Below are 120,727 nucleotides of genomic sequence, written 5' to 3' on the forward strand. Positions count from 1 at the left end.
TCTTTAGATCATTAATCTCAGCCACTGTTATTCCCTTATTTTGAAAAGAGACATATTTTGCCAATAGACTCTTTCTTGGTGTCACTCATCCTGACTTTTTCCATAGGCTTTGTGCAATAGTCACCGAAAACAACTTTAATGCTACGGTTATTTTAATTGCCACTCAGTGACAACTCAGTGACACTTCCTCTGACTGTAATGGGATTTAAGGAGCATTTAATGTTCTCTGCCATGTAAGGGCCAGTTGCTTAGCCAATAGAACGATAAGCATCTTAGACTTACTATAGATAGAGACGTAAGGCTGATGGGAAGGATTAAAACATGTACATGTTTTGTATTTGAGACAGCAAATAATAAATACTGCCTCTTCAAGAACAGAAGTCCTATGCAGGGAAGATCAGGCCACAGTGTTTCTTCATGTGACAAAAATATCAGAGGAGATGGAAGAAATTGGTGAAGCTTTGTTTGTAAAGTACGCATCGGTTAAATTGCTTCCCCTTGCTGATCAGTCTAATCCTTTTAATGAGGCTAGGTAAGCAAAAAGCAGGCAGTAATGATGCTGATGACTCAGAGTTTTCTTTCTGTGAAAGAAAACAAGCAGAAGATGGTTGTCTAAACAGTACAGTACAGTGACTCTCCAGGTGTCCTTTTCACCTGTAAAATGGTTGCTGGATAGTAAGCTAACTAAACTCAGAGTCTCCCAGTGTCCCTGGGTACAAGTGCTAGAGTACAAATCAGTATATCGTAAGAGTGTGAGATTTATTATGTTTCAGCCACCCTTCAGCTTGCAGTATGCATTTTTCTTAAGCCTGGATCTGTGTTGGTCCTTTTTGTTTAAAGAATAATGCAGAAGCACAACAGCTCAGAGGCTAGGACCAGCACACAGAGACACTGGGGCACTTTGTTCTGCTCTGACGGATGGGATTTAACCCATCTTTCTTGAGGAAACTGCCCTCATCTGAGGATAAGGGACAGTATTTCTTTTTCACCCCTTCATTCTGGTTTTTGTAAAATAATTAAAGATTTGTGGAGTATGCTTTGTATTCAGTGTTTCCCCCATGGAAAGTCCTGGGATATGATCCCTTTACCAATGTTGATTTCAGTGTTTATTGTAACATTTCATTGCAAAATTTGTAGTCACTTCCATTGACTTGGGACTGCAAACTCCCTGGAGAGAATCCTGACCACTAGGTGACAGAGTCAGGTTACTTTCCTTCACCCATTGAGCTTTCAATTTTTTATGCAAAGTGAAGCAGACTCAGCCAGAGAGACGGTAAGGACTCCTGCCCCATAAAATAGCCAGACGCTTGTGGCAAGAGCAGTTTTTTGGAGAGGCCAGTTGAATCCCATCAGGCAGAAGATAGCTTTGAGTGTGTGTTGTCTGCCGTTTCATTTGCTGAATTTACAACTAGATTGTGGTACAAACGGGGAAGCAGTAGTTCATCTGTTAGCTGTGCTTCAAAAGGCAGGAGTAATACTCTTCCTTTAGACATGCTGACAGACCACCACCTGGATCACCCGCCAACTGGGACACCAACTGGTGGGACACAGCAGGGCTTGGCACTCGAATGCCAAGTGATGTTAAGTATCTGTGTGCATGGCCAGAAGTACTCTAGATACTTGGGGAACACTTACATTTACACTTGAGTCCCTTGAGGGACTTGAGGATTTACATGCCAACTGGGGAAGGAGGCTGCCAGCAGTTTTATGTATCTTAGCTTCAGGGTTGGTTGGTAAATACCGAGACAAGTGAAATGTAGATGCCCTAGCCTTTTTGTGCATCTGGTACTTAGTAGCTTTATCACTTGAACAACGTGGCCTTCTGCCACTGCAACCTCATGCCAAGAAAACCACAGTAATGTGTTTTTGGTGCCAGTTGTACAAGTTACACAAAGAAAACTAGTCAAAAGAAAGTTTAGAAAATCTGGATGTTTTCTGCAGGGGATTTTTTTTTTTTCCACCTGCAAGGCTTAGTTAGTAGGACTCCAGATTGTAACAGTGCAGTGCTTGAAAACATCTTGGATTGCATTGAAACATGTGCTTTTTATGGGATGCTTTCATATGCAAGTTTTGATGATATAGTGAAGTTGTTGGAAAATCCAGCAGCACTTCCTCTGACAGCTCCAGCTCATGCACACTGCTTTGGATATCAGAACCCACACTGTTGCGGGCTAGAAAGTTTCACATTTGACCTCTTTTTCTTCATACAGTTCTTACAACAGTTTTATTTTTTGATTTGGCACTGTAGAAATCTACATGACCTTTACTATAAGCTTGGATAGTTGTAGCAGGCTCAGTATAATGTATGTTCAAATGTACAAGGTAGGTGAGAATGTCATATGCAGTATAGCACATCCCTGTGCTTTGCCTGGGGAGCTGTTAGCCTACTATGCACAAGAAAGCAGAACAGAGCACAGTGCATAAGCCTAGTTGAGCACTTGGTAATGTTTTTCACTTTCTGTCAATACGCTATAAAGCAAAAACGTTAGTATACATATTTCTAGGCAACAGTGCATTTTTGCACATTGGTAAATACCATAATTCTCTTCTGCTTGTCAAGACGTGCTACCTGTGAGCATGGGCCTTCAAAGGAGGCCATTTTAAAACATCATTTTCCCATCTGGATTGGCACTTACATGCCCCCCTAAAAGCGAGTCATTGAGACTGTGATTTTGAAATCCTGCTAAAAAAGGCAGTATCTTTCTCCTGATGTGTCTGTGCGCTTACTGCTGGAGTCCAGTTAAACCAAGGGAATATTTATAGCACCAGTGAGAGAATAAAGTTGGTCCCTTAACTGTGACAGAGCCCATTTCAGTCCTGCCAGCTGTCTCCTTTCTTAGTTGAACATCAGAAAGCAAGTTGCATTCAATGGTGGCTTCATGCTGCTCCCTGCTGCTAGCTGAAGCTTCAGTCAATGTCAGTGTGAGTCGGTTATTAGACCCTTCTGTCTGTACTGGCTGCAGCTCTGCTCTTGATCCCTGATCTCTTGCATCTAACATCCACTTGCTCTCTTGATTGTGTAATGCTTCATGGAAGTTTTCTCGTCCACCTGTGTGTAGGAGATTTTAAGTATATGTAAATTATTGAGAAGATGAATACGGAAAGATCTGTTTGTATAATGCTTTTGATACTGGGGAAATCTGATCAGACGTTTTCCATCAAGGAAGCCTCTTGCCCTGTTTTTCCCTCTTAGTATGCTTCATTGTGAATGTCTCCTGCTTGACAAGTGGTTTGAGAAACTGAGAACTAGCCCCCACAGTGTTCATAGCTGCAAAGACATGAGGGGTATAATCAAGTTTAGGCAGCTCAGGCTGACTCATTATGTTGCTGTCTGCGTGTTTGGTGCTATGGTGACTATCACCAGTTCCTTCCCTGCAGGTTAGGGTGGGGAGGCCCAGTGAACGCCTTCTGACACATGCTCAAGAAAGCCAAAGTGTTTAAGGCGGTTGGATATCATTAAATAAAAGTGTAAGTGATTTTCTCTAGCTAAACCTAGTAGCAATCCTTTGACCTTCAGTTATTGTGGGTTGTTATTAGGATTATTTTTAGGATGTTATTAGGATGATTGTCATTAGGATTAAGGGCTCCAAGCTCTTTTCCTCCTAAAAGGATAACGTGTTCTTTTTATTTTAGATTAAGGAAATCACAGACCTGTCAAATCTCATGATTGCTCAAAGGCTACTGCCATTGTGTCATGTCTCATTTTCCTCACCTGCCTGTCCTTTGTCTTAGCCACCCACTAGATAACACACTGCCCTTTCTCCTGCTTTGTGGAACCTGATGATGGAGGGTGTGCCTGACCAATGTGATCTGTAATTTGCCCGTAGCAGCACCTGGTGCATTGGCTGGTGGAGGGGCAAGGCCACGGTGCTACCGTGAACCACCAATATGCCCTCTCATGAGATCCAGTATTCGAAAGAATCTTTCAGAACTTCTTCAGCGGGAGCCTTTTTCCTGATCCCTCCCTGTCACAGGCTTACCAGATCCACTCCTCTGTCACACAATGAAGGCGCCGGGACTTGAATATTGGGAAAGAAGCAGCTTGCAAAGACTACAAAAAACCTAAACCAAAAGAAACCAACCTCCTTCAGTGAAGGCTATGTGAATACCTTCCTTAATAGCCGGAAGTGACTCTGATATAAAATGTTTGCTATGCTAGGAGTCTGAAGGCACAATGCACAGAAAACACGTACTTTGGCTGCATAAATCACAGAATTTGAGAATATTACCAGTGTTCCCTGTGCAAGTCCTTGTTGATTATCTGTGTTGTAGACGATACAGTTTTTATTTCCCTCCTGCAAATTGATCTTGTACATACTTGTCTGACATACGAACTTCCAAAAAAAATGTGATTTATTTTTTTCAGGTCCAGAGGCTGTAGCACCAAGACCCTGAGTTCCTCCAGTCAGCTGCCAGAAATTAAATCCAGGCTCTTTGATTCATGACCATGTCTCTTTCCCATTATGCCTGAGCACTGATACCCTAAACACTGAATTCTGGGAATTTGATTCTGAACTTCACAGTCTTGGCCTCTCCGTCTGTGTGCACATACCCAATGGATACTATGTCCTTATATGCTCTGAACTGGTATCTCTGTTTAGGGATTCCTGTTTGATATTTCTGGGACTTGGAATTTGCTCTTTTGGATTCTCTTGGCAGAGAGACCTGAAATTGGCACTCTGCCTGCTTCCTTTGGCCTTTAGCTTCTGCAGTGGTATGGTCTTCTTTCCTGAGACCTGTCTTCATCTCAGCTGTCTGGGAGAACTCTGTGACTTTTCCCATCCTTTGCCCTCTGGTTTTGCAGAGACTGACCTGATTGTGATCTGCACAGGTCACTGATATTGCAGGGAATGGGATTTCTGAGAAATCTTGCTCCTGATGTTCTTTTTTTTTCCATTTCCTTTCCCAAGTACCCATCTTAGCACTTGCGCTTTTTACTTGGCCTCAATTTAATATCTCATGCAGCTACACACTTTGCCCACTTCACAGCATTTCATCTACATGATGATGTTAAACCAATTCAAAGGGTCTTGCAGATCCTTGATTCAGTTGTAACATTATGAAAATATCAAGATGGAGAACATTTCCTGAAAAGGAATAAAAACAAAAGAGTTAGGTACTGTCTTATTATTGTTTTAAAAACCACTAAATATTCACATCCTTTGCACTTGGGCATAGATTGCTGGAGCTGAAAATGTTCTTGTTACATTAAACGTTGTGGAAAAAGTTCACATGAGATCATTAATGACTCCAAAATACAATAGTTAATTTTCATTTCCCTTCCTCCTGAAAAAAAAGTAATTTGGTGATCTAAACTGTGATGATCTGAACTCTTTCAGTAAAAGTTTTATAGATTTCCTGAGCAGTGTCAAATGACTTTCATTGTTGGAAAATATTCTAGCTTTATCACACCTTTCAGAGGTGTTCTGTTTCAGAGAATTTTTTTCAAAGTAACTCCTCTTGACCACATGTCAATTATTAAAATTGCTTCAGTCTCAGTGAGGAGACTCATGGAGCTCAGAGTGAGATCAGAGCCCTTCATCTGGTAGATAAGTATGCCTGCAAGTGTACTGTGAAGCCTAAGATGCATCCAAGGTCACCTTCCCTCTCTAACTACCAATGGATTCGACACAAAGCCATCTAGAGGACTTTCTAGGTGGCAATTAGTGTGGCAATTTGGCCTTAAGATGGGCCTATGCTGCACAGGACTGTAAAGATTGTAGGGGCAGTGTGTCTAATGCTAGATAAAATGGGCCAGGGAGCATTCTCTGCCGTTAGGCCAGGTAGTGTAGCCTAGCTCACGTCCATGTGGCTGAATTCTCTTTCCCTCTTCAAACATGATGACTGAGCCCAAATGGCTTAATAAGGACATGCCAATACTGTTCCACCCCAAAACTGAGCCCAGGTAGGATGTGGGAGAGTGGGAGTTAGCATGGATGAGAACTGAGCTGGGAACATGCTAACACCTAAATGGCATCGATGATCACGGTCCAGAACTCAGGTCAGTACCCAGCCCTGCTTAGTTTACAGTATATAGTTATTAAGATTGAACTTCTTGAGTATTTTAAGTTCCATCGTAACACATTGTAATGATGATCACTGTGGTGGCAGGGTCATAATGATGACAATCAGCAACAAGGCTGACCAGCAAGGAAAAGAACCTGTGCTATTAAAGGCTAACGATTTCCAGCAATAGTAAAGAAACTTCGTGAAGAAAAGATGTGAACGCTTACTCCACTTATACCATTGGCTTTCAATTGGTTTCATATTCTGTGACTATGAATGTGTAAGGGGGGTAAGATTGGAAAACCTTTGCTTCCTCAAGAGAAAAAAAAATGATGACCACATGGTGCCTTTGCCTTAGAAGTGTTGTCCCAGTTTGAATCCCAAGTAGCTTCTTTTTAGACCAAAATAGTTTATCCCACAGAAACTCTGCATTTGCATGTTGCTGCTCCGAGCCAAGTCCTTTCAGGCTTTTGGTACTCTGACCTGTACAGTTCTGATCATGTAGCCATAATCCTGTGCTTCGGTACGAGCCTTCCTTTTCATTCCTAAAAATGCATTTTTTACAGCTCAGTTATGAGATGACCTAACAAATATATCACTTGTAACCTCATCTATTTGTTTAATGGTCAGTGCAGCCCAGCAACGAATGTCAGAAATTTCACTCTCTCACTTTCACTTGCAGAGGAAAGAAGCAGAAGTTCAACACATGGCATGACAGGGATGGACAAAGAAACATAGGCCTAATTAGTATTCTCTAGGTGATTTTCATCCAGTTCATTGTTTTATGTCTTGACAGGACAGTACTGTTTTCACAGGTCTCTGATCTGAAAGTCATAAGTGTCAAAATGGATCAGTGTTCTCTTCCTCTGTGTCGTGACTGTTATCTTAATTTATTTTTCTGCTTTTAGAAGAATAATGATCATCCACTCACTTGGGTTAAAATATAAAGGCATCTGGGAATTCCAGGTCATATTTTTTGCTGGAAAATTCCAGTTAAAATATTTTCTGATAAATAATGAAGTTGATAATATTTTTGAAATATGTGGGGGTTTTTTAGTAATATTTCATCATTGGGAGGTACGTTTTATTTACCCAGGAAGAGGACTGAGGAAAGAGCTTATTATGGTACAGCTTTGCGTGTGATTGTCTTTGGCCCCAATCCTGTGACTTGATCTTCGCAGAAGGACTTCTCTGAATGCTGTATAGAGGCAACTTGAGGATGTCTCTGTATCATGTAATGAAACTCAACACATAGACCTTTGGGGTACTGCTGGCCTGCACTCACACATGCAGATGGTGCAGAGATGCTAGCCTCGATCAAGCGATACTGCCGAAGAGCCACTGGTTCTCATCATCAACCTGCTGCAAAAGGGTTCACTGAAGTGAGGCCTAGACTAAAAAGCTTGGAAGTCAGTGGTCTGCAATGTGCCATATTGAAGACTTTTGTAACACTTGCGATTCCCAGCTGAGTTGTTCACAGGAATGGCCAAAGCGTTGTCAAATGCACGGGAAGAGTCTTGCAAAGGGGTTTGGCTTGGATATGGACCTCCTCAGCCAGAAGACAAAGGTCCCTCGCCCAGTCTCCATCCATACACAGAGCCTGTACAGTTTAGTAATAGGTAATAAATAGTAATAAGTAGTAAGTAGCAAGTGTTAAGTAATAATTCCTTCTAACAAGGGGGAGGCTTCTGACAGGCTTGTTCAGAGACTGAAGAATTGGTCTATTCAGCCTGCCCCTGAAGACAGAAGAGGACGGGAGGGTGCCCCACTGGGAAGCTGCAGAGCATAGTCCTGGTGGTGAACCTGAGCTGGATGCAGTGAGCAGTATAGCTGAAGGAGTAGAGAGAGGCAACCTTGCCCACAAGCCTTCTTCATCTGGAGCTAGACTGCTAATTTCCCTTCGTCACAGGCAGCTCTACTCAGTCTATGGCCAAGCAAGGGAATGTGACAAGTGCTAACTTATCACCCATTTGGTGAAGCTGCTAGAACTGTGTGTTTGCAGTTAAGGCTAAGTCAGATGCTAAGAAAACAGCTGCACTGGTTTACGCTTTTATAGTCTCTTTGTTGTTTGCTACCCTTCTCTGCCAGCAGTTACTATTCCTGTAGGAGACCTGGCAGAAAGAAATGCGTACCCATGCCTCCACCATTCCCATCTACAGTCTGTCACCTTAGTGGAAATCCACATTCTTTGGTATTGCAAGCTATCAGGTGCATTGGGAGATAACATGATTTTGTTTTAAACTTGGTAAAGAGGGTTTAAACTAACACATTTAAATTTTAAATGACTTGAAATTAATTGAAAATCATGCTTTTGGTTAAACTAATGTTACTTCATTGTGAAGTTAAATCCTCAGATTCATATCTGAATACTCAGAAATGTAAGCTGTTGTGGAGGTTTTTTTTCTTTATTGTCGAATTAAGAATTTGTTGCAGACAGAAGTAACAGGTTTTGGTACTGCGCCATCATAAATGTGTGTTACTTGAATCTTTATTGCACCAGATCAAATGCTTCTATGCAAACTGCGAAAATGAAATCCAAGAAAATTGCCTTCATTAAGGTATAAATGAAACCATTTGCTGTACTTACAAAGACATTCCCAACCTGCTTTTGGCATAAAATGTGTCTTTTACAGCCTATCTTGGCAAACACATCTCCTGCCTCCCAATTATGAATGCCTTGGGGTGACCAAGTAAGCAATAATTCCAGCTGCCCCTGACAGAAGAAGACACTGCTGCACTGCATTATTTTTCTGATGAATGTATCTTCCCAATGAGCTGAAACAGGCTTTGCATCAGCAACATCTGCAACAACAGGGATTTAGAAAGTGGGTCAGGTATATTGATGGATTGGAGAAGGAGGATGGATGAAGGAGAGTGTGTGTGAGCACATGTATAAATGTGGATCTACTTTTGTCTTCATATTTTCCTCCATATACCTAGTTAATTGATTCAGGTCCTCTGGTGGTAGTCACAGAGGGAGCTTTCAGTATAAAGTGCTTTACTCGGAGCTTTAGTCACCATGGCTGAAAAAACTGACTCTGTTACAGTTAATAGTAATTCATTTTCTTGACTTGTATGGGGACAGCATTTCTCCTTGTAATTCCTAACCTAGTTCAGGGCAGGATCTAGGTAACACATTGATTATGCTATTTGTCCTCAGCACTGCTCTTTACTATTGGCTCTGGAATTGTGTATGTGGCAATGACAGTAGGTTGCTTGAGGTTAAAAAATGTCTAAAATAAGATGACAAATTTCAGGAGGGAAAGGACTAAAATCTACAGACCAAGGATTACAATCAGCTAGAGAAAGAGGTAGATGGAAAATCTGTGTTGTTTTGAGTCTGGTGTTAATATATCAGGCAGCTGGGTGGGAGGACGTATTGTGAAAACATCTGCAGTGCGAAGTTTGATTCCCTGGGGTGAGAAAGGAGATGGTGGAAGCAGCAGCAGCTGCAGTCAGGCTGAGAAATCTCTGCTTTTGTTGTTTATTTTAACGGCAATACTGAGCTTGTGTTGTGTCGATGGCTCTGGAGACTGTCTAGTTTTCTTCTTGCTGGCAGGGCAGATTTGGAGCACGCTTCCTGGGAGCTGCCCATTAAGTTGGCTAATGCATAAACTGGAAGGGCCACCTAGAGGGAGCAAGGATCTTGAAGAAAACACCTCAGCGATCAAATTTAGTCCTTTGCAGTAGCAGGTAGCCCTGTGATAAATGTTTAGTACAGATAAGTTAACAGAAATGCTACTCTGTGTGTATCCCAGGAGCCACAGAACACTTCCTTCAAACTTATAATAACATAAAAGTCCATAATACAAAAGGCAGAACTGCAAAAGCACACTGCACCACAGGAGAAGACAAGAAGAGATTGGGGCATTACCAGTGTGTTCAGACTCTAAAGTATCAGGAGAATTTGTCCCCTAAAGAAGCCTAGAAGATCCTACAAAGTAAACAATCCCTCATGCTATTGATAGAGATCAAACCTTCCAAGCCTTCCCTGCCAATCTGCTCTGAAAGAATTTTTTGGCCCCAAACCAGCTTAACCCTCAATGCCTGAGCAAGATGCATCATGATTTGGACAGGTGTTTATCCTCCATGTCCATTCAGTTTTCTCACTGGCCCATCTTCTGAGACAGCTAACGAGGTTCTCTGTTAGTATCAATTACGGACATGGTGATAGTGAGACACACTGGAAACCGACTGGACACAGACTTTCAGACCCATCTTATGTTGACCATTAACCCACCATTACAGAGATCGTGTCAAATCTTGTAAAAAAATATTCTGAAAATAAGCTAACTTTCTTTTTATGTTTGTTTTCCTCTTGGACCTTGCTGCAGGGTGAAGGAGAAGGGGCTCATTGGAGACTAGCACAGGAGTCTTGCCGGTTTGCTTTCCTATGTTGCCACCATATGTGTCTATCTTCTTTTTCACTGTTGTCTATAGTAGCAAGGATCAGATAGAAAATCTGGCCTTTCCTATGCATTTTTACAAATTAAACCCCTCCAGGTAGGACTGCTGTCGAACTAGGTTAACTTTTAGACTCTTTACCATAGACAATGTCTCTTAAAATTACCCTATGGAGTTTCAAGGCCACTAAGGGCCATATGCTTCTAGCCTTCAAACAAAACAGAAAAAAGCAGATGTGTAGACATTGTAAATGAGAAATCAAGTGAAAGCTTCAGCCCATTCTTTATGCTGAGAGGTTGTACATAACATTCTGGAGCAGGGTACAGCAAAGAAGGGGCTGTGAAAGAGTCCATTAGTATTTATGTTGTCCTGGGGCAGAAACTGGCATTTCAGCACACAAATCACCAGGTGCTTTCTAAACAGACGAGCTGAACTCTGACTTGCAAACCTTTGAAAATCTTATCCATAGTTCCCAATAGGTGGGAAAGATTGGGTTTATAATGCCTTAATATACCAAAAGTTCCATATTCTTTTTAGTGCTGAGTACATTCTGGAAAACCCCTGAATGCAGTCCTGTTATTTACCATTTTGCTGTAACCTTTTTATTGAATTGATTTTTTTGGACTGGTAAGGGAGAACTACTAATTAGCTCTCTCCATTTTTGATAGCTTGCCTTATTATAAAACTAATTAGGGTCTGACTTTTATTGTTGTGAGAATTAAAATACTGAAAAAAGCCTCAGAGTAACAAAATTAAAAATATGAGATTTTTGTAATGATTCTGTGCTGGGTCAGACACTTAGGTATTTCTTCCAACAAACTTTCATTTTCTTTGGAAAGGAAAAAGAAAAGAGAGTACTCTTTGGGGTACTTGAAGTTCTGTTACTGCACCAGTTCTTAAAACTAGCCTCTGAGAAAATGGGAGCAGTAAAGTGTAAAAGAGACTCAGGGCTAGAATTGTTAAGCAAAAAATCCCATTTGCTATCAACAGAGGTTTCTGCCAGAAAACTAATGGCACAATTATTACCTTCATTCTCGTACTGAGAATACTCATGAATTTGTTTGACATCTGAAAAGAAACCAAAGTATCCAGAATGGAACAAAACCCCTTATTGCCACTCTGCCACTGCAAATAAACCGAGTAAGAAGGGACTAGGATTAAAGAATGTATTAATGGATTTACAGAGGAGGGTCAAAAATTGTAGCAGTGTTGTCTTTTGGTGGCCAAATGCTGTAATAAAAAGCAAGGTGGCCTTAAAGAGTCATCTTGAAAAACTGGAAGTAATCTGAGATACCTAATTTTGTTACAGCCGGTCAATTTATGTCAGGGGACTATATTATTGAAATTCTATTGAAAAGTTCTAAACTATAGGGATTGACCTTTGAAGAGGAATCAAATAGCTACACGATTAAGAAGAATTATCTATATCAATATAAGTAGCCCTATTTTAAATGGCAATATGCTGATCTGAGCTACTGATTTAGCACTTCTAAATACCAGAGGTAAGAGAATCTGTTTCAGTGATTGTGTTAGTTTTTCTATGTCTGAACTGACACACTGACACTAAAACTGTGTCTAGACATACCTTTAGAAATGGGTTGCTTATGTGCAGGATGCAACACAGATGATGTAAAATTACATATTTTGGTTTTATGTTGCTGTTGACATTAAATGTTTGAAGACCATTATGATTCAGGAGGGAATGTAACTGATTTTAATGGACCACTGTTGGTTGTGAAGTATATAATTTAATGGCATCTTTATCCCTAAATGTGTTATATGACACTCTGTATTGCTTTACATAAGTAGGCACTAAAAGAATATGTTAAAATGATGCATTTTCTCTTTGTTTAACTTTTAACAGTATGTATATTTATACATTTTAGGTTCATATACTTGTCAGATACTCCCTATAGTTCAGTTTATTTGTAAAACGGCACTGGCATCTTTTCTAAGACAAGGTGGAAGTTAATTTTGATTTCTTTCCATTGCACTGCTGGCTGGCCTTGTATTTGGTGACTCATTTGGCTCCATTTTTTCTGATATGCCTGTAGAGTAAGTCTTCGTACCTGTATTCTTCTGTACAGAAGTACAGAAGACTATGCAGTCTTGTCATCTCTACTATTTTGAATACAACTGGTTGAGTGAGCAATCACAGTCTGTGTTTCTTTACCTGTTAAATCCAAAGAGACCCCAAAAGAAAAGATGTCTTGGCAAAGAATGCTTCACAAGTTTGAATGGAGGGTGTCTCAGGAGAAAATCAGTTCTGAATGATTAAATTAAAAAATATTCTTGGAAATAATGAATCCTTCTTCCTACCTTGGCAGCCCCATACCAGCACAACTTGTGAAAGAGTCTACATAACGGAAAGATCCAGGACTTTGAACCATTTCCCTCAAGTTGCAACTTTTGGTTTGCAGCTGACTAAGTTTTTCTCTAATTTTCTTCCTAAAAAAATTCTCAAAAATACTGTGTGAATTGCTGTTTTCAAGAGACCACTTCACATAATCTTAATAGCTAATAGTGCTCCCAAAGTGTTTGATGGCGAAAGAAATAGCAGCGCACAGGCTCCAGTTCAGCTATTCAGTTGTGAATGTCTTTGCCAAAGTGAAAATGTGGCTGAAAATGGTCAAAAGGCCCTCTTGTTCGAAGTTCTCCTATTCTGTCATTTGTTTACACACTGCCATTTCTACACTGGAAACTCTAGTTTCTTTTTTTATTAATATACTGATCATATTGCAAAAGGTCTGTAGGTATCCACGTCAAAACTCTACTCCAGAACAAAGGTTGTGCTCTACTCGTTAAGAACCACATCTTATGTTACCAGTGCCTTCCTCAGGTAGACCTGTCCTAGCTTTGCCTCAGCTCTATCAGCAGAAACAGACGGTGCTTTTCATGGGTGCCTTCTTTGGAGGAAGAGGTCTTTCTAGTCCTTAAGAAGTAGAAACAGGGGTTACAGTGTTTCACCAACACGGATAGGCTTTTCTCCTAGTTACGGGCTAGGAGACTTCCATTTCTTTTTGCTGTGTAACAATTTAAAACCACCGGCTCATTCTCAGTCTCAAGATGTGAAATGTACTCCATGTGCAGGGCACTGCACTGGATGCAGGAGACGGGAGTTCAGATCCTCACTCTCTCAGAAGTGTCGTAGATAACTTTCAGCAAGACATTGGCATTGACTTGACCTTTCTGTACACTATATTGTCTCTATGCAAGCTGTTTTCTTTAATCTAACAATAGGGACTTTTGAAAAGTTACGTAAGAGCTGAAGATGCTAAGAGGAGTGAGCTGCTTAGCATAATTCTTGTCCTGGGAGGTGCTTACATTTCTTGTTTATCTCCTCTGATCTCAGAAAAGATGCTTTGTCACAAACTAACCTTTTTCCTCACTAGAAAATTGTTAATGGAGTAATAACTGGAAAGAAAAAAAAGTTGCAGACGTTACTGATATGTGCTGTCCTGTGCCCAGCTCCCAATCATCATCTCCGCTTCTTGGTCTCAAGTTAGAATTTGCAAGGCCAGCTTGTTGCATACGTTGCCTATTTGTAGCAGATGATATAGTTCAGTGTTTGGAAAGCTGCATGAAAACCAGGTGAATCAGGACAGCCTTGAATTGTAATTGAATGTGTGTCCATTGGAAGTAACTGGTCACTTTACTTTCTACAGGGGGCCTAAATATTAAAACCACGTCCAGTTATCAAAATAACAAGGTTTGGTATAGCTGTGCTTTTTAACATTGTACAGACAGACAAGAGGGCCATTGAACTACTTAATTTCTGCCTCTGCTATCATGACAGAAGTGATATAGGCCAGAAGTGCCTTCTGGTTTCGTATAGCTAATACTGTCCTGAAGAAGTTAGTCCTCTCCCTATTGCTCCTTCATTTCTCCTGAAAGACAGCGGAGCAGTAAGCCACCTAACTGAAACTGGTTCTTTAATCTACATGCAGTTTACATTATTTAAAATATGTTACCATTAAAAAAATACTTTGTTCTGGGTGTGGGCTGGTGACATCTGTTTGCTTCTTGCCTGTGCCTAGTCTCTGTATCGCGGCCATGACATCAACTATTACAGTCCCTGCTTACAGCAATTTCATTTTATCTCAGATTTCTTTAGCCATAACAGGTCTTCGCACAAATACATGAAATAGTGCTTGTTGCAGTGAAATCGTACAAGGTCACATCAAATACGAAGATGGCTCAAAGAAGCTTTTTTTCTCCCTGAATGCAGTTTCATGACTCTTGGTGTACACTGTACACAGAGTTCTACATTTGCCATGCAAGTGAGTGTTGGAATAATTTCATTTGCAGAACCCACAAGCTCCTTTTTTGCTAAATAACATTGCTCAGTATGGTTCAGAAATTGCGTGCTGCTTTGCATCCTTCTGAATGTTATGTGGTCCATGCCTCTTGTTTTGCAACAGGAAAAAATTAACATAAAATCTGTCTTGAATTGATATAAACTTCATTCTTCTCCTGAAGTTTACAGAGACAGGAAGCTCATGCATTAGCCCTCCTTACTTAATATGGTTACATGCTCTGGAAGACAATGTAGATGTTTTCCACTTATAGTCTGCAGTATCCGTATCTGCCTCCAAACAGTACCACACAATGCCCTGCATTGGATGGAGTGTTAGACCTGTTCAAGTGCATTTCTTGGGCTCACGTTACCTTCTGGTGGCTGCAAGTTCCAAAGAACAAAAATCCTGATTCTAGAAACAATATTGATGCCTTTTATTTTATGGTTTGCTAATGTGATAATTACAGCTTTTGCCACAAAGGTATTTCAGGATGGCATATACTTAGCCTGCTCAAAATTTCCTGGTTTTTATTCTTTTGGAAAATCACAAGAGATTTTTTTTTTTTATATGGGGAACAAACATGCAAGCTGCTTTATGTGGAAAACCAGATATATAGGGTTTTCTTAAGATTGTATATTCTTCATACGAAACATGAAAGTGGAGAGTTTACCCCTTCTCCGCTTCGTCACCTCTACTGTTGTGCTCTTAGAGTTTATTTTCTCAAGAAAACCTAGTGAAGCTTGATTCTATAGTATCTATAAAAGAAAAAAGCCATTGTGGGAAAGTCTAATTGATGCAGCTGACTGATGAGTGAAACCCTGTCGTTTTACTAATTGCATCTTCGACTTTTGTAATCTTCATACATGGATTTTATCTCCTAACTTCCAAGATAAACCAAGGACTGATCTTTGATCTGTTCTGCCAGCACATATGATCATCTGTTACAGCCCTGTGCATGGTAGCACTCTGGCTGCAGCAGTGTGTAGCTCCCTGTGGGCCACATGCCAAATACCCAGACTTGAGGAAGAGTCTGCAGCTTGCCTTGAGCGTTATGTTACTTTTGGTACTTCTTTAGCAATATCCAAGCTTGCTAGTTTAAAGATAGCTCATACATGCCCACACTAGCTGCAGTGACCGCAGCAGAGCAGTATCTGGTGTTTTTCTAATTTTTCCCTATCCCTCCTCTGTGATCCCCTTTCTCTTTCTATACTTAAAATAGAATTTTAAGATTCTTGCATTTAAAAAAAAAAAAGAAAAAAAGAGCTATGTGCACTTCTAGTGTCTTTTTATTTATTAAAAAACATCAAGTACAGATACATAATAAGGATGAAAACACCTTGCTTTTATTAGCCATTTTTCCCTAGGTTTCTCTGTCTAGAACACAATGAAACAGGCAAATGTGAATTATATGGCTATCGAAAGATTTTGGTAATGTTATAAACCATAAGAAGGAAGCTTGTATAGTCTTTTTTTTTTAATCAATGAGATCTTGAGATAAAATTAGAGTCTGGGATTCGAAATATCCTCATTTGTTACAATTTTTGAACATGATTTCCTTATTGCTTCTGCTCCCTCTTTTGTCTGCCTGATTCAAATAGCAAACAGAAGCCCTGCTCTAATCAGTTGGTCGTCCTATTTTTAATTTGCAGGAGTGATTTAATCCCTCTGAATTGCAGAAGGGGCAAGTGACTTCATAAACCTGAGTAATGAGATTTGTTAAGCATTATTTTATCATGAGGATCTTTCCTAGAGCACATATCTACCCCAGGAAAATATTTGACTAAAACATAATGGCTGAAACAGTATGCTGATTCCCAAATCCTGCAAAGTTCCTCCTCCTATGAGGTTTTAAATTCTTTTGCCTCCCACCAAAACCAGCATTAGAGAAGGGATATGACATGACCTCGTCTGCCAACATTGATTAAAGGAGAATATACAAGATATATCAGTTATTCAAAAATAGTATTACAATTTTGAGATCAGGCACCTCAGGTAGTCTACCCTTTAATAATGTGTGTGGCAAGGCTTCTTTTATTAAACATCGGAATAATAACAGTCAGATCTGTAAGTATCATTATTGACTTGAATCAACAAAGTCAGTCTTGAAAAGTTGCATGTTCAAGGGCTAAAAATAGCCCTATTTGGATTCCCCTACATTTTTTTTTTTAAAATATAAATGTGATTTAATAGATTTAAATACACAACATGGGTATCTAAGCTGGGTCCATGAAACCACGGAAGACTTGCCAGCAATTTGAGTGAGCTTCTGTTTGAGCAGCCAGTGGGATAAAACTAGCAACATGAGGTTGCTACAGGCCTGAGCAGGATGTCCAGCCCAGGCCTGCAGTGGAGTGGTGGGATGTCTTTTCAGTGCCTCTGACTCTTTTAGGCTACTGTTGTTGTCTCCTGCTCATCCTGCCCCTGGCACCACCAGCAGGGACAGCAGTGGGTTCTGGTATTTCACAGCTCCTTGCCCTGCCTCCTAAGGATGCTGCTTGCGAACTGCTCCCCATGCTTTCCTCCACCTAGACTCTTCATAGCATGTGTGACATTTGGACATCTGAATATGCGATGTCCAAAAGAAGATATGGCCTATGCGTGTCTCAAGGGAATGACATTTGACCACCTCTGATATGCAGAATATAATCTCTGGAAATATTTTGCTGCTTAAAATCAGTATTCTTCTGCTGGCTTTGTTGTTTTTGCTGATGCCTTTAGGGTCTAAGCCTCACCTACTGATGTTTTGTTGTTTTGAGCCTTGACGTTCTGAACAATGTGTTTTGCCAGCCAGCTAATGTGATATTGTTCCTTTGAAGGCATCAGATGCTGCAACTTGAGAGCCTAACTACTTCTTCACTTTACTCTATAGAATGATCAGACTTCACCTTTGGTTGGCCTCCAGTAGCACAGCAACGTTATTCCTCTAGGCATCAAAAAGGTAATGAATGTCCTTCAACCTCTTACTGCTTTTTCTTCCCTGTCTCAGTTACCTGCACCAGACTACTAATGTTTGAGTTCCATAGGTGGTGTTGATACCAATAGAGGTAACCATGACACTTCAATTATTAATCCCCCAGGATCTGATTTTCACAAGCACAGGGATCCTGCAGCTTTTGTTTACTCCATTTGGAGTTGGAAATTCTTTGTAATTCTAAAAATGGACCCCAGAGCTTTTCCTGGGGAAAAGACAGAGAAAGAGCTAAGACCTTACTTTCTGCACCTTCCAGGTTAGATTTGCAGAAGTATCTGGTAATTCTGAAAGCTCCCATCTTTAAGACCATCTAAATAATTTCTAGAAGTCAGAACCATTCACAGGGTGTTAATGTTTGCATACCAAAATCAGGCAGTTCAAAATCTTTGAGTCTCTTTTGGATAAAATTGTTTTCTTGTTTGGAAAGCACCCTTGTTTTGAATTTTGGTGTACCATAACTGGAAAAAAGTTTACATGCTAACTCCAAAATGAACTCTCCCTCTCCCTCCTTATTCTTTCTTCCTTCAGTTAAGGAATGTATTATTATTCCACTGTTCTGTTTTAAGTATTTGTTTATGGCCATTGGTTTTCTGCATAGTTTAGAGGAGGTTCCTTACTTGATGAAAAGGTTGTGTCTTCATACAAGAAACTTCAGGGAGGGGGACAGGTGATGAGAACAGAAAGGGCACTGAGGTGAACATTGCCATATCAACTTTGTGAGCAGAAGAGAGAAGATGCAGGTTCGCATCCTGGCAAATACAACAATTTAAGAAGAATGTTAGTTCATTAATGTTTAAATGTAGTTCTCAATAGTTTATGTGCAACACAATTCAGTTGTGTCATCCTGGCTGCTTTCAGAGAGGTAGGTATTACTTGTCAGTGTCAAATCTTTTAGTCTTCATTGCATACCACAGCTCATTATGAGGGATCATAGCTTCAGGTGAGGTAACTTGATTCATTTATACACAAGCTGGGCAAGAAATCCATAAATATTTAAAACTGATGTATATTTACTAGTGTAATATTGCATATAGAATTAGTTGTCTGGTTTGTCTGCCAGCATTTCAAAGCTTGCAGTTTAATTATCATGTTACCTAAGTCTGATGGCCAGTGTTTTTAATGGGTTCATGCTTCTGCCATTTCCTTCAGCTTCTCCTTAAGCTCTTCTGAGCTCCTTTGTGACCCAGATGAATTGAAATCTTGTCAGTTTAGTGCACTGACAAATGAAAACAGGTGACTTATGTTGATTGTCCTTTGATATTTCATACTCTGCTTGCCGAGAAGGCCTCGTGTATTGTGATCATTTAAAATCCTACACACTCAGGATAGTCATGTTTTTCATAGAGACTGATTGCAGTCAGTTGACAAAGAATATCATCTTGAGCAGATGCTCACCTGTAGCCACCCCTTCTTCTATTTACTTAGTACAATAAGAAATAATGAAGTAAGACTACAAAGGACCATTTAGTCATATGACCTGATCTCCTCTGTATCCTATGTCGTTAAATTTCGTGCATGTACAAGCACTGAGGGCAGTAACCTGCATTTGGCTAAAACCTGTCTTCCAGAAAGACATCCTGTCCTGGTTGGGGGACATAAAACCATTAAGAATTTCTTGGTGCCCTTGTTAGCTTGTTCCAGTGAGGTACTGTCACCTTAAGAAGAAAAATTGTGTGCTTCATTTGAATTTGTCTGACTTCAGTTTCTACCACATCATCTTGTTATGCCATTCTCCGCTAGGTTAAAGAGCCCTTCAGAATTCAGTATTTTTTTCTCCATAGAGGTACTTATATGCTGTAATCAAGTCAATCTTTTTTATATGATAAACAGATTGAGCTCTTTAAGTCTCACTTAGCAGCATTTTTCTTCAATGCTCAAATCATATTTTCAGCTCTAAATCTGCCCCCTCTCCAATTTTTCAACATTTTTTTCAAAACATGGGCAGGAAGACAGTATCCAAGATTGGTTTGATCCGTGATATATCCAGAGATAAAACTATCTCCCCTACTTCCTACTCCCCTGATGCAGATTAATCCTCCCTGTTACCAGCGTCAGAGCAAGTGTTTATGATGAGTTGGTGACTACAACCCCTAAGTCTTTTTCAACAAGTGCCATCTCCCTCTCAGTACACAGTACCTACAATCCTTCATGCTTGTTACAGGGATTTAGTTACAGTAAATGTATTTTGTTTGACAAGGCCCAGTGTGCCACTCAATTCAGATTACTTCACGTGGTTCCTTGGTCCTTATTACCTTTACTATTTCTCTCCTCTTTGTGTCATTTTCAAATGTGACCCTCTTTTCACAGAAACCCACTCAATGAAAGCTCCTTACTGTCAGCTACTTTTTGTCATCAGTCATTCAGGCAAGTCTTAGTCAATTTAGCATGTGCTTCAATGATATCATGGGGTACGACATTTTCTTTCAGACTGTCTTAAAGGTCTAAATCAACAATATGCACTTAACCAAACAAGTAATCTCACCAAAGAATGAATTTAGAGAAGTTGGATTAGACCTGGACTTCATGAAAAAGACCGGAATTATTTCTATTCCTTTCTTTGAAATCTTTTTAAATTAAATCTGTTATTCCCATTGTTATTTCGGGTTCTGATGTTGGCCGGTATTTTTCCTGTCATTGCAATTGCCCTTTTTTGACTACTGGTATAACATTAGCACCCCTTTGGAATTTCACAAGTATTCCAAAGTTTACTGAAACAGGTGAAACAGCCCAAGTATCTATTCTGGAACTGGGAGTAAAAGTTATCTAAGTTTCCTTATAGGAGAATGGTCATGATTCTTATCTTTCTTAATTACTAGCAGGCTGGAGCAGTTCTTCATGGTCCCCTTGAGATCCATCTACTTGTTTCTTTTGTAGCACAGAAGTACTTATTGAACATATTTACATTTTCCACATCAGCACAAACCCACTTATGAACTACATTTACTGATGGGCCAGAACCACCACTGGGTTTTCCTTTATTCCTAACACACTTAAAATGTCTCATTTGTCTAGTTTTTACAACCACAGTTTTTCTCCTGCCTATTAACTTATCAACTTTTGATATTGTAACTTGTAGTTTATATCAACTGTAGTTTATATAATTTCTCTTTGTCTTCCAATTTTATTTCTAACTGCCACCTTTGAGCTTTTATGGGAAAGTTACTGCCTTCTGTGACTGCAAAATCATAGTGGTTTGACCATTTAATAGAGTCTTTAAGACAGCCCTCTTTTTCGGTGTTCTCACCTTTTTGCCTTGTCAGTTCCCCTTACTGTTTTTCTTAGTTTGTGGAAATTAGCTCCTTTGAAGCAGCAGAAATGCACAGTTTTGGTTGGGGCTGTCCTTTATTTACCTATGATGAATGTAATCAGGCCATGATCGCTTGTTCCCAGGCACCTATGAACTTTTAATTTAGTAATATCTACCATTTTTATCTATCGCAAGGAGGTTCAAATACTTATCTCTTGCAGTGTAGGATATCTATTGGGCTACAAAATTACCTTCTGCAAGTTGTAGAAGTTATTAATGACTTAGTAGAGGCTGCAGTTGAAGCCAGAAAAGGGCTACATTTGTTTCCTCAAAAACAAGGAAAATTAGGATACTACACCTGAATGAATGTTTGATTCACGCCTGAATCTTTCACCAGCTTCCAAAAATCTTTGCCAAACTTTAATCAGGCCTGAATTTTAATGGAAGACATGTGCTTTTGGGGGTTTTGGTAGTTAGTTTTTGGATACTTTCAGACCTTCCTGTGACAACAGTACTAACGCCTTTTGTCAAAAAGAAAGCTTATTTTCATTTTTTTTTTTTAAGGAATTACAAGGAAATAAGGGGATGAGAATTAAGAAGGCCTGTTGAATGGGGCTGGTGTCCTGGAATAAAGTGGAACAAGGAGGTCAGCCACAACTTGCTCAGAGGCCTTAAAATAGCCCTTAACGGCAGGCGGTGCCAGGCCGGGCTTTGATGAGCGGCAGCGCGCAGGCAGGGTCTGGCAGCCCGCTAGTTGCCTGCAAGGGCGGCCTGCCTGCGCCCGCTGCCGCCGCTCACCCCCCGGGAAGGGTTTTAAGGCACCGGGTCAGGCTTTTGAAGCACAAACCCTGCCACAAGCAGGGACAGCAACGAACCCTCCGACTTCGGGAATAAGGGCAGCTCCCGGGCATTAAAAACTCCCTCCTTATTTACCGCAGCCTCCCCGCCGCCGGTCCCCGCACCCGGGGTGCAGCCGGGCCAGGAAACCCTGCGGGCGGCTCCCCCCTCCGGTGCGCCCGGCCGTGCCCCGTCACCCCCACCCTGCCGGAGGAGGCGGCTGGCAGCGGGCCAGCGGCGCCGAGGGTATTAATAGGCAGCCCGGAGGCAGCTGCCGGGCGGCTGCGGATGTGCGGGGTGAAAGCTGCGGGCTCGGCTCGGCCCGGCCCCGGCGCGGCACAGGACGGCTCGGCGCGGCAGCGGCCAGGGCCACGCCGGGGAGGTGCCTCTCCTCCGCTCCGCAACCGGCTCCCACCGCGAAGGCGAGATGGAGGGTAAACGCTGCCGGGGCTAGAGCCTCCTTCTCCCTCCTCTCTCCCCGCTTCAGCGGGGCTGCGGCCCCCGACCGCCGCGCCTCAGGCTGCGGCCGCCGGGGCGGCGCGGTCTGGGCCGGGCGGAGGGGCTCGCGCTCGGGAGAGGCAGGCAGGAGGGAAGCGCCTCGCTCTCTGCCCCGCTCGGGGCTTTTAACCCCTTCCCCTGCCGGCCGCCCGCTTGGCTACCGCTCGCCATGGCTACCACCGGGCCCGAGGAGGAGAGGGACCTCGGGGCTGAGAAGGGAGGCAGGGTCGGCTCGCAGCCGAGGTGCGGGAGGGGTAGGGCTGCCTTCGCGGAGGGCTCCCGCGGTTCAGAAACTTCCCCAGTAAGGTGTGGAGATGAGCAGAAAGGCTGTCTGTTGAATGTCTATCTATAACCTCCTTTTGTTAAAGTGCAGCGGTAATGTAGCCAGAATGGTTTAATAAGGTATAGAGTTTGCAACAATTATTATAAAAGCATTGCAGCACAGTATTTTTGTTGAGATAAATGATCTTTAAAGAGTGGTGCCTTTTTATTTTTTTTTTTTTCAGGCACCAGAATGAAATAGGCATGGCAATACGGTCATTTGCTTTGGAGCAAAAGATCTCAGAAAGGGAGAAGTTAATCCTGTTTTATAAATGTATTATCAAGTTAACTTGTTTACCTGCATTAACAGGAAGGCCTTGCATCATTAGGTAATGAAAAATAAAAGTTGACCATATGTTTATGAAAGTTGGGAACATGGAAGACCTATGACTAATACAATAATGAGACTTCTGTAAAAGCTTGGAAAATGAGAAGACTAAATTCTGGTACGCTTAGGCTTTAGGTATGCCATTATTTGCAAGGTTAAGAAATGAGGAATTCCTTGATCTTCTGAGTAGAAACTGGTTGCTAAGGCAGAAAATAGCAAAAGTGTTTGCAGATGGCAGCCTCCCCTCCGACAAGATCAATATTCTTGGTAAGAGTTTCTCCACTTATCCCAAATTGGGAGTCTCTTACAAAAACAGTCAAAACAGCTTGGGATCTGGTAGGTTTCTTTTAGTTTTACTGTAAGCATGGACCCTGTCCCCTCTTCTTCCCTTTACCTTTGGTGATTTGCTGTGTTTTCCATCTGGTGAATGAACTTCACATCAGTGACGTGGTGAAGAAAGTTGGGCTGCACTGTAGCCTTTGTTGGGGCTGTTGATTGTAGCCTGATTATTTGTGGATTTAAGTGATTTAGGATGTGGGGAAAGATTTTGCTTGTTATTCAGAGCCATTGGAGAAATAAGGCTTAGGTTCTTGAGGTGGTAAGGTAAGGTCTTTGCTGCCTCCTGAAAGCTTTTTTCTAGCAAGTGTGCATCCACACTTAAAACGAGATCTTTCTGGGCTGGTATGTGCAGTCTTTCTCCTTTCAGTACTGATTTTATGTGCTCTTAGCTGGGTAGTGTTAAGGTTGTATGGGAAAACATTTGGGAGAAAAAGACTGAAGGGCACTTGCCTCTTGTAGCGTTGTGTTTGCTTTGCACAACTGGAGCAGCTGGCAAAGTGGACACAGTTGCAGTGGAGACTTGGATGTGTTTCCTAGTGCATGGAGTTACCCTTGCAGCGGCTGCTGTGGCTGAACGCAGTGGGAGTACTCTTGGGCAGTGACACTGATTTTTACCACCCTTAATGTATCTGAAAGTGAGTGCTTGTGAGGTTCATCTTGCTTGTTAATTGAGCCTAATATCTCTCAGACATTATCACCACTGTCCACAAGGATGGCCTTATCGACTGTGCGGGGATGGGTAAGAAGATTCTTTAGGCTATGCCTCCACTAACACAAAAGACAGCAAAATCCCATGTGTGAGTGGGGACCAAGTTGTAGATTCCTATTCCTAGCTGCAGAAACGGGTCTTGACTGCATATATCCTTCAGTCATTTGGCATTAGGGTAGCTTTCCAAGGTTGTTTTGGCAGGGAGAGAGCCTGGAGAATTCTGTATTTGGAGAAAAAAACAGGTGAGATGTTCCCTTGTGGGGCATAAAGGCTGAGTGTATTAAGCAGAGTCTCAAGCAAGTTGTTACTAGCTCATCAAGTACAACAAATAGAGCCAGAGCTGGAAACCACAAGAGAAAGGGAGCAGCCAGCATTTATGCAATATGCTGCTTTTTAACTTCTGAATTGCTGGCTGCTCAGTGTGTATATGTTAAGTTTGGGGCATTATGTGGTTTGCATCTGCCAGTAGATGTGGTTTGCATCTGCCATCTACATTATTTCATGTAAGATGTTGCTGTGTTGCCATCTCAAACAGGTGTAATGTGAAGCATGTTAAAACATACTGGAAGGTTGGGTGACTTTAAGGCTCCGGTAATGTGACGCTTGAGTTAATATTTTGGTCAGAGCAGAGGGGTAGGATGTCTCCTGTGTCCTAAAATCTAATCTGATAAAAAAGATACTAGGATCTTTGCTAACATCACTTCATCAAAGGAAGGGAAACATAGGTTTGCGAGAAATGAAGTTCGCATCAAATAAAGCCATTCTGTGTGAGTGCATTCATGGTGCTTCAAAATTAATAAGAATTTTCTTGGCAGTTAATGAACGTTTAGTGAAGAAGCTTAATTTGACATTTGAGAAGTTCAATAAATAATTTTTCTTTCTTGATTAAGGCATCTTTTAAGCTGTCACTTATACAACCAAGAATTGTCACTTTTTAATGCATTGGAAGATCTTGTTGCATACTGATTCAGCTATTACTGCCTATTAAACAGTTTAGATTTCATGTGCCTTGATTTCCTTGTCCTTGATTATTTTAGGCAGCCTGCTTCTATAAAGACCATTTGTATTTCCATAAGCATTTATGACATATTCAAGACACAAAAAATGGACACATTGAAATACATGTCTTTGTATTTCTCTGACTTCCCCACACACCAGGGTCAGATTTGGGATAGTCAGTCCTAATGCTCATCCCAAATGTTTACAGAAACTACCTCTTCAGGCTTTGCAAAAATCAAAAGTTAAATTTCTTATGGCCTTTTTTGCTTTGTCTCGTGTCACAAACTGTAGAGGTTGTTGGAGGTAGTTGTTCATAAAGCATTGATAACTCAAGAATGCTTAGCAGGACATGGCTAAATTGGGGCCATTTCCCCCCTTTTTTTATTCTCCCATCTGTGCACACTATTTATCTTATTTTAACATTAATGGGATTTATACATGTGCAATGGGGGAATAATAAATTTAAAAGGCAAATGGTTGTTGTTTTGTGGCATGTCAGTGAAGGTTGTTTCTTTTGATGATTATCGTCAGGGCTAGTCTAAGGGTAACAAAAGGTGATTTTGACCTGGTTCAAATGTATGTATTACTCTTTCTTGAGTATATGTGATCTTGGTTTTTTTTTTTTTTTTTATGAAAAACATGTCAAGTGTCAGCAAATAGAGGCATCTTTAAAGAAAAAGTCACTGGATCTGAGGTTTGTCAGTGCCATAAATATGATCAGGAAAGTGGTTCGTAGTGACCAAGGCCTTTAGTCAGCAAAGTAGCAATAACTCTACAAAGTAGCTGGTTAAATCTAGATAATTTGGAAGAGCTTTTGGCTCTAAAGCTTGGATATCCCTGCCCTTTGTCACGTCTCACCTTATGTAAACTGAAAAGTTTCATAAATGTGATCTTATCCATTGGCAAATGTCAGGGTTTCAACAAGGAAGGTTGTCTCATGAGCAGCTTGGTGTCCCTCCACTAGTTACACTGCAATCAGCTTGTATCTCATTGAGCTTTTTGAACTAATTTTTCTCAAGCAGACCTACTCAATTGTTCAGGGATTATTGAACCCCCTTTGGGGCCAATATATCATGTTAAAAAGCTGTAACACCTGCCTGAAGGGGAAAGAGCAAGCAACAAATGCTGTATTTGGTTGCAGTGCTGATGCTGATCTCAAATGACTGATTCAAGTTTTGGCATGGTCAAAAAAAAAACCCGACCAAAATAAGTTATCCATCTTCTGCCTTCCTTAGAGGAAAAATGGAAGACTGGGATCACGGGTGAAGTCAGACTGGAGGTGTTGGCGGACTCTGCTTGGGCCTCTTTCAGCCGCCTTGCTGGGGCAGGGATCACACGGTCTCATTGGTGAGCCCTAGCATGCGTAGCATGGTCAGATCTGTGCTTGTACCAGGCATCATGCAGGCTGTTACCCTCGAAAAGGACTGCCAGTGTCTTCTGCTGGTACTTGCCATGGTGTATTGTCACCCAGCAGCTTGGCCTCTTGCAGCTCAGGAGTGGTTTCCCAAAACCACATAGGAAAATCAAGGCAGGCATGATCTGAAGTGATGGGTCCAGAGCACTGCCGAGTCCCTCATCTGTGTGACTGGTCTCTGCTTATCTGACCAGCAATGTTATAATAGGCTGTGCAAGGCAGCTTGCTCCATTTTGAAAGTGGTTTGAACTACTTTGCTCTACATAATATGCTAATAAATTATGAATGTCTGCATAGGAACCAGTTCAGAGGAACCTAGTGGGCTGGAAAGTTACATCCCGATTTACTGTGCAGTAGCTTTCCCATGTTAGTAACTAAGGGCATATCTTAGAGCAATGTTGTAGACGTGAATTAGTGAGCAGTAATTGGAAATCCTTTGTAGGAAACAGAAAATATGGAAGTGTTTATGATGTTAAGAAAAATTGAGAGGAAAAAAGTTGTTTTGATTGTAACTTGAACGTAGAGGTAAAACTTCCTAAAATGAAATTTAGGCTTTTCACCTATTTTTACATTTTAACTTGCATTGAATCCCAGAAAAATCAGTTTTAGTAAATTGCTGCTTTCTTAGTTGATTTTTGAAAGACTGGAGTTAAAAATTGTTTTTATGTTATAACTAAAAGTATATAGTTCTTGCACGAAATTACAGGCTGTCGTGGACTCTCTTTAAATCAAGTTGCAGGACTTCCATTTGGAAAAAAGCCCCAATTGTATTTTCATTTCAATTTTTCCCAGTGGGAAGCAGTGAAATCTCAGGGATTCTTTGTATTCTATATGGGTCACACATATATTCGTCACTTCTGTCTGAACTCAACCTCCTGAAGTTGTTAACTTTGCTATCCCATGCACAGTGCCTGTGATTGACTTGGATGCTGCAAATATATTCACTTTCCCCCAGAAAAAGGAACGTTCATTAAATGTTCATTATCAATGTGCAACTTCTAATCAAAATAAAAGCCATTTTGTTTCTCAGATGCTCCCTACCCTGTTGGCAAATGTTAAAAACCAGAACATGTGAACTGAGAGAATCTCATTGGGGTCAGGGAGTTGGGATTTCCATTTCATAGTTGGCATCTGCCGTTTCTCAGTTTCTCATCAAGGTGAATTTCAATTCTCCACAGCCTTTCTTCCTAATTGGAAATGTTACAGCATGAATCATTCCTGCAGTTACTTGGTTAGGGCATGGAGAAGTCATTATTAAATATTAACATCAATTCCTGAGGTTTGGCTTGCATAAGAATTCCCGATTCTTGTTTCTTAACTTTTATCTGCTGCTTTTAATTTATTTTTTTTTTTAGCATATCCTGCCTAGTACTGTTGTGTATAGCAAGCGTTTGCGCACAGTGAACAGGCACAACGTGTCATGAGCATTTGACTAATAAGGGTGCCCTCTTGGGACTCTGAAAACATCTCTGAAAGCAGAACCTCTCTACTAGTGCAGACCTTGCATTCCCTGTCAGATATTCATCACTGGGGCTCCTCTCCAGGTTTCTCTGTCTCCTCCCAACCTTTCCTTTCAGAATGGGAAATTCAGGTATGGGGTGGAGAATAGGACCTGTTTGTTGTGGTGTTGCTGTTCAGTGCTAGCAGTGTGCTCAAAGAGTCTATTGAGGGGCCTTTGAGCCTGGAGACACAAGCACTTTTGTTTTCCTCGGGTCCTGCTCTATAAAGGTCACGTTTGCATTTTCACAGTCAGAGGATTCCTGTGCAGGGGGGGCTGTTGCAGACCTTCTGAAGGGAAGCACCCAACTTGTTCCCTGTCCACAGGCCTGGTCCATGAACCTGCAAAACAGGAACACGTAGTATGGGGGCAATTGCATGAGCCCTACCGTACCTGTGCCTACTTTTTTTTCATATGGATGGCTTTACCAAGACACCAAGTCAACTTATATACTGGATTCTAAGAAACCTGCGTCTCCTTTACTTGGCAAGAGGCCTGGGAAATCAGTTTGCTAAGAAACAATGTATTTTGCCTTAAAACTGGCTTTACTTCAGCCATAGACATACGGAAAGCGGTGATTAAAGAAAAGGTGTCTTTAAAGATCATGTATGCCAAGGGACTCAAATAGCTGCATAGTATGGGACAGGTTTGTGTTTTAATACTTTGATACACGATATGGCACCACAGTAATCCATTAAACATGGTGGTGTGGCGTCTTGACACTGAAGTTCACTTGTTTTCTTTTGCTGGACACACTGAAAAAAAATACTGAGGTCTTCTGAAAGAAGAACCGTGACTAGATCATACAGAATGAGAAATTTAAAATTTGTTTCTAATTAATGCTGGCAATTATTGCATTTATTGCAAAGCAGAAATCAACCTTTGGTCAAAGCCAGCCTTTTGCATTTACTTGAATAGTCAGTGGTGCTAGTACAGTGTGAACTGAACAGGATTTGGCTCTGGCATTAAAGCACAAGCTACTCGTTCACAACCACCCCCTTCTGTTTCTGCCTTTTCCTTGTGAGCAGTAAATCTTTCTGGGCATTTTATTCTACTCTCTGAAACGTTGTCAGAACGTGCCAAGTAAAAAGCTCCAGTTTCTTTCTGTAGTGCAAGAATTCAGCAGTGAAAGTTTCTATATGTTTATAGAAACACAGATGCAGCTCTTAAAATACTTGGTAGTGCTTACATAAAGATATAGAAACATCTGAAAAAATGTTTAATTTTTTGTACATTATTTCAGCTCCAATTAATTTATCTTTTCTGCTGGGAAAATAATATTGATCATAAAAATGAAATGCTGGTTGGAAATCCTTAGGCTTCTGTAATAGAACATTTCATTCAGGATGAAATGTGAGAATTACGGGCTTGATTCTGCTGCTGCTGAAGCCAGTGGCTAAATGCCCAATTGCCTTCAATTGGAGCAGGATCGAGTCTTCCCTTTTGCAGAAGCTTATCCTGAACAATCCATAATCCTTAATCTCTGATTTAAAGCACTTCCATTTGGTAAAGTTTTAGTTCTGTTTCAAGCCTGGAGCCATTTGGCTGAAATTGCATTTGATATACTTTCTGGAAGTCTGCTTTCTGAGTCTGCTTAGGAGTCTGTTTCTGTGTTCTTAAATAGAAAAGAATATATTTATTGCAGCAACATCTCTAGATTGTTTGCTTATCATGTCTGAAAACAAAAGAGGTATATGTGACAAGATGCTGTTTCTACAAAGCGGGCTCCATGTGGAACACGTTCCCTTAGTCCAATCAGGTGTGTTCGAGACAGATATGTAAAAGATCCAAAATTCTTGAAAAATAATGTTTTGAGCATTTGAGGTATGATTTTTTTTTTTTTTTTTTAAAGGGACAACATGAATTGTCAGCTCAAAATGTGTGTGTTTCTTAGCTTGGATGCTGAGCTCTGAGAAGGTGTTAAAGGCATGCTGTTTAACTTGGGTACTGTGACATAAAAAGTGAACTTTGAATCTTTCTGGAGGTTCACCCATCTAAAACGTAATAAATTGGTCACAGGATCTTTTAAAAATGTGATAGAAGAAAAAAAATGTTATGGAAATTCAGACTTTTATAATCTACTTAGTTTTCCTCTTCAAAGTTTTTACTGCAACCAGGAGGAAACACATTTATTTTTCAGTAAAGAAGAGTGTGGAATTCTCATAAGAACTCCAGAAGTCAGACAGTTATAAGTAGAAGATTAAGTATCACAGGATTTGAAGTAAAATCATGAGGGATGGGAATAGTGTATATATCCAACAGTGGTTTGCGAAACCCGAAGACCTTTACCTCAGAAAATAAGGGGCTTGATTGAGCTGCTGATTGTGAAATAGTTGTTCCTATTAATTTCCAGTAATAGTCTTATGGTATGTTCCAGGGCAGAATTTAGCTCAGCAAGTTCAGATTAAAATGGTAAGTGATGACCAAAAAATTATTGAGAAAGTGGTAAATAATTGCAAGTTGTATTATTTCATGAAATATAATGTGGGCTAAGTCCTGAACTCTTTGCTGGAGCCTTACACAGGTAAATTGCTGTTGAAATGAAGGTTCCTTTCCCTCCCTTCCTTCTGACCTCTCTGCTTTGCCTTTCTGTTTCATAGACTGTGTCTGAGGCCCAACACAGACATGTTGGGACTAGGGGTAGACTATCACCCATTTTCCAGAGGATGTCTTCTTCCTCGGGCTCCACAAAGTGTCCTATGGAGACTGTAAAACTGTGTGTAGAGGTGAACAGACCTGCTTCAAATAGGGACCTGTTGTTAGACCTATCAACCATCCCCCTAAAGACCTGGTAGAAAAAGTAATGTAAAGTTCTGCTTTTGCTTTTCACAGAATCCTTGGAAGAGATCTTTGTAAAGTCATGGAAGTACTAGTGTCACATCTCTGTGCAAATGTGTCAGAAATAGGGCTGACAGAGATACCAACAGAAAGCTTTTGCACAGCTCTGGTTCTAGCAGAGACCTGAGAGGTGGAGCAGAGCAAAAAAAAAAAAAAAAAGGAGTTAGTGAGTTCTCTTGCTCTACCGTCTGTTCTTCTTGTAACCAAAGGAAGTATCAACATCTGTGCTCTATGGTAGATATTAATCTCCCATATAGATTTTTTAGATCCTGTCCTCTTTTCCATAGAATCAAAACACCTTTAACATACATGGAGATGGTAGCATCTCCAGGTGATGTCGAGGCTGAGATTCTTTTTTGGGTTTATGTTAGACTCTGGTTAGTACTTAAGGCAGCTATTTATGCATCAAATAACTAACTCTCAATCCAAAAATAGTCCCTGTTCTGCCCAAAAGACCCGATGCCTTCTAATTCCTTGTTAATACCTGGTGTTTTAGGTCTTGTAAAGTTGACCTACTAGCTTGTGTTTTCAGAGAGAAACATCTAAGACTTTTTCGGAGTTGCAGTTTCTGTACAGTGCCTCTGCTGTGGTGTGCTGGGAAGCATGATGAGGATTGACGTTTTTGACGTCTCTGATTTTCCCTCGCTGCCTCTTGAAGATGTAATACTGTTTACCTGCTTGTTCTGTATCTGTCCCACAAGAACATTTATGCCTCTCCTATAACAATGTGCCGAAGGCTACTCTGTTCAGTATATTGCCCCTTTGGATTAAAAATAGAAGTAATTTCAGAAATGCAGAGGGTGGGGGTCTCATTTTTGTCATCAGCGTTATGGGAAGCCTGAGGTTCTGTCTCATGTTAGAATTTTATCTTGTTTGTCATATCTCTCATGATAAGTGAAAGTGAACTGAATAGCTTCTCTGAGTCATCAGTAAATAAAAGTTCATGGGATTGACGGTTTCTTTCAATCAACGAACCTCGAAGTCATGCACTTTTCTAGGTAGCATTGTTGTTCTTCTACATCCTCCTGCGCATGAGGAACTGTAATTATGATAAGCATGATGAATGTGTCAGACTGCAGTGTCTGGCAGTCTTCTGGAAATTCAGTTGTTTGTTTAGACCTGTGAAAAAGCTACCTTTCTTCTGTACTTTGTAACTGGAGCAAAAAGCAAAGCAGATGATAAAGAACTTTCTCCTTCATACATCTTTACCCTTCCACCATCCTCACTGTAGACAAAGATGACCCTTCAAGCCAATGCTGCCTAGCTTCATAGATCTTAGCTACTCCAAGGCAAGATCAGTCGACAGATGCTGTAATTTGGATATGGTAGTTACCGCTTCTCCTTTCAGTGCTATACTGTTTCAAATGTCTGCTCCCTTGATATCTCCAAATGTCTCACTTTCATCTTTGTTCTCATGTTGATTAAAACTGGAGTCTTGATCTTCCCGTTTGAAATCAATACATGAAATGGATCCATGGTTGCTGCTATTGGCCAGTGTCTTATAAGCATCTTGGATGTGCTTTCAGAAGTCATATAAAAGAGGAAGTAGCAATGTGTTTATGGAACACATCAGAAGAGTATGTCTCGTGGATAAAGGTGAGGGAGAGGAAAGAGATCGTCACTGGAGAAGTGAATAAATAAGATAATTGCACAACAAATTACTGTAATTAGTGACTGAGGGCACTTAATAGGATAAGGGCAGAAAGGAGAGAAGTACGGGTATGTGATACTGACAGCCATCTCAAAAGGTTTTATCTTCATGGAGTGTGGGTCAATGAAACACTTTGCAAAGGATGCAGAAGACTCAGAGCAATGGGACTGGCTCGTGGGAAGGAGCAGCATAAAGATATGGGAAAGGAAGCTGAAAATTATTTCATGAAAAAAGGGGAGCAGGAGGGATGACATGTGGAGGAAAACATTTTCAGCTAAGAAAAAATGCCTATTATCTTGCACTTTATTTCTGTTTATCCAGCTGTATCATGTTCTAGGCCAGAACTATTTTTTCCTCTTGTTTGGAAGGTGCCGTGCATGCTTTTGTATGCTACAGAAAACAGTAGATACCATACAGTAGGCTATTATTACCTACATAATAACAATCTAGGTTTGAAGTAACACATCCGGGTTTTTTGTCTGTAAAGATTCTTCCACCAAAATCCAGGATTTTTGTGAAAAGTCCATGTGAATTTTTTCCTTAAGTTGACTAAATCTTCAGCAATGAAAGAATATTTTTTTACTTTATGATTTAGTTGTCCAGGCCTTGCTCTAATGGTGAGTTATTTATCTTACAGTTGGTATTTGCAAACAGGAGATGCTTCAGAAGAAGAAGAATGCTGTTTTGGTGGATGGGGTCATCCTAAATGGTCCAATAATGGATTCAAAAGCAGGAGAGAAGTTTGTGGAAGAGGCCTGTAAGATTATAATGGAAGAAGTCATCCAGAAAGCTGATGATGTAACAGAAAAGGTAAAGCCATAGAGCGTTGTTGAGAATTTATAACAGAGATAATGAACAGTAAATCAAATTTTTTCTAAGCTATATTTTATTGCACTTTAAGTAGCCTCAAAATTGCTTCTACTCTGTGCCTGGCTCTGAAATAAAAAGACAGCCTTACAAATTAAGAAAGATCATATTATAAAACCTTTCAATAACATAATTAGCATACATATTTGCCAGAAAATAATGATTTTTTTCATCTCAGAGTACAATGGTCACTTTCTTTGAGATGACAAATGGGTGTAGTGTTTTTCTTGTTTGGGGTGGGGGGAGTTATTTGTTTGCTCCTCGGGGTACTGGTATTGGAGAAGGAGGAACAGTGGATGTGGTACCACTATGAAAGGGCAACATTATGAGATTGCTATGGGTTTTGCAGAACCCTTGCTTAAGAGGCTGTATGGGACGAGGGAACAAATGAATCATGCTTGTTTTTGAGCATGCACTGGTTGCTCCCATCCCTTGGCAGAACAGCATCTGAAAATCCTATGATTATGAATCCTTGGCTAAGGACAGAATTTGACCTGCAGGCCTCTTGCTTTTCTGCCTTCCAGCATTCCCCACTCTAATTTTCATGGTCAAGCAATGCCCAAGACACAATAAAACCAAGATCCCATAAGACCAGTTTACCAGAGATGTTTTCTGGTGGCATGCTGCCCTGCAATGGGCAGTTTTGTGAAACCAGTACTGAGTGTGGTGCTTACCTTGTACTTTTATAACCTCTTCCTCCTGGCTAACCTGTTCACTGCTGGTGTCTCCCCCACTCCCCATCACTAGGTTTGTGAATGGCGAGCCCCCGAAACGCTGAAGCAGATTCTTGACCTGGAAATGAGGGACACCGGAGAATCTCATCAGAAACTCTTGCAACTCTGCCGGAATGTTATACAATACAGCGTCAAAACCAGTAGGAATGTGATTTCTAGTGAAGTTATTTTGTATGCTAACTTAGAAAGACAGGATAATGTTTACAAAGTTCTGTCGCCTTTCACGAAACTGGGGGTGTGAATGTTTGTTTTCTGCCTGCCTATACAAGTATGCAAACATTTGGCCGTGTTTCCATTGTTTGACTGAATGCTGGTAACCATAGGTTTGACTAAAATGTCTAATCATGGCAAACTAATAGAAAATTAATTCCTGTAATGCCATTGACATCAATGGTAGATTCTGTCATTTTGAAGTCTCGTGGAAGTTACCTAGGCAGGTATGATATAACAATCTAGCAAAACAGCAGGAGAAGGACCTTTGTGTGTGATTTCCTGCTGTCTGAGTGGTGAGGAGCGGGGTCGCCATCACAGTGATGAGTCACCATCCTTAGTGATGATTACCCCACATCTACTATTGTTCTTTTTGAGCAATAGTCTTACAGGGTGTTAATTTGCTGATAGGCAGTACTTCCTATTCCAGACATTGTGAGAAGAGAGCCTGCAGTGTTTCAGAGACAGTAGACCACATCTCTGCAGGATTAGTTCTCTACGGCTAACCTTTCTGCAGCGTGTGTAGTATAATTCAATCTTAGCGAAAAGGGATGAACAACATCTGTTCAGGAAATAGCGCTGTGGATCAGTAGCTCAGGATTTCAGATGTGGCATAGCTTAGTCTGTGTTTTGGAAAGTGAGAAGGACATTTGATACAGTTAGTTGTGTATTTCCAGGGCCAGTTCCCTGCTACAGTCACTGTTGCTACAAAGTAAAACTGTAAAAGAATTTTGAGAGTGAATGCATGCCTTTGAAAACCATGGAAAAGTAGAAATACTGATCTACAGGGGGAGTGCACTAATAATAGGCAGATATAATTACTGAGTTACTGGAAGGTGTTCCGTTTATCTTACTTTTGCAAATTGCCTTTAGATTTTCATTTGTTACACTATGTCACCTCAGAAAGGATATTGTATATAAAAATATGCTGTGCAAATAGTCTTTAATCTAAGTATAAACATTTATTGAAGCCCCAGATATAATATAAATGGAGCCATACAGTGTACCTGGTTTTGCATGTAAAAGTACTATGCTGTGGATTAAAATGTAGGTGGTGATCCCACTGCTGAACTGACTTGTTTTTATAGTCAGCAATAGTATAGAATTTTCTCACAATTAGTTATATCTCAGCGTTTCAAGGCAGGTAAACAAATTCTCTTAACTTGTCATTTTAAGTCTGCAGCAAGTTTTTCCAAGCTGTTGTACTGCCTCTCCCTCTCAACACTGAGACTTGGGTGGGAGTACAGGCACAGCTGCCTGGGATCAGCAGGTTCCTGTATTCTACTGCTTAGCAAAATTTGGCTGAACATCCATCATGGCCTCTCAAGACCACTGTTAAAAGCCACTGCATATACTCAATTGTCAATCCCTTTTCTTTTTTTGATTTGTAAAACTTGAGAACAACCCACATTCACTCTGTGCACTACTTATATCTCCCAAACCTTGTTTTGGGACCTGAAAGTGCTTATTAAATTTATTTTCAAAGGATTGTCTAACCTAAGAAAAGGACAGTAAGTCCAGAAAATACAGAGAGAATGATGGAGTGAATTGTGGTTTGCAGTGATCAGCGTTCAACTGAGAGGGCCTGTGATATATTCTCTTTTCATGTATATCCTGTCACTGCTTGCTTTTCATCTGTATTTTCAGGTCATCCAAGATTTTTCAATCAGCTGTATGCTGGAATGGATTATTACTCGTTAGTGGCTCGTTTCATTACAGAAGCACTGAACCCAAGTGTGTAAGTGTAGTTCTTCGTCCTCTTGATGATGAATTAGCATGCTTTTTGGAATAACAGCTTTTTTTTGCTTCACCCCCCTTCTGATTTGTGTTTTCAGTGTTACAGAGGAGGTAGGAATTGTGCAGGAATTTGAGAGAGAAAACAGTCTGGATTGGGTGAATAGCTCACCAGAAGGTTGGCTAATCTGCTAAGGCTTTTTTTTCTAGTTTGTGAGGTGGGGCTTAAGAGGAGAGACTTTTGTTTTTCAACGCTTTTAAACCTAGACTTTTATCTTAGTGCATAAAAATGGATTAATCAGACTTGCTCAGTTGTTCATTTCCTTTGAAGCAGTCTGCACAGAGTTGAATGCAAATGGTTACCTGTCTACTGTTTACTTGCAAATGTAAAGCCTAAAAAAAAGTAATTGTTGCTTGCAATAGATCATTATAGCTGAAATTTAAGTGTGTGACCTACGTTAAAAGCAAACTCTGATGTGTTCCTTTGAGACTTGAAGTGTCAATGTGATGCTGTCAGGAACTAAGCAGTTGCTACTGGGTCAGATCCATAGTGTTTTTAGTTTGGAGTTCTAGTGCCTGGTGGTGGTCAGCTTCTGATAGATTAGAGAAAGGTGCAAGAAACCTTTATGTAGTTTTAGCAATCTTCTGTGGCATGAGTTCTGTAGTCTTAATACCAATCATGATGCTTTTATTTTTGTTCAGATATACATATGAAGTATCCCCTGTGTTTCTGTTAGTGGAAGAAGCAGTCATCAAGAAAATGATTGAGTTCATAGGCTGGGAAGAAGGCGATGGTATATTTAATCCAGGTAGGAACAGTTCAGGTTTCAAGCCGAGTCATTATAAACCAACTAACACCACGAACACTGGATTCGTGTAGAATATTTGAAAATGCATGCAAAAATCCAGTGATGCCCCCACACAACTATTTAATCCAGGCTTGTCTTATGTGTTTCTAGTAATAATTCTGTGAATATGATCAGCGAATTAATGAAAACAATTCTACATTAAATATAATTATGTGCAAATTAATTGTTTGTAACTCATGCCCTTCCTGACCTTATTAACAATACCAACAGCCTCATTGGACTGAGTCAAATTGGTTGACAGACGTCAACCAACAGCTGATTTACGTGCTGGACACCAACCAGTGGTGCTTGAGGGCACTGATCCGTGTAACCTGCCTAACAACTGTGGGAGCCAGAGTTTATTTTAGTGGGAGTGTCATGAGCTTCACTCCTTTGAGTTTTGATAAGGTTTTTTTTTTTTTAAATGTTATGATAAGGCCAACCAAACAAATATTTCTTAAGCTTCTTGGTAAGCCAAATGTTTCGAAATGTTCTGTAAAGCAGTGTTCCAGCCCACTGTATTGAAATAATGAAGCATAATGATATTATTCCACAGATTATTCGGATAACAAATTATTAGGCTAGATGTGAAGTTTTTCTATCTAATTTGGGCGTGAGAAGAAAAATTAAATGAATAAGTGGATTTAACCCCCCTCTCGAAATCCAAACCAAAGCCAGTAATTCTAGCCTACATGTAGGTAGCAGAAAAGTAAATAAACTAAAATCCCCTAAAAATTTTTTGAAAAAATATATTAATGGTATGGATTTTTTTTCATGTCAGATTTGATGTGTATTTTCAGTAGAAGCCTTGCTTTTATGGCAGAATTGCTTAATAAAAACTTACTGAGATACTGTCAAAAGATAAATGAATTGTACTTTTATGTGCTAGGTTTATGTAAGGGTTTTTCTTATTATTTTGGTTTTGTTCTTTCGAGTGAATAAAACCCGTCCAGATCTTACCTTGCAGATCTCCCAGTTCCCACTCGTGGTTTTTTTTTTTTTTCCTAATGGCTTTTCTCTCCCCATAATACTCTGAGGCCTGGTTGCCCAACAGATCTCCTAGGCTCTGTACGGTGCAGCCACAGCTGAGCTCGGTGCAGGCAGCTGAGCTGGCATTGCTTCAGAGTAAATGGGAAGGAGCTGTTGCAGGGTATTCTCTGTCGGGAGGACTGTTTGGGCACAGTTCTTATTTGGAAGGAAATATGCCCAAAGAGCATTCAAACACGCTCTGTTTCCATGCATGCTGCAGAGGCCAAAGTTCATTTTACGTCTGTAGGCTTTTGGGGAGGAAATAAGCTATGATGGATGCATCTATAGGCTAACTGTATGGTTTATTTTTTTCCCTAATAGGTCAAGCACTCAGACACAGGACAGGTGCTAGGACTGTGGCTAATATGATATTTGTATATCTCTTTCTGTATGCAGGTGGCTCTGTTTCTAATATGTATGCTATGAACTTAGCAAGATACAAATTTTGTCCTGAGATAAAGGAAAAGGGGCTTTCAGGTTTGCCAAGACTAGTCCTGTTCACTTCGGAAGAGGTAAAAACAAAACAAAAAAAGCTTTTCGAACTCTATTTTTCAATGGCTGCAAAATTATATCATTTGCATATCTGATGGGGCACTGGTACAATAAATTTGTCGTCAGTGTATGATGTGGAATATTGGAGCTAAGTGGAGAAGTCTGATGGTAAATTTCCCTGCAGAAGCTTTCTTGCTTTCAGAAAACAAACACAGATGTTCCTGCTCTTGGAAATTGCTGATATAAGAATAGGTTGTGAAGCAGAATGCACGTGGTGTGTTGTGGAGGTCTGCAGCATTTGATTTCCCACAGCATAAAGTCTAGCAGGAATGATAGATAGGTTTTGGATGTCAAAGGTTTTCTTTCTGCAGGTTTAATTTGTACTAAGCTGAGCACCTGTGGACCTATGAGATGGCTCTCTGCAGCTCCCACTGCCCTATGTCTGAATACAGATTCGTTGTGGTACAGACCCAAACCCACCATAAAGCATTTTGGAAAAAACAGCTGGATCTTTAGACAGTTCTTCTTTATTGAAAATATGTGTCTAGTTTTAAAGTTTTTCAATAATATCTGTCCAAACTGCCTGTGGGAAATTGAGTTATATTCATACATTTATTCTGAAGCTAATTTTTTGAGGCTTTTTTCTCTCACCTGTCCCTCTGGTTTTAAGAGTTTATCATTTGATTAGTACAGAGTTGTTATTAATTCTGACTCCACTATATAAAGGCCCCAATGGAAGTGAGAACCTTGTTGTACTAGGAAGTATATAGTTACTAGAATGATTTTAGCTCTTAAGTTTATGCTCCAAACAGTTTGCAATGTAAATAGACAAGAGGCTTATTTTGAAGAGGCCTGAGGGATGAAGGCATTGCATAAGTTGTCCAAGACAGCACACATATTTTGGAACTGAATCCAATGTCCTAAATAAAGTGATTTTTTTTTTTTCCCAGGCAAAATATATTTAGGTTTTTTCTTTCTGAAATGTGTGTATATGAAATGACATGCCAGTTCATAGTTAATCCATCACATTACATCTTAAAAATAGCTAAGGAGTCAAAAATGAGGTTGAAACACATTCCGTTAATGCTTTTGAAGTGAAGCATGTAGAATTTTTATCATGAGGTAACATTTAATTTCATTGCAAGATTTAACTAAAATTTATACTCCCATACTCTAAAATAAACAAGCATTTAATTTCGTGACAAAAGAAATTTTTTATTTGACCCCCAGAGTAAATTTATTTTGATGTCTTTGCTTCACCAGAAAGACCAAAACCATAAAATATAGAACTGACCAGGAAAAATAAATCGGTAAATTATTTGTAAGGCAATGCTCTTGATCTCTAATACTTTGCTTGATTCACAAAACCATGTTGTCTTTAGTACTCAATAATCACTTGCTGTAAAACTTCCACTTTTAGTAGTTAGATATTGTGGCTATTGTCTAAGATCTCTAGTGTTTGCTCATGGTTGTGAGGGAGGAGATGTGCATATTCATATATGCTTATTTTAGATCCACCTGTACTGAGTCCAAGTTACATTACTTTTTGGAAGTTTGTTTAGTTCAGATATGTACTACTGAGAATATATGTAATAAATGGCCCACACTGAAGATAAGTACATAAGTGCTTGTGTCACACAATCTTAATTTTTTATTATTTGTTTTTATTTTGAGCCTTCTTTTATTTAGGTTTTTGCACTTTTTTTTTTTTTTTTTTTTTTAACTGAAGAGGTACCTGGAGAAGCAAATGACTAAAAAAATGATCCTGGAGAAGTTAACAACCTGTGTTTATCTTTGACGTGAATCAGGCAAACAGTGTTGGCATGGAGAAGCCATGAGGCTATAATGAACTGAGAGTATTAATAAGGAGTCAAAACACACGGCTGCTCAAGGCACTTGTGTCATTTTAGGCCTTGGCTTCAATACTGTGTTCAAATGAAATGATTTTTGCCTTGAGTTGCCAAGTCCCAAAGTTTCAGTCTGGCACTTGGCAGACTGAAAGAGTTGCCTTGCTGTAGAGCAGGGGAATGCATGGACTTGTCAGTGACTTAATTGTGTGATCTGGGGCTATGTAGTTTTTGTATGTTCTTGGATAACATGAAGGTGTATGTTTAATGCACGGCCCACCCAAGGTCCTCACATGCTCTGTTTGGCCTTCAGGAATAAAAAGGCTCCTTGTTCCTGCAAATAAAGTGCTTAGCTACTTAAAATTATGGTGATACACAATGAACACTGTTTATGCTACTACTCCGTAGTTCTCTTGCTGGACCATTACAGAGTGATTCCTCTTGAGACAGCAGCAGTAGTAGAGAAATTGTTATATCTCACTTTCTTCAGGCATGATTTGTGGCTCTGTGGGAGCTGAATACAGCTGTAGTTATAGATGTCAGCCCACCTTTTTATCACTTTTTGCTATTTGAGTCCCATCTGAACTTTATTCTGACCCAAGAATGTATTGCGTTGATCTGAAAGGTAGAAATCTGCTAAATTTGAGGTAACTGAGGGTAGAAGAAGATGTGTAAACAGTTGAAATGTGCATGCTGATATGAGCAGTTTTTTAGATGCAATGAAACTGAATTCCTCCCCAGTGCAACTTGATCATGAAAGTAATAAAGTGAGAGAACACAACATTAACTCACCATGTCGTCCCCTGTTGAAATTACAACAGACAAAAATGAGTAATAAAACAATCTCATAATAATGTAATTGCTTTATGCAATCATGTTTCTAGGACACTTTTCAAAATCAAGAAAATACAAATTTATCTTCTGTTTTAATAAGCACAGGGGGAAAGTACCTTGTCTTTGCAAACATTTCTAGGAAACGCAAACTGTGTCTAGCTATAGTTAAAATAGTAGAGCAGCATACCTTAAATGCACTATTCCAATTTGATCTTATGCTCAAAGGCATTAATTTCTTACTACAAATGGCTACAGATTTAATAACGTGTCCAAACAAACAAAACTGCAAAAGACATGGCAAGAGTAATCTGAACTCGCAGTATTTAAAATTATTACTTAAAATTATGTATATAGTCTAGATAAAAATAACACTTTTTATCTGGATATTTCTTTCTCTTTTTTTGGAAAGGGAACTATGAACAAGTGAATTAGTCGACACTGTTGTGACTAGAACTGCTGAATGTTCTCTGGTGTATTTTTTCTTAAATTGATGCAGTGTAATTTAGCATAATGACTTCTAGTAATGATAGTGGGGAAAAAAAGAAATTCTTATATGTTTTCAATCAATGTAACTGAAACACTACTTTTTTTCCATCAAAGAAAGCATATTCCAAGTCTATGTAGTAGTATAAGTCTTGTTCCTTTTCTGTCCCACTGAAGACCTGACAAAACTGTCGAAGAGGTGGTACTTGTGGAGGCGAGAAATAATGTATCTTGCAGCCTGTTTTGTTTTGGTATTCCCTTTGTTCTTCTCTGTCCCTCTGCTTTTTGGTATAATCTCTCAGGTGCCCAAGCCTCTTTTATCTTTCTCCCAGTCCCCCATACCATTTTTTATAATAAAATACATGATTTAGTGATTGCCTGTTTACTAGTATACTGAATTTGCAGATCTACTGTTTTCTCAGTTTGGAGCAATCTGATTATTCCTGGTGATTCATACCTTTCACTTGAACCTAATGGATAGAAATCAGTGATGGAGGCAACTTGTATTTTAAGTGATTCACTAATCAGTTGAAAACATCTCTGAACTTCTACTGAACAACACACAGCCATTCTACAATCATTATTACCATTATTGATGTAATTTGATGTAATGTAAGACTAATTATCCACCTATGTATGTTATTATTCTTATAACAGTCGAAATGAATAAGCCCTAAAGGCTTTGTGGACGTGTCATGTTACAAAATTAAGCTTTCTTAAAACTACCTGATAGTATCAGGTAGTGTCTTTGTATGCCTTTACTTAAAAAATGGGTGATAGTGGGGGAAACCTTTTTGTCAAAAAGAAAAAGAGCCCTTTGAGATGATCCATCTCATCAAAATAAGCGTGACAGGCTTTAATACCCTTAATATATTCATGCCCACACATTAAAATGTTGTACATTTTTCATAATTATGTTCTGCAGTAACTGCATTTGTGTGAACTCTCTGGAAGAAAATGGAATTAATTAACCACCTGGCTTCACCTCCTGTATGAAAAGTAACAATTTCTAAACATCTTCATGGTTGCTGGAGTATACATTATTTTAACTCTTCAGTAATAATGTGAAAAAGAGCCAATTTTTTTTTTTTTTTTGAGAAAAGCAGTGATAATCCAAGGCTTGGATGATCTTGATTCTGAGAAGAACTGTGTAGTACTATGAGATGCTGCATACTCTCAAAACTGACTCCATTGCTATGAGTGGGTAGGCATTTGACATGCTGCAGGTTATTCAGAGTGGTTTTGACATCTAAAAATATCTTCAGATTAAGAAGGTTACTGTATCTTGAATTCCCAGTCTGATCTTGAAGGTGGATTAGGCTGAGATCAGCATACTCATATTCTGGAATAAGACAAAATGTTCTTATGCTGGAATAACAGTACCCACAGTAGAGCAGGTCCTTTTAGAAGTGAATGTTGGAAATATGGTAAGATATACCTTGAATTTTTGTTTAACAGAAAAAAGCTTGTAAAAAGTACAGAGTGGTTCTGGTGAGAACAACATTCAAGCCCACAGTCCATTTTACCACATTCTGATTGAATAAACACCCATTTCTAACATCCTTTGAGCTTCATACACTAATGCCCTTTGTTCAATGCAAAGAAGTGGGCTGCATGTATCTGTACTCATTTAAAGACATTTCTGTGATGAGACCTAGCTAAAATTCTTTGCTGAAATTGTAACTTCATTTTCTGACAAATGGAACTGGAACCTTCTGCAAAATCCATATTAACTTTTGAAGATGTGCTGAGTCCTGTCTAAAGTCTGCTTGCTTTCATAATGGCTTCTAAGATTCATGAGAACAACCTTCACAACACCATGATTTTCAGATCCTTTTGCAGAAATAAGCTTTGAAAGCTCTGGAAGTGCCAATTGTACCACATCTAAAGGCTTTGGGAGGTCTTGGGACCTAAGCTCCTTGATCCTATGAACGGAGTTGCTGGATCAGGCCAAGGGTCAGTTTTGCATAGTATCCTGTCTCTGGCAGTAGCCAACAGCTGATGTTTAGAGAAAGCATATAGAAAAATTACAAAGATAAAGTGGTAGAGGCTTTAGATATATCATAAGATACCCCCTAATTAAGGGTCCAGTTTCCAAGGAGTGGTGCTTTTGGACTTTCAGACCTATCGGTTGCTTCTAGGCTGTTGAGTTCAATAGCCTTTAAACCTTTCTTCTCATGCATTTCCTAACTCTTACACTCATTGATACTTTTGAGTCAGTTCTAATAAAACTAATTTTGAAACAATTAATAATTCTTCCTTGATGACACTTCAAAATGTCTACTTTTCATTCTAATGCAGAACCAGCTTTAAAGGAATTGTGTGGAATAGAGCTTTTTATTTTTTTTTAAACCCACATTTTAAACATGGTGCACATCTGTTTTTTTGTCTTACTTTCCCCAGTCTTCAGTGTGTGTCATTGTTAAATACAAGATGGTCTTGGTGCTGTGTAGCTTTGTCAGTTTGCTTTTTGTATTAGGATATGCTGTTGTCATGACTGTTAGCTGCTATTAAATTAATTTCAGTGTCACTGTTCCCTATGCTAAAGAATTTCTTTCTTTCATTTTAATTTGTGTCCTTACTTTTTTTTCATGCCTCTTTCATTTACAGTGTCATTACTCCATGAAGAAGGCAGCCTCCTTCCTGGGTATTGGTACAGAGAATGTTTACTTCATCAAAACAGATGAAAGGTAAGCAAGCAAAAGCCATGACTGTGGTCTCTGAGCCTTTTTAAAATGCAGTAGTGCTGTACATAACCAACCTATTTGAATGTAACTGAAAAAGTTTCAAATCTGTGTCCCTTAGAGGTAAGATGATACCTGAGGAACTGGAGAAACAAGTCCAACGGGCCAGGAAAGAGGTGAGAGGGGGAGAGAGAGCATGAAGGAGAGAGGAGGAGTGTATGCAGACTGTGTGCTTGTGTCTGAGTGAAAGGAAGGAAATCTAAGAGTGACTGAAATCTTAAAAATAGGGCAGTTAATGTAACAGTGTCTTTCTTACAAGTGCAATCTCTTTGCCACAAACTTGTGGAACAAGCCAAGAATTCTAGGTGCTACATTCTTATGAGGGAGAAAAATTCCACAGGGTGTTTACTACTGATGAAAGTCCTGAGTACAATACTGCTCTGAAGTATTTAGCACATTCTTCTAGGATTTCTTTTGCCCTTGATCCTTTTTTAAATGGATGCAGTATTTGATTTTCTTAAACGATAAATGAAAACTGTAGGTTTTTCAGTTAATTACAGCAGCTATTGCTTTATCCTCTGCAGTGAGCAAGAACTGTAACATGTGGCTTAGTCTCTAAAACTATCATAACAAGCTACAAATGCTAAATTTCATCCTTTCTAGTATTGTAGCAAGAGTGCAGAGATTCCGTCCTGTGCCTCTTTTCCCTCAGGAACTTTGCTAAGTAGAAAGTCAAAGGCCAGCATTTGGAAATGTACTGATGTGTGTATTTGGACAACATTAACAAACTTTCCCACAAACCGTAAGACAGCACTTACCATAGTCAACATATATTTTAGAGGGCTTGGAGGACTGAATGTGAATTCTAAGGCACAGAGCATCTTCTTTTGGCTTGGTTAGCTCACTTGATTTCTCGCTTCCAGTTTGTGCATCAGAGCAGTAGGATTCAGAGCTCAGCTCTTAGTCCACCAAGCAACTAGTGCAATGTCCATGGTGTGGACGATGCCCGCCATGAATCCTACCTTGGGAAACCTACTTTTGTGGCTGATAGAAAATCCAAGGCAGTGCTGCCCTGTCATGCACTGGCATGCCCACAACAGCTTTCACTAAGATCTGATTTAGATACATCTTCTGCCAAACAACCATCTCATCTTTGAGTTTCATGCTAGATAGCGTAACTGTTGATACACGGTGCCCCAAATGACCTAGCTATCTCTCTTGCTTGCTTCTTTCTGTATTTTGCATTATCTGTGGAAGACAACCCGCACTTTACTCATTTGAGGAAGCTGGGGGAAAAAAAGAACTGAAATAAAATGGAGCAAGAGGAATTAGGCTGACAGGAGAATGAGCTCTTTGCTCTTGCAAAAACAGAATTCTTGTTTGTTGATGTAATAATAAATTGAATGGTTATTTGAAAGAAATCCTCTGGTATTTATGTTTTTTAAAAAAGGTCAACCTCGGTATGGTGCTCTGCAATTTTAATATAGAATATTTGTTTTTAAAAGCTCAGCTTAGAGGAGAACACTATTTCACTTGCATCTTAATGGAAGTTACAGGTATATTGGAAGGTCTTCATTTCGTTAGAGCTTCAGTAAGCGTGTCTGTCCTTGATAAAGTGCTACTTTACAACTTTTACAGAATGACACTTCAGTGAATTACAGTAAATATTCTAATGATTCTAGACAACAGAGGATGTATTTGCTAGTGATAGGAGCACAAAATGATCACTGACTATGAATAGCAAGAGTCTTGGGCCTCATTTTAGAGAATTTAGTCAGGAAGATTTATTTAACTATGTTGTCAAGAAGAACAAAAATTTAATTCCCTTCTTTGCGGGAAAAATGTAATGGTAACAATCTTTGGAATTTGTAGAGATCCTAGACTTGTCCCCATATTCAGTCATGTTACCTACTGGCTGCTGGGGGACCTTTGACTTTGATGTAGCTGTGGGAGAAAATTGGTGAGAATGCTAACAGAAACTAGGTGCAGCAGATACATCTTTGCCTCACTTGCAAGTGTTTCGTACTTCAGCTTCAGGCTGGTTTGTAAGTTTGATTGACTTTTGTGGTAGGTTGTACTAGGAATGAATGACCAAGAAGTGAATTATAGGCTGGGTAATTCTCATTCCAAGGTGAGAATGAGGTCACTGCTTTAGCAATTTGTAAAGAAATTTAAAAATACAAATAAATCATAATTATGTACCATTCTAACAGTCCTCTACACTGTTAAAGAAGTGGCAACGCTTCTTTTTTTTTAAAAAAAGAGAGACCAGATTTCAGCTGAAGTGAAGATACATAAAAGACTTGTGTGTAGAGTTTGATTTTTCAGCTGATGTCTGATTTCAGTGAAGCTACATTGAGTCACATCAGCAGAGAGACATCATCTGAAACATTTAATTCTCTGCAAATGAACTCCAGGGATCCCAGATTATACAATTTAATAAGAACTTTAGTCCATCTTCAGTAACTGCGTTGACATGCTGCGGGCCAGGTGCTGAAACGTGCAGAGGAGTTCCTTCAGCATGTATTTACCAGCAAGTGAGGCTGCACCGTCATTGCTAGGGCCGATACCCTGAGTTTCATGAAGTTGTTTCAAACTCCACCAATTCTTTTCATCGTTTCAGTTTCTGCTCCTAAGTAGGCCCAGGCACATACATCTGGAAGGATAGGCGCTAGCTGGTATACGTGGCCTAGTCTGCTGTTGTAATTGCATCCCTGGTATTAATTGAATGGGAAAGCAATGAACAAAGCCACTGAAACCAAAATGGATGGCTTGTGATGGTTGTCTGAGACTCCAACCTGACAATAGTTTTCCTTATCCCACCTGTCTAACCTTAAAATGGTCTGAGATTTCCAGTGGTTTCTCTCCTAGCGTTCAGCTACCATCTACAGCCCTTCCTGTTTTCTAGAGAGGAGTAGGAGCAAGAGGATAGGGCTTTGCTGTAGACCAGGCATTGGGGTCAGGTAGCGATGACTGTTCCAGTCACTGTATGTGCCGTGCCAGTGCCGCCTAAGGCAGACCCTGTTCCCTAACTGAAGGTTCCTCTTCACCAGGCAGAGAATGGGGGCATTGCAGAGACAAGGCAGGTGGAGGCCCTAAGGGGATGAGACCTTTCTTTGCACTGGTAGCCTGCTGGCTGTGCTAGTAGCTTTGTTTTATTCGGCAGAATGGCAGCAAATTTGGTAGTAAAATGTGGAAGACTAAGAAATTAAAAATCAATGTATAAAGAGAGATGTCAAATATCTGGTATGTTTTGATTTTGACAAAACTAGCATCTGTCAAAACAGTCTGAAATTGGTGAAGTCTGCCCTGAGATGGTGTTAACTGGAAATGGAAAATGCCTTTTTTTTTTTTTTTCTTTTAAAAAAGAGTCAGCAGTTTTAAATGCAGTACTTTCTGCCGGGAAACTAAAATGTAGACTGTCACATCTTTGTCCTACATTCCTCAACCTTCTTATACTTTCGCTCTGCAGATATACTGGAGGAAATGAGCAGTGCAAATGACAGTTTTTTTTGTTCTGAATCCTGTTGCAGGGGTCGGCACCATTTCTTGTCTGTGCTACAGCAGGCACAACAGTGCTGGGAGCATTTGATCCTCTGGATAAAATTGCCAATATCTGTGAAAAGCATGGCCTCTGGCTTCATGTTGATGTGAGTTTATATACTGTGTAGTTTTGTTTAGCTTTGCTTTTTTATAATTGCTATTTTTCTTTGACTGTTGATGTTTCTTTGTAGAAGTAAGTTGGGCTCTAATAACTTTTTTTTTTTTTTTTTGCATAGAGAACAGAAATACATTCTAATTTGTCTCTGTTACATGTGCTGAAAAACAACAAATAATTTGGTTGTGACAAGCAGTCAAAGCTATTTTGTCATTGTCAGGTTATATTTCAAAATAATTTAAAAATCAATTTCTTCTTCTTGCTACCTTCTAAAAATGCTTCAAGGGTGATTATATACAAATATAACTTAGGATACTTTTCACATCCTGTTGGAGAATGGACACATTCGAATTGTGGTGTATGGTTCATACAGGTTAAAATAAAGGTATATTTCTGACTCAACCAGTCATAAATTGTTCTGTTTCATATTTCCAGATCTGAGTTTCCTGCAGATCTCCTTATGTTTTCCTAAATTGTTCAGAAATTTTTCTTTTCTCATGTCTTTATAATTTTAAGTTTAGATATTAAAATCCATTCATGAACCTTTTTGGAGTAATCATTGAGCCTTTTTATTACTTGAAAGAGTTAGCTGTAAATGTATTTTTCTAAAACTAGGTCTCTTCATATTTTTAAAAATTACATTCTCTTTATAATTGCAATGCCACAAATCCAGAATGGCTAGATTAAAAACCATGGAGCAATGAGAGAATCTGGAGCAACATTAATCGAGATTTTTAGACCCACTCTAAATTTTTGAAGTGTTTGTTTAATGTTGAGTATCTAAAGAAAAATCATGTAGGCAGCATGTGTGTTTCAAGTAAATGTCTCTCAGACATTGACAAATGAAGTTGCTGTACGTGTGAGTCAAAAGTGTTTTCTTATTGACTTGGAGGCAAAGATGCAGAATTTAGCCCTAGTATTTAAAGTGTCTGCAAAGCCTCCTCATGGCTGTGTGCTGGTGAGAATGACCCAGATGATTTTCAGCAGAAGCGCAGCATTCACGTTAGGCGCAGACTCTTGCATGTCTGCATATAGTCGGTGCAGAGAGGCATGTATTCAGAATCTGTGTTGGATCTTAGGTGAGTTGAATAAACGTGGGTGGAGCCATCTCCAATGGCTGTAGGAGGACAATGAGTAGTCTTCTAACATACTCCCTCTAGCTGAATCACTTAAATTAGGTGGGATGAGCCTGGGCCATATTCTGAACTATATACTTCATAGGCAGTTGATAGTGTTTTGTAAAGAATTAACTTTCTTCTTTCAATTTTGCCTCATGTTAAACTAAGGTAAAAATGTCTGTGAATATCTTAAAGTTAATTTTCTGTTTGAACAGTGACTGTAGTTGTCAGATGTTAATTGATTCCCAGTAGAAGGACAAATGTACAGTAATAAATTGGGTTTAGGTCTAGAAGACCAATCGTTCTGTTAAGATGTGATTCATGTTATGACCCTCTCAATGGTTCTCAGGAGTTCTATTGGTATTTTTTCCATCTTTCCTTTCACCCTCTATGAAGAGTTGAGTGGATGACTATTTCTTTATTTTTTATTTGAAGTTTCTAGCTGCATTTATATGAGAACAGGATATGGGGAAAAGACTGAAAGCTTTCCACATAAGTGACATCAGGCATACATGTATACACAAATGTGCTATGGTAAAATGAGCAGACCGTAATTCATAATGTGGCCTTTTTTCACTCACAGCACCATTAGAAATAGGTTTACTAGAATAATATGTGAAAAGGTACAGTGAGACCAGGCATCTGCCATTCAGAAATAGTGTACAAGAAATACAGTAAAGAGTTGGATTTTTTTCTTGTTTTTAAGCAAAAACCTTCTTCTAGCCTTATAGGCAAGAATATATTATGTTTGAAAGCTTTGAGGATCTATATTCCTTTGAAAGGCCCGGTTTCTTGTTGAATGATTTGCACATTATACAATCTGAGTTACAGCTGTTCGGGCCTGCTGTGACTTTGGAGGAAAAAAAGATACAGTACAATTAAAACAAAGATTAAAAACCTGGGAAAGTTCTGTCTAATTTAGGACTTTTCGTGTATCATTGATGGGAATCAGGATTATCTATTGCAAATGGTCTCAAGAGCTGTTTGTAAGAATATCTTATATGAATGTCAGTGGTGTTATTTCCAGATCTACACTGATGTATCTCATTTCAGAATATTTTCTGATCCCCAAAATTGATATGTTTGCCTTAGGGAGACTCTTTTCATTAAATATGAAATGATAAAGCTCGTGATTCTTAGGAAGGGCAAAAGGGAGAACATCAATATAAAATCAGTGGGCTTCAGGAAGATGAATTTCAATAAAGTCAGAAATAGTAGATAAGCTTTCACATGGAGACAAACCTAAAGAGGAAAAGGGAGTTAAGGAAAAAGTTGTTTTAAGAAGCCCAAACTGTCTCAGCAGTCAAGCCATTCAACAGCCTAAGTGCAGAGACTATAACCAGGCTTATTTTGTGCACATTACAGTATTCATACACACATTCAAGTTGCTTATTGCATTCTATCATACATCTATGATGCCTTTATTAATGACTTGTTTTGCATCATCAATATGCACTCAAGATCCAGCACTTGTATATGTCATTTATTGTGTTCATGTAGCTTTAAATACTATGTATGAGTATTTCTTCCCTGCTGGTCCTTACTCTGACTTTTTTTCCTATGGCTAGACCAGTACAGAAAATCAGGTTTGACCTATTAGCCTGTGCTTAGGTAGTTAGTTTAATCACACTGCAAACACTGTGATTCCCATCGTTCAGCGGTAAGCGGTTTGTTGCCTATGAAACACAGTAATTTTCTCATACCTAGTTACCAATTACATTGCATGGGACACAGGTGATAATCTTTGTGTTTTCAGCTACCCTGCATTGCTCTCAGATGGATTTGTCGTAAACAAAATGTGTCAAACTAGTTTGATCAATCTACCTTCCTTCTGTAGTCTCATGGATGGAGGAGCAGCAGTTAACTTTATTGTGTCTTTGCAATATCTCATCAGAAAGCCAGAGAAACATGCCAAGCTGCAGCTGTGGTAGTTTGTTTTTCCTGGCTGGAAAACGATACCCAGAGAGCAGTTACCAGTGGTTCACTGCTGAAAGGGGAGAAAGTTTTGAGCAGGATTCCACAAAGGTCCATCCTAGCTTAGAAGTTATCTGGTATTTTCATTAATAGCTTGGATGAAAAAGAATACGCTGACTAAACTTGAAAATTACATAAAACTGCTGCAAGAGGCAGTGGGAGGACTGGATTAGAAATCAGAGATCTTGACAGTTTGGAGAAACTAGGCTACAGTTCAACAGAGTTCTAAGTTTAAGCTGTAATAATCAACTGCACAAACACAGGCTGGGGATTGTTGGCTAGACAGCAGATCTTCAGAAAAAGATCTGGGGTTTGCGGTACCTCACAAATCAGCGATCATAAGCATTTTCAAATAGGGTTAAATGTCTTTCAGAATTGAATAAAGAAGGTACATAAAATAATTCTCTTTCTGCTTGGTGCTCCATCTGCTTTATCTAGATTGTGTCCAAATAAAAAGCTACATTTCAAGAAGGTTAAGGCCCTACAGGAGAAAGATTAGAAAATAGTAAAGCAGTGAGGATAAACAGAACCATATATAGAAATTATGACCAATGAGGAAAGATTGAAAGCACTGATGTTATTTAAACTAGAAAAGACAGACAATATGTAATAAGTCTACAGATGCTTTAAAAGCTGCTGCAAAAAGAAAAGGAATAATGTGTTCCCCTTACCACTGCAGGTATGACAAGAGGTAACACTGTTTAGGACTGACACTTTAAATCAGTAGGGTTGTTACCATTAAACACAAATTAAGTGGTTAAGCTGTGCAGCCTCCATCATTAGAAGTCTTTAAAACCAGACAAATCCAGTGATTCTCAGTCTTCTTGGGTGCCTTCTCATTTGTTTTTGTTTTTTTTTTGCCAGCCCTGGATCCCTAATTGCTTGGTCTTTGAATTATGTAAAGAAGCATGGAACACAAATTCATCTTGTAGTACTGAGTCTTAAGGAGAGATTGAAAGGTGGTGGAGAGGCCTGGATCTCCACTATCATCCCTTCCAGATCTCCAGCAGTAATTTTTAAAACAAAGGCAGAAAGCAGTGCCAATAGTGCTGTGGAGGCAGCAATTGCTGATGTCTCTCTGCAGCTTATTTTTCACTTTGATGCTCATCACAAGCTAGGTGTGTTCACTGATTTAATATTCTCTAGAAAAGACAAGCGTTTGACAGAAATGAGATGGATATGGCTGATCCTGCCTTTGGGGGGTGGCACACTGTTGAGATAACCTCTTGAGGGCCTTTCTAGTCCAGTTTTTCAGAGATTGTGAAAATGTCAACTTTTTCAGATACAGACACCTTTGGATGCAAATTTTTAAAGGATTTATTATATTTCAGTGGGTTGCTTATGAATTATGAAAATCAGGGAATAACTTAGTGACTGTTTTGACTTTATTGAATCATAGAATGAGAAGAGTAAAATCAGTCTATGAATAGGAAGATCAGTTTGATTGTCCTCCCATAACATGGCTAATTTAGGCTAGCTGGAGAAACCCAGTTTCAAGTCATGGTTCTGTCACAGGATTACTGTGAAGTTTGAAGCAAATAATTTCCTGCCTTAAGTCCCACCTATAGATTGAGCAGCAGCCTTTTCCTCAGCAAGGGTGTTGTGAGCATGACAACATGAAATATGATGTGGTGCATTAATGTACTGCATTAATGAGAACGACGTGTTAGGACAAGTTATTAACCTTTCATTTCCCTTGTGAGCCTTTACCATTCCTGTCTCCCAGAGATAGCAGATCTTATTCCTAATGTATGGCCTATGAAGCAAATACTGATGCTGAATTCATAGATCAGCTATGACATCTGTTTCTTTCAAGTTAAAAAAGAACAAAAGCCAAACAACCATGTGTTCTCCATGCTTAGATCAGGAATCTTCACATCAGTGATTTCTTCTTCATTAGCCCAAAATTCATGATTTTTTTTTTTTTTTTAAATAAGCTAAGGCCAGGTGTGTTTGGTGGACTGATGCCTCCTGTGTGTTTCTAAGGAGCCTTACTTATATCACAAGGAATTTGTTTAAGTGGATTCTGCCTGCATGAACACTGAAAATCCTTTTTTTCATGTTTAATAATTATTTCTCAAATGCACTGTATGACATGTCTACTGTTCGTTGTGTGTTGTCCCTACCCCGTTTCCATGGACAAATGTTGTTATTTGAGAAATGAAGATTCATAGCAGCTGGTGTGTGAAATCTGATCCTCGCAGAATTCATGGTTGAGAATCACCTTCCCTGACTCCAGTTGCCTAGAAGTTAAACTTGGGTAACATAAGCTTGTTGCCTGGGTTCCTTCTATAGTCCATGGAGAGAGACATCTGCAAAAGGTGTCACCCAAAGACAGGTATGTAGAATAGATAAGATGACACTTGATAAGGAGTTTCAGTGGAGAGCTCCTCACTACAGAGAAGGCCTAAATGACTCTTAGACCACACACCTAGTTCTTAGTTGACCTGAGGGAGATGTGATGAGTCTTACTCCATTTTAACGTCAGTTGGATTGCTGGTAACAGAAATGCTGCTATTGCCTACTACTATTGCCTTTGCTTTTCATATCCAAACTCTGCAGAAAATCTGAGATTGGACTTTGCAGTTGGCAGAGATTATCATTCTGTCCTCATTTCCCTTTTGAACGTCTTGCAAAGGAAACAGCTAGCAGGAGGAAGATATGCAAAATGGGGCTTTCTGCTCCCACTGCTTAGGTTTAGGCTAGGGGAAAGGAAGCACCTCTGATTCAATATCAGGAATGGTCTGGTTATGCAGGGACAGTTTTCATGCTCTTGCTTACACAGAAAGGACAGTGTAGTTTGTGGCTCACATAGTGGCACAAACCATCAGCTCCTCTATTTTAGGCATAGCCCCAGGCTGCCATCTTTATTTCAGTAGATGATACTAAAGGCAAAATTTAGCCCACTGACCATGTAGTAAACTAAATTTTAAATGAGGTAAAACATCTTCAGAAATTATTAGTTGAAGCATTATCAAAAGAACTTTATACAAATAATATTATCTTGGCTCTATAAATTTTCCAACAGGCTTCTTGGGGTGGCTCAGCTTTGTTATCAAGGAAGCATTGCAGACTTCTTCATGGCATCCACAGGTAAGTCAGTTTAGTTCATGGGCACATTTACCAGGGTCTGAGATGAAAGTTGTGTGGCCTATTGGCCTCTGTGAGAGTTGCATTTTCCAAAATACATATTACTATTAATTGGAGAGATTTCTGAGCCTATGGGTGTGTGGGAGGGGAAAAAAAAGGGAAATCTGATTTGTCTGCTTAGATTGTGTTTGGCCATTTTTTATTTTCTAGTACCCATGATTATAGGTGCAATTTCCACCACCCTTTCTCCATTTATAAATTTTGTAGGGCTGATTCTGTCGCCTGGAATCCCCATAAAATGCTGTTGGCAGGAATCCAGTGCTGTGCTCTTCTGGTGAAAGACAACTCTGTAAGTCCTCCTGTCCTTCCCTCCCCCCTCCTTGTGGTTTTTTTTTTATTATGGTAGGCTGTCATTGCTGTAATATGGAAGTGGAAATAATTAGAAAACAACTGCAAGTCAGTTTTACTACACTGCAGTGCAAAGGCTGAATGATATTATTTTGAATTTCATCACAAAATTAATAAAGGGTGAATAAGAGAGCAGGGTCAAACTGATCCAAGTCACCGTACTGACCAGCGGTGAAACTTTGCAGTTGGTGCCCTTGTTAGTTAACATCTGTACATGGTTTGCATTCAGAATTGAGTATTTTGTCACCTGGGTCTGCAGCACTTAAACACCGAGCTCATCAAAGTCCTCGGAATAGCTGTCATCCATTGGGACTGCAGCAGTACTGCATCTCTGTTTAAAGCAGGCAGAGCTCCTCTTCGCATCCCCTTACATGGGTGTGCCAGAGTGGGAAAGGAGAGGGATAGGAGTCAGAGCACATGCAGGTAAAGGTGCTGAGCCTTCTTGCCTCACTCTACGAGTTCTTCCTCATCACCAGGGTGATTTAGGCTTTCCAAAAGCCATGACTAATTAAAAGGTCTAGCAAGCAAAAAACAGAGCTCTGATCTCAAGTGGCACAAAAGTGAGATGAGTCTGCAATGTAGTAAAAGTCTCTGCTTATATCTTTGCGGAATTCTTCCATTTTAATAAAGAAACCAGTAAGAGGTTAATTATTTCAAGCCCCATACCAAACTCTGCCCTGCTAAAACTTATGTCCATTCTCCACTGGGTTGAATTTTAGCTTATACTTCATAGGTTATGAATGACTGAACATCATGAGGATATGGAGCCCGTGAAGTTTGCATCGCTGTTTTGTGGCCTTGGTTTGTAAATCACTTTTATAAATCTCTGTCAAAACAGCTGATAGATTCTATTCAGTGCTAGGGGTTAGCTGTCCATGTAATTGGTTACTAACTCCTGGTAATAAGAACTGATGAGGACCAAAGAGCTTACATGCTAATCAGCGCTCTCTTGGAGCTGATTGCTCCAAGTCAGGGGTGAGACATGGCAGGACAGCAAGGAGAAGTGTGCCTCCTCATTTCCTTAGACTAGAGTCTGGGGGATTAAAGAGGGTTAGACTCCAGGGCTGGGGCTACCTGTCCATCACTTTATCTTTATTCCAGGATGAAAAACAAGCAGAATGAAATTATTGACTAAGATTAATGTGGTGTCTTAATTGCAGGCTGGGAAGAATTCAGTGATATATTTTTAACTAATTAGGCCCACTACATAGGTATAGCCTCAGGTAATGATAAGACTACTTGGGCTGCATAGTGGAAATTTCTCAGGAAGAAAGAGGAAAGAAATGGAGAGGAATTAAATATTCTAGCTGCCCTTGCATTTAGAGTCACTTTACAAACACTGTTCCAACTTCAGGGCTCTGGCAGCCTTTCTATATTCCCCTTCCGTGGAGTGTAATGTCTGATAGAGCAATCCTATTCCACTTCTAAATCACAGCTAGGCAATGTTGTGCTGCAAATACTTGTAGAGCTGAATCCTAGGCCATTGAGGGGTGAAAACACATGTATTACTGATCATACAACCAGATCCTATTGTACAGTGAGACATGTTCTGGAAAGTAGAAGACTTCTCTGCATGGGGAGGAGAGAGCGTTTTACTTTGTGTACTTTCCAATACCTGGAAAATTGGCACTTTTCTGGTGTACCCCGAGTAACCTTCATAGATACTTAGATAGACTTACTCAGAAAACACTTGTATTTCTGTGGCGTGAATTGCAGTGACTGTTTAAACATGATCTAGATGGACCGATAGTCTCCAAACAGTGAGTCAACTTTGTTCTTATATGTTCTTAAAATGCTATGAATCAGTCTTGGGTTGTACATACTCCCGTCAGACCACAGAGCTACTCCAATTTGTCCTTGCTGTAATCTATATGAACATGAATATTATCACCATACAAATAGAGAACTAATGTTTATCACCAATGCTAAAGTTCTGTGACTCATTAGACTGTGGCACTAGGTTAGGTAATTAGCAATCAATTCTAGGTAATGAGCAGAATTTTCACTTATTAGTTAAAAATAAAGTCTCAAAGAATGTAGCTAATGAAATCCCAGTTTAGCACAGAATATAATTGATTGAGGTGATCATGGTAGCCATCTACAGTGTAATCTCTTCCTCATCATTAGCAGTATCACAGAGATATCTACTTCCCTGATTCCTTTCCAGGGTAGCTGCAGGAAATACTCTATTCCCATTGCTTTCTGCTTGGGTTTGTACAACTAATACCTCTTGAAGTGAATTACAGGGATGGCCTTTTGCACTGCACTGCTTTTGAGAATTTTCAAGTATGCCATTCAAAAGATTGTCCTTATTGTCCTTATTGCTTCAGATAAGGCAAACCAGGAAGATGTTTGTCTTGGGGAAAAAGCTTGGGGAAAAAGATGTTTTGTTAATGAAATTGAAATTCACTTTTAACTAGCAATGGAAACGGAAAGAGATCAGAAGTCTTGCTGTAGGTAAGTGTATTCAATGAGAAAAATATGTTGAATTATGAAACTGGAGTTCTTATATATTGACTTCGGTATCAATAATTATCCATTTATTTGCCATTAATTAGAACACAGCAACTATCCATAGACTTCATCAAAATCAAAGGCTGTTTGAAACTTCATAGTAGACTGGAGCCTCCATGACAATAGTATTTCCATTTTCTAAACTTTAACAGCCCCAGTATAAGGCAGAGCACTACCATTAGTCTCTGTACAAAGGGTAAAAAGATAAAACTCAATGATCTTAGAGGTCTTTTCCAACCTTAATGATCCTATAATGATTCTATAAAAGATGCTGAAGAAAGAATGTCAAACTTGTCAAATGGGGCAGTTCTAATGAAATTTTTGCAATTCTTCTGAACAGATGGAGCAGCTCAGTTACTGTGTGGAAAACTGTTGGGGTCTTCTTGGGACTGAGAATGTTGAGTTAGAAAGCATACTATTTCGCCCCCCCCCTTTTTTTTTTCTTCTACTTTTCCATCATTTGACTAGGAAAACTGAGATGAGTTATGTTTTCAGCATGTTTGAGTCTATTACTTTTGAGACAGCAGCGATCAAGGAGTAACTGCTTTCTTGAGCATAATATTTATCTTTGATTTTTTCCTCTTCTGTTGGCCTTCCCGCCCAAACTCTGTTCTGCAGTGTTCCCTTTCTCTTCCCTTCTCATTCTCCTCCACCTTGCTTCTTGCATTGGTCTGGCATATTTCTTTCTTTCTGACAAAGCATGATTTTTGTTTCTTCTGCTCTCTGCTCTAGTGATGTGCTGGAGGATGTCACTGTACTTGCCTCTGGAGATTGACAATATCTTCAGCAGGATTTCTTGAGTGTGTTGCATTGTTAGTAAGATAAGCAGGTGGAAAAGGATCATCAAGCCAGCACATCTTGTCAACTTTGGATGCACCAGGAGAGTAGGACAGTACCTGCTTTTTTTTTTTTTAAATGAGATATATTCCCAGGAATTTGAGTTCACTCAGAGATATTGAACTATTTGTTCTTATTGCATTTTCACTCTAGAGCATTTTTTTTAAACTATGAAACTCTGCAGCTGTACTATGATTTTAAGTGAACTTCTCAGTCTTTCTGTAACATTACCAACTGAGTTTAGGTTTCTTGTGACAAACAAAAGTTACTATTCCTCAGACGACGGGCATGAGGGGAACAAATATCTTGTGATGTCCTCTATTGTGCAGCTGTATTACATTCTGATAAGGCAAAAAATAGTCCCACATTGATCAACCCTGCTATGCACTCACTGCAGAAACACTGTGCAAAATTTTAAAGTCAGTGAGAGACAAAGCAATTAACTTAAATTTTTTGATGTTGCTGCCTTTTTTCTTTTTTTTTAAATACCATGTCTAGTAAACTTGTATTTTCCCTGAAAATCAAGGTGTAGAGATCTAAGTGAATAGGGCACAATGGCTGGACAGACTCCTGTTCTTGTTGTGCAGCTGCTAGCCAGAGAACACAAAACTGTAAAAAACTATAAAGGATGGATGCTTCACTTTTCTTTGGTTTCTAATGTCATCTTCTTGCCTTTCTTTTTCTGAGAAAGTTGGAAAATAGGTGTGAGAATCTTATATATGGCAAAAAACTGTGCCCAATGTTGGCTTTCCAGCTATGGCTACCGTGTGCTGCAGCAGCACATTATCACTCTGATGACTGCAAAGGGAGAGCAGCCGCTGCCCCTTTTTTTCCCAAGCTGTCACATAAACTGTCTTTTCACAAGGCTGAATATGCTGGTCCTGTGGCTAAAGAGTTCAGACTGAATTTGCTGTACTTTTTGCAAACCAGCAATATTACAATGGGATTGTCAAACCCTTACAGAAGTTGTGGAGAAACCTTTGGTGGTCTCCTTTTGTGCTCTACAAATAGGTGCGCAGGTTGGTTTTTTTTGTTTGTTTTGTTTTTAGTATTGATGGAGAGAATTGAAAAGAGAGAGGGCGACTTATTCTGTGTATGCCAGTGGATTATTTCTCCTTTGGATTTTGTTGTCTTGACCTTTTTTTCTCTATTTTAGTGCCAGTTCCAAAGTTATCAGTAGCGTATTGTAATGTAGATCAAGAATTGTACCTCTGTTACAGGAATATGACACTTTGATTAAAAGTAATGTCAGACACTGTCTGCCATTTTAAAATCAGACTTGCAGCAGATGCAGAGAAAAGGATGAAATGTGAAATGCTTTTTCAAATTGAAGAGTGATGTTGAATTGGAAAATGGATTGTGCTGTTCGAGATACTGTTTAGCAATTTCTGTCCTGATGTCCACTTCTGTTCCTTGGTCTGTTCTGCACAGAAGACTTCTGGTTCAACTGTCACTTAAATGCATGTTTGCAGATCTGAATCAGAAGCTGTAGCCGTGTTTTTAACCTCATCTGAATTTCTATTCTAGTATTATCTTACAGATTTATTTTTCTTACCCACTTTTAATATCACTGACAAATCTACAACGTTTTCTGTCTCCTGGGCTCCTTGTAGAGCCACAGTCATCTCTGTTCTTGTAACCTTTCCGCCAGCCCTTCTCTCTACTTCACAATATTACAGAGTATAATTCGATAATTCATTCTTCAGCCAATGGCCAGTCCTACGCCTCTTCTCTTTCCCTGCACTTTTAAACCTATAACAGGCTCTGTGCTTTCTGTTTCCCAGCTTTGTTCTTTGCTGGAACTTGCCACGTTACTCGTTTATCTTTGCCTGTTTTCTGCTGCTCATCTCTGACCAGGCAGCCTCTCAGAAGTTGGAGGCTGGAGATTGCTGAATAAAAATAATTTCATTAACTAACCATAATTAGGGTATGGTAAAGTACCTTTTCTGAGCTTTATTTTCAAATGCTAAGTTTGTCTGAACTGTGAAAAGAGATAAAAATTGGGGTTGTACTAATCTCCTCGTGGTGTTTCCACTCAAACAGTCAGCCTATGCTAAATCCTTAGTGACTTTATTTTCTGGTAAGGGCTAAACATTTATTTCTTGGGGCTGAAATCTTTCCCACCTGCAACTAACTGTGCCATATGTGAAGTTCTTTGTTTGACAAAGAAGGAATAGATTGAGCCATTTGTGAATGTGTAGGAAGCTCCTCAGAGGCTGTTCTTCTAATCTATAGACTGGAGCAGTGGACATAGTCTTCTCCTTCTCCTCCCTCTTTGCCACCCATGTATGTCTTTGGGCAACTGTTTCTGTGGTTGAACTCCCATGGTTTCCTGAGATCCGAGTCAGAATTCCTCTTCAACCTGCAACTCTTCAGTGACATTAAGAAGAAAATAATCAAAAAAAAGTTTCCTTGTTGTGAGTGCTGACTTCACTGGGTTCAGGTTCATCATCCAGGGTTCTTAAACCACACCATAAGTTTTGGATAGTTTCCTGCACATCCAGTTCTGTTTTACTAAGCAGTTGGTACAGACAGGAAAAAAAGGCTTCGGTTTGTGAAGATAAAAAGGTTTGAAAATGCTTATCAGCAATCTAAGTCTCTATTGTGTTTCTAATAGGGCCTCCTGAAGAACTGTTATTCTGCCAAGGCCGCGTACCTGTTCCAGCAGGACAAGTTCTACGATGTCAGTTATGACACTGGTGACAAGTCCATTCAGTGCAGCAGGCGTCCGGATGCGTTCAAGTTCTGGCTGACATGGAAAGCATTGGGAACCACAGGCCTCGAGGAGAGAGTAAACAGGGCACTGGCTTTGGCTAGGTACCACCTCACAATTTTGAATATGTCTAGGCTGCTTAATTGACTGAAATGTTGACACTGCTGATACTCCGTATCCTGGAACAGACCACATTCTTACTTTTTTTCCCCCTCTCCTTTTGTTTGTGTATAATAGGAGGAACTAATAGCAATAATAATTAGTGTTATTACATTTGCTACAATATTTAATAATAATTATTACTTTTAGCAATAAGCATAGATGTTGGTAAACATAGAAGTCCAAATTAGACTACCAATCTACATTGTTTAACATTTATGTTATCTGAACCAGACACAAGACAAGCTTACCAATACACTCTCTTCTATCTCATAACTGTGTTTTCTGGTGTTAATGTAAAAGCAGCCCTATGTGCCAGGCTCTGAGCTGTGTCTAGCAAGAAGTGAATTAGCCATTCTCCTGTTCACTTCATTCCTCATGACTGAGGAAACACAGAAAGCCGATGATGTGGGGAAATTTGTGTGGGGAAATTCGTATGAGGACACTCTGTTAATGTTAGGATGTAGTAGAGGTATATGAAGGCATATTGTTCTGAGATACTGCTTGTTTTTTCTCCACAAGTTTGCTGAAGTTCTTAATGCTTACAGTATGTTCTGTTAGGGACTGAAGCACCTTTTTCTTGCAATCTTCCCCTTGCCTGCCCTGTTCAATTTAACTAAGTTTTTGATCTTGCGGAACTGAGATTCACAAGTGAATTCTGCAAAATTCTTGCTAGAAAGTGTTTCTAAAGGGATGGTGATGTCTCAGTTTCTGCGAAGAAACTTCCATACACAGGTTGTTTTGTCTTCTGATAGAAGAAATAATATTGAAATAAGATAATGACCCATTAAAAACAATTCACTTGAAGTATCATATTTGTTCAGAATTTATACAAGATAAACCACAATGAAATCTTCACCAATTCCTGGGCTAGCTACACACTACCATAAGGCAAATCATTAATATTGAAAAACAGTCACCCACATCATATTGCCATTTTATTTGTGATATGAACTACCAAGTTGAAAAGAATTGAATGTTTACTCCAGTGAATATTAAAGGAATAGTCTCACTTTAATGAAGTCACTTAAAGAAAAGGTGAAAATAGCCATGACCTAAACGCGGAGTGGATTAGAAAGGAATAAAAAGGAAGAAACAAAACCAGAAAAGCCTAAATGAGCTGTGGCTTTTTTCTCTCTTTTATTTCTTTAAAGCCACTCATTGTTTGGCTGGTTAAGTGTTCCTTAATGTCTTCTGGTTAAATTGCACCTTGTTTTTGTTCCGAAGCATTGTACTGTTCTGTGACTATACAAAGTAATTCATTCCACTATCAGTAGGGGAATTCAGACTTATCAAGGTCACTGGCCAAGGTCGTTTGACTGAGAGTGTAGTGATTAATGACCTTTCTGGCATCAATATTTTCTTTGAACGTTAGGATTCAGCTGGTAGCGCTTCCAAGGAGTGACTGGGTTGTCTTCTTTTTTTTCTTCTTTAAGAAGAAATTTAATTCTTAGTCATTATCTGATGAAGTATGTTCTTTACAGTAGCTGCATTGTTATCTTGAGTTTGCATGCTGAGACATCAGGTTACTGGGCACTATGCCAGGTTTCCTAACTACTCAACAGCTGTGCAGCCTTTCTCCTGATTTGTTACAGTAGGTTTTACTTCGATGTTGCAAAGATAGTATTTCAGCGTTCCTGATTAATTCTGGAATTAGTTCACTGACTATAGAACTTAAGAGCAAGATTACTTTCCGCCCCCCGCCCCCCCCCCCCGCCATGGCCAGGCAGAGCTGCAAAGGTTTTAGGGTAATTGCAGGCATGTATTTCTGTTGCATCAAACTTTGCTTATTGGCTATTCCATTAATTTCTTCTTGTTCTGGAGATGAATCATGTTTTCAGTGTATTAGATATCCCAGGAACATTGTGATGTTTTGGAAGCTTATTTGGAAGGGCTTATTTTTCAAATACCTACAGTAGAGCATCCTGCTGATCGCTTCAGAAAATTTTTTGCTGTTTTTTTTTTCCAATTATTTTTGATGCAGGGATGTTGCTTTATGAAATACATTAAAAAGAAAATAGAATTAAACTGCTTTTAGAATACAACTGTAACCACCTCTGCATTAAAAAGAAAATAGAAGTAAACTGCTTTTAGAATACAACTGTAACCACCTCTGTATTTTGTGCTTCAGCATCTTTGCAGTTTTTCTGCCTGATTCCTCTTCTGACACCCACTCTTAGCAGACATATGTCTACTTTCACTGCAGATCTCCACCCCTCATTTTCTGCAAGGCTTAAACATAGCAAATACCACTTCTCTGTGCACTCCAGTCCTCACTGAGACTCAAACCCTTCTGATGTTCTACAACCGTGACACGATAATAAAACTCCACTGTCAACTGTGCAAAGATGCACAGAGTAAATTGTTCCATTGCCATCAGGTGGTCCTGGCAAGATAAATCATGGGTGATGGATTTTCTAATGGCTGCCTTCTTAGGCTATTGGCAATGTAGTTAAGAACACGATTAACAGTGTTTGTGAGCTTGACCGACATCAGATATCCTATGTGAGATGGTGGTATAAAAAGAGGCACTTGTGGTAAGAGGGAAGGGTATTAAGCATTGTAAAATAGTTCCAACAATTCAAGACCTCAAAAAAAGAAAAAAGATGATCATACATAGGTTTCTTTATCATGATTTATTAAAAAAAAAATAATTGAGGGCCACTGTCTTGTGAATAGCCTGCTGATTTTGCTGAATGTTGGTTTTGTGGCACAGACAAGTATCTTCTAATCAACAGGACAAAAGCACTGAGCTTGTTTTACTTAAGACAATTCTTCTACAGAAACAGGTTTCCCCCAACACGCTCACATGATATCTAGCCTCCTACTTACCTTTCAGTATGCCTCTCTTTCAACCTAAACAGTAGTGTGGGCATTAACAGCCAGGTAACAAACAACTGCATGCAGTAGGATTTAAATAGTTATGGCAGAAAAGACCCAGAACCTCAACTTGTTATAGTGAGAGGAAACATCTCAACAGCGCACAGTGCGGCACAACTCAGAGCTGCGTGTTGTGGGAACTGGCGCTCTACCACAGTAATCATTTTGCAGGGATGTGTGCTAAGAGGTAATGAGTCACATGTGCAATTCTTGTTAATGATAAACAGCGTGACAACTCCCCATGCTCTGTTTTGAAAAATGTATACCATCTAGGGTATTGTTTACTGCCTCCCTAGCCAACCTGTTTCTGCAGCACGTCTGCCGAATAGCAGGCGTTGCAGATACAACTGTGCTAGAGGTGTCCCTGTGGGGGCAGGTTTCAGGCATGTGGATAGGAACAAGGGGGGTTATTTTGACAATATTTTTCTTCCTCAAGTAGTGGAAAAAAGAATTATTTGTGTGATGATTGGTAATGCAGCTGCAGGCAGGAAAATGCCAAATAAACGCAGCAAAAGAACAGATTTGTACACAATCAGTAGTTTAACTGTCTCAGGTTTTTTACTGTTAGACAGGAAAATCTTCCTGTAGAAGACTAAAGTTCTGTTGAAATGGAAAAGCTGTGTGAATTTGAGATTATTTCCTTGGGAAGGCTTTGAGGGGGCGGAATAAAGACAGAAGTCCCAGCTATGTCAAAGTGCCCTCTTTGCTTCAGAATTCCTGTGTGATGTGTGCCATGGCAAAGTTGAGGTCATGTTTTAAAAAAATTCTATAAATTGAAGCTGTTTGGATCCAAAGTTTTGATTCAAACCCATCTTCCCTGTGTTTTTCATACTGACAGATGAAAGAGAAAAGAAATACTTATTTCAATGTGTTGTTAGCATAGGATGCCCAGGGTTTATTGTACATCAGCGGTGGCTCACTGAATGGAAATGTGCACTGTTGTGTACAGCGTGGAACAAGGAAAATTGCTGGGTTTGAAGTACGTGGAAACTTTTAAATTCTGGGCTAAACTAAGAGGTCCCGGTGACAATAGCAGTGCAAGAGATGTCAGGGTGACCATGAAATAACATGGCAGCACAGCATCAGCACTTCAGAAAAAGAGATGGAGGAATTAATTTGTAGAGAGCAACATCAATGGAAATTTGCACTGGGAAAGTTCACAGCCTGATGCAAATAGGATCAATTTGTGCCATGTGGCTCCACTGAAAATCTGTGCCTGAGGATAGAATTTGGCCTTTCCTCAGTGCTCCTTGGCTGGCTGTAGCCTTCATTTATTTCCAGGAACTGATAGCTACTGCATTTTCACAGCAGGTAGAAATAAGGTTTAACTCTGTGGTTTCTTTAGCGGGGGGGGGGGAGAAAAAGAAAAAAAAAAAAAGGAGGGGGGAAAAAGTGTATATACATTCAAGACCTTTTTTGTTGTTGTCTGTATGTATTGTTTTTTTCTATGCTTTAAAACCCTGCATTTTTAATTACAGATATTTAGTGGAGGAGATTAAGAAAAGAGAGGGATTCCAGCTTCTTTTGGAGGTAAGTGAAAATGGAACTGAACTGTTGTTGTTGGGGGGGGTGTCTGTTGTTTGATTTTTTTTCTTTTTAGCCAATTGCCAATTTGTATTTGAAGTATGTAATTTAATAAGTTTATGTATTGGAGATACACATATATAATTGAACACACATGACATGCTCCTTATGCCCTACCATCACTCTACCTATTTTCCTAGCTTCTGGGCCTGTGTTGCCTCAGGGCGTATAGATGGAGCACTTTTCTGTGAAAGTGAAGAGTCTGACTGCAAAAAAGCAGTGCTTGCCAGACTTACGGATAAGACTGTGTGTCAGATGGAAGAATATTTTGATCCTAAAAATGGACTTTTCATCATTAAAGTCCATGTTTCTTTCCTTAATTCTGTTTCTACACCCATCTTCCTAAAAACTACCCAAAAGTTGTGGTTTTCACCCATCTTTGCTAAACCTGTTGGCTTATGACCTGTTGATGATCTTGCTTCGGGGAGAGTGAATAAAGGGGCAGAGCTAAAGTGCTGTTTTTCCACCTATCCTCAGCTCTTTGGTTAATAAGGCTGATATCTGGGGATGTTGCAAAGACCTGTCATTTTTAGAAAAACCACCTGCATTGTTGGAAGCGTACGTGTGTGAAAGACAGCTGGATATGTAGCGTGAGGAGGAAGAGAGCACATGGAGGAGGAGGGGAAATGGAGTAAGTCCCATACATGGAGACCTACAAACATAACGATGCAGATTTGGTTTACACTTGCTGATGCCATGAACATTCTGGGTTAGGCTAGAAGAAATATGAAATATAAAATATTTTATACTATTCATACAATATAAACTTTTCCCTTTAACTTTGAAAACTGCTAATTTGGGAAACTTTACATGGAGTGAAGAATCCTGGGCCAGCAACCCCTGATGGAGTTAGTGAAGTGGCAAGTCTGTTAAAAAACATTCCATTCTCCATTATCGTAGAGCTTAGCAGAGAGCCCAGATCCACCGTAGGTGTGAAAGCTGTTGGTGAGAGCAGAGACTGCTGTTTAGTTCCTGCAGGAACAGGACACCTGGATTAGAAGTGGGGTTGCAGGGAGTGCTGTAGTATGGGCTATGAGAAAGGAGGCTGAGTGAGGGTTAAGAGGTTTTCAGGAGTGCAGGAGGACAAGCGGGGAGAATTCAAAGAAAGACTGCTGGGAGGCAGCTAGGCCCGGTTATGTGAGCCCTTTCTGAAAGGAAGTTGGACTTTGGACAAGAAGCTCAGGAAGATGATCCTCTGATACATCCAGTGAGGAAAGTCCTGTAACGAGAACCACTCCGTGACCTGGAAATGCCACTCGTGCTTGAGTCATCTTGAACTCTTCTGTGGTATAATTGCTTACCTGCTTGGATAAGAGCTGTGACAAGATAACCAGAAATAGAGTGAAGCATGGCTGGGGGTAGTTAAGTTTTTCTAGGATGAATGGTATTTTCAGAGGGGATGATGTATTTGATCTGTGAAAGGAATCTGAGTTAATCAAGAAGGCTATATAGGCAATGGCAATATGGTAATATATGCCATCTGTCTACTCCTGCCATCTGATTTTAAACAGTTTTAAAATAAACCCTGAAACAGCAAGCCAGTGCTTGCGCTCATGAGGAAGTTGCTGCCTTTTCAGGTCTGTGTTTGTGTGTGTACTCAGTGCATGCTCTTTGGGGAAAGAAATGGGACTTTAAGAGCTGAACTTTATTTCATTCAGTGGCAGCAGGTGGCAGGTTTGCAGCTCTGTTCCTGCTGCCAATGATATTCTTCTTGATGATTAAATTGTATTTAATGCGTTCTTCGAAGCGAGGTGGAAAATGATATGAGCAGTTCCCAGTGCCCTTTCATGAAAGAACATGTGTCGGCTGGTGGCTCTCCTCGTTCAGGAGACTGCTTGGGGTTGTAATAGCAACCGCATTCACAGTGGGGCAAAAAGATGGCGTGACCCAGCTACCAAGCTTCCTTTTAACTTCTTTTGGTTTTTTTCAACCAGTACTAATGAGGATGGCGTGTGGGAGGGGCGAGGGGTGTTTGAGTTTATAAACCATACTATAATCTAGACCCCAGTTAAATACTGTGTTGCAAATAATGTAGGTCAGGATTGACTGAGTGGTTTTATGGGTAGTACTGGATGGGATTAGAAGGCACATCTATTCCTCGTGCTATTACTATCTGTACAGGTAAAAAAAAAAAAAAAATTAGCAGGAAGTGTAGAGAGAGCCTGGATTGGTCTGCTGGGAACATTTTCTCAATCATATATGAAACAGAAACTTCATAAGCACAAAATGCCTTATTTTATAATGCATGGTGAGCAGCCATTCTTGGTGGGAATCTTGCAGCTAACTCTCTGCTGAGTTTAAAGGCAAAATTTCTCGGAGGGAAGCAGAGATGTGGAGTCTCAGTCTTTGCTCAAAGGCTTAGATATTGGATAAGATATATCCAGGGTATTTCACATACCCTGAAGGGGTCCTGAAATTCTTATAAAATGTGGAAATTGAGAAAGCCAGCATTAACTCCAGCACTGTGTAGTGTGCTGTATGATATATGATATAAAAGGAGATTGGCATTCTTCAGTAGAAAAATGACTAGGTGTGCAAGTGTTAAATGGTGACAAAAATTGAGTTTGTGTGTTTTGTGTAAAATGCATCATAGGAAATTTCCATTTTAAAAAAAAAACACTAAAAAGAAAATGTGTTCTTCTCTTTACAGTTCCTTCAATTTTGAAATCTGTAAGTCACCTCTCTATGCCTCTCTTACACTTTTTTCCCTACTAAAGTTTTTAGTTAGCAAAGCAGAGTTAAATATGTATATAAGAAGAAGATATGAAAAAGGAACCGCAACAGGTTTCCTTTTTCTGGCAGCAAGAAGAGAAGTGGATGATATGAAAACTATTTCTAGTTTCAGAAAAGGGAAACAAATGGTGAGTTGGAAAAGGAAGTTTTAATGAAAAGGGTATAAACTCAAAGGCTTTTTTTTTCCCCCCAAAAAATAATGCAGAACTTTTTGACAAGCTGTAATATATGTTCCTGTCCCATTTGTTACATCTCATAAGCAATCACTTGTTCTCTTGTTTAGCCGGAGTATGCAAACGTTTGCTTTTGGTACATTCCACCAAGCTTAAGAAAAATGGAGGGCGGACCTGAATTTTGGCAGAAGCTACACCAGGTGAGTGTCACATGAACAGTGTTATCTGTAGCTTACCGATTTATCTGTGTGTCAGATAAGAATGTGAAATAGCCCTTGGCTTTGCTCACCATTAACCTATCAGTAGAATGGGGATTTAATCCTTAAATAGATGTTGGTAGGATTTAAGTTTGTTCTCTGTTTAGACAAGGCTAATTAATTTTTTTCTTAATGTAAGAGATGCAAGCATGTACAAGTATTCAGCTTACTATCAAAGCTGTTAGCAGCTGGCAGAACTGAGAGAACAACAGTGTTGTCTGCATCTCTTGTCTAGACAGAATTTTCATTACCTGTTTCAGACACTTAACACTGTCCTTGGAACTTGTCTTGTATTATCTATGACAATCTATGATAATGTAGGTGAGGAAGTGCTTAAGAATATATTTCTGATGTTAAACAACCCATAAATGACAACAGGAATATAATGGGAAAAACTTCATTGGTGAGCGTTTTGGTAACTCTTTGCCATCCTAGTAGAAAATCATGAACATCTTGAAAAAAGCAGTAGTAAAATTTTGAAGTTACTAGTGGGGAATCAGTAGTTAAGACTTAATTAAGAAGCCAATAGACACTGTGGTATTATGTTATACTGAATAAGCTATTCTGTGAGGAATTGAATTTAATTCATTGCTTGCTCCTCTCTGTAGCAGCTTTGGTGTTCTGCATTTATTTTTTCCTAGAATTTGCTACTAGAAATTTAAACTAGAACATAGATGTGTATACCATATGCATGCTTGCATAAGATATACATACTATATACATGCTGTACATACTATATATACATGCATACTTCCTATAATGTCTGCTCTCCTTTCAGCAGCTTTCCTTTCACAGGAATTGCTTTCAATTTATTCTGGATGCTGGTGTCTTTAGGGTTGAGGTCTTCCTTAACCCTATCTGTATTGTTTTAGAAAGTATATTTAACTTTTGCAGTACAAAGCCATGCAGAGCCACAGTGTGGATACAAGGGCTTTGCATTTACCATGTTTTCACAAAGCATGGATGGGTTATGGTCCTTTCATATGGGGCTTCCCTTCCTCTCGTTAGAGAGAAAGGCCTATATGTATATATGTGTATATATACATATATGTGTGCAACTACCACCTTTTGATTTATGTATCTAGGGAGGAGACTGAGAAGGGAAGGGATGAAGCACAATGAATGGCTCACGTATATTGTGAGTGGCTTTTTGAGTGTAACTTACTGGTTCTTTGCTCTCATGCTCTATGGTGCTTCTAATCAAGGTGGGGAATAGATGCCTGGCTTTATTTTATGTACTGATGTAGATAGACTGATCCTGGAAATGCAGATTTGCTAGCCAGTGTTTTGTGGGAGAGGACTTGGAGGGAAAGGAGCATGTGTGCAGTTTCTCCCAAGAACTGAGCACCCCTGCAGATCTCAACCCCTCCTTTCGCTGGCAAGGTGACATTTTCTTGATTCTTATGCCTCCTCTGATGAAGCACTAAGAAAACCAAAATCCTAAAACATAACCTATTTCCTTCCTCCTCACATAAGCCCGAAAGAAAATCTACCACAAAACAGACCGAAACTCCCTAGCAAAGCAAGGCACTGAATGGCACAAATTTCTCTCCTGAGGGACAGGGAGAGGAAACAACAAATGATGATTGTTAGTTGCGTTGCTTTAGGCACTGCTGGGAAGTTCTTCGACATTACAGAGATGAGCCTGTTACACAACCAAAACATGCTATTTCACCTCCCTGATTCTCTACAGGGACAGGTCTGGGGTTACTTTCCTTTTTGGATGCTGAGGGCCATGTATCAGTGAGCAGATGTGATGACAGACTGGGTCACAAAAAATAAGGCTGACTTGACCTTTCCAGCTAATGTCAATCTGTTCTAACATTGCTGATGCAAACAGCATAGGCATTATATTAGTATTACATTAATTAGTACAAATATATGGCTGGGCAAGAAGGAATGCATCCTGATCAGCAAGGTGTAAGTGATAAGGTGATGAAGACTGGAGAGATTGTTGCACTATGCCATCGACAGGCAGATGGAGATGTGTACAGTTTCTTGACTGCAAGTGCTTCCTGAATATTCCCATCATTTCACTAAAATGAGCATTAAAATGTTTTAATTCACAATTTGTCTTTCCACACAACACTTTAACAGCACGGTTATTCTGTTTATCCAGAAATCAATCTTCCTTTTTGTTGACCTGCATATCTGACAATATTAAGGAAATGTATGCCTTAAAAATCCCTTGAGCAAGTAATTGATTTTATTCAACTGCTTGCTCAGCAATATTGTTCAGAATAACATGCTGTCTTCTAAGGTTAGTTATGTGAGTTTTAGTGCTGGTGAAAGTTGATATGCAAATAGCTCTGATCTCAAGTCCTCAGCTTCATGAAGAATTTGCATAGTCCTATGCAAAATAACCCTGAAGGTTTTCTGCTGTACTGGCTCTTCTCCAGTTTCCATGGCCCACTTTATGTGGAAATGTGTCAGGGCTGACTGGATCGCAGCGTGATACCTAATTCTGATGTTAGTCTTGTAGCTGTCCTACATAAACTCTGTCTCTTGGAAGGTTTTTTTTTTTTGTGGTACGCTGTTTGTTTGTTTTAAGTTCTGGGGCCTTGGACTTTAGGTATAAAATTTGCCCTCTTCAGAGTCTCCAACATGCAAAGCAGAAAGGTGACAGGAAAGAGTGGCCTGAAGGATTTGGGTCAGCCACTAACTGGTCATTTGACTCATCGCCTGAACACTTTAGGGAATGAGAAACAATACGGTGCTGGGGAAGTAAAGAACACCATGAATGGTACATTACTCTGTTACCCAGTGAAGCTGGGAATTCTGTGCACATCCACAGTCTTACAACACTTCCATCTTTTGGGATTACAGCAGGATTTGGCTATGTAGTGAAACTGGTTCTATACAATACAGCAAGGCTTTGGATGCAGTTGGGTCGTCCAAGATAGTCTATGCCCTGAGCATTTTGCCGTACACTGAGTGCATAACAGACAGCATAACTCATAAAGGAACCTGCGATTTAAGGTGTTTTTCAGTGACATTCTTCACAAGTAAGTGAAGAGGGATTTCTTCTTGTAGAAACCATACAAATGGGCACTTTGTGGTAATTGGGAAGCTGCTGTTACAAATATTTCTAGTTGAATGTAAGTGGTGTTATTTTGTCATTGCAAACTGGGGGCAGTTGTCTCTGACCTGGAACTGACATCATTGACGGGATGAAGGAACAATTGCTTTGCTAGTGCTGTATGTGCCCCCTCGTGGTACTTTTGCTCCTCTTCCTCTTACAACACACCGTAAGATTTACTTTGTTTACTGCTGAGGATGGTCAGTGTGTCACAGAGTCACAGTAACTGGAGATTACAAGCCAGAAATGGAAGTGAGGGGAGAAGTAAAAAATGTAAGCCCAGACCATTCCAATTTTCATATTTTTTCCATAACTACAAATATCCATGCATATTCTTTCTTGTAACAAACTTCTCTTTAGAAATTCAAAGGTCAGCTTTCTCAGCTCATGCTGGAGTGTCTCCAGATGATGCAACATTAGCTGATTGTTAGTAATACTGTCTCTGGAAAGACTCCTGGCAGCACAAAGGGTGCTAGGGCACAAGGAAGGATTTGGAGGGGTGCATCTGGAACTATTGCCATCCTGTTGCTAACCCAGCCAGTCAGCCATGCCTCGTGGATTCTGGATCAGCTTGTAGTCTGCTCAAACTCAGTGTGGTCTAGAGGACTAAGAAGGAGGCACAGAAGTAACCATCTTTAACAGAGCCCTCCTACTACGGGAGCCTAGCTTTGCCGAAGGATCCTGGAGCGTAACTGTAGGTAGACTACTGCATATTGAATACTGCTCAGTGAAGAAGGCTAGTGGTATATTGCTAAGTACCACTTTAGACCTCAAAATTGGGGTTAAAAAAGTGTCAGTAGGTTCCTGGTAGGTCTTTTATGCTTTACTAACCTTTGCCTGCTCTGTAGTTCTAAACAACATATGCTGAAGTATCAGATTTCCAATGGTTCAGTAAAGCTTTTATACACAGTTGTTAGTTCCAATTACTCAAAATTCTAGCATCTCGGTCTCAGACTCTACTTGTGTGGTGTGCTTGGGGTTTTTTGTTTTGTTTTGTTTGCTTCCTGCCCTTTTGTGGATTTTTGGCCAAATAATACAAAATTTATTGGCTGTATTAGAAGGCTTAGCATACAATTTCATAATAAAGCCTATACAGCTTGGAATGCCATTTTTGACCCTCCCCTCTCTCCCTTACTGAAAGGTAGCCTTATTCCTGCCTTTCCCCCCACTTAAGGGAAGAATATAGCTGTCTGATATCTGAATGTATATTTGTAAAATAGCCTGTCATACTGACTGGTGTTGTGATACATTTATATAATGCGAGGTTTCATATCAAAGCAGAAATGTAAGGAGGTGGAAGTGGTGTTGCCTTGGCAACCTCTGAATCTTGTGGTCTTTGTGGTATAAATCAAACACTAATCAAGGACCCGATTCACTATTCTTTATGTATTCAAAATATCTATTGACTACAGTATGAGGTTTGAATGGGAAGGGAAAACAAGATTTTCAATTGGTTATATTAATAATGTTTGCCCTGTATATTTTGGAAGAGAAAAATGACATAGATTATAACCACAACATTAAATGCAGTGAGCCCAGGTTTATGCACAAGAAAGGTCCCCAACGTGTCACTGCAAGTGTATTTCCACTGGGGATTTGTGTCCAAAACATTGTTACTTGAATGCCTGGCATCCTTGTGTACTATACTTTGAGTTTTTCTTACACTTGAACAGGAAAAAAATCAAACAACATTTTAATGTGTATGTTTGAGGAGTAATGGTAGAGACCCATTTCTGTGAACTTTGCTTACATGAGTAATTTTTGTGGTAACAAGTAGCCTACTGACTCTAACATCTAGCTCTGTTTGACATGAGTTTCTGTGGAGGGCCACATCAAATGACAGAAAAATCAATGGTAAGATTTACATAGAAGTATATGGGAGTTAGATTGGCTAAATCATTGTGACTGACAGATCTGGAGCTGCTCATCAGTCATTTGTGAATACTGTATGTTGATCCAATTGTTTCTGACCCCATGTGCTTTCTTGTTGCATTGAAATAACGTAATCGTGTAGAAATGCGTTTGGAAAAGAACAGGAAGAAAAAGAGTGGGTCAAGTTCTGGGGTTTTTTTGCCAACATGTGAGGATTGTTAAGAGATGGTGTCATCCCTTAACCCCTTTGCTTTCTTAAAGCAACCTACAAATCTGTTGTGGACTTCAAAAACCAAAAATCTACAAGTGGAAGAGATTGCTTTGGCAGGTCTAAAAGAAAGACCTTCCAGGAGGATGGATTGTCATTTCAGTGAATCAGATGGGGACCTCCAAAGGGGTTGTCTGAAGAAATTTGGTTTGTCAGGGAAATCCTCAGGGTCAACAGAAGCTCCAGATTCAGCCTATATAACTTGAGGCAGTTACCCAAGGAAGCTACTTGAGGAGTTGGCACAGTTTCCCTCCATCTTTAACATGGAGAAGGAGAAGGGGAACTCCCAGATCATGACTTAGGCAACCTAAAGTCAGAAGCACCCTTGGGAAAGACTTGTTGGCCTTCATTATTCAGGAGGGGAACCTTAGGGATGCCAGGATCCTACCTCGGCTGCTTTAGTTCATAACCACAAGTAAGAAGAACCCAACACTAAATCCTCAGCATGCTGTGTGCTGTTTTAGGCCTCTATTTTACAGGTTCCTGGAGGGAAGACTGCAAAATCTCCTCCTAATTCAATGAGCTCAGCTGCATTCTCAGTATTGTGTTTGAGGGGCAGAAATCCAGCATTCTTGGAGAGGTGAGAGCAGGAGGCCCAGTGGAGGCAGGGCTGCAGCAAGGACCTTAGGGGAAAGAGGCACAATAAGCACTGAAACCACAAAATGAGTAATAGAATAATAACCAGGACTTACATTGTAGTGTGACCATTCCTCAGCAGAGGATGGTGATCAGAAATTTAATAATAAAATAAGCAGTCACTTGTTAAAGTAACAACATCTCTTATTTTGCAACTAATAGTACATAATATACAGCAGCAGATGAATAAAAACCTTGTAGTTTAGCTGCATATAAATGACTTATTGTTAAAAAGAGAGATCTGAGCTCTGATAAATGAGAAGGAACAGTACAGTGAAATATAATAGCAGAGGAAAATTATAGCAGTGTTTCAGCACCTTGTTAATGAGCGATTTGAACACTTTCTCTTTTAATGTTTTTTTTTTTCTGCAGTTTTATATAACTCATCAGTACAAAAGTGTCTGTAGCTGTTAATTAAAAAAGTTATTTAGCATGACTTTGTTTTAAATGTCTCCTCCATAGATTTGAGTTGTAAGAACACAAAAATAACATGCCTTTTTAAAAAAATTGTTAATTCAAAATAGAATACTTTGGGTTTTGACTGCAAATCTGCACATAACTGGAATTTATGGCTTTGTTCTCTGTTATGTTTATTCTTGCAAATGTATTGAAGTAGTAGTGCTAGACTAAGGGGCCAAATTCATTGTTAAAGTCTCCATCAGGAGAAGTAGAGATCAATGCATTTTACATTGACGGTGTCCCTCTCACCTTAGCATTAGACCCAGGTGCTAGCAACAGTTCAGTATATATTTTACATTGGTGGGGTTGTACACCTGCTTAACTTTCAGCCACATATAATGGTTTGTGAGACTGACCTGATCTCACGCTTGCTCTTTCATGGGACGGCTGGCATATCAGACGTGTGTATGGGAATAGAAAGGATGTATATTTGTATGACTGTATTGTAACCTACAGTAGATGTAATAAGACAAGGCAAAGATGTAAACTGCTTCCAGCCCATGCTTTCTATAATAGTCCGAAGTGATATTTTAGTAATTCATGATACGGCAATTGTAGAGATTTCTGTTCTAGCTCTCTGCTTTACGCCTCTTCCAGTCTGGCTTTTCAGGAGTGGGTAGTACCAGTTGGGCTCCAGTTAAAAACAGTCCTACTCATGCAGAAATCTTAACTTTTTTTAGGTCGGTGGTACTGTTTCAATTGAGGCAAATAGGCGAGAATCAACATCACTAAATTACCCTCTGCTTCATTTTAACTATCTGAGTTCTGCCCTTTGGATAGTTGACTATTTCTATTCTACCATTCAGTCCCTTCCAGACTTGTAATATCAGGTGATATCTTGAACTGATATTTACATCCCATTCAGCAATAACAACACATCCGGCAGCAAAACATCTCTATTGTAAGAGCACTGTTACACAGCTGCTAAAACTACCCCTCAATTTTCAGAACAAAGAGAAGAAACCCAAATGGCTTTGCTGCTGTATGGTTTACTAGATGAGAGTGCAGGGCAACTTCTGTCAGAGACTTAACATTGAGCTGTGCGTGTTCAAGGTTCACTGGGGACTGAGGTCTATTGATCCCTAACGCTCAGCCTACAGAAACAATCGAAGCTGTGGGGAGGGAGTCTGCTGCAGCTCCATATGTTGCATTCAGGCTGAACAAGGATTTCATCTTCTCTAAGCCACCTGCAGAGCAAGATTGCTCAGGTCTCCAGAGGTGAAATAGGTTTCACACTAGTTGTTTCTTGCTTAAAATCCTTTTAAGGATAATGGAGGGTCCAATCATTTCTCCATGTGGTAATACACATAATGGCATGAAATAAAGCTGGGAGGGATAGACAAAGTGGAGAAAAATATTGTGAGGAAATAAAACCATGAGACTGACAGATTCAAAGTGAAGGACCCAAACCTTCCAGGGAGATCAATGCAAGAGGTATTTTCATCACAGTATGTAATGCTTTGTGAAGGTACCTTAGCTAGCTCAGGTACTAGGAGTGGTATGGCCACACGTAAGTATGATACTTAATTCAGGTTAAAAATTATCTTACTAGGACTAGTTAGTTAACATGACTGTTCTTACAGGAGCCAAGCAAATCACTTACAATAATAGGGTATGTTTTGTGTAGATGTACTCCCTTCTTACAGGGGAAGCATAGGTTCCACTTGTCCAATGTCTTAAAAATTTTGCATACTGCCTCGCTAAAACCTGGGGGTCATTCTAGATTTCAGTTCAGATATAGAAAACAAACAAGCAGATTTCTAACCTTTGCATTGTTAAAAGCTTCATACATAATAAATCTTTCTGTTTACATATAGGAAGCATCTAAAAAGCCTTATTTTCTAACTGAAAGATCACAGAAACAAAGGTGGTGGGGATTCAGTGGGACTGCATTCTCCACTTTATTGCCACATGCTTAAGCACTGCATAAGCGCTTCTTGCTATTTCTGTGTGAACAAAGACAGTACTATTTAATTTGTATGGCTTTCAAATAGATACAGCATGTTACCCAGAGCAGTGGATGTTTTGCATCCATTGTTAAGAGTCTCGCAGATTGTAGAAGGACCGAGACGGTAAAACTAAACCCCATTTCTTTTCCAGAAAAGTGAATTTTTGGGGGGATTAAGTGAAAGCGGCACAGTTCATATAAATTAAGTAGGCAGCTGGTGACATATGTCAGAAAATCTTTCTCTCTGTGTTTGTGAAGACTTAAAAAGGTAAGATATCTAAGCACTCCGAATTTGGAGATGATGGTCATCTTGATTAAAGGGTTATACTAGGGTAAAACTGAAGCATTGGAATGGTGTATCCTACTATGAATGTATGAAGGTAGAGAAGAAAAATAATGATCATTGCTGTGAACCCAGGAACAAAGAATAACTTAACATTTTCTGTTATTTTTAACCTGTCCTTATGCTAATGCCTTATGTCCCCCTGTGCTGTAAGAAGAACTGGTGGGGAAGATGACCTGCCTGGCTGAACAGGGAGCTTTTGCTGGGACTCAGGAAAAAAAGGAGAGTTTACCACCTTTGGAAGAAGGGGCAGGCAACTCAAGAAGAGTACAAGGATCTCGTTAGGTCACGCAGAGAGAAAATTAGAAAGACAAAAGCCCACCTAGAGCTCAATCTGGCCACTGTCATAAGAGATAACAAAATTTTTTTTTACAAATATTTTAACAACAAAAAGAGAGCCAAGGAGAATCTCCATCCTTTATTGGATGTGGGAGGGGACATTGCCACCAAGGATAAGGAAAAGGCTGAGGTACTTAATGCCTTCTTTGCCTCAGTCTTTATTAGTCAGAGCAGTTATCCTCAGGGTATTCAGCCCCCTGAGCTGGAAGACAGGGACGGCGAGCAGGATAAACCCCCCATAATCCAAGAGGAAGCAGTTAACAACCTGCTACGCCACCTGGACAAGCCTATGGGGCCAGATGAGATCCACCCAAGGGTACTGAGGGAGCTGGCAGAGGAGCTTGCCGAGCTGCTCTCCATCATTTACCAGCAGTCCTGGTTAACAGGGGAGGTCCCGGACGACTGGAGGCTAGCCAGATGACTGGAGGCTAGCCAGCGTGATGCCCATCTACAAGAAGGGCCGGAAGGAGGATCCGGGGAACTACAGACCGGTCAGCCTGACCTCGGTGCCGGGGAAGATTATGGAGCGATTCGTCTTAAGGGCGCTCACAAGGCATGTGCAGGACAACCAGGGGATTAGGCCGAGCCAGCACAGGTTCATGGAAGGCAGGTCCTGCTTGACCAACCTGATCTCCTTCTATGACCAGGTGACCTGCCTGGTGGATGAGGGAAAGGCTGTGGATGTGGTCTGCTTGGACTTCAGTAAAACCTTTGACACTGTCTCCCACAGCATTCTCCTAGAGAAGCTGGCGGCTCACGGCTTAGACAGGTACAGTCTTCCCTGGGTAAAAAACTGCATGGACGGCCGAGCCCAGAGAGTTGTGGTGAATGGAGTTAAATCTGGTTAGCGGCTGGTCACGAGCTCAGTACTGGGGCCGGTCCTGTTCAATATCTTTATCAATGATCTGGACGAGGGGATCGAGTGCTCCCTCAGTGAGTTTGCAGATGACACCAAGCTGGGCGGGAGTGTTGATCTGCTGGAGGGTAGGAAGGCTCTGCAGCAGGACCTGGACAGGCTGGATCGATGGGCTGAGGCCAACTGGATGAGGTTTAACAAGGGCAAGTGCCGGGTCCTGCACTTCGGTCACAACAACCCCATGCAACGCTACAGGCTTGGGGAAGAGTGGCTGGAAAGCTGCCCAGAGGAAAAGGACCTGGGGGTGCTGGTTGACAGCCGGCTGAACATGAGCCAGCAGTGTGCTCAGGTGGCCAAGAAAGCCAACAGCATCCTGGCCTGAATCAGAAATAGTGTGGCCAGCAGGAGCAAGGAGGTGCTCGTGCCCCTGTACTCGGCACTAGTGAGGCCGCACCTCGAATCCTGTGTTCAGTTTTGGGCCCCTCTCTACATGAAGGACATGGAGGTGCTGGAGCATATCCAGACAAGGGCAACGAAGCTGGTGAAGGGCCTGGAGCACAAGTCTTATGAGGAGTGGCTGAGGGAACTGGGACTGTTTAGTCTGGAGAAGAGGAGGCTGAGGGGAGACCTCATCGCGCTCTACAACTACCTGAAGGGAGGTTGTAGTGAGGTGGGTGTTGGTCTCTTCTCCCAAGTAACTAGCGATAGGATGAGAGGAAATGGCCTCAAGTTGCGCCAAGGGAGGTTTAGATTGGACATTAGGAAAAATTTCTTTACTGAAAGAGTGGTCAAGCATTGGAACAGGCTGCCGAGGGAAGTGGTTGAGTCACCATCCCTGGAAATATTTAAAAGATGTGTAGATGAGGCGCTTAGGGACGTGTTTTAATGGGTGTGGTGGATCATCGGTTGGACTCAATGATCTTAAAGGTCTTTTCCAATCTTAATGATTCTATGATTCTATTCTATGATTCTAATAGGCAAACCAACTAATCTGAAAACTAAGTCAACTCTATGACGTTTTTTAAAAGCAAGCATTAAACTATTTTCAAAGTATAGGAAGCCAAAGGGAATTTACATTGAATCTGTCCCACTAGTTAACCCTTGTTACGTATTTGAAAGGCAGGTAAATTAATGATTAATTATCAATATTTTACAGATAAAGAAAATAAGGGAAAAAAGGCAAGGATGTAAGAGTTTCTATCATCTGTGTTTTTGCATTAGGAGTACTTAAACATGTCATCCTTATTTGTACCTCTCATCATTTCCAAATAGCATAATAAAAATAAGCACTTTTTACTTGGAGTCAGGTTGCCACACAGAACAGTATTGCATTTTTGTTAATTACTGCTGTAGAAATGAAAATTATGTATTTTTTAATGCAATACTATGAGACTTTTCAAAATTGTTCATATGAACTTTTTGAAAATAAATGTGTGTGTGTGCTCACGCATACACATGTATATGATTATGTATTTACATATTGGGATCATGTAGAAGAAAATTATTCTTGATAAGGGAGAGAATGGGATAAGGCATAGTATTACTGAAGTAAATAGATTCTTAGAAAAACTTATTAAAAGAATCACAGAACAGTTGAGGCTGGAAGGGACCTCTTGAGGTCATCTTGTCCAAGCCCCCTGCTCAAGCAGGGACGCCTAGAGTTGGTTGCCCAGGACCATGTCCAGGCGGCTTTTGAATATCTCCAAGGATGGAGACTCCATAATCTCCCTGGGCAACCTGTGCCAGTGTTCAGTCACCCTCCCAGTGAAAAAGTGTTTCCTGATGTTCAGAGGGAACTTCATGTGTTTCAGTTGGTGCCCATTGCCTCTTGTCCTGTCACTGGGCACCTCTGAAAAGAGCCTGGGTCTGTCTTCTTTGCACCCTCCCTTAAGGTGTTTATATGCATTGATAAGATCCCTCCATCAGTCTTCTCTTCTCTAGACTGAACAGTCCCAGCTCTCTCAGCCTTTCCTCATAGGAGAGATGCTCCAGTCCCTTAATAGTTTTCATGGCCCTTCATTGGACTCTCTCCAGTAGGCCCGTGTCTCTCTTGTACTGGGGAGCCCAGAACTGGACACAGTACTCCAGGTGTGGCCTCACCAGTGCAGAGTAGAGGGGAAGGATCACCTCCTTTGACCTGCTGGCAGTGCTTTGCCTAATGCAGCCCAGGCTACAGTAGCCTTCTTTGTGGCAAGGACACATTGCTGGCTCATGTTAAACTTGGTGTCCACCAGGCCCTCTACGTCCTTTTCTGCCAAGCTACTTTCCAGCTGGGTGGCCCCCAGCATTTATTGGTGCAGGGGGTTGTTCCTCCCCAGGTGCAGGATTTGGCATTTCCCTTTGAATTTCACGAGATTCTTGCCAGCCCATTTCTATTGTCTACATGTCCCAGTTTCTTTTAAATGTGGTCAACATTTTTGTTATCTTAATAGTCTTTCGCTACTTTTAGGGGGGGGGAAAAAAAAAACAAACCAAAACCAAACCACCCTACAAAAGCAAACACAACCTTATCTCTTACAAATATACACTTTCTAAGAAATGGTGACCTCTAAATCTATAGTGACCTCTAAATGTATGGTTTATTCTTTGACAAAAATATATATGCACTCTTATCCTACTTACAGTCAAATATTTTCCACTCTGAGCTATGGCAAATTGCTATACTCTCAATGTATTTTGTTGGTTTCAGTGAGTGCATCCAGATTCCTGACTACATAGTATTTGTTTGCCCAAGCAGCATATATTTTCCTCTGCTTAAATAGGACTAATTACACTTCCTTTCCTTTGCTTCATTTTGGAGTTAGAACATATTGACTAATATTTTAAATGGCCTTTTGTGCCTGCCTGTGAAGAGAACTGCTTTTAATAAGAAAGCAGAGTTTGAAGACACTCAACACTGTTAATTTAGTTCTGGTTGACCCTATTGACTATGTTCTTAGAAAGCAGCATTGTGGTCCTGCATATCTGTGCACCTCTTCATTATGCTTTCTCAGTGCCATATGCCCATTAATAACCAATGATGGAAGAAGAAAAAGTTGAGTTACAGGCTGAACTCCAAACTACAGCTTTTCTGAAAGTGTCATAGATCATGTTTAATAGCCTATGGATCAAAATGAAACCCAATATACATCACAGGGGAACTCAATAATTGAAGCATCCTGGGAATGTCTAAGTACTGGAGTCTTGAGGTCACTGGAAGCTTCATTCTGTGCTCAGTTTTTACCTGAAAAAAAGCTGTCTCCCCCCCATTATCTTTTCTTTTGTAACAAACGGTAATTGTATTTTAATGCACTGACTTAAATGATTTTGTCTGGCATTTTGGGGAAGAATGAACTCCTTTTTCTTCCCCTTCCACTTTCTAATTTTCTGTGGAATGAGAAAAACGGTCATTCAGATGTATTAGCGTTTCTCCAGTACACTCGACTCATGGCTCTCTCCTCTCTGTGCTGGGTGTCTGCAGAATGGTCCCCCAGGGGCACTGAGCACGCTCTCTGGGTCTGCGAAGCTGGTCTGCACGCCAGCTCTGAATTTACTCCTTTCATATCAGAAGCCCTGGGGGCTCTCTGAAGGATCGTAACTGGTCCCTTGGTGATGAGAACGCAATAATTTGCAACCCTGGGGCTGCACAGGTGGTATTGTGTGGGTACGGAGAGGATGTATAGTCTTGTCTCAGGAAAACAGCAGTCACTGAAGGGTTTTGCGGACTCGGTGCTCTGTGATTTGCACAGGGGATAAATTCTATTCCTATGTGAAGGAGGTGGAAGGAAGGTTGACTTTTGCAGCATCCTACTGACAGAAAAAAAACTTGGAAAGAAACTATAGGAAGCCTGGCCAAATTGAGGCCCTTGGCCCTTTTTTGAGTTGTGATCATGGGGCTCCTGTGCCAGGGCTGCATCGTGTGATTGCAGCAGAACTGGGCTGGTGTGGGGCGTGCTGGCTAAGCCCTTGGGGTTAGAGGTAGCGAGGCAGCCGTGCAGCCCAGATCAGTCCCGTTCCACGGTGGGCGATGGTGCTCCTTGAGGACCATCATTGTTTCACCACGTTGTTTCACCTTGCGCCTGTAAGCTGCTCCTAGAGCTGCCCTTCCTGCAGCTGTCCAGGCTGTGGCTCTGCACCCTTGTGAGGATTTTGGTACGCAGGTCAGAGGATCAGGAGCTTTGTCTTTTCTGATATACAGTGGGAGTTTGAACTGAACGGGGTTGATGACTGAGGAATGCAAATGAGGGAATAACAAATGATTTTTAGGTGAATGCTTGCAGTGAACATTTTAGAGTGAACTAGGGATTGATGAGGTGATTGCCCAGTAGAGCCTCTGGCTTGATATGTGATGGGTATATATGTTCCTTAACCTTGCTAATACTTGATATTTCGGTGCTGAAAAATATCTGTAGGATAAAAGTAATGACTGCCTCTCCCATTGGTCCTTTGCATAGGATGAATCTCATTGAGAGTGAAAGCAAAGAACATGGCCAAACAAAAATTGTTTTCAGCGGTTGTTTAATTGTTAATGCATGATTTTTCTTGCTTTTGCACACAGCAAAACTGCAATGTGGAATGGAAGCCACCACTTCTTGGTTGGCACCTTTTTAATTGCAGCCTCTCCCTCTGCAAGGGTGTGGTAACAGGAGCTTCTCTGAATGTTTTAAATATTGTATGAAGGTATTTGAGTATCAGAAATTGCAGATGGGCTAAATTACAATCTCATGAATGAATAATGAGTGCTAGTGGTGGTCTGTTGGTAGTGGCCTTTTAAACGAACCCTTTCTACACTACATGATAAAGTTTCCTTCTAGTTACAAATCTTTCTGGTGGCATCATGACCATTCTGCCCTGCCAGCTGGTACCTGCTGTGGTTTCTGAACGAACCAAGTGTTTTCTAGCATTCTGTTGATTTTGGCATGTTTAATAAATAACAGCAATGAATTGGCTGTAGTGCAATAATAGTGATTACAAGATAAATAGCACAGTGATTTTTTTGGTCATTTTATAGGGAATTGGACAGAAGGAAAATTAAATCTTTGAGTTTCACCCTTAATTAATGGACCCCCTACAGCATGAGTTACTATGTATTTGATGAAAAACAAGATAAGATATCTTTCTGCCTTATCAGCCAGAAAACAGAAGCTGCTTAACAGTATAAGCCTTTATTTTACCTCAGAGGAAAGGTTTCACTGTAGTCTGAAACATGGGTGAAAATTTCAACACTGGTTTAGCCTATCTGGGGAAATATTCCATGTTTTTTGTTATATCAGGTACAAGTGGGGAACTCCCATGTCATGCGGAGTTGCAAAGGATATGGGCATTAGGGCATATGCCACGATTCTAGAAAAGAATGGCAAACATACCTGGGTTACAAATATTTGATGAAAGAATTGTTTAGTGGCTGTTTTAGGGTACGAATGAGACATTTATGGCTTTACACTTCTGCTTACGTTGGAAAGCTTATGTAGATTTTGCGGAAGAGCAGTAGTGCATGGAAGTGTCCTTACTTTATTCCTGGTAGACCAAAAGGTGCATTTTTCAGGCGCTTGAATAGGAGTGAAAGTACCACAGAGGAAAGCATGCTTTCTGACGAAGAAGAGCAATGAAGCTGTCGCACTTTCCCTGCCGTTCCCCTCTTTCTCTGCCCTTCCGCCTGCTTCCTGCAGCAGCAGCAGCTCTTTAACCAGTGCAATGTTTGTGCTCTTACTCTCTGAACGGACCATGTGTGCTGGGAGAGATGCGTCTGGACGGGGGATGCAATTTCTCTCCCCTTTCCCTCTTTTGGGCGGACCAGGTGAGCCAGCTGCAGTCAGTCCAGAGATCTGTGGGAAGGCATCAGCTGGCTTTACCTTTTTCCCTTGAAAGTACGCTTAAACTGAATTGTGCCTGCCAGAGGAATGTATTAGCCATTGTTTAACAAGCTTTACGTTGCTGCATGTGACTTATAAAAATAAATGAATAAATTAATTTACATGTTGGCAGCTGATTTGCATCTAGCAGTAAAACTGAAAGAACTTAAGGACAGAAGGAATTAACTGGCCACCTCTGTATTTTGGGGACTTTTCTCTGGGTAGCCTGGTGACTTTTGTGTAAGCACATCTTCTAGAAAGGCATCTATTCTTGACTGCTAAGTATCAGGGAATGGTAAAACTACTATTTTCCTTGGCACCTTCTTTCAATGGCTAATTAGCTTTCCTGTATGAAAGGAGATTGATTGAGAAGGGAGGAAAAAGGTGGTGAAAAAATTCTTTTCCACACTAAAATAGCCTTCTCTATTTTTCCCTTTTCACATGCTCATAAGCTATCATCAAGTCACCTCTCATTCTTTTATTTATAAACTAAATAGATCCACGTCTTTAAGTCTTCTTTAGCCATTGAATCATTTCTGTGGTTGTCATCAGCATCCTTCCAGTTTTTCATTATTGTTTAAAAAAAAAAAGAACATCTGAACTATGCATTGTTTCCAGTACCTGAGTTTCCACTACTGCATGTGGAGATAAAATTGCCTCCTTAATGCCTGTGCTCTTGTTTATAAAATCGTGGATCGTCCTAACTTTTTTCTTCTACTGTGTTTCTTTGAGAGCTCAAGCTGATGAGGCTTTGTAAAATACATATATTGTGATGATGAATGTTGAAATGAAAACTTCTCTTGTCTGTATAAATGACTATTTCAAGAACAAAAAAAATTGTCAAGACATCTTGGGGGGGGAGTTCCCATTGGCCCATGGAAAACAGACTGACACCCCAGATTAACTAGTGGTCCTAGGACCTGGGGATCTGTGTTTAAGAGCAGCCCTGACTGTTTTAAAGCTTCCACATAAATGACCTAATTACAAAACTTCGTAATCTGTCTCTTGACAGAATTTTTTAAAGCTGATTTTGGCTCTGATGCGGAGTAAAAAGAATTGCAGAGAACTCAGTTTCTTCCCAGGAAGGGTTCTTGGTTTCTGATATGTGACCTGGGAGCTCATATGAATTTTGTTTTATTGTTGACTCTTACAGTCTTTTCAGAGTCACTGTTTTTAGGATAGTCATCCATTCTGAGCTGTCTGTGGTTTTTTCCCTACATGCATAACTTACCTTTTGGCTGTATTAAAAAGCCATTGCTGGAGTGGGTTTGAGCACTCCAGGTCCGTCTTCCTCTGTTTTCTCCCTTTGTGAGTCTCTCACTCACAAATGGTATCAGCTGTCATTTATTGACTTCCAGAAAACCAACAATGGGGATTAACGTCAAGGCTAATCCTGATCTCCGTGGAGCCTCACTTAGCAGCAACATTTGATTGATGCCCTATTTACTACATATGGAGATATGCTAGTTATACAAATCTTGCTTAGTTTTACTTTATTGCTATTGTGTGGTCCTAATTTTTTGTGCTGTTGCTGTGTGAATTGTTTCTGCTATTTTTCATCTAAATGGCTTGTGTAAGGCTTTCTTATTAATGCTCTAAGTGCAAGTAAATCATCAAGAAAACTTGTAATATCAGCAAAATAATGAAGACAGGCTGACCCCAAAAAAATGGTGTTTGGCAAAGATATAAATGTAACTGAACAAAAAGACTAAATTTTTAAATCTGTTTCTATCAATTTTAAAATGGCTATATATTCTTACCCTTTAATTCATTATAAATTAAATCTGGAACAAGTGTTTCTTTTTTTTAACTTTATGTTCATATTGGCTTAAGCATCCTTATTTCACTAGGTTCATCTCCTTATCACTTCTAATACTGGTGCTTGTTTTCTGAAGTTTCCATGGTATCCCCAAAATTATCCAAAGATTCAGTGAGCCTTTTTTAATCTTGGGTACAAACCATCCAGGCCTGTAGATCTAAAAATTTGCCCTCAGTAGATCTTTAACATCCCAATAGCTGCTGATGGCTCGGAAAGTTCATCAGATTTGTGGCAGCAATTCCTCCATGCAGAAAGTTGAAAGCTTATTGAACACATCTTCCTTGCCTGCATTTTTAATGATTAACCATAGGTAGGGCTTCATTCATCCCTAACGTACATACTAAAGTGTTTCTTCTTTCCTTAGTCCTGTCAGTCAAGGATTTCTTCTCCTTCTGATAAATTTTCTCCATGTCACATTTGTATTGATTGCTATCTGATCCGTTTCCCCCTTTCAACTTTTTAAATATTGCTTTGCTATCTTCGCTTTGCCGATAAACCAGGATGGGCTTTTAGATAAAGCTGTCTTCCTTCTTCATTGAAGGATTGCAGCTTTTGGCCATCTAATCTCTTCTTAAAGAGCTTTAAGCTTTCATCTATATTTTCCACCTGAAGTTTTTTTGGAAATTAAGTCTTTTGAAACACCCTTTGTGATTGGGACCATCCTTTTCCTTTGGCTGCAGTGAGTATAGTCAGGTTGTGATCAGTTCACAGAGGGAAGTGCTGATTTATAGACCAATGATTAATTTCTCTGTGCCACTATATGGTTGGAAATGGAGATGTATCATGCTGGGTCCGTGCCACCCCAGCTGGTGAGTTAGGACAGGATGCACTGCTGTGCAAAACTAGCTGTTGTATGAGACGGGGACCGTCTGGACATGCTAGGTCAGTCTGTGTGATAACGGGAAGCGGCGACTGGGGAAGGGACAGAAGGCACAGCCAGTGCTGGGTGTCCGTGTGTCTTAGCTGCTTGAATGATGCCTCAGTTCAATTAATATAATGCAATTTTCTACAGAGACCCTGGGTGGATGTAGCATCTGTGCTTATGAATCAGGTTAATTTTCACAATCAACGGTAGCTATGAAGTAGTTGTGTTGGCCTGGAGGGCTCACTGCTCAAGCTGCCAAAGGGCTCTGCTGGAAGTGGTTAGAGATGGTGGTCAGTACCTGGCTGTAGGACCTGCCCTGCATGTCCAACTCCAGAAATCACGTACGGGAAATCTGCGGTGCCGGTAGCTGTGTCAGGGCTCAGAGCTCTGGTCCAGCCGGGTGAAGAGCTACTCGTGCATTTGGGGATTACACCTGGAACATAGTTTTTTCCAACGGAGATTTTTAAGCCGTAGTAAAGCCAGGTGACCATTGGGGGGCACCAGAACAACAGTAATACGTTGGAACTGCTAATTAGTGCACATGCTGTTAATGTCTATTTGGTGCAGTCAGGGAAAAAAAAAATGTTTGAGGAGGGGAGGAAATTTCTTCCAGTTCTTAAATCAACATAATTTCCTCAGTAGTACTGCCAGCTCTGTTTTGAAGGCATGAGCTGTTAAAGAATAAACTATAGGAAGCATGAATTATCTCCTACTTTCCAGGCAGCACTAGCTTTTTCTTTCCTTTTTTTTTTCCTTCTTTTTCCTTTAATCCTTTATATAAAATTATACATTGCTTACAAGGCTTAGACTATAAAGTTATTTTGAATAAGATATTTTGAATAACTATCACTGAGAGATCAGTGTCTAATAAAATATGAAACGGTGCTTGTAAAGATTTTACAGTTCTCTCCTTTCTAGGCGTTTGGCTGTCCTATATGGGGTCTGAATGCAGTAATGTTTGAGGAGTTAGTATACGGTTTTAACAGCAGTTGAGTGTTGGGTTTTGGTTTTTGGTTTTTTTTTTTTTTTTTTTCCCCTGAGTGACAATTCAGCTGATGGTCTGAACTTCAGACATGAAGGAATACATAAAGACATCCCTTCTGGCTAGTTGCTCTGTGTGGATTTTAGCATGGGTAGATTCTGTGTAACAGTGACTATAGGCTATTGGTGAGTCATGGTGCTAAAGTATCTTTGCTTGCCTCTTGTCCTGGCCTCACAAGAATTAGCAGGAGTGTGCTTGCCTTTATTGTGGGGAAAAGTAGTATTTTTCCATCGAAAAAGAAGGTTCTTCTGCTGTCTACAGGCAAAGGCTTCTTCCAAGTGTGTCTCCTATAACCTCGTGAAATTCCTCCTGCTAATCTTTGATGAAAATTTACACTATTATTATTTAATATTGAAGGTATGACCCTGTTTCAGTAAAGATGTGTTTTCTGTTTTGTTTTAGTCTTTTTAAGTTCCTCAGTGTGAAGACATTGAGTTCCTGTGTGTTGAGTCACAGCATGCTTTCTTAAAGGCAAGGCTACTTGCTTGGCCAGCGCTGTTGGAAAGCATTGTACAAGTTATCCCGAGTCACCTGCAATGGTCAAAACCTAAAGCTGCCAGGGACTTTCATCCCCAATGGTATTGGTGGTCTTCCTTTGTCCAGTTGTCTTACTGATTTACTGGCCTTGAAGTCCCCATTGCATGGATCGATGTTGAAGCACAATCAGAATGTGAGTTTTTGTTAAAACAGACAATCCATTTTTGTAAGTGAAAAATTTTGCAAATACTGTTTCTGACAATCTTGACAAAAGGTCAGACAACAAAGAAATGAACGTAACGTTTGGACACCTGGAAATGACACAGAGACTTGATGAAAGAACTCCTTGCCTGAAACCGTGTTGCTTTTTCTCACTGTGTAATTTGGCCTGAAAAAGATACTACTTCACTATGCAGGTCTTGCTTTCTTTATATCCCTAGACCATCACAGTCACAGCACTACTAGAAAACGGTGTCATTATGAAACATCTGGCTTTTATCAGGTAACTAGGGACATCTGGAAATTCCCGCTTTTTCAAGCTCACTAAGCCTGTCTAAGGTCTTCTAAAAATGATGAAAAGAATTGTTAATCCTACTGCTGCTTAACTTTAAATCGGGAAGTCACTCCTTAAATTTGTGCAGTTCCTTAATTCATGCACTAGATGGTGATCAAAAGCAGCCCAAGTTGTATGCCCTCTTCTGCTTCCCAAAGTCACAGTTGACACTGGAAAATGAAAGCACAAGAGACTGACCGTTTTTCCTGCCAAGCTTTTAAACTTTTGTCTCTGTCCATGAATGATTAATCTATTTAGCAGAATCCTCTTAAAGATTAAGGTAGAAATGAAAGTGTTTAGTGGCGCTGCTAAATTCATATATCCTTTTGGAACTGTGATTTTTAAATCAGTTGTTTGATAAACATATAAGAAGTACTTCTGTCTATGTGACCATGAAATATTCATAAAATATCCCATAACTTCAAGCTAGGGTTAGTGTTGTTTCCACAATACAGGAATTCAAATATACCAGTTCTTAAAATAGTTACTACTGACTGAAACTCAGACTCTGAATGTACAAATTGATTACTGGCAGTTAATATAAGGTAGTAATGGAAAAGGGGGAACACTACTCTGAAAACATGATTACAGATTTTTATAAGATTAAAAACAAACCAAAGAGAAACCACTTCCGTACTGCCCACCCTGAAATTATAAAAGCTGCTCTAATCCTGTACCTTGGGAATACTACTGGCTTCAAAGGGAAAGATTGCAAGATGTATTTTGGATTCTGCAACTGGAAAAATGCATTCCACTGAAGAGAATCAGTCAAAAGTATTCCTTTTAGTAAAAAATCAAAGTAAAATTTTCAGGAATGGAGGCTGATAGATGGACTTAGACAAATTAGGGACATGGGGAAAGATAGTACAATACTGTGTAGAGCAATGGTAGGTAGAAAATATAAATGGTGCAGGGTTTAGATAGTAGAAGGGGAATGTACAACACAGGACTGTAAGATGCCATTGTACAACATGCTGGACTGTACTATAGCCATTATAGGCCTACAGCATAGTTCAAATCAACAGATGAAAGAAGGAGGGTGTCATATAAATAGTAAGTCTTAATAGATGGGAGCTTTTTTTTGTCCTCTGTGTACGTCTGTAAGTAAGGCAGCAGAAGCTTGTCTTAGGACTAGTGCTCAGAGCCGCTCTCGTGCATACATCCTTCCTCTGGCATGGTTAAAAGCTGGTAGAACCAACCTTCTTGCTGCTCCAGCATGGGAGGAGGTCCTACGGGAGATGGCTGTGGCAAAAGATAAAGTGCTGTGGAGCCACCTTCAAGTATGGAAAGACGGAGGAGATCTGATGGTGCGTGGAGCAATGGCGTGGCTTAAATTAGGCTTAAACTGAGTCATCTTTTTTTCTTCCTGAGCAGAACACAGACAATCAATGCTGAGGCCTTATCCCAGAAGCTGGATAAAGAGATCCCCCCCTTGGGCAATAACCTCAAGTTAAATATTTGTAACTCTCTGCGACTTCTGCGAGGCAGGCAGTGAAGGCACAGATCATCAGTGGTTAGGAAGCTGGATAACAGTAAATAAGTATCTGCTTACAGGCAATTGTAGGGTTAAAAAGAGCAAAAGGAAATTTGATGCAGCTACAACATGTTTTACACTGGTGATCCGTGTAGCAATGAGGAAATGCATGGAAAAGCAAGATTCCAGACAACTGAGTTGATGATATGATTCATACACTGACTTTTTAACTCAGCACTCAGCCCAGTTATAATGAGAATCATCTGAGGGAATTAAAATAACAACAGTTTGAAGCTTGTAGGAGGGCAGTAGCCTGTAGCCGTGCTAGATGTGGAGAGTCGGTTGCTCTGTAGCCCGTTGGAGAGATGGAGGTTATGCCACGTACTAGATGGAGCTTTTTCTTTGGCTTTTTTTCTGTATTTGTGTTTTTTTGAGGATTCCACTGCAAGTCTTCCACTTTTGTTCTTAATTGGTCCTACACAGCTGCATGTATATACTTGCATGCATGCAATATATGCATGCAAATAATCTGTGTATACATGAAAAATGGATCTGTGCATGAACACATAGCCAGCTTGGCAGTAGTGCACCAAAGGCATTTGTATGCACTAAATTTATAAAAACTGGCTCTGAATGTATGAAAGGAAGTAGCGTCAAGAGAGCAAAGGCACGCCCTTATTATGGTGTTAGCACGTATTCTCACAAATGTTCTTAGTTAAAGATGGCTCTTCCTCAAGCAGAATCAGAACTGCAAACCCCACATTGTCTCATTCTGTGCATTTTAAGTTTTTGAGCTCAGAGAACTTAACATATGATAGGATAATGAAGTAAAAGCATCTGTGGATTTAATCCTAGTCTGAAGTTCCATTTCAAGTTCATGCCAGATGAAGCCAGATGAACCTCCACCCTGAAGGCTGTTTTCTAATGATCAGTATGCGTGTGTGGGACCAATGGGATGCTCCTGGGATCAAATGCAAATGAGTTCTTATGTATAGAAAATAATTCAAAGCACACATCTTCACAATTTCAGTGAAAATCATCAACCATAGAAAAGACTTCAAAGCAGTGGCAATTCAATACAATGTCAGAAGGTGACTGAGTTCAGGTGTCCTCGGGACCCAGAGGGCTTCCTCCTTTTCCAGCCCAATAGATACGAGGCCGCTGTGGTTCCCTGTCCCCATGTCCAGTGACTACACACAATAGGTGCACACATGCACACGTGCATGCACACACACACACACACAAAACACAATATACACACAGCTGGCTGCACAGATCAACACAGAGCAGCATCTTTACTGGCACCCCCATAAACACATGTAATAGTCATACAGATATGAACAGTATAAACCACCCAATTCTTTTCAGCTGATAAGAACTGAAATCTTGTGGGGTAAATATTATGCACATTATGGTTTCTCTGGTAGCTAGTCTTAGATATTGAGTCTATTCAGCTGCTGGGACCTTGGTCTGCAAACCTCTCAGAGCTCTTATCCTGCTAGCTGGCTCATCTGTCTTGAAGTTCACTAGTGTTCACACATCCACAAAGAAAAAAGAAATAGGTTTTAATAAGAATATATGATAGTTTGTTGTGATCCAGTGCAGGGTTCAGCTAGGTGAGTGTACTGACCAGCAGTCTGTTTGTATCTGACTGCCCTGTTTATCTTCTTTTCCCTCTATTTTCCCCACACTTGTTCCTCCCCAATCCACCTTGACCTTTTTCTGTCCATACTTTTGGTCCTTCACCTAAGCATCCCATAATACGTTTTCTACAGTCCCAGAATTTTCTTCCTTCTGTGTCCCATAGTAAGTACTGTATCCCTCGCCTGGCATTCCTGTGAGAGTTTTTCATTTATTTCTCTTTGTGGTTTCACAATAGGGGCAAGTGTCCTCCTTTGATAATCAGAGGAGCAGTCAATGTGGTGTGCTCCATTTTCACTGATCAGATTACTAAGGTTCCTCTGTCTGTTGTTGTTTATCTGATCCTGGCTGGATCTTTGTGTTCTCTGTGGTTAGCCTTTAATCACATCACCTAACGCACAGCTACCATGTTAGTCACCGGAGGAGCACTTGGTTTCCCTTGATTCTGCTTGTACTCTGGATATCCTCCCTCTGCACCGTGACCAGTGCAGCTCTTGGGCCTATCCAGCAGTTCCATAGCCTAGAAACAGCAGAGGAATGTGGATTTTAGATATCTTTGATTTGAGATAAACTGTCTTCATAGACTTCATCTAGCCATCTAAAACTTAGGCTGGAGAGAAGGAGGAGGAGAGAAGCTTTTCCAAATTGAGCCCATCTATCTTAGATGCCTACTCTAGAATGAGGTGAATCAATCTCTGGAGGTGCCTCATTTTCTCCGTTAATTAAAGGCAAAGCCTAGATGACTAGCTTAGGCTAGATGTTCAACTTTTAGACTGCCAAAACGATGGCAGTTGAATCCTACTTTCCACATTTTACCTTCCGTGGTGGAGGCCATGTCTCTGGGTAACGCATGATGTACAGTTCAATGCATTTAACACTTCCTCTCAAGCTATTACTCCTCTTTTGTATGAGACTCTTACAGAAATAAGCAACTGCCATCTGTAAACAATGCAGGTCCTGATGGAAAAATACTGTCAAGGATCAATATAAGTCAATATACGGAGCTGAAACTTGGGAATTGTAGTCTATTACTGATGTGTGTGGCATAAAGAAGATGGAATGACCAGGATTTGATTTTCTGTGATCCCTCATGTCCTCACTAAGTCTTCACCAACAGTGAAGTTCACACCAGTCACCAGCCCTAGATGTGTGCTGTGAGTGCATGGACTGCTAACCGCTGGAGGAGCTGTCATCTGCACGGCAAGTGGGGCACTCTGCATTGCACCCTGATGCCCGAGTTCAGCTGTGGTTCCTTCAGGAAGGAAAACACTTAACCCAAATGGCGGCAAGTTTTTGTGTATTCTGCAAGAGTACTTGCAAGACAAATTTGCACTAAAAATACCCTGTCCTGCTCGCTGACTCACTAATGTACCTGAGTGATGTCTAGCTTTGGCTTAGAGGTGTGGTTAAGATCTTGGTCGTTATTTCCTTTCTGTGTGCCTCAGTTCCTTCCAGAGATTAAGATGGAGATGATGGTATTTCCTCTTATCTATGAAGTACATTGAAATGTGGGGATGGAAAGCACTGCAAAACTCCAAAACAGAAGGAATTTTTCACTTATACTTAGGAATACAACTCCTTTTTCCTTTTTCTTTTTCCTGACAGCAGCTACTTATTGATTTGTGTCTCTGCTCCTTACCTGCCTAATGCATGAATAGGAGATGGATGTGGCTTTAGGAGTATCAGGTTTTTAAGACAAATGAGAAAATTTAAAAAATGGTGTAGCTCAAACAGGGCTTTTGATTCCTTAGCGGTGCTTGTCCTGGCAGAAGAATGGAAGGAAGGTCTACAGCAGCATGAAGGAAGAACCCAATGAAATGTACAATAATACAGTTGTGGTAGAGAAAAATAAGTATTTCTATCCCCAGATATTTAATTTTATTGGAAATTATATGATTTAATTATCAAACCACAGTAATTATGACCCATGCGATACTAATGACTATTGGCAACAAGGCTCACGAGGACACACAATCTAATTAGCTTTAATGGGATGGATTTAATAATACATTGGATTAACATCTGTTAGAACCAAGTATCAAGATTTATTGTTCTCTGAATAAATATTGACCTCTTGCTCTCCGGTCAATAAATCTTAAGTTAGCCTCCACTTATATGAGTATCTACCTATTACGTTAGCACTCTTCTCTTTCCTACCATCAACTTCAGTAGGAGGAGAGGGGAGCTGCACTTCCCTCTGCTGCATCAATTGCTTCTTTAAGAAATTGCAAGAAAGCATTGGATTTGCAATTAGAGGAAAAAAGCGTTGGGACCTAAACTCTTTGTCCTTTCTTCACATAAAACTGCCCTTCCTTACTGTTGCTTGAGAAGTAGAAATTTCAGAAATATTCAGAAAAAATTGATTAATAGTAATGCCACAGAAAAAGTGCGTAGCTTGCATCATCTCCTCAATTAAGCAGTCTTTATATTTTGTGTAATGTTGTGAGTAGTGTCAGAAATACTTGTGGGGGTGAGCGGGAGGAAATCCTGCTCCTTCATGTGTACTGAGATACAAAGTTTTCTCTAGGACTTCAGATTTCATGTTGTGCTGCAGATATTTAAGCACAGATTCCTTTCTAACTGTAGGTGTCTCAAGAGGATTGAGATGGAATATGTTTCTTTTTCATGCCTACAAGGGAGGAATTTCTTGTTACTCTCCGAAGGGCTCAGTGCGGTCAGAAATATCTACAAGTCTTGCAAAATTTCTTATAACCAAGAAGAGTTCCTCTAAAAGCAGTAGAAAATACTTGAGATCGATATCCATTCAGCAGACATTTAGACCTTCCTTTCAAATTTAATAGAGTTATAAGGAAACATGTTAGTTTAGTTAGTTAGTCTAACTCTACTGCAGGTGAATTCAGCTATAAAACTCCCCGTGACTTCAATGGCAGACTTCTGTAGGTGAATGTTGATTAATGTAGGAAATTTTTTCTTGAGCCACTGATCAGTCGGAGACTTTATAAATTTCGTAGGAAGATTATTTGTATTTATTGAATTCTATGGAACCTTTTCAATAAAGGAAGTGAAATCTAGCAGACTTTAATGCATAGTTTTATATAGTAGATTGTAACTGCTTTCAAAGATCAAAAGATTGTTCTTGCGCGCGCTCTCTCTCGTAAAAATATATATGCTGGGGCTGAAGCTTGACAAAAACGTGCAAGTTTTCCACCTTTTTTCACCCTGCTATTCTTTTGCTTCTAATTGTACAATTTTTACCTTTTTGGTGTGATTTATAGGTAGCTGTGGCACTAAGGGAAATTGTGGCATTTGCCATGGTCCAGAGTGAATGCCATGGTCCAGAGTGAATACCTGGTCAGACTGGCGAAAGAATAAGGTTCTCAAAGGAATTTGGTGTACAGGATTAGAGGATTTAATCTGTGCCTCTGAATGCTAAGGCATATCTATAGGGGTGTTGTGTAGGCCCGAGGTTAGTCAATTTTTTATTCCATTTATTCCTTTTGAGGTAAGTATATTGTTACAAACCTCTGCAAGAGGGATGCTACATTTTGAGCCGTGTGCCTTTTCCCCTCCAACTGCCACTAAATTATCTAGGGATTGACTGCAGTCTAGTTCCATTTAGCTAAGGCTGTTATTAATCATAATTACCTATCTTTTGGTTCTTTAGTTTGCAAATACTTGTAGGTGCAAATCATTATTCTCCCTTCACTTTCCACCCTTTCAGACTGCAAGAAAATTTGTGAATTTTGAAACCCTAGGGATCCTGCTTTGTTCTTTCTGTTACCTGAATGTCCATGCATTTAAGCACAGAGGTTTGTAACATATGTTGCGTTAAGTTGTGGATGCAAAAAGTTGTGGATAATAAAAAAGGAAAACTTGCTCACTGGGGATGAGGAGAGGAGGAAGGCTGAGCTGGAATGAACATTGTCCTGGGATAGGATGTACATGAGGAAAGTGGTGTTGACTTTGATAGGGCTCCATGTGGAAGGGTTTGGTGGCCTTTATTTCATGTCCAGATCAGGCTTTAAATGAGTTTCAGGTAGGCAAAACAATTCTAATAACTGACAGTTATTGGTCCTATAATTCACAGGATGGAGGGGGGAAGGGGATAATTTTCTTTGTTAAATTGGGTCATCAGATCAGGCAGCAGCCTTGCTTTTGTGGTGGCAGTCTGGGTAGACACCATCCTCTCATCCACCCCAAGAGATTGTAAGCAGCCTCTGAGAAGGTTATTATGATGTTTTTAAAGGAGAAAAAAAAGAGACAAAACATATCTAGTTTTGTTGTAATACTAATTTTTCTTTAGATCTGGTTAAAGAATATGAACAAAGATGCATTACTGTTCTTTAATCCTTACTGTAATGCAAATACACAAGGTGCTGCTACCTTATGCCAGAAGCTGACTTGTGCAAGTAGTAAATAAGATCTTAACAATTGGGAATCATTCCAAGTTTCCTTTTTCTACACCAGAAGTGTGTCGAGTTTTTCAACTTGTGTCACCATATAATGTAATCTTCCTATTGTGAAGTGCTCCTCCCAGACATTCACACTGCACTGTGATTTCTTTTTTCCCCCAATGGAGTAGAACAGAAGCTCATCCCTATGCATGCAAGCTAAAAAGGATATTTTTTTTTGTAAGTTACTCTTGCTTTCAAGATGACAAGCTACCCTTTCATCCTGGATGGAGAAGGGAACTTGTCTTTGGCAGGGTTTGAAAGACTGGAAAACCTAGTCACTAAAATGGGAACTTAACAAAATGTTGTACAGAAGAACCTCATGTATGCTATGAAAGCTTTTAAAATAATTGTTTTTATAAAACCAGTAGCGCTCAACTCTTGCTTAAACAGATCAGAGCGCTGTATTCATAGCGTTGTGTGCTAGCCTTTGGAGTTTTCTTAATGCCTACACTTTCCACGTGGCTTGTTAATAAGACCTTGCTAAAGCAACACAGAAATGACAGAAAAATAATAAGAAATCCACGTGAATTGTCTTGAAAAGCCACATGTGCTCAGGTGGAAGAAGACATGGGACTGTGCACCTGGAAAACTGTGTTGTTCACCAATGTACATTTTAGCTGTAAGTAAAAACATACACAAACATCTTTAAGTGCTGATTCTGTTCTGGGTGCTGTCTGTTCTGGCTCCTCCTTTTCAGAGGCAAATACCATTAGTGTAAAAGCCTTTGTCTGAAGGCTATTTTTTGTTGCGTAAATGACCGGCTAAAGAAGTCATTTAAGGCAATCAAAATCCAAAGCCAGCCTGCCATCTCCTATTAGTCAGGTCATTTTCAGTGATTTGTGGGGTTCATTAATGTGTCTTCTGGCAAAAAGCAATGGGTGAGAAGATGATGTGCAAAATATGATAGCATAGACATACTGCACAGCCCTGAGTTGAAGGTGCGTGGAGAATGTCGGTATCGGGACAAAAATACAGCAGCATCTGTTCTCCTTTGATATGTTAGTTGCTCCGAAGAATGTGGAAGTGGTTACTGCTATTTTGACAAATGCACTTATTTCTCCTTTTGTTGCCTGGTGTGGCACAAGGGGAACACTGGCGCAATAGTGTACGGCAATAATTTATTAGTGGTTTAGGGATGTGGGCCCAGAACAAATTCTAGACAAAAGAAAAACATGTTTGGGTTTTACAGAGCGCCTTGGCTACAGGAACAAAGCTGTGATTGGGTGTGCAAATATTTGGTATTTCAATTGTCCTGGTTGGGGTGACAGCTGACAAATGGTCTGAGTTTGTTTTTAATTATCACCAAAAGGGAAAAAAGCCTCTTGTTTTAAAGCCAGCAACTGATGTTGCAGCACAAGGCAAGAAAAGATATTTGACAGTGGAGGATATACTTTCTCAGTGTTCTAATATGTTGAAAGCACTATTACTTCCAAATATTTATAGTATTTAGCTAGTTTTGTGATTACACACAACCAAGGAAAGTGTTTTGTTCACTTGTATTGCATCCAATGATTGATATTAAAATGCCAGCTACTGTTCTTACTTAATACTGACTGGTATCCTTGTCAAAGTTATCTTCTGCAGTCACACTGGGAAATGCAGCAGATATGCTGTGACAGATGTTTGTGAGACCTATTTGGCACAGAAATTATTTAATATATATCATACTAGCATACAGAGCACCCATGAGGTATCAGGGCCGATTACAATAGATGTATGAACACATAGAGACTTCACTGCCCTGAAGGATTATATGCCTCCTGTGGAGGGAAAAAGGAACCTGTTACCCAAAAAAGATGGAGTGATTTGTCCAAAAAGCCTCTGGCAGGGTTAGGGACCAGTCCCATTTGTTGAGTCTATATCCAGTACTTCAACCACTGTGCTATCATTTAAGCAAGATAAGAAACAATATTGTGAAGACCCACTGAAATTAATAGCCCCTATGTAAAAGTTTAAAATTGTGTCCAAATACTTCGCTGAATCTTTTTTTTTTTTTACTTTTCTGGTGGCAATTGCTGTACAATAGTTGTTTTCTTATGAATATACATGAATACAAACTGGTCGTTTCTTGCAGGAAGCATAACTTGTCAGACTTTGAATAGCTAATAAGTTGCCTTTTAAGTAACAATCATGAACTTCCAAATGAAAATTTGCCCCTTCTGGGGTAGCCAAAATAGATTTTTGTGGTCAGATGAGAGAGTCTGTTCTGTATAAACTTGTCTTCCATTGCAAGGAATAATTGAGGCAAGAACACAAAATGTGTTTTCCATTTTTGTGAAATCATGAGAATGTGATCTTTCCATTTTGTCAAAAGGGCGACTTTTTTTGTCTTCTAGCTACAAAGCTTCAGCCAATTTCCAATGCAGTATTCGGCACCTCGGAAAGTTTCATCAAGGCTGTATTTGAGGAAGAGAAATAGTTTGAGCTGCTAATATGCTCCTGTCCTTCCAACACTGTCTAGCCTGCTTTTGTGGATCCCTAGAAAGGTTATTGATTTACTGCAAGTGTGGCTTTCTCTAGTAAAAGCTGAAGGCTGTTTGCAAACTGCCACCTGAAGCAGGCACATAAGGAGGAAATTTAGATAATTGCATTCTGCTTCCATTGAAGTCCCTGGCAATTTTGAAATGAATTTCAGGAGGAGCAGAGTGGGGTCCGGTGACTGGGAGTCACTGCTGCCAGCAGCTGGAATAGCTCTTCAGCTTTATGTTGCATAGATGCTCGGTGACCTGGGAACTGTCCAAAAGATTTGGAAAAATGTTTCTGATAGCAGTTGCCAGTATTAACACCAGTTTTTATAGGCATTCTGACTTTGTACTACTTGCTGGGCTAGCACATTTAGAGTCATCCACACTACTCGAAGCTATTCGCATGAGTTTTCCAGCCAAATTTTGCCGACAGAACAGGCAGTCCCATGAATTTTCTCATACTTTCTGTCTTTTCTGGGAGCCAAAAATTCTACAGATGTTTCAGATAAGCCGTGTCAGCACTTTTAATCCCACATATTTATGGTTGGACAAATAATGGATTTTTTGGTTTGGCCACTGAATTAAGAAACTGGAAGCTTCTTGGTTTTAGTTGACCAGAAAGAATTTTTGTTTTCAGACAAGCTAAAATGAAGCAATTTGCTTAGTTTCGGTTTCCTCAGTCCTTTTCTACTGGCTGCAATAAAAATGGGTCAATTTCCAATTGAATTTAAGTTTTAATTGAAAACAGTGTTTTGAAACAAATACTCAAAATATTTTTCTTTCAAAAATTTAGAAAACCTTTAGGCTTTTCTGGTTTCTTTATTTTTCTGGCTAATGCTATCTTTTCACTTGGGCTATTTGTCAAATCCACAATTATTTTTTTCCCCTGAAGCAATATATTTTCATAAATTTATTGCTTAGCAGAATATTTTTACCCAGTATTGTTATCAATTTGCAACTCATTCCTGTGGCCTTAATGTTTAAATACAAAATTTACAGAATATTGCTTTTAAAGACTATAGCCTCTAGGCTACAGTTTGGAAAAGCTGTTGTGATATGTCAACACCTGGTATGACTAGACTAATACAACTAGAGTCTGTGAGAATGACGGCAGTACAGGTAGCATTCAGGTAACAGTGGTACAGTGTCAGAGGCATAGGAAATAATTTGTGATGGGACAGTTGAAGATACTGGATTAGGTCTAAAATGAGATCCCTTACAGATTAAGGGAGGGCATGGAGAAAGAAATTTATAACCAAGGTTGGACATGGTCTTCCATTATCAGCAAGCTATTCTGCAGTTGTCCAACCTGAGCTTTCTTGCACTTTCAGCGTATCTGTTAATTGCAATTGTCAGAGACAACATTAGAGCAGAAAAATAAGAGGCTAATTAAAACCAGTAGTTGCTTATTGCTGTATTTCAGCAAGAAGAACAAGGTAGCATTATTTGCTGGGAAATTCTGCTTCTCCTTAGGACAATTTATTTGGCTATGCACACCCAAATGCATTAGTGCAGTTGGGCTTGGAGGCTCAGTGGATTTACCTCATGAACAAAAGAGCTACATTACTCTTTTCTGTCTCTTGTAATCAGAAAGCATCAGCTATTTTAGACTAAATATAGGATTTGAGCTATAAGCTGGTAATAGTGGGGTATGTATTTTAGAAGTTAATGGGATTGTGTGATTTGAAAAAGCTAGGCATCTGGTTATCTTATTATGATTTTTTTTTTTTTTGTAGTTAGAATAAACTTTTACAAACCAATTCTGATTACAAATGTCCATACTGTTCAACAGGAGGCAGCTTACAGTGAATGAATTCCAAAGCATAATACTGTGCCGTGACTAATGGGGTGGGAACATCACCTATTTAACAGAGCTGCTCTGGAGATTTCACTTTACACAAGAAATCCATGTGCTAGAAAACTGTTCTTAGCTTAAGAACCAGTAGCTTACATAGCTTGACCACTTTGAGAATCGTTTTGGAGGCCTTGCTAGGTGGAAGAAGAAGAAATTATCTCAAATAGGTGTTTCATCAAGCCATTTGAAAGGATTTTAAGTGTCCAAACTTGGGAACTAGCTCTTGGAGACACTAGGTACATGTTTCTCCTCCTAAGAAAGTGCTCAACTCTATAGATGAGTCAGTCTATAATGGTGGTTGCTGAAGTGTGTTATGCAGTCATGGCCTGAGCTTGGTGGGAATTCTTGAAGTGTTGGAGAAACTTGCATCAAATGGCATTGACGAGTCAACCAGGAGGAATACAGTGGGTTTTAAGGTATTGTCCTGTGGTACAATTGTGCAGAACCACTTTTCTCAAGGATACTTGAGATATGGATGAGGGAGATATGTTGCGTTTCTAATCCTCCTGGTGCACTACTTCAGCTGTAGTGTCCATCTGGCCCTGGCTGCTTATCGCACTGCTCTGTGTGCGTGTACGTGCTGGGAAGCGACAGTGGCATCTTCCATGTGAATATATATGAGGGTCAGCTGTGGTCTGGACTCTTCATAGACACAGCTTAAACTTTAGGGCTAAAACTGTTATTTGTAGTGTGGCTGAGTGCTGGCTGAGAGTGGGAGAAGAGATTATCCTGTCACCCAGGTAGATGGAGAAGGAGCTAAAGTACTATGTCATTTTTGCTCTAGTTTAAAAAACTCTGCTATTAGTAGTAAGGGAAGCACGAGATTTTACAGCCTCTGTGTAGGTCTGCACAGGGAGACTGTGATGCACCGATCAGTCCTCAGGCAAAGCTCTTTCCTGGGTCTCTGGTTGCACAGTGCAGTGTGAGCAGCTCTGCTGCAGGACGGTCTTCCATGCACTGCACCTCCTTCCCACCTTCCTAGGTGGGAGAAGGGCATGTCTGATAGCTAATATTTCAAGTGTTTGAAATAATAATCTCCAGGATGGATTGGCAGGGGAGGCCAGCGGTGGGAAGGAAGAGGTAAAGGGAGAAAAGGAGAGAAAACGACTTTGGTTTTAGGATACACTACACTTAAAATTCTGAGACTGCTCCACTGACAGGCCACATAAAGAATTAAATTTACAATTTGAAGTAAGTTCTGTAGTAAAATAATTGGACTGGTAAAGCAATCTCACTCTCACTAAATTGCTTTCCGAGGAGCCTATCCTGAATGGGGCTGTGCAGCTCTTTCTGATATTTAAGCATCCTCAGGTCTCATTGACTTCAGTGGGAATTAAACTCATTGAACTCCTCACTAGGCAATTAGTTCCTTATAGGTCTAATTTTTCTGCTGCAAAGTGGTAGCTGCCTTTACTTTCCGTTAGCAGTCGTACCCTGTGCTCCTCAAGTCCAAGCCTTAGCATGCACGTATCATTTAATGGTTCTTTTGTGAGACATTTGTGCATATACTCTGTTCCTTACTGCTTTCTGTGGATAAGATCCCTGATAGTTTTGTTACACTGACTGCATCAGGTTAGCAAATAGAACATGCAAAATACGTGATGGAAAATCCTTCCAAAAATAATCCTGTCAAAAGCCCGTAAGACAGTTTTATGTTTTGTTTTGTTTCTTTTAAGTAGGAAGTGTTTGTTTTGCCTTCAAAAACGGATGTCTCCTCAAATTAAGAGGACAACTTCATTAGCATGAAGAATGAATGAGATAATAAATGAGACAATGAAAGTGATATTTTTCTACCTTTCCTTTCCATGAGAGAAGACCTGCTGAAATGCAGTATATTTACAGTCCTCAAATTACGGAAGCTCTAAATGTTTTTGCTTCTATGGTCTCCATTTGTGCTGCTGTACATTTTGGGATGATGGATTGTGGAGCACTGGGTGTTGAGATGAAGAGAATCAATAGTGTGATACAAAAGATGAAATAACTCTGATGGAACATCAATAAAGGCTAAAAGTTGCCATAGGGATTTGAATCTTAAAGAAGAGCTTGAGAAAGTATATTAAGAAGAATTTGCTTCTCCCCTTGCACTTGTAGTGTCTTTATTCCATGAGCAGAAGTCGCGTGAGGGTTCTTGTCAAGCACAGGGGTGGAGGAATTTTTTCTTTTCTGTATGTATACGGTGCCTGGCACAATGCCTCCTGGGCACAATGTCTTCCGAGCATTGTCACGTTGTTGTTGCTATCTCAGCCTATAGCTGGCGTGAATAAAAATGAAAAAGTAGAGCTCTTAATAGCCTTATGTGCTGTTAAAGGGTTCATCACATGCAAACTGTAGGAGAAGTAGGAGAGTTTTTATAATGCCAAAGTTATCCACTGTTTAAGAGAAGGCATGTTGCAGGTCTGTTCACTCTTGTGTATAACCAGGAGTGTTCCCAACCAAGAGTCTTCCCATTTGACTCCACCACTGGCAAATTGTACAAGAACAATTATAAGGCCCAGGTTTTGCCCTAGTGTTAGCACTGCACAGTACTGCATTTAGCGATTTGTTAGGATTGTTTGGAATATTTGGTCTGACGCAGAGAGGATTGTTTGCTGAGTAGCATACTTTTCAGGGTGAAGAAGGCTGTCTCATGCAAAATAGCTACCATCTCTATCCAAGCAGAACTCCAGTGGTTTTTGGTTGTTTTGCTTTTTGTTTTGTTTGTTTTTTTTTTTTTTTTTCTTGAGTATGGACTAAATGAGGTTAGTCTGATGTAATTCCGAGCTATAAAACAAGAAAATTGAGGAATCCTTGAGTCATTTGCTAGGCAGACAGAAACCCAGGTGGGTGATGGTATAGGGATATATTTGATTAGTTCTGTTTCTAAATGATATATGCATTGCAGATACAGAGCAGAATTGTGTTTTCATTGGTAGCTTTCATTAGGATCCTCACACAGGAGGCACACCTGGAGCTCCACATTAGATTTTATGGATACTGTGGAAAAAGGTGTTATTGAATGTGACTGACGGTATCACAGTATGCCTCTTAATGTTTCTGTTGTTATTCTGAGTGTTCCTGTCCTCATTGTTATCTTCTTGTTTCCCCAATGTTTATCAGAACTCCTTTCACAACTTTTTCTCATTTTTTGCTTGCAGCAATATGCAAAAAAACAGAATTCTGATTGCACATTGCATTCTGAAACGATATTCATGCTTTCATGTGCATAATTCATACTGATGTCACACTCTGGACTTTAATTAGAATTCTGACTTTATCACTCTCATAGTTTAAAAAAACAAACACTAAATAAACCACATAGCTTTGTCACAATGATAAACCAAAATGAGAGAGGCAAATTAAGTTAGAACCATAAACACTCCTCCTCTGAATTCAATATACATCTTGAAACAATGGTAATTTAGACATGTACCACTAAACAAATATGGGAAAGCTAGGCTTTTAGTGTTGACAACCTTAGCTGTTTCTATCTAAGCAAACTGTATGGGACTTGCCTACTAAAATGTGCCATGTGAAAATAAAGCTATTAAGGCAAGGTTGGCATCATCATTTTTCTTTTGCAGATCAGGTGGTAGTTTCTGGCAGTAACTTTTAGAGTTGAAATAAATTAATGCAGAAACCAAGGTTAGGTCATACACCTATTTGCTTAGTTCAAAGTCAAACCGTCACAAAAGGAAGAAAAGGAATGCACTGTTCTGAGATACATTAGTGTGATTAGAAATATATTAAAATGCAACACATTTTTAAAAATAGTGCTTCTGTCAAAATACTTATTTATGTTGAATTCTGTCTTCCAAGAAATAGACTACTTAATCCATCAATGCATTTAAGCTTATGACTGATTTCAAGCATGAAAACACAGAACTACTCACATGCTTAAAGTTAAGCACAAGATTAATTGGACAAGGTTAATAGCCCTGCTGGGATGACATCAACTGTTCAGCTATAAGGACCTGACTCTGCCAATCTTACTCATGGTTTTTTTTCTGCAGTGAGACACCTAAGAGATTTCATCCCATTCAACACGAGAGTGGTGTAGCCAAATGCTACTTACGCCTTAATCTAAGAGATGAAATCTTAAGCTCCAGGATCAGGCCTTCTCCCTTAATGTTGCATCACACTGACTTCTTTGGCAGCTTAAGTTTCACAAGGGTTCAATGGAGAGTGTCCTCTAGGGAGACCTGCTTTGCAGATGTGGAGAAGGGCCATCAAGGGCGGGTAGTCAGGCTTAGCCTACTTAGCACAAGGAGAGAAACCTGCCTTTTACCAGCTGCAGTTGATGTTCTTCCTGAGTTCAAACCTTTGATCTAAATCAGGAAGACTAGGGACCTTAAGCCAAGCTTTCCCATGTTGCAGATGAATGCCCCAAGCAGCAGGCTTTTTAGATCTTGCTCTGATTCTGCCAGGAGTCCCAGAACCTGAGCGTCTCAGTGCACAGTCTGCCTCTAAACCTGCAGGTCTGAGCTTTAATGTTTCTTGGGGCAGGCAGTGGGAAGGCAGGCAAGGGGTGCAAAACTCAGACACTTCAAAAAAACTTCGTAAGTTCCCACAGCATTCTCCTAGAGAAGATGGCGGCTCACGGCCTAGACAGGTGCACTCTTCGCTGGGTAAAAAACTGGCTGGACGGCTGAGCCCAGAGAGTTGTGGTCAACGGAGTTAAATCCAGTTGGCGGCCGGTCACGAGTGGTGTTCCCCAGGGCTCAGTACTGGGGCCGGTCCTGTTCAATATCTTTATCAATGATCTGGACGAGGGGATCGAGTGCTCCCTCAGTGAGTTTGCAGACGACACCAAGCTGGGCGGGAGTCTTGATCTGCTGGAGGGTAGGAAGGCTCTGCAGAGGGACCTGGACAGGCTGGATCGATGGGCCGAGGCCAACTGTATGAGGTTCAACAAGGCCAAGTGCCAGGTCCTGCACTTCGGCCACAACAACCCCATGCAACGCTACAGGCTTGGGGAAGAGTGGCTGGAAAGCTGCCCAGAGGAAAAGGACCTGGGGGTGCTGGTTGACAGCCGGCTGAACATGAGCCGGCAGTGTGCCCAGGTGGCCAAGAAGGCCAACGGCATCCTGGCCTGTATCAGAAATAGTGTGGCCAGCAGGAGCAGGGAGGTGATCGTGCCCCTGTACTCGGCACTAGTGAGGCTGCACCTTGAATACTGTGTTCAGTTTTGGGCCCCTCACTACAAGAAGGACATGGAGGTGCTGGAGCGTGTCCACACAAGGGCAACGAAGCTGGTGAAGGGCTTGGAGCACAAGTGTTATGAGGAGCGGCTGAGGGAACTGGGACTGTTTAGTCTGGAGAAGAGGAGGCTGAGGGGAGACCTCATCGCGCTCTACAACTACCTGAAGGGAGGTTGTAGTGAGGTGGGTGTTGGTCTCTTCTGCCAAGTAACTAGCGATAGGACGAGAGGAAATGGCCTCAAGTTGCGCCAAGGGAGGTTTAGGTTGGACATTAGGAGAAATTTCTTCACTGAAAGAGTGATCAGGCCTTGGAACAGGCTGCCGAGGGAAGTGGTGGAGTCACCATCCCTGGAAGTATTTAAAAGACCTGTGGATGAGGCCCTTAGGGACATGGTGTAGTGGCCATGGTGGTGTTGGGTTGACGGTTGGACACGATGATCTTAGAGGTCTTTTCCAACCTTAATGATTCTATGATCACCTGTCACTGGACAATGTCACCATCTATAACTGAGGGAAAAAAAAAAAAAGTAAAATACAGTTCCTGCCCAAATCTGCTGTATTTCTGAGTGTAACATCAACCCTTTTTTGTCTCTGCTTTCAGGTTGCTCCTACAATTAAAGAAAGGATGATGAAGAAGGGCAGCATGATGCTTGGGTACCAGCCTCACCAGGGCAAAGTCAACTTCTTCCGCCAGGTGGTGATCAGCCCGCAAGTTAGTCGAGAGGACATGGACTTCTTGCTGGATGAAATTGAACTGCTTGCTAAGGACTTGTAGCTGTAGCTTCACAGCACCAGGCGCTGCTCACATGTGATATTTATGGAGAGAGAATGGCAGCAACATTCTGGTGCTATTTTGTGAAAGGTAGTAAAAAGCTTGACATATAGTTTGGAAACTGTCATTTTACAGAGTGATGTTGAGAGCTTTGCAGGTAGAACACCCCTTCACAGGAAAGTGTTTGTTGATGGGGGCTGAGGGTGGCCGGGGGCAGGTCGGTGCTTGCAGCACCACTGCCGCCATTCTGGGAAGTGTTTCCTCAAGAAGGGAGCACTTCTGAAAATGGTGTCTACGTCCCAGGGAGGGCAGCTATTGACAGGGTGCCTATGCGCAGTGTAGCTCAAATGGGTCACTTACGTATGCAGGCAATACTCCTCTGAAATTACTGTTAAGAGTGGATTTAGCTCAATGAGCTTTAAAATGCTAGTTAATACTCTGTCTACTCTGTCAATATTTTAGTTTGGTATGTGTTTAAGAGTAGAGGCCTGGTTGGTAATTGCACTGATAAGATTGAACATCATGGACTTATATGAAGCGTTCTTCAAGACCCCTAACTAGGTGGATTGCCCAGGTTTTCTGCCATGAGCATAGTCAACATGGGTTTGGGCAGTCGCCATCCTGGGAGGTTTGCAGGACCCGCCTGCACAAAGCCCCAACCAACCAATGTTGACCCTGCTTTGAGCAGGTGGAGCTAGGGGATCTACTATGGTCCCTTCCAACCTAAATGATTTTGTGATTCTATGAAATACAATGATTGGGCCCAGTCAGTGTTGGCCAATGCTGCCCACCCAAAATATCACCACCACTTTAGTAGAGCTGAGAATATTGGAACAGCACTTAGAGCTTCTTACCTCTTTGTTAAATGGAGTTACCTGTCATTTCTGAGCTGCTGTTCACCTTCCTCTGTTTTTAAAGCGTAAAGATTTTTTTACCAGCTTTTAGATGCACTTTAAAATTATAACAGAGAGAAAAAAATATATTTACCTGAAAGATATGTATTTTTTATGCATGGTGACTATACATTAAGAGTATAGCAAAATTACATATTTATCATTGTCTGTCTGTATTTTACAGATTTGAAATGACTCAATCTTATGTTACCAGTATATAATTTATATTTTGGCCCTGAGGTTAAGGTGGTGGTGATCAGTGAAAGCCTGCCTGTGATTTTAGGATATGAACAGTCTGAGTATTTTTGGTCAATCTTAAATTGCAAAATTAAATTCTAAACTTTATGTTTGTGTTAAGAATTACAGTTTATGTTTGATCTGTTTTTATTCTATAAAATGATCCAATTTATAAAGATAGAAATTTATTTCTTGGGGTGAAGTTCTTGCAGCAAACTAATGGATATAACCTTGTATTTCCATGTCTCTCACCTTATAATCAATGCCTATTTAACGTTAATGTTTTGATATTTGTTCCTTATTCTGTATTTGAGGTGGCACTGACCAATATGAACCTTTCTGCTACAATGTTTTCTGTCCTCCTGAAAGCTGTCTTTAAACACAATGCTTTCTTGTTTCCATTTCCTACTTTGTACTAGGATCCAACATTGCGTGACATTCCTACTTCCAATCTCCAGGATTATGATATGGGAAGTTTAACAAAGTCATGATACCCAAGGAGGTCACACTATCAGAGCAGTAGACAGGAGCAAGAGTCACCCTTGCAGCACTTGACAGTCCTGGAAGTGAATATTCTTGTGCTATTGTAGTGAGCCGCTGGATTTTAAGCCAAAACCCACGTTGATGTTAACACAAAAATGAATATAACGATGTGGTCCCTGGATTCCGCCCTGTAATACCTGCAGTTCACTTTATCATTTATTATCTTGTGCGTGTGGCAATACCAGCTTGGAAAGCGCTTAACTAAATTCAGGGCCCATAAGGCTTATTTAGCCTCCCAGCTGCTCCGGGGTGGAGTGCAGAGTACGCAAGGGGTGCTGGATGGATGGGATCACTTTGCTGCTGCGTCTTGAATTAGATAGGACTGTTACCCCTTCTCCTTCTCTTTTTTGCCCTTGAAGGGAAAGACAGAATGCAGTGTCAGGATGTTTTGATTATGGTCCAGATTCTTGGTGAGTAGTTGATTTTTGATTCAGGGGGAGCTATGTCACCTTCTGTCAGCTAAGAATTTGGTCCATGGTGTTTCGTGACACTGCTACTATCAAAAAAGTGTTACTGACTTGTTTCTCATCATGTTGTTAGTGCATTTCTGTTTCCAGCTACTGTGACACAGCACATGTCGGACTGAAGTAACCAGTTCCTTTCTGTAGCAGTAGTGGCTATAGTATTTTTAAATGAGAGCAAAATTGAACTTTTTGAGGTTTGCAGAAAATAGGTCTCCGATCAACATGTGCACTGATTTCTTCAAAGGTATAGGTTAACCTTCCAGTGTGATGTGAGTACCTTATCTCATCTCCATATATTTTCTATTATTGCTGACCCCTTATCATGTCCCAGGTGCGCAATATGATGGTCTCATTTCAGGACTAATGTCATTTTCTCATAGTTACCTATTTAGGACTAATATGTACAAATGTCTATTTTGTAGCCGGTGATTTTAATAAAAAATGAAGTAAATGACACCATTATAAATACAGGTTGTGTTTGTCGTTTGTCAATCTAAAACTGCAGAGATATATATAAAGAAGGTATGCATGAGCTCTCCAGACGGAGGAACAACAAACTGCCAGCACAGCTTTAAAATGTGTAACCTAGTCTAACCCTGCTTCAGGATGTGGTTTATCTGTGTGCTGTGCCCATATCATCTTTAATAAACATCTTGGATGAAAATGTGTCACAATTTATCTTACTCCTCTTTTCAAATGCAGAAGTTAAATTGTTTTTGCAGAAATGGCCATTTTATTTATTTATTTACTATTCTAGCTAGACGGGATTGGGCTGTGAGCTCCCTCTCCTAGTTACTGAAAAGTGCCATCACTCAGGATGCTAAGCCAAGTTCTGGAAGTAATGAGGTACAGGTATAAATCAGTGTAGAAGTTGATGCACTGGCTGTTTGAATCTTCGTAATTTCTTGTGTCTACTTTTAATAATCTTTTTTCAATATGGAGCTTTAGGAAAAGAAGGAAATATTTAGACAGAAGGGATGCTGAGGTAGTTTTTGCTCTCAGTCCTGTGGATGCATCTTGTGAGAACTTTAGGCATTTTGTGTTGGGTCCATGTGCAAAATTGCTCACACAAATCATCGTGCCTGGAACAAGCAGTCCTGGTCTCGGGACTTCGAATATGATTTTCTGTGATAAATCAATACAAACCAATAGAGTCAGGTTATGTATGATTTTAGTGCTTCTAACTCTCCTGAGTTATCTGGAAACCCTTGCTGGATTGGGCCCTGAGTTTTATCGCTGGGATCTTTCATTTCAACACCAGCAGTGTGGCACTCAGAATATCTCAGTTATCTATTCAAGGTTTATGTCTAGAGATTCAGATTTATCTTTATTTCTGTGAGACTGAATTGAAATGTATTTTCATTTGTATCCTTCAATGAAGCATTAAAATGCTTTTCAAATATCATTTGACCCTTAAAGGACAAGAAATGTCCTTTAAAAGAAGCCTGGTAGAACTGGTAGAGTTGCATTCCCAGAATGCCAGATAAGAGCATGCAACAGAGGTTTCCTCAGACACACAGATCACAGCATTAGTTCATGCTCAAATAATTTTTAATTTTAAATTCTTGGGTAGCATGATTGGGCTTACAAAAGTGATACGAAATGTTGAAGGCGGAGGAGAAGAATAATTCAGAAATACTAAATGCTGAGTCTGCTTTCTCCTATTATGTCACACATGAGCTCTACGACAAGCCAATGGTGAGCTGAAAGCGTCATTTGAGTCTCCTGTTTTCAACAGCACCAAGTCTGCCCAGCCTCTCTTCCCTGCTGCTTACTTCCATGGGCTTTCAATAGGAGAGTGAAGTGTGTTCCTCCTGGAAATCACTTGTAGGTAAGGCCCACTCACACGCCTGCTGTCCTTCCTGCGGCATAATTGGTGAATGCTGATAAATCGTTTGAGCTTATAAGCGCTGTGTCTAGCACAGTAACTGCTAAATATTGCTACTGTTACATCCCGAAATAATGCAATTGCACACATTCATTATGTCTTAATTGCACATGCTAATTGCAGGTTAGATGCAATCAAAGCAGCACTCCCTGGCAAATGCACTGTGCAAACCATGAGAAACCCTGGTGGAGGGGTTTTCTTTCTTTAAATTGAATCTACTCTCCCACAATTACATGTTTTTGCTTCAGATGTACAATTAGATGTTATTACTCTAATTCTGTAACTACACAATAATCAACAAAAAATTACTTTGAGAAGCAAAACAAAACAAGGAAATTTGCACAGCAAGAGGTACAATAAAGAGAACGTCAAAGGTTTCGAGGCAAACCCAGAGAAGGAAACAATGGTCGTGTGAACAATTAACCTCTGCTAAATCTAACGTACGTGAATGCGCTGCGTGGCTGTGCTGCCAGAATGGAGCCATGAAGCAGTACCCATCATGGAGTCATCAAAGAACTTGCATATACCCTGACACTGCAGCCATCTGCCCCAACAGAGCATGGTCCATCCACTGATCCTAGACAAGCCCTTTCAGAAGGCAGGACGCTTTGTAGTACAGTAACAATTTCTGTATGTATCAAGGTAAAGTTTGTTTTAAAGCATTCTCAATAATAAAAGTGATACTGAAAGGGTAATCTTGAAAAAGTCCAACAGAGATGACTCAGTAGCCTCAGTAGCTCATGTACAATTAGGTACAATGGATCACATTTTTAAAATTAATTTAAAAAAAACCAGTAAAATCTTTATTTTATGAAGGATAAAGGCAAATAATAGAAAGTGAAGGACATGAACCCTTAATAGTTCTGTCAAATACAGATGTTGTGTTTTGATGAAGTAATTTCTTTCTTGTAAGTAACTTGGAGAGCGTTAATTTCTACAGAGCTATTTAAAAATGGAAAGTATGATGAAAGCACTTGCCATGAAATAGCAGAGGCCCATGGAAAATAACATCTGCCTTTGGGACTGTGTGGTCTACATTGTCCTCTGAACAACACACTTCTTCCAAGAAGCTTTCACCCAGCTTGTCATTCTGGGAAGTGACTCCTTAAATCTGGCAGGCACTGGCACTGGCAGCTGCAGCTTTATACGTCCTGCCGCTTTTGTGCCAGGTGATACTGATTTTTACTCTTGCTCTGTTTCTGTGCCCTCTCTCATGTCTGGACATTTTTTCAGAGGGAGATTTTCAGTATTTGGCACCGTAGGAAAAATGTCAGAGTAGCAGAAGGGGGAAGATTGAAAGCTGAAGCAAAAGCAGTGCTCAGGTTGGTATCTTGAAGTGATGTTTTGCCTTCTCTTTCTCGGCAATGGATTTGTCTAGATGCTCGGATGATGATCACTCACTGCTCCTGTCAGAACTATGGTAACACCAAGATCAGGACTTCACTGTGCACTGTACAACGTGGGAGACCAGTTTGGCCTTGGGAAACTAAATAAGACAAAGGGTGGGAGAAAGATGTATTAGTTGTCCTGTTTTACAGAAGAATGATGCACAAGGAACTTAAAATTTCTATTTTTGTGAAAAATTGCACTGTAGAAAAATTTTTGAAGGAGTCGCTACCAGGAGACAGCAGTGAGTGAAAAATGGGACATAGTGTGATATGGGCTTAGCAGAGGGAAATGGTGTTAGGCTAATCAGAGAGCTCTCTGGGAAAAAAAATGATTTTCTGGATTGGACTCTTACAGCATTTGATGTGGTATCATTTGGGAAAACCTACATAAAATGGAAAGCAGGGTGGAAAATGTAAGGTGAGTAGGACTATCTAGTGAAAGATGAAAACGGGTGATGGAGAAAGGAAGATACCACTCAAGTACTGGTATTGATTCTGGGCTAATCTACCTTCATACTGTCATCGCTAACCCTTTCAGAAAGATCAGACACATGTTCATGAAATTTGCTGGTGAAGCTATGTTGGAAGTTTTAGAGTTTGACATGCACGAAGAACTAGGTGATTTTAAGAGCTTGTTTCCCTACGGGAGACTCAGCCAAACAAAGTGCAAAATCTTTGGGGACTTGCAAAAAGCTGCAAGACCTTTTTGGTTAGAGGTAGGATGTACTAAACACTGGGGAAACAGAAAATTGTGGGGATAAGTATAATGATGGCATAAATAGCAGTGTATGAGCTAAACCTACATGCCGTATAAATAAAGTCAGCCAGCCAAGAAATTCAGTGGTAAACATCAAAGCAGATCTAGCCTCTCATCTGGAGCATGACAGCAAGAAAACCCTAGCTGGGCGGCAGACTCGGTGGCTGGTCCAGGCCTCTATCCCTCAGCTCTGTTGTCTCAAGCTGCAAGCAGTGAACAGTGAGAATATTAATTGGTTTTACAGAGCCAAAGAGCAGCGCTGCCTAGTCGTGTGCTCCATCTACTGGTGTGTCCGCTGGTAACCAACTCGTGCCACACACAGGATGTCTCTTCCAAAGAGCACTCTTGGACATCTCCTATGTGGCAGAGGAGGGAATTGGAACTAAAACTTCTTGGGATTTTTCAGACAAAAATGATTTGTCAGAAAATGTTGCTTTGTTTTAGGCAGTCTCCTGTGAAAACATTGGTTTTCGGTGGACTTTAGGGAAATACATGCAGGCCTGTTATCATTTCTTGTCATCCTGCCTAAATAGTGATGGGAATGTGTTTCCATGCAGTGTAACCTGTGATGACACTGGTGTGTTTGGGGCATCCAAGCTGAGCAGTGGGAAGCTCAGGCTGCCATGAAAAACGCACTTCCCTGACTGAGCCCCTCAGCTGAGCAGTGATTCCTTTCTCTTGCTCTTTACCAAGGTTAAAAACGGAGTCAGGAGCACGCAAGCCACTTTTAAGCTGTATGACCTCAGAGTGCTGAGTTTCCGGGCTTGATTTTATTCTGAAGCAATCCAAATGTCTGGGGTATTTTTATATTTTCCTTTCCATAAAAAATATCGACGTTCTATGGTGAATTTCAAAAGAGGATGTCCTGCCCCCGTGCCTCAGCACATTTTGGAATTTCCCATAGAACAACATTTCCAGCTTCTTGACCACCCTGAACTCAGCCCTTTGGAGACACAGACCAAACACAGAATTGCAACCCCTGTGGCAGGAAAGGATCTCAAGATGTCATCGAAACAATATGACCTCCATCCTGAGATAGGATCAGTGATACCAGAGAACTAGTGTCTAACCTTTGCCTAGTCTATAATTCATGACCAAAATTGCTGGACATCCTGCAGCCTTCCCATGAGGTTTTCCTAATGGATAATCTAGATTTTCCTTGCTGTGCTTGATCCATCCATGATTAGGGCCAACACATATTTTTCCTCTTTGCAACTTCTACATGTTCAAAGATTATTATCTTATTGCCCCTCTTATTGCTCCTCAATCTTCTTCTTTTCTAGTTCTGAATTACAGTCACTCCTCCCATGTTTCCTCAGAGGCCATGTTTCTAAGTCTTCTGATTCTTCTCTTGCCCAAAACAAGACAGAGCAGTCCTCTGAAACCTTGCCAGGGTTTAAAAGAGAAGCAGGATTACTTTGTACGTCTCTCAGCCACCACTGCTGGTTATACATCACAGTGAGATGTTCACCTTCTTTTGTAACAGCAGAACACTGTTGACTCTTGTTAGGTTTGTGACCCACTCTGAGCACTAGAGCTTCTTTGGCCAACTGCTCTACGTGGCTTTTCCCCATTAGATACCTGTATGCTTAATTACTCCTTTGTAAGTGTCCCCACTAAAGAGGATCATGTTTTTTTAAGCACAGCATAGCTAGCTGGTCAAGGGAGGTGATTTTCCCCCTCTACACTGCACTGGTGCGGCCCATCTCGAGTACTGTGTGCAGTTTTGGGCGCCTCAATATAAGAAAGACACCAAACTATTAGACTGTGTCCAGAGGAGGGCGACCAAGATGGTGAAAGGTCTCGAGGGCTAAACTTAGGAGGAGCGGCTGAAGTCACTTGGTTTGCTTAGCTTGGAGAAGAGAAGGCTGAGGGGCAACCTCATCGCAGTCTACAACTTCCTCAAGGGGGGCAGTGGAAGGGGAGGTGCTGATCTCCTCTCTCTGGTGACCAGCAATATGAGGAAATGGGATGAAGCTGTGTCAGGGGAAGTTCGGGTTGAACATTAGGAAAAGGTTCTTCACTGGGAGGGTGGTCAGTCACTGGAACAGGCTTCCCAGGGAAGCGGTCATGGCACCAAGCCTGTCAGAGTTCAAGGAGTGTCTGGACGATGCTCTTAGTTTTAGGTAGTCCTGCGGGGAGCAGGGAGTTGGACTCAACGATCCTTATGGGTCCCTTCCAACTTGAGATATTCTATGATTCTATGATTTGTTCAATCTGTCAAGAACAATTTGAATTGTCAGTCCATTCTGCAGCACACTTGCAGCCTCTCATAGCACAATACAGTTTGCAGATTTAATAACCATATATTTTAATCTATCACCTAGGCTATTATTTAAAATACTGAATAAGAGCTAGACCTGGGTAGCTGCAGACTGTACTCAACACCTCCTGGGGACCTAGAGATGTACATAGTAACTATTATATCTTTCAAGCCAGCTTTGCACCCACTCTGTACTTGAATGTAGACAACATTTCCCTGGTTTGCTAATAGTGAGGTGATGTCAAAAGCCTTTCTAAGCTCAAGCCATATGATATTTACTGTATTTTCTCCATTTCACAAGAGCTACTGCCCTGTACGAAAAAAAAAAAACCAACCATGTTGATTGCTACCCTCTTCTCATTGTTTTTCCATTTGTCTTCAAATAGTTTGATTCCTCCTACCCTCTGTAATTTCCTGAGACGCAGGGGTCTGGGAAGGGGAGGATGGGTGAGCATCGAAGTCTTGCCTCAGTATAGAGCCATGACGTGGCTGGGACGTGAGTTAGGATTTGCAGTCGGACAAGTATTCCCATTTTATGCAGGAGAGTCAAGAGCAGTCAAAGACAAGCAGGAGTGGATGTGAGACTGCGAGGATGAATTTCATGCAGATCAGTCAGGCTGAAACAATACAATATACTAAGCCTTTTCCACCCTTTCCTTATCCCATGCTAGTTTGAGAAGTAATCTTTTATTGTCTGATTGTAGCTAGAGAGAAGACTGGTACAACAAACAAGTACTAAACATTTTGGTCTTTCCAGCCACCCTTCTTTTCAGTTGTGCAGTTCTTCCTGAAGGGATTTCTTCTGTTTTTTATGTTTTTCTTCACGGAAAATACCCTCACTATTTAGTTTGCTGGGTTTCCTTAGAACTGGAAGGCAAAGACATTGCTCTGGTCCTGGAGTATTGAGCCTGATGAGGCAATCATGTAGGAGATTTTTGCATAAGACATTAAAAAAAAAGAGCTCCTCCCCCACCCGATTAAGAGGTGTAATGTGTGTCTTAATGAAAGCACTACATGCAGCTCACAATACCTATAATTTTATTTTAATTGCTCCTGGAAGACAATTAAAGCAGTTATTTAAAAATGAAATTCTTACCATAAAGTATAGCAAAATGGAATCACAATCATACACAAAGTATTCATCACAGCATTTAATATCCTCAAGTTAATAGTTTTATTATTGCCAGGATGTGTGGCTCAAGCAAGAAATGTGTTGCTATGATGGTGAGAGGAGTCATTCGCTCTATAGCATTCATACATTCCAATTGCTAATGCATTGGCCGCACATATAGAAAAGGAGATAGAAAAAGATGCACATCATCATTTGACCTGTCTGACCCTGTATCCAAAGGTTATTTCATGCACTTGTCCACGTAATAAATTTCCATCTCTTCTAGAAGCTAATATGATTGATTATGCACATCAGGGCAAGTAGTGCAAAAATATAGAGCTCCAGCCTAACCAACCCATGTGGCAATCAAGACTCACCAAGGATTGTCAAAATTCTTACTGGAGGCAAAAATTTCTTTGCAAAAATCCGTTGTATTTCTTGCTAGGATTTTTGAACCTGATACTCTGTATCATTAGCAGCAATGTGAAGACACGTGAAGAAAAGAACAACCACTTTTCAAGCTGTGTAGTCTGTGACCACTCTCCATAGATTGGTATGAAACGCACATTGGCGGTACTAAAAATCTGCCTATAATCCATAGATGTAATAGGTCAAAGCGCTGAAGTCAAACCTATTGTCCTCAGCGGTGTTACAGTGGGCCAAAGGGATGGTCCTACTAAACATCTCTTAATGCAAGCACATGAAGGTACATGGAGTAGGCTCCATCTCTCCAAGCTTCAGCTCTCTGACCGTTGGCTGCCTGTGCTCAGGCTCCCTCCTGGCTCCCTGCGCCGCCCGGCTCCCGCCGGGGAAGGGTCTGCCCTGCCTTAGGAGCCAATTTTAGACCAAGCTGCTGGTGTGGTGAAGGTGGCGAGACTCTGCTGCATCGCTCGCTCGCTCTCGGGAGATTTTCCCTAAGAATGTTTTACATTGAAAAGCGAACCTCCTTCTGCCAAAATGTTTTCCTCTAGAGCTAATAAAACCAAATTAGACTGTTCCCCGGATCAGGAATGAATTTTGTCTGGTTGTGTGTCATGGATATAATAAACAGTTTATACTTGGGCAAAGGCTGTGTTTAAGTATGGCTGAATCCTGTTTGGTTTACTGTGATTAACCTAAACAATTTATAAATGGATGAAGTAAGTTAATTTAAATTCTTTCTTCCATTTCCTATGGCTTTGTTAAGATTAGTTTCTTAAAAGCAACCATTCCAGAAATTATTGCAAGACAAGCAAATTAATGTTAACATTCCTACATGAAAATGAAACTGCCTTAATTTTTTTCCTTATTTGATAAGGCTTACATGTCCTTTCCAGAAGTACTCAGGCTACCGCTGCTTAATGGGAGATGCCATTAATGCCTTAAAACACGGGAGCATTTCGCTGTGCCATTCAAAGCATTACAAGAAAAATTTCAGCCTAATCCCCTGCAAGTTGCTTTTGCAAACTCCTCCTCAGTGGTGAGGCTGAAGTGCCGGTGACGTTGTCATGTTACAGAAACACTGCTTCTGCTTCTCACATGGGGATTAGATGAGCAAATGGAGTTGTAGCGAAAGCACATGAGCAAGTCTGTGTAAAAGTGTACGAGGCTTAACAACTGGAAAATTAAAAGTCTTGGTATGAGATTTATGCCCTGTTCAAAACCTTTTAGCTTATTAAAGGTATGGCCTACTTTCTTCTGCCTCTGGGAGCACCGGATGGCTGATGGAAAGCAAATATCTCAGTTGAAGAGAATCGATACTCTGGCTTTAATTTCACCAAAGGAGGAAACCTTACCTTTCCAGAAATAAGGCTGGATTCAAGTATCAGCACTTATCATCTTTCACTTGCTAAGTGCCGCTCTTATGGATGGGCTGCTCCTGAATGCACTGTCTGTTAACCCATGTGCTGCAAGTTATAATTCTCCTTGGTGGCAGCACAGCGTCGCTGTTTTTCTTGGCGGTGTGAGCAGATGGGCTTTGTGTTTTCTCTTACCAGATCCTTTCTCTGACAGCCTTTAGTTCAGTTTTGTTGGATCAAAGCTGAAATACTGTTTTTGTCATTCCAGGCATTCATATACTATGTATAAAAGGCTTTCTTTTTTCAAAAAATAGTATTTTATTTTAAAAGGTTCTCAAACAACTGTTGCAATGGTGCACTGAAACAGCCCAGAGTAGGCCTTGTATTTTCATCTCGATATCTGAAGTGATGACCCTTGCCACTTCTGAGTCTGGGGAGGCATTTCTTATAAATTGCCAAATGATGTAGTCCCATTTTAAGATCGATATTTTTATCATCTTATTTTACCGGGTAGTCATAGCAGAGACAGCCTCACTAGATTAGTGCAGAGATCCTCTCGGCATTCACATACATGTATAAGGAAGTCAGTACATAAAGACCAGCCTTTAAGTGCTAAACATTTGCAGCCACAGACAGACAGATGTTTATCTCGGGCGAAGTTTATACTGTCTTCTGTTTGAGAACTAGAAAGACAGTTTTCACCTCCAAGCGAAAGCAGGAATTAGATGCAATCAATAACTTCTGTAAAACATTTTCTAACCTTAAATGGTCTCCCGCAAGGTTGAAGTGCGAAGACTCTGGCATATTTCTAACAGAAGGAAGTCTATTTCTGGAACTCTGTGCGAGACGGAAAGCGCCAGGTTTGGGCTTTGCTGGGGTGGGGTTGAGGAGCTCTGCTTCTGTAGCTCACCATACAGCTCTGATAACACGTCCTGCATCCCACGTCGGTTTAGCTCATCCTAAATAAAGCACTCCCCTAAACCCTGCACACAGCCAGCCTGTGGCTGAGGCACGCTGTGAAAACCGGGACATTTCAAAGGTCCTTATGTTACGCTGGCAGGCGACTGAGCTGTACGCTACAGAAACCCCTGCTGCGGCCGGGCTGTAAATGTTGTAGGGGTATTTTCAGTCCTGGCTCAGGGGGTGGGATTCATGGAGGGGAGGTGAGAGTCAACAGTGGAAGGGGGTAATGCGAGTCTCTCGTGAGGATGACAAACCCGTGGAAACTTCACCCCAGGGGTGAAGGGGACGATGTGGTCGTCCTCCCCTTCTGGAAACTAAGGAGACAGCCCTGATCCGAGGAGCCTCATGCAACCACTCACGCTGGAGCAGAAAGCTGGTGAGCCTGGCCTGCAACCTGACCATCTCCATACAAGTTGGTTAGAAACATGTATCGTGTATTTCTTTTGGGCTTTAGCTTCCTCTGCATTGCTTCGGCCCTAAATAAGCAAAGCGGTGGTGTATTAAACAGGTGTACGCAATGGGTTTACTCAGGTGCTGTTTCTGGAGGAGGATGGTCCCTGTTGGGTGAGGAGCGGGGCAGGGGGGAGAGGGCCATGGGGGAAAGGGCATGGCTCCAGCCTGAGCAGAAGCGACAATGAGGTGCCCTTCGGGAGGTCATGCAGGGCTAAGACCGATGTTTAAACCCCCAAATCTGACACAGGTCTTGTTCTGAAACACAAATACCATGAGTTGCTTTCATGAAAGAGAAAGACCAGCACTCTGACCCAAAACCGGAGGCAGGAGGGAGGGCACTGTGCAGTCCCCACCTGAAGGTGCCTGGGAGGAGGGGAGGGGCGGCAGGGAGGGGAAGCCATGGGTGGGTGAAAAAAGAGAGCGGGGTGAATTGCTTTTTGTTTCTTCTTCCACAGGAAAGCCTTGCTGCAGCGGAGGGGGAAGAAGGGGAGTGTTTTCAGTTGTGACTGATCCCTCCTGTGACACACACGAGATGGCTAACCTGGGAAGAAATGCCAGGGATTTTTGCTCTTCCTGCTTTTACATGGCAGCACATTTGCAAAACAGACATTTCAGCAGTGAGAGTTTAATCATGCCGACTTGACGAGGTGCCCATTTTTTTTTTTAAGAATTTAGCTATGTAAATGCAACTGTCTGAAGAGATTGGTTTATCACCATTATAACTAAGCAAATAATTCACAACAGATATATAATTTATGAGCTGCATTTTGCCTTTGCGTCTTCATGAAGTGATTAGATGGTGCTCAAAGCATTCAGTAGTCAAGAGTTTTAAATCTATTTTCCTGGGCTCGGTCCTCCCAGGAGCCTCACAATTTGGCCGTATTTCAACAAACTGCTGACTTTGTCCTCAGCTTTCTGCCCATGAGCAAGGCCTTTCAGCTGCCGGAGGTCAAAAACAGGAGAAAGTTGCCAATAGGGCAAGGCACTGTGAGGAAACCGGGTCTGGACAGCCGTGCTGGAACACCATGGGCTCAGGCCAACTGGGTCTTGTGGGTCATGCTGGGAATTGTAACCCAGCAGGACACAGGTGCCTGAAAAAAAACCCACCAAAATCCTAAAGTGAGGTCATCACTTATACTGTCCCAGGATGAGACTGGAATTTTTGGCATCCCCCCCAGCAAGAGCCTTCTGAACACGCACATGGTGTGCACCCTTTTGCATGAACCTTTGCCAAGTAATAAGCAGCATGAACACAGCCAAACTGCATTCAAGAACAACAAGCAGACAGTCTGGAACAGAATTCGCTCCATCTTCTTTGTGGCCGGAGGGAAAAATTGCCATAGGCAGTGTTTTATTAAAAACATAATGCCAAAAAAAAAAAAAAAACAAGCAAGAGAGAGGCAGAGCTAAGGATCAGGAAATAAATTAATCAGTGTTCCTCTGGAAGCAAAGGAAGCCCTTGAGTCCCAGCACAGCTGGCTTGACAAGAGGACAATATTGCAGGTGCTCTACATGAGGCTCAGTTTGTTTTCAGGAGCATTCAGAATAACGATGTCTTAATGCCTTTCTTTTTCTTTTACCCGCC

At 40.4% G+C, this 120,727-nt stretch overlaps 1 protein-coding gene across 2 annotated transcripts; it reads left to right on the top strand.

Annotated features, from left to right (window-relative positions):
- The first annotated feature begins 21,890 nt into the window (after window positions 1-21,890).
- GADL1 (glutamate decarboxylase like 1) lies at window positions 21,891-109,208 on the top strand. Of its 2 annotated transcripts, XM_075143376.1 has the most exons (16): window positions 22,040-22,197; window positions 22,768-22,911; window positions 32,996-33,168; window positions 33,973-34,099; window positions 35,817-35,907; window positions 36,606-36,712; window positions 38,177-38,292; window positions 44,047-44,126; window positions 44,242-44,296; window positions 47,654-47,770; window positions 53,899-53,963; window positions 54,228-54,309; window positions 60,337-60,536; window positions 64,950-65,001; window positions 68,072-68,161; window positions 106,234-109,208. In XM_075143376.1, exons 3-16 carry the CDS (start codon window positions 33,016-33,018, stop codon window positions 106,405-106,407), a joined length of 1,509 nt encoding a protein of 502 aa, XP_074999477.1. In that variant the 5' UTR covers window positions 22,040-22,197; window positions 22,768-22,911; window positions 32,996-33,015; the 3' UTR covers window positions 106,408-109,208. The 2 variants fall into 2 exon arrangements, with proteins under 2 accessions (XP_074999476.1, XP_074999477.1); XM_075143375.1 differs by lacking the exon at window positions 22,768-22,911 and having other exon boundaries at window positions 21,891-22,197.
- The last annotated feature ends 11,519 nt before the right edge of the window (window positions 109,209-120,727 follow it).

This window comes from Calonectris borealis, chromosome 2 (genome assembly GCF_964195595.1).
Source record: "Calonectris borealis chromosome 2, bCalBor7.hap1.2, whole genome shotgun sequence".
NCBI lineage: Eukaryota > Metazoa > Chordata > Aves > Procellariiformes > Procellariidae > Calonectris > Calonectris borealis.

What these genes read in the sequence shown, in the direction of transcription:
- GADL1 (XM_075143375.1), top strand. An exon ending in ACAATACAGCGTCAAAACCA is followed by an intron (nt 34,100 to 35,816) that starts GTAGGAATGTGA and finishes CTGTATTTTCAG; the next exon opens with GTCATCCAAGATTTTTCAAT. An exon ending in GCCTCTGGCTTCATGTTGAT is followed by an intron (nt 47,771 to 53,898) that starts GTGAGTTTATAT and finishes ATTTTCCAACAG; the next exon opens with GCTTCTTGGGGTGGCTCAGC.